Source organism: Crinia signifera, chromosome 8 (genome assembly GCF_055691185.1).
Source record: "Crinia signifera chromosome 8, ASM5569118v1, whole genome shotgun sequence".
Taxonomy (NCBI): Eukaryota; Metazoa; Chordata; class Amphibia; order Anura; family Myobatrachidae; genus Crinia; species Crinia signifera.
In genome coordinates, this window is record NC_139224.1 from 176,968,000 (window position 1) to 177,103,918 (window position 135,919).

Below are 135,919 nucleotides of genomic sequence, written 5' to 3' on the forward strand. Positions count from 1 at the left end.
AGCCATTAGCAGCAGTGGTGTCTCTGTGCGTCCTGAGGTATAGCCATTAGCAGCAGTGGTGTCACTGTGCGTCCTGAGGTATAGCCATTAGCAGCAGTGGTGTCTCTGTGCGTCCTGAGGTATAGCCATTAGCAGCAGTGGTGTCTCTGTGCGTCCTGAGGTATAGCCATTAGCAGCAGTGGTGTCTCTGTGCGTCCTGAGGTATAGCCATTAGCAGCAGTGGTGTCTCTATGCGTCCTGAGGTATAGCCATTAGCAGCAGTGGTGTCACTGTGCGTCCTGAGGTATAGCCATTAGCAGCAGTGGGGTCATTCGGCGTCCTGAGGTATAGCCATTAGCAGCAGTGGTGTCTCTGTGCGTCCTGAGGTATAGCCATTAGCAGCAGTGGTGTCACTGTGCGTCCTGAGGTATAGCCATTAGCAGCAGTGGTGTCTCTGTGCGTCCTGAGGTATAGCCATTAGCAGCAGTGGTGTCTCTGTGCGTCCTGAGGTATAGCCATTAGCAGCAGTGGTGTCTCTGTGCGTCCTGAGGTATAGCCATTAGCAGCAGTGGTGTCTCTGTGCGTCCTGAGGTATAGCCATTAGCAGCAGTGGTGTCTCTGTGCGTCCTGAGGTATAGCCATTAGCAGCAGTGGTGTCTCTATGCGTCCTGAGGTATAGCCATTAGCAGCAGTGGTGTCACTGTGCATCCTGAGGTATAGCCATTAGCAGCAGTGGGGTCATTCGGCGTCCTGAGGTATAGCCATTAGCAGCAGTGGTGTCTCTGTGCGTCCTGAGGTATAGCCATTAGCAGCAGTGGTGTCACTGTGCGTCCTGAGGTATAGCCATTAGCAGCAGTGGTGTCTCTGTGCGTCCTGAGGTATAGCCATTAGCAGCAGTGGTGTCTCTGTGCATCCTGAGGTATAGCCATTAGCAGCAGTGGTTTCTCTGTGCGTCCTGAGGTATAGCCATTAGCAGCAGTGGTGTCTCTGTGCATCCTGAGGTATAGCCATTAGCAGCAGTGGTGTCTCTGTGCGTCCTGAGGTATAGCCATTAGCAGCAGTGGTGTCACTGTGCGTCCTGAGGTATAGCCATTAGCAGCAGTGGGGTCATTCGGCGTCCTGAGGTATAGCCATTAGCAGCAGTGGTGTCTCTGTGCGTCCTGAGGTATAGCCATTAGCAGCAGTGGTGTCACTGTGCGTCCTGAGGTATAGCCATTAGCAGCAGTGGTGTCTCTGTGCGTCCTGAGGTATAGCCATTAGCAGCAGTGGTGTCTCTGTGCATCCTGAGGTATAGCCATTAGCAGCAGTGGTGTCTCTGTGCGTCCTGAGGTATAGCCATTAGCAGCAGTGGTGTCTCTGTGCGTCCTGAGGTAGAGCCATTAGCAGCAGTGGTGTCTCTGTGCGTCCTGAGGTAGAGCCATTAGCAGCAGTGGTGTCTCTGTGCGTCCTGAGGTATAGCCATTAGCAGCAGTGGTGTCACTGTGCGTCCTGAGGTATAGCCATTAGCAGCAGTGGGGTCATTCGGCGTCCTGAGGTATAGCCATTAGCAGCAGTGGTGTCTCTGTGCGTCCTGAGGTATAGCCATTAGCAGCAGTGGGGTCATTCGGCGTCCTGAGGTATAGCCATTAGCAGCAGTGGTGTCTCTGTGAATCCTGAGGTATAGCCATTAGCAGCAGTGGGGTCATTCGGCGTCCTGAGGTATAGCCATTAGCAGAAGTGGTGTCACTGTGCGTCCTGAGGTATAGCCATTAGCAGCAGTGGTGTCTCTGTGCATCCTGAGGTATAGCCATTAGCAGCAGTGGTGTCACTGTGCGTCCTGAGGTATAGCCATTAGCAGCAGTGGTGTCACTGTGCGTCCTGAGGTATAGCCATTAGCAGCAGTGGTATCTCTGTGAATCCTGAGGTATAGCCATTAGCAGCAGTGGGGTCATTCGGCGTCCTGAGGTATAGCCATTAGCAGAAGTGGTGTCACTGTGCGTCCTGAGGTATAGCCATTAGCAGCAGTGGTGTCTCTGTGCATCCTGAGGTATAGCCATTAGCAGCAGTGGTGTCTCTGTGCGTCCTGAGGTATAGCCATTAGCAGCAGTGGTGTCTCTGTGCGTCCTGAGGTATAGCCATTAGCAGCAGTGGTGTCACTGGGCGTACCAGCATGGAGCACCAGACCAATATCTTAGATACCAGACACTTAGATTACCCAGTATATGCCGGGTCAGTTAAAGTATTATACATAGACCAAATGTATATAAATAATTATAATTATATATATATATATATATATATGTAAACAAAAGACAGCGTCACTCCGGTGGACTTTTTTAGAAGATTATAATAGTGGCAGTAGAAACATAACCAAACACATCCGTCAGACACTATTATAATCTTCTAAAAAAGTCCACCGGAGTGACGCTGTCTTTTGTTTACCTACCTGACCGTTACCAGAAGGCACCCGGGGCATTAGCACTCATTTCCACAGAGTGCCGGCTCGTACCTTGCAAATATATATATATATATATATATATATATATATATATATATATATATACACACACACATATATATACACAGAGGCGGCAACAGCAGTGCAGACCCCTGGGCATAGCAATGTATTGGGGCCCCTACAGATCCTCCAGCGGTAGGGGTGTGGGAAGCTTTGATGTCCCGTGGGCGGTAGGGGGTATTATATCAACCGCTCAGCATGTAGGGCCTGGATCAGTAATTTCCACTAATTACCCCTTTACTGAACAGATGGTGGGAGAAGGGGGCATTGGGCTGAATGAAGGGGCCCTGATACATAACTTCCAGGGTGGTAGAAGATGTGTAATACGCAGAGGAGGGGTGTATAGTGGAGTGGGCTTATTATTCATAATTTTCTGGTGGGAGGACAGCTTGCTTGACTGCAGATATCTCCAGTTTCCGGAAATAGATTTCTTAGATTGTACTGGAATTAAAAACTAGAGAATCCCACCTACCAAATGGTATTGGGGACTAGGGGGTCAGAGTTCAGTAGGCAGAGGAATCTGCCAACGATAATATAAAACTACATACCAGGAGTGTGGAGCTGGAGCAGTAACCAGCTGCTGGAAGGCTGCTATCTCTGGTTCTGGGCACAGTAGAGACAAGCTACTAGTGTCCATCAAAGAGGGAGAGTCCCAGATTTTGGAATATACCCTCAGAAAAACTCTAATTCAGACAGAACCTGAAATATCTGACTGGGAAGAGCAAATAACAGGCTTGGATGGGGACCACTGCTTTGAAGTCAGATATCTCCGGTTCCCAAGGGCCGATTTTTAAAATTCTTGTACCCATGGAAAGAGGGGGCCCTCAGCTTTCAGCCTAGGGCCCTTAGACTCTGGGTACTCAGAACCCCCCCCTGCGTGCGCCACTGGAAACATGATTAGGTTACATGGAGTGTTTGTGAAGATACATGATCTCCTTCGATACCTCATTGTACTGACACCGTCTGATTACACGTCACGTTGCTGCTGCCACTGGTGGACTGGCCAGACGTCTATAGAACAACTTAAAAAACAAAAATAAACAGAATGTCCCAAGGCGCAATAAAGAAGTCTGTGCTGCCTCAAAGTTGATGGAGGGTCACTGGAAACACCTCCTTTTTAAAACGCTGTACTCATAAAACAACAATGATGGCTCTTGACTCCAGTTGAAGAGTGATGGTGAACCAATTGATGGGGTGTATATATAAAACAAAAATATAAGACAAATTGTGTCAGGTGATTATTTTTCTAAAAATATAAGTGAGGTGAACGGAAGTGGTGATTTGATTTGTACCGAACTCACAAGGTTAATTTTGAGGCCCTGTGTATAAAGGTTTCTTTAGATGGGTCACCTTCTGTGTCAAGACACTATGGGTAGATAATAGGCTGCCTACCGTACTCACTAGTATATAGAGCTTTATACTCTCGTAGTAGTCTCTTTATCTCCCATCAGACCATCCAATCAGACTCCGTACAGGAATATACATGAGTTCATCAAATGAAGAATATATATATATGTAATTCAGAATCGTATGAAATCACTTTTGCAATGGGGTGTGGGAGGGACCCTTATGCGTACCAAACTCACAAAGGAATTAATAATCATGTGTTCATAAAGGTATCTTCAGGGGATATCATCGTCTGTGTAGGTCAATGGTTCCCAAACTTTTTTGAACCATGGCACCCTAGACTATCAGAATATGGTACTTGTGTAGTTTCACGGCGCCAGCATGGCCCCGTGCTTCGCTCGCCCACGCTGCGGGCTTGGTGGTTCGCTACGCTCGCCACACTATCTAAAATCAACTCCATGCCAACGTGGATAGTGGGGGTATGAACTATCCACGTTGGCATGGAGTTAAGTTACTTTATTTTAGATAGTTTGGCGAGCGTAGAACCCGGAAACTACACAAGAACCCAGAATATTTTTAAAGGCACCCCTAGGTCAAATGTTTTTTGCTGACAAATTTAGAAAAAATATTAAATTAAGTAAATTGGGTTTATATATCAACCTCAGGATCTATTATGTAGTGAGGAACAATTTTTGCTTTTGCTTGCCCACATATTTCATGATTGGCACCCACAAACTCTGGTTTTGCCTATTGCTTTGCCCATAACTATTATGAATTTGTCCTAGACCACCAATCCAAGGCACCCCTGCAAGTGTCTCGAGGCACCCCAGGGTGCCTAGGCACACAAGTTGGGAACCACTGGTGTAGGTACATCCTTTCAACAATGATGCGTACTGTACTTACAGCCAAATAGCATTTAAAAAAGCACATCAAGGTATCTTTAGGTGCCAGATCATCAGACTAATCGTTGGTCTCGTGAATGGAGGTGTATCAAAAATAAATATAGGAACTGTCTTAGGGTCACTTATAAATTTAATACAATAAAGCTCTATTTACTAGTGAGTACGGTACGCAGCCTATTATCTACCCAAAATGGGCAAAACCATGTGCACTGCAGGTGGGGCAGATGTAACATGTGCAGAGAGAGTTAGATTTGTGTGAGTTATTTTGTTTCTGTGCAGGGTAAATACTGGGTGCATTATTTTTACACTGCAATTTAGATTTCAGTTTCAACACACCCCACCCAAATGTAACTCTCTCTGCACATGTTACATCTGCCCCAGCTGCAGTGCACATGGTTTTGCCCATTTTGAGAACAAATTTGTACTGCGATCAGATCTGAATAAGGGCCAGTGTGACAGGGTTAGCATGATTTCCCTGTTTAAGCACAGAACAGCAGTTAAACATGGATCCAGTCCAGGTTTTGGTTGGAGCTCAGAAATCACCTGTAGCCAAGTAGATTACTTGTACCTGTTAGCTGCTTTTAAGAATGGTTTCTGAAGTCATGTAAGAGACTCCAGATGCTAGACTAGCTGGCCAGGCCATAGGTTGGGGGTCTGGGATTACGGTAAGAGTCATTGCACTGTTACTCTGACCGTAGAATGCTACACTGTAACATGTAACTGCTGATATCCATGTGAATGTCCTAATGATGAAATAAAGGTGCTGTTTGAATTTGTACCCAGTCTATGTGTTCCTTGTCACATTTGGCATCCGAACAGGGACGCATTTGCTGGACGTACCATGCAGCAAAGGACCTGGAATTAAACCAAGCAGCTGATTTTGTAAGTGGCAGCGAGTCTTAAATAGCAACTACATCACCGTTTAACCAAATGATTCGCTTCTAGCCTGGTGGAACTCTTTAACCAAACCCTTAAACAAATGATAAAAAGGGCGGAGTCTCTGGAAAAGCGTGATTGGAACCTACTTCTACCATATTTGATGTTTGCGCTTTGGGAGGTACCCCAAGCTTCTACCTGGTTCAGTCCCTTCAATCTTTTATATGGTAGACAGCCCAGGGAAAAGTTGGACCTGAAAAAAGACAGATGGGAGCAACAGTCACCCCAAGAGCCTAACATAGTTTGTGGCACAACTGTGTGACCGTGTAAGGCACATTGAGCCACCTCTAAACGAGCACATAGACAGGGCTCAGCAGCGACAGAAAAGGGACCATGACGTTACCCAACCCTTCAAGGACTGATCTTCGTGACAGCCACTGAGAGTACAATGTATGCCCAGTAGTGAGGCCCTTATGAGATCATAGAGGCATTGGGATCTGTTAATTATAAGGTTCGGCACGAGAGGGAAGAAAACCCAAATCTACCATGTTCAGAACAGAAGATACCAGTCAACCGTAGTGACCTTGAAAAACACAGTGTCAGGTTCCCATGGAAATGACTTTGACTCCTAGCCAGAAATAAGAAGTCAAATCCTTAGTCGCCAAATACCAGAATGTGTTATCGTCTATCCCGGGAATGTGTTATCGTCTATCCCGGGAATGTGTTATCGTCTATCCCGGGAATGTGTTATCGTCTATCCCAGGAAAAACTGAAATCATGCAGCACAATATTGTTACTCCACCCAGAGGTGTAAGAACCAACTCAGGACATCTCTCTAGTAGGCCATTATCGCAGCGTCATTCCTGATCTCGCCACTAGGGCGGCACCACTAAAGGAGTGTCTGAAGAAGCAGTCACCAGACAATTATATTATATTGCAGACGGATGCCTCTGGGACAGGGTTAGCGGCAGTCATTACCCAAGAGGTAGATAGTGAGGAGAGACCCATCCTCAGCCTCAGCCGGAGATTGCTGATGTAAGGTGTGCCCTATGTACGGCGCTGCCAACAACTTGTGGCACCTTCTAAATAACATATAATAATAATGATATGGGTGAAGGAGGCAGGGTGGGCAGGGGCACAGTGACTGGGGCACCAGGGCTGGGTGAGGAAGGTAGGCAGGAGCACACTGGGGCTGGATGAGGGGTATGGGCAGGGACACAGCGACTGGGGCACCAGGGCAGGCTGAGGAAGGTAGGCAGGGGCACACTGGGGCTGGATGAGGGGTAAGGGCAGGGGCACAGTGACTGGGCACTAGGGTTGGGTGAGGTAGGCAGGGGCACACTGGGGCAGGGGCACAGTGACTGGGCAGTAGGGTTGGGTGAGGTAGGCAGGGGCACACTGGGGCTGGATGAGGGGTATGGGCAGGGGCACAGTAAGGCAGGGTGAGGGGGAAGCCGGGGCTGTAGCAGTAATGAGAGGGGCAGATCATCTGACACCTCCCCACCAATCACAGCGCAGCTCTGGTATGTAGCTTGGGCTGCAGCCGTTATCAGGGAACTGTCACCGCTGTTATTATTAGGCACCGTCTCCATGACAACGCAGTAACCCGGAAGCGGAAGTGCGGCTGCTGTCGTCCCGGAAGTGGCTACTCTCTGCTCACAGACACACATGGCTGGGGGAAAGAAATCGGAGTCCGGGCAGAATCTTCAAGCTCAGCCGAGCGCCCCGGGAGAGAATGCGGGTGCAGGGGGCGGGGAGAAGCCGGGGCAGGAGGCCGCGTTCCCCCCGACCTTCAGCGTCTCCGACATCAAGAACAAGCAGCGCCGGCACTTCATGTTCCTGAGGCAGAAGCAGGAGAAGAGGAAGGTGAGCCCCTGTCTGAGGAGGGGGAGAGAGAGGGGGGCAACTATTGCTGGGGATGGAGGGGGAGAGAGAGGGGGGCAACTATTGCTGGGGATGGAGGGGGAGAGAGAGGGGCAACTGCTGGTGATGGAGAGAGAGGGGGGCAACTGCTGGGGATGGAGAGAGAGGGGGGCAACTGCTGGGGATGGAGGGGGAGAGAGAGGGGGGCAACTGCTGGGGATGGAGAGAGAGGGGGGCAACTGCTGGGGATGGAGGGGGAGAGAGAGAGAGGGGCAACTGCTGGTGATGGAGGGGGGGGAGAGAGAGGCAACTACTGGGGATGGAGGGGGAGAGAGAGAGAGGGGCAACTACTGGGGATGGAGGGGGAGAGAGAGAGGGGGGCAACTACTGGGGATGGAGGGGGGGGAGAGAGAGAGAGGCAACTACTGGGGATGGAGGGGGAGAGAGAGGGGCAACTGCTGGTGATGGAGGGGGGGGAGAGAGAGAGGGGGGCAACTACTGGGGATGGAGGGGGAGAGAGAGAGGGGGGCAACTGCTGGGGATGGAGGGGGAGAGAGGGGGGCAACTGCTGGGGATGGAGGGGGAGAGAGAGGGGCAACTGCTGGTGATGGAGGGGGGGGAGAGAGAGAGGCAACTACTTCTGGATGGAGGGGAGAGAGAGAGAGGGGCAACTACTGGGGATGGAGGGGGAGAGAGAGAGGGGGGCAACTACTGGGGATGGAGGGGGAGAGAGAGAGGGGGGCAACGGCTGGGGAGAGAGAGGGGGCAACGGCTGGGGATGGAGGGAGAGAGAGAGAGAGGGGGGCAACGGCTGGGGATGGAGGGGGAGAGAGAGAGGGGGGCAATGGCTGGGGATGGAGGGGGAGAGAGAGAGGGGGCAACGGCTGGGGATGGAGGGGGAGAGAGAGGGGGGCAACGGCTGGGGATGGAGGGGGAGAGAGAGAGGGGGGCAACGGCTGGGGATGGAGGGGGAGAGAGAGGGGGCAACGGCTGGGGATGGAGGGGGAGAGAGGGGGCAACGGCTGGGGATGGAGGGGGAGAGAGGGGGGCAACTGCTGGGGATGGAGGGGGAGAGAGAGAGAGGGGCAACGGCTGGGGAGAGAGAGGGGGCAACGGCTGGGGATGGAGGGAGAGAGAGTGAGGGGGGCAACGGCTGGGGATGGAGAGAGAGAGTGAGGGGGGCAACGGCTGGGGATAAAGGGGGAGAGAGAGAGGGGGCAACGGCTGGGGATGGAGGGGGAGAGAGAGAGGGGGGCAACGGCTGGGGATGGAGGGGGAGAGAGAGAGGGGGGCAACGGCTGGGGATGGAGGGGGAGAGAGAGAGGGGGGAAACGGCTGGGGATGGAGGGGGAGAGAGAGAGGGGGGAAACGGCTGGGGATGGAGGGGGAGAGAGAGAGGGGGGAAACGGCTGGGGATGGAGGGGGAGAGAGAGAGGGGGGCAACGGCTGGGGATGGAGGGGGAGAGAGAGGGGGGCAACGGCTGGGGATGGAGGGGGAGAGAGAGGGGGGCAACGGCTGGGGATGGAGGGGGAGAGAGAGAGGGGGGCAACGGCTGGGGATGGAGGGGGAGAGAGAGAGGGGGGCAACGGCTGGGGATGGAGGGGGAGAGAGAGGGGGGCAACGGCTGGGGATGGAGGGGGAGAGAGAGAGGGGGGCAACGGCTGGGGATGGAGGGGGGGAGAGAGAGGGGGGCAACGGCTGGGGATGGAGGGGGGGAGAGAGAGGGGGGCAACGGCTGGGGATGGAGGGGGGGAGAGAGAGGGGGGCAACGGCTGGGGATGGAGGGGGAAAGAGATGGGGGGGGCAACGGCTGGAGAGGGGGGGGCAACGGCTGGGGATGGAGGGGGAGAGAGGGGGGGGGGCAACGGCTGGGGATGGAGGGGGAGAGGAGGGGGGGGGGCAACGGCTGGGGATGGAGGGGAGAGAGAGAGGGGGGGGGCTGGGGATGGAGGGGAGAGAGGGGGGGGGGCAACGGCTGGGGATGGAGGGGGGGGCAACGGCTGGGGATGGAGGGGGAGAGAGAGAGGGGGGGGGCAACGGCTGGGGATGGAGGGGGAGAGAGAGAGGGGGGGGGCAACGGCTGGGGATGGAGGGGGAGAGAGAGGGGAGGGGGAGAGAGAGGGGGGGGGGGCAACGGCTGGGAATGGAGGGGGAGAGAGAGAGGGGGAGGCTGGGGATGGAGGGGGAGAGAGAGAGGGCAACGGCTGGGGATGGAGACTGCTGGGGATGGGGGGGGAAGCAGGGGATGGAGTAGGCGTCTGCTGGGGATGGAGGGGAAGAGAGTGGCGACTGCTAGGGGTGCATGGGAGAGAGGGGGTGACTCTTGGGAAAGGACGGGAAGAGGGGGGAGACTGTTCGGGGGGGGGGGGGGGGTTGACTGCCGGGGATGGAGGAGGTGGAATCTGTATTAGAGCGCTCTGCTAATATATACATTATTTTCCTGTAGGAGAAGCTCGCTATTAAAAAGAAACGTAAGAAGGAGAGGAAGGCGCTCGGGGACAAGGTACGTGGAGGAGGGATGTGTTGCACCTCTCTACTGATAGAATAACAGAGTAATCTCTTCCCGCACTGTACTTCTTATCAGGGTTACAAAATTTAAATCAAAACTTTAACAAAAATGACAACTTTTGCTTAGAAAGAGATAATGTGCACAATCCGTAAGGTCGTACAAGTGTGGAAGAAGCTGTTAGATGATCTTGAAGATATTAGACACCGTAGCAATGTAGTAAAGATGGCGAATTGCGCACACAGATGCCCAATGCTGACCAATCTATTTGATCCTAGGTACAGGGGGAAAAAAAAGCTGTCCTACTGAAATGGATACTGCGACAGTTTGCTCATGCCAATCATCGTGGGGGGAGGGGCATTCTGTTTGTTGTATATTCTATACGCAATGTTTGTACCAGTCCCCCATCTGCTGAAGTTTCTTTTAGTGGTTGGAGAACCGGTATCATTAATTCTATACTACAGTGCTTTCCATGTGCTCTGGCTGCGGGGAACTGCTATACCTAATGTATTTCATCTCCATAGGCTCCACCCAAGGCTGTTCCCAAAACAATTGAAAACCAACGTGTGTATGATGAGACTACAGTGGACCCAGAGGATGAGGAGGTAAGGCACTGGTACATTGCTATACGCCTAGTTCTATAGAAGTAGAATCCTGGAGAGAAGACGCTGCAGGGCACTTTGGGAATAGCAGGGGGGTTGGCCGTCTGATAGAGAACCCAGCCCATGCCACAGCAAAGTTCTGTGATTTGTGCGTCCGAAGGAAGGGGCGGGACTAAATGATGCAGATCTGTGTTTAGCCCTGTCCCTGCAGCCACTTCTCTGTGGGCGTGGAGATGAGATAAAGAGGGGGGAGCTCCGTGGCACTACCAGATGAGCAAATGGGAGGGTGGGGTGTGGATAAATGATTCAATGTGTATAATGCAAGTGATTACATCCAATAAAATTTGCATAACTGAAGGGCGCAGAATTTAGATGATCTGATGATCCTGAGACGTAACATAAAATAAAATGATTCTTTGCAGCAGAATGGACGTTACTGTAGTGATTGATGCCCTTTTCTCTGTTCCTCCCTCCAGGTGGCCTTTGATGAAGCTACAGATGAATTTGCTCCTTATTTCAACAGACAGACAACGCCCAAGATCCTTATCACAACATCTGACCGCCCCCGTGGGGTATGAACGCCCAAATCCTACCTTCAGTATCCAAATATCTTCATACGTGATAACTGGTGCTGGGAACAGAGCAGATTTCTGGTTTCTTCCTTAGCTAATAAGATAATCGCCACCTCTGGCTTAGGGGTCATGCTGGGACTTGTAGTTCCACCACACCTGCCACTCTGTCATTCAGTCGTCGCTGCTTCTTTATCCTCTTACATGTATTCTTGTTTCTGTCTTGATTCCAGCGTACCGTGAAGTTTACAGAACAGCTGTCGTCTATTATACCCAACTCAGAAGTATATTACAGGCGGGGTCTGGCGCTGAAGAAAATCATTCCGCAATGTATTTCCAGGGATTTTACAGACCTCATCGTCATCAATGAAGATCGGAAAGTTCCAAGTATCCTTCACACCATGTTTTCTCTGTGCAACCTGTGGCTCTAGCCATACATCACTGGCACCAGCTGTTCCTGATCCCGCGTTACAGCGAATATCCACGTAGTACAGCCTTTGTATAGGGCTTCTCCCTTCCTTTGGTCCTTGATACGATCCCAATCTCTGATCCCAGCCAATTGATATGTTCCCTATCCCAAATCTTATCTGCAGTTCCTAATGCCTGTTCCAGAACCTGGAGCCCAAGTGAATGGAGTCCGATCAGCCAGTTGGTGGTGGAATGAGTCTGTGCCCGGCATTTACTCCAGCCACCAAGGCGCCTGCCCTCTCCGTACGGGAGTGAACCAATAGTATTCACAAGAGCAATACATACATACATCTATATATCTAATTCTATCTGCTATCCAGAATAAAGATATCAGTGTATTTATTATGTGTCCTTAACTCCAGCGTACAGACGGACTTATCCTCTCTCACTTACCTGACGGCCCCACAGCTCACTTCAAAATGAGCAACGTGCGTCTGCGCAAAGAGATGAAGGTGCGTTTTCCAACTATAGACTTATCTCAAGAGTGAAGAGTGATAAACAGCAAGCCATGCAGCTCCTAACTGCCACTTTCAAACCCTGCTTGTGATGTGGCAGTTAGTAGCTGATGGCTGGCTGTTTATCACTTGTTGAAGCTTGCTACATCTGGCCCTAAAACAATTACCCTCTCCCATATGATACTACAATCTGTTCAATGCTGCAGCAGCCTGTACCTTACTATTATCTGTGGGTCCCTTTTATAATCTATATTCTACTCTTCAGCACATAGCTACACATGTTATCCCACTCCTGATTGGACGTCTCCAGCACTCTTACACATAAGATCCTGCTGTCATGTGCCAGACACACGCCCTGTGTTACAGATGCCGAGCAGGGGGATTATTGTCCAGCGTGTCCTGACACTCTCCCCACATTCTCTCACCCTCTGTGAGGTGCGGACACAACAAGGCTGTTCCAGTGTAAGTTTCTAATTGCCACATGTTGTCCCCCCCCTGCCGGCAGCAGGGAGACTCTTCTGTATTAGTGCGTAGCGGTAACGCCTCAGGAAACGCTGAGACTTTATGGCAATCTCTCCGCTGTGGGGAGACAGCGAGCACTGACTATCACTGTCAGCCGCATGTTCTCCCCCCTCTGCCGGCAGCAGGGAGACTCTTCTGTATTAGTGCGTAGCGGTAATGCCTCAGGAAACGCAGAGACTTTATGGCGATCTCTCCGCTGTGGGGAGACAGCGAGCACTGACTATCACTGTCAGCCGCATGTTCTCCCCCCTCTGCCGGCAGCAGGGAGACTCTTCTGTATTAGTGCGTAGCGGTAATGCCTCAGGAAATGCAGAGACTTTATGGCGATCTCTCCGCTGTGGGGAGACAGCGAGCACTGACTATCACTGTCAGCCGCATGTTCTCCCCCCCCTGCCGGCAGCAGGGAGACTCTTCTGTATTAGTGCGTAGCGGTAACGCCGCAGGAAACGCTCAGACTTTATGGCGATCTCTCCGCTGTGGGGAGACAGCGAGCACTGACTATCACTGTCAGCCGCATGTTCTCCCCCTCTGCCGGCAGCAGGGAGACTCTTCTGTATTAGTGCGTAGCGGTAACGCCGCAGGAAACGCTGAGACTTTATGGCGATCTCTCCGCTGTGGGGAGACAGCGAGCACTGACTATCACTGTCAGCCGCATGTTCTCCCCCCCCTGCCGGCAGCAGGGAGACTCTTCTGTATTAGTGCGTAGCGGTAACGCCGCAGGAAACGCTCAGACTTTATGGCGATCTCTCCGCTGTGGGGAGACAGCGAGCACTGACTATCACTGTCAGCCGCATGTTCTCCCCCCCCTGCCGGCAGCAGGGAGATGCTTCTGTATTAGTGCGTAGCGGTAACGCCGCAGGAAACGCTGAGACTTTATGGCGATCTCTCCGCTGTGGGGAGACAGCGAGCACTGACTATCACTGTCAGCCGCATGTTCTCCCCCCTCTGCCGGCAGCAGGGAGACTCTTCTGTATTAGTGCGTAGCGGTAACGCCTCAGGAAACGCTGAGACTTTATGGCGATCTCTCCGCTGTGGGGAGACAGCGAGCACTGACTATCACTGTCAGCCGCATGTTCTCCCCCTCTGCCGGCAGCAGGGAGACGCTTCTGTATTAGTGCGTAGCGGTAACGCCGCAGGAAACGCTGAGACTTTATGGCGATCTCTCCGCTGTGGGGAGACAGCGAGCACTGACTATCACTGTCAGCCGCATGTTCTCCCCCCCCTGCCGGCAGCAGGGAGACTCTTCTGTATTAGTGCGTAGCGGTAACGCCTCAGGAAACGCTGAGACTTTATGGCGATCTCTCCGCTGTGGGGAGACAGCGAGCACTGACTATCACTGTCAGCCACATGTTCTCCCCCCCCTGCCGGCAGCAGGGAGACTCTTCTGTATTAGTGCGTAGCGGTAACGCCTCAGGAAACGCTGAGACTTTATGGCGATCTCTCCGCTGTGGGGAGACAGCGAGCACTGACTATCACTGTCAGCCGCATGTTCTCCCCCTCTGCCGGCAGCAGGGAGACTCTTCTGTATTAGTTCGTAGCGGTAACGCCGCAGGAAACTCTCAGACTTTATGGCGATCTCTCCGCTGTGGGGAGACAGCGAGCACTGACTATCACTGTCAGCCGCATGTTCTCCCCCCTCTGCCGGCAGCAGGGAGACTCTTCTGTATTAGTGCGTAGCGGTAACGCCGCAGGAAATGCTGAGACTTTATGGCGATCTCTTCGCTGTGGGGAGACAGCGAGCACTGACTATCACTGTCAGCCACATGTTCTCCCCCCTCTGCCGGCAGCAGGGAGATGCTTCTGTATTAGTGCGTAGCGGTAACGCCGCAGGAAACGCTGAGACTTTATGGCGATCTCTCCGCTGTGGGGAGACAGCGAGCACTGACTATCACTGTCAGCCGCATGTTCTCCCCCCTCTGCCGGCAGCAGGGAGACTCTTCTGTATTAGTGCGTAGCGGTAACGCCGCAGGAAACGCTCAGACTTTATGGCGATCTCTCCACTGTGGGGAGATTGCTCCGACATCGCTTGTGAATGTGCGCTCTGCAGCGTACCAGTTGTATCTGAATCGGACTTCTTGCCATTCACAGAGGAAAGGAAAGGCGCCGTCAGAGCACCTACCGGAGGTCATTCTGAACAACTTCACCACGCGGCTTGGACACTCCATCGGACGCATGTTCGCCTCGCTCTACCCCCACGATCCCCATTTCATAGGAAGACAGGTGGCAACGTTCCACAACCAGAGAGACTACATCTTCTTTAGATACCACAGGTATTTGTTACCCGTCTGACATTGGCAATTTACCCCCGGTGGTCCTCCAACCGCTGGTGCGATCTGTCATTATTATTGCTCCATTGCTATCATTGTTCCTTACAGGTACATCTTCAAGAGTGAGAAGAAAGTAGGGATCCAAGAGCTGGGGCCCAGATTTACACTGAAGCTCCGGTCCCTGCAGAAAGGAACCTTTGATTCCAAGTATGGAGAATATGAATGGATCCACAAGGTAAGTGTACAGCTGTGATGGGAGGCGCTGGTGGTGGGGTGGGGGGGGCAGGCAGGCACCTCATTAGTGCCACGTGACTTCAATGTTATTTTGTCGCTTCTTGTAAATGTGCTGTTTTTTTTTTTTTAACCACTTCATGACCAATGTCGCGTTATAATTTTACAACCATTTTAGGCTTTGTTGCAGGTTAACCCCTTCATTGCCAAGTCTCAAAGTATTTTCTTCATTGATTTGTTGCGCTATGCTGCTGCGTTTTCACTACAGATTGGGCTTTGGTCTGACAGCCGATTAGAATAATTATATTTATTTTATGGTCTTAATTAGGAAAAAAATGCACCAAAGTGAACACTAGTAATGATAGGATACTAAATTTATATAACATTCTTAATGGTGCTTTTGATTATAAATAATAACTAAATGGGGCAGTACGGACGGTGTAATGGTTAGCATTACTGCCTCACAGCACTGAGGTCATGGGTTCTATCCCCACCATGTGTTATATATACTGGGCAGTACAGATGGTGTAATGGTTAGCATTACTGCCTCACAGCACGAAGGTCATGGGTTCTATCCCCACCATGTGTTATATATACGGGGCAGTACAGATAGTGTAATGGTTAGTATTACTGCCTCACAGCACTGAGGTCATGGGTTCTATCCCCACCATGTGTTATATATACTGGGCAGTACGGATGGTGTAATGGTTAGCATTACTGCCTCACAGCACTGAGGTCATGGGTTCTATCCCCACCATGTGTTATATATACTGGGCAGTACAGATGGTGTAATGGTTAGCATTACTGCCTCACAGCACGAAGGTCATGGGTTCTATCCCCACCATGTGTTATATATACGGGGCAGTACAGATAGTGTAATGGTTAGTATTACTGCCTCACAGCACTGAGGTCATGGGTTCTATCCCCACCATGTGTTATATATACTGGGCAGTACGGATGGTGTAATGGTTAGTATTACTGCCTCACAGCACTGAGGTCATGGGTTCTATCCCCACCATGTGTTATATGGGGCAGTACGGACGGTGTAATGGTTACATTACTGCCTCACAGCACTGAGGTCATGGGTTCTATTCCCACCATGTGGTATATATACGGGGCAGTACGGATGGTGTAATGGTTAGCATTACTGCCTCACAGCACTGAGGTCATGGGTTCTATCCCCACCATGTGTTTATATATACGGGGCAGTACGGATGGTGTAATGGTTAGCGTTACTGCCGCACAGCGCTGAGGTCATGGGTTCTATCCCACCATGTGTTATATATACGGGGCATATATATAAGAAACTGTTAATAAATGGTTCTCTCTTTTCCATTTTCTAGCGACATGAGATGGACTCAAATAGAAGAAAATTCCACTTGTAAACTTCTGGCGCTGTTGCATGGAACTGGTGGGAAGTCTGTACTGGAATTACATCTACAGCCTTCTGGTTTATGTGGAGCAGCGCCCCCTATTGGTCTGTAGTGGAATTCCAACTACAGCTGCCTTGTTCATCCGGACCAGTGCCCACTACTGGTCTGCACTGGAATTACATCTACGGCCTTGTGGTTCATCCGGAGCAGCGCCCCTACTGACTCTGAGAAAAGGACTATGGAATTTCATGGCCTTTTTTATTTTCCTTCAAGTCGGATTGTATGAGATCGTGTTGATGAGATTGGATGTAATTAATGGTTATTAGATCTCCAGTAGCTAGAATGTGGGCAAGGGATTTATAACCCAAGGCTGCCGTAAAATAATGTTATACCCGCTCTTGTATAAGTGCCTGGAGATGTACAACTGCTCAGACATTATACGTAGGAGGAGGGGAGTGGTCAGACCATCGCCTGACTGGTTGTTCCATGTATGACTTCTCCAATGCTCTATGACTGACATCACAAACTCCTGAGACAGAAGCTGTTTATATTAAACCCTTTTTCCTGATTGGTGCGTTATTATTTGTGCTGTGCTGGTAGCACATACCACAGACTGGCATTGTCTGTACTCGCCCAGATCCTGCTGCCATACTACATGCTGGATATGGGACCAAGACTTTGCTGTAGCCATTTTAGATTGAGAGGATTCATGTAATGAACTATTCAGTTTCTGACCGCCAGGCTGTCTGGGTAATTAGGGGAACTTTATGGGGGACCTTGGACTGCACACCCTAATTCTAAACATAATGAGCGTTGCCAGCTTCTCTGAGACCTCCATACAGAAAAAAAAGAGAACATGCAGGCGCACATTGAGTATTAAACACTTCTAATCAGCGTGATTATAAACAATATAACTAATTACAGTGCTTGGCATCAGTCTGAACAAATATATGGGCCCAAGACCACCTGACCTCATCTTATTGATGGAACTGTATTTGCTTAATTGCATCTAAGTGAACAAAGTTTAGTCTACGTGTGTTTCGCACATAGAACAGCTCATATGACCCAGCCCCTTGGGTGAAACGCGTGATGGATATTCCTTGCTTGGACTGGCAGGAATTACTGCACCAGTCTTGGCACAGGACAGGATACTTCACTCTGTTGGTGTTTGCTTTCTCCCAGCACTGTCGCACAATACCTGGGTCTCCTTGCCGGCTGTGTACCCCAACAGCAGAAGCCCCTGGAGATCCATTAGCTGTGGTAATCTGCATATCCAGCAACATTATATCAGTTAGAGGGAAGAGAACGGTGGCCGAAAGGTGATATTTGTGGTCCATGATGTCATGTCATTATGTCCACAGGATAAAATGATGGTTGATGCTGCAGTTAATACCAGCGTTTTTTTTTGCTTATGGAACAGTTCCTGTGCGCCCTGACTTATTCCGGTAGTGATCTGTACAGAGCATGTGCATCTTCCACATATACTAAGTGCCTGATGTGCTGTTAATGTGGGATATTAGAATTGATGTAATTACCGTGGCTCTGTCGTTATCCCCAATTTGAGGCTGATTTTATATCCTGGGCTGCAGGCTTTCTAGGCAGTGTCTGACCTTCACTCAACACCTGTACCCCTACTGCCATCAAATCACCCCAGGTGATGTTATGGCGCTTATGGGGTGGGCTGTTTTGTAGGCTGCTCACACAGAGGGGACGTTCAATCCCCTGACAACAGGATAAAAAAGACAAAAGGGAAATTGTGGAGCGCACTAGGGGTATGTTAATAAAGTATTGAAAAATAAAAATGATCAGTTGGGTATCACATATATATAAAATATATATAAATTCATTTAATTGATCTCATATAGGGGCAAATTCTCTAAGCTTCAAAAGTGATAAAAGGGAGAGTGATAAGAAGCCAGCCAATCAGCTCCTACCTGCCATGTCACAGGCTGTGTTTGAAAAATGTCAGACAGGAACTGATTGGTTGGCTGATTATCACTCTCCATTTTATCACTTTTGAAGCTTAGAGAATCTGGCCCATAGAGAGATATAATAATTAATTCGTTAATAAAATACAGACTATGGTAAAAAGTAATGCACTTGATGAACAAATGTAAACACATTGACATACAGTAAGCCACATAATGGGGAAATGGGAAGTGGAAGGACAATGGAGTAATACTTCTGTAAGTCCCGCTTATTCCTAGATTGTGCTCTCCTCTCGTTGTTTTTGTAATAACCAATATATGGTCTGGGATAAACTGGTATCATGGGTATCCGTAAACCTTGCTGGATGCCTTGCTTTTCGAATGCACTGGTGGGCAAAGATGGTAATACCTCACTTCTTGGATTATAAGTATGCAGGTGGTGGTTTCCCAATTTGGAAGTCCAGTATTAGGATGCCGGAAGATGGTAAATGGGCCCTTGGGGGGGAAAAGAGAGGGGGACCTGGTTCAAGGGGATATGGTTGGTAGTGTCCAGAGTCCAATTGTAAGTGGTTCAGCCTGACGCGTTTCGTTGTACTGGCACAACATTTTCAAAGGTGTGCCATAGTTAGTATGCTCTGGGTTTATATACCCACTAACTGTGGCACACCTTTGAAAAAGTTGTCTCAGTACAAGACCAAGTACAAGATCAGCCAGATCATTCTCCATTAATATGGACCATCCAGTGCTGGTAAGCATTTTACTATATTATCCTAAGACTCCAGAACCACTCCCCTGGAGCCCGTGGGATGAGCAGGGTGGTATTCTGGGAGACAGCGGGTCCTGGTACTCTGACCTTATTGTCTAAGCATCGATCATCAGACAAAGGATGGATTGGTTTCTAATTCTGGGAGCATGGAAATTTATTATTTTGATGCTTAGGATGATGACCATGAAGGAAGTCTAGAGATGAACTGTCTATAACGAAGTCTCCAAGCCTGATGGGTTATCATCCAAGTTCTTTAAAACTTTCTTGGACATCTTGCCTCCCTATCTTGTAGAGGTAATTAATGAAAACCTGGGTCAGGGAACTCTCCTTCCTTCCCTCCATGAGGGCCTACACTTCCATATTGGGAATGGGCACCTCATCCTATTCTCGTTGTAGGCAGAAAGGTTCTAGAAAAGGCTCTCTTCAACTGACGGATGGAAATTTCTCCGCACTGGGCCGTAGAACCCTCAGCGCTGTCTTTGGCGGCAGAAGGGCTGTAGAGCGATGCCATGCTGAGAAGTTGGGGGAAGTGTTTACTGGCATTGCATCAGTCCAGTGAATCTTCAGTAGCCGTGCTAGACAGCTACTGTATGGGTGGTAGAGTGGCTGCATGTTACAGGCCCTGATTTCATGGCTGAGTCAGGGTGTCCGTCAGGGAGTGAATCTTGAGCAAAAGATGGAGAGTAGCACTGTAGGGGGGTAGAGGTGGGCCTGGAGTCTCCAAGGATGTTGGTGGCCTACAGTATATTATATTTCTCCTGTCTTCCATGGCATGAGCAGGTTACACCGCAAAGCATACAGCTGTAGCTCATTGCTCCTGGATACGGCAGCTCTCTAAAGCTGTGTACACACGGGGGTGATAGGGGCTGAAATCGCTGGAAATATGGTCGCAGGCGACCATATTGCCAGTGATGGGATGCGCGCTCCCGTTTTCAGCCCCATTCTAATCGCTGGTCGCAGGAGCTTGCTCCTGTGACCAGCTGATTACCTCTGCGGCACCACCGGCAGAGGTTCCCTTTCATCAGCGACCATGATGAAAAGGAGACACTGAGCAATATATCTCCCCCGTGTGTATGGGGCTTGAGTGCTGGAGTATAACCTGCTGGACGGCCTCCACAGAACAGCCCAGAAATCCAGAATTCTAGGAGTCCAGTTTGGCCGTGGTGATCACGTCACTGAGAATTGGGAGAGGAAATTGGAGGAAGCTACGAAGGTGCAGTCCTAGAGATGGGAGATTCCTCTTAGGAAAAGGTTTAAATTGTGGAAAACCTTCTGCTTACAATTTTTATATCCATTATGTGCTTTTTGTTTTTCATTGTGGTCCAGGATTAATTATTTATTCTTCCTATTGTTCCAGGGAATAGTATGTTACATATCGAGAGGGAACAAGGGGTGGGGGTCTGAGTATGTTCAACCCTGCAGTGTTACCTTAACTAAAGGTTTAGGAGCTGGATACAAGGGTTTTACATGCTCTGTGTATGTCGGGGATGATGGATATGGATATGAGGATGGATTCTGTTAGTGGTCCAGAAATCCCTTTGAGTAGATGTCAAAGTCTCTTCTCATCTTGTAGCTGTCTCTTCTTGTTCCCAAACATTTTTTGGGGTTTTCTTTTTCTGTAAAACCATTTGCAAGTGCTTAAACCCTCTACGGGGGGTATTCAATGCGTGATATTTCCAACAGTCGAAATTATGGGCACACATTGAATACCCCCCTGAGCACCTATTGGAGAAAGAGTGATGTATAAGTAAAATGATTCATATTTTTCCTTTGCTTAGTAAGTCAATATATTGCCGATCTGATGTTTGTTAAATACGCATTGACATAATTACGATTTTTATCTATATATAAAGTTGTTGCAAAGCTGTTACTTAACCTCATGCAGCAAAGCTTAATAAAGAACATCCGCCGGTAACCTCGCTTCATCTTCTCTCTGCCACTGACCGAGTCCTGTCAGCACTCACTTGGGCTTCTGGAACCGTTCCCTTGTTAAAGTACTGAACTAGAACACAGCATGTTTTCAGTTCCATGGGGGATTAGATATTCCCAGTGGCCAGCCATATACTTAAACAATATGGAAAGTGCCATAGCACGTGTTTCCCCTCCGTGCGCATCGGATGGAACCCGAAATTGCTATTTGTCCTATCCTGTGGCAGTCAATGTGATCCTGCCATCTGGGAAGTCCTGCGGCTCGTAGCCATGGTAACACATGCGATACCTCCACTTAGTGTATATGGGGGGGGGGGGGGGCATTTACTCCTTCATTTTGAGATTTGGAACAGTCACAGAAGCCCGTTACTTGCCGTTTCCAACCGATCGCGATCACTTAGGCAGGCCTTTGGCACTACGTCCGTGCAGGGGTGCAGCCGGTGATGTGTGGCGCAACAGTCTATGCTAATAGGCACAACGCTGCAATCTTACCAGGTACGTGCACCGTCTATTCCTGCAGGCGATATGCAGCACTGCGCATAGCCATGGCTATACCATGTACACATAGCCATCTGGTCAGGTCTCTTACACAATTGTCATTGTCACCTAGAGGCCATTACACCAAGTCAAATCGTTTATTTTGCAGATACATGTTCAGCATTCATTAGGGCTTTAGTAAATAGCACAGTAACACCTTGATCATGGATTCTTGGTGTGAGCGCAAAAGGATATTATTTAGGTATACTGGAACCCCGAGGCCTAATCTCACCCCTTGTATGGGTGCACCCAGCTTTGTACCATGGTATGATGGTGGCAAGTGTAGAGACGCAGAAGGGGAGGAGTTAGCATGAGGATAGACATTATGCGTCACAGAGTTATAAGGACACGGACTGCAGCCAATTACACTACACCAATTGGAATACCCCTGCCCCAGCTGCCAGACATCCGCTTGTTTCCTCTACCTTTAAATTTCTAAAATATCAAAATTTTAGCCAAAAGATCTTTTTTTTTCTTCTGCCGGCAAACACATAGGATGCAGGATTACGTTCCCAGATCAGGTTTTTTCACACACACAAAAAAAGCTTGGCGCGAAGGATTGATTAGCAGGAATTTTGTTTTGTGTGCCTGAGGCATGTAAAGTGTAATCCCCAATAACTGCCGCCATCAGGGATAACGGGATAGATCTGGGAGAGTCCATTAGATGCAGTGAATTACTGCAGCTAATTTGATGTTATCTTTTATTAAAAAATGTACCAAAGGTGACAATGAGAGTAATTAGAGCACAACTCTCCCCTAACGATGCAAGTCCTACAGTATGTGACACACACACACACATTGTTAGAGAATGATTTAATAACGCATCACTTTTTCCACTTTACACAACATGTTACATTTACAAAATAAAATCACAATTGTGTCCAAATTTAATGAGAAGATCTGCGGGACCCCACAATCCAGACGTCCATGACTCCGGGAGTTCCAGGTGTTTGGCTGCCCTGAATAAGTGTTTGAATAGTGGCAACTGGTCTTTGACGCATGTTTATCGCAAATCTCAAGGTCTGTCGGTGCCCATGGTATAGGAGAGAGGGGGGGGGGGGGCACAGACCACAGGGAAGATTTACTACAACTTCAGAGAGCTGTCCCCGATAGCATCCAATCGCATTCCAGCATTTATCAAGTATGTGTTATAAGATGACAGCTTGGACCGGATTGGCTGCTTGGGGAAGCGGCTCCACTCTCCTGTTTTAGTAAGCCGAACACATGCAGATCTCTAATGACTATCAGAGTACAATGAAAGCATTACATGGTTAGTTACCAGTGTATAAAAAAACTATTTATTTTTTAAAAGAAAGAAAAGCGCTTTACTGCGAGTAGCTCACAACGGAGAGGTAGATGTTACAAGGCTTGATGATAGAAATGTACAAAGGGGGAAAACTTGGCACTTCCCAGGATCAAACCAAGACGCTCCTTCCGACAATCTGATCAGGGGATATAGTTACTCTGCAGGAGACAAAAGGCAGATTAGCACCAGGTATCTTATTACAAGACACCGCAGTTACAGGACCGCCTACTGCGGCAATGCTGCTTACTGAAGCCAACTGTGCTACCCCCAAAAAAAGATTCCTGCCACATTACAGTGGTTCCAAAACATTCCCAATTCTCAGCATCCCTAGGCCAAAGGTTTCTTATTGAGAGATTCAGAAAATAAAAAACTCAGTGAAGCGTCATCCTTAGGGCCAGGTGTGGGGACAGAGACGGAACTACCAGTGGTGCATCAGTGCAGTACTATGGGGCCCACTGCGGCCCCTGCCAAACTCTGCCTTCCCCTGTCACCCACGGCCGTGTTGCATATTGTGAATTTGGGTTGGGGTTGAGAAGGGGGGCCAAATTATATTTTAGCACCGGGGTCCACCACCCACACGTTCCGCCACTATATGGGGTGGCGATTTCTGTTTGTCACATATGTAGGATTGTCAGCCACCAGCTCTGGTTTTCTTACAATGTGGTCCTGTACCACCAAGCCATGGCTCCCCGGCAAATGCCCACAGCACCCATTTGGGAATCACTGCCATATTGTAGACAGGCTGGCTGTGGTACCATTCATTTGCTTCTGCTAGGTGCTCACCTCATACCCACATATCACTACAGAAGGCATCTGACACATCCAGAGACAGCCCAATATGGGTCATTATAAGGGGTGCTAATGTAAAACACATGCTGATTATTCTAGCAGCCTGCATCTTTGAAAACCCCTTGCAGTTCCTCTTCCCTGACGAACTCAGTGCTGTGGTGCTTCTAGCACAGTGTGGTCTGTATTTCAGCACTGATATGCTGATCCAGACCTGTGCTAGAAGCAGCACAGCAGGGTGCGACACCCTTGGCAGGGGAGAGGAACTGCACGGGGTGTGGAAATATGCAGGGTGCTAGAATGAACACTATAGAACTATTTAAAATAAAGGATTCAGTGTTTACGCTACAATAGGACGTAACCAGATGGGTCACAGACACCATATGAGCAACAAGGTCGGACCAAGCAATAGGTCAACACAAAGAGGATGACAGAACTTTCTCCCAACTTGGAAAAAAAAAAAGGTTGGACTTTTTTTTAACTTTAAGATCAATATTGACTCCGATTGGGCACGGTAAAGTGCGCCCAGTTCAGAGGTAGTGCAGCAGGGCACCTGGCCCAAAGTATAGCGAGCCATGCGTGGGAATGGGGTACATAATTGGGGGTCCTCGTGGTCAGGTATCAACACGGAAATAAAAAACTCATGTCAACCTTTAGCGTGTGAACCATGTGAATGTCATGCATACTTTACCACGCCCCCTGCCGATATGAAACGCAATCCTGCCCACTTCCCCAACGGGGTATAATAACTGATTCTGTGCAGCCCTGCAATGCCCAATCTGATGCCCACCACTGCTGATCAATGGCCCAATAGAGGGGAGTTGGCAGACTGCGCACCACGTGTGACTAATGGTTTGCGATGCAGACCCATTCTCCAGGGTGAAAGAGTAGAGGCCATTTGCATAACAGTGGAGAGAGATACAGTACAACCAGCTCCATGTTCCAGGCAGTGTGGACAGGAGCGGCTTGGTTGCTACTTTATCTCTATACTTTATTACTCTTCATTTAGTACATCTGCCCTTAGAAACTAAAAGCTGCCCCCATACACTGGTGCAATTTTGGCCATTTTCACACGATTCATTGTGCATTAGATCTGGAGATCACAAGGGCTGTACTATAGACTTATCGGGCTGGGACGGCATACATGCCTCACAGCGATGATGAGATCATGGGTTCCATTCCCACCATGGCCCTAACTGTGTGGAGTTTGTATGATCTCCCCGATAGGTTAATTGGCTCCCAACAAATTTAACCCTAGAATGTCTGTGTGTGCGTGTACATGTGGTCGGGAATATAGATTGTAAGCTGATGTGAATGTTCAACTATTCTCTGTACGGCGCTGCGGAATATGTGTGCGCTATATAAATAACCGGCAATAAATATAGTGAAAGGGCCTTCTGAGCGATATCGTTCACAATATCCTCCTGAGCGTGCACTAGATAACGATGTGCAGACCACAGAACATGCAGGTCAATTTGACTATATAGCCGACAACCCACATGTTTAGTCGCTATTATTATATTTATAAGGCGCCACAAGTGTTCCGCAGCGCCGCACAACTTAACATTACAGTAACTGAATATCAAAATGGAACACTGGTAAAACGACGCCTAGTGTGTATGGGGCATAAAGCGCTGTACATGTGTAAGTACGTCACTAGCGAGGCACAGCCGACAGCTCTGTGTGTACCTGACCCTGGGCATTATGGGTAATAAGCACAACCAGTGTTCCCAGTATGCGCAGCCCATACACATACTGTTAGTTATATCTCCTAGTGTGTATGGGGCATAAAGCGCTGTACATGTGTAAGTACGTCACCAGCGATGCACAGCCGGCAGCTCTGTGTGTACCTGACCCTGGGCATTATGGGTAATAAGCACAACCAGTGTTCCCAGCACGCGCAGCCCATACATACATTTGTGTAAGGTTTCAGCCCATTATGGGACACAAGAAGCCCCCACACATGTAGCATAGGGACTGTATGTACGGAGAGCCTGGGAAATACCTCGGCCCTGGCACCAGTGCAGCCGCTATATTGTACCGAACATCAGGACGGTAAAACGTGAACTTACCAAGGAGAGGAAAACACATTTACAGGAAGGAGCAGACTTTGGGGGGCCGGAAGGGGTTTGTGCTGGAGGAGATTCCGGTTAGTAAGGGATCGTGTTGTGCGTTCTGCATGCAGAACTGCTTCAGGTCAGCGGCAGCCTGAGATACCTGCAAAACAAGGGACAGGGTGTGAGGAACGCAGCACAGACAAGCAACATGCCCGCACCTCCAAGGTGAGGACCCAAGATAGAGACCCTGCCCTGTTGCCCCACTCACCAAGACGGGGACCCCGGCCTGCTGCCCCCCCCAAGATGGGGACCCCGGCCTGCTGCCCCCCCCCCACAAGATGGGGACCCCGGCCTGCTGCCCTCCCCCCCACAACATGGGGACCCCGGCCTGCTGCCCTCCCCCCCACAACATGGGGACCCCGGCCTGCTGCCCTCCCCCCCACAACATGGGGACCCCGGCCTGCTGCCCTCCCCCCCACAACATGGGGACCCCGGCCTGCTGCCCTCCCCCCCACAACATGGGGACCCCGGCCTGCTGCCCTCCCCCCCACAACATGGGGACCCCGGCCTGCTGCCCTCCCCCCCACAACATGGGGACCCCGGCCTGCTGCCCCACCCCCCCACAAGATGGGGACCCCAGCCTGCTGCCCCACCCCCCCACAAGATGGGGACCCCGGCCTGCTGCCCTCCCTCCCACAAGATGGGGACCCCGGCCTGCTGCCCTCCCCCCCCACAAGATGGGGACACCGGCCTGCTACCCTCCCCCCCACAAGATGGGGACCCCGGCCTGCTCCCCTCCCCACCCAACACAATATGGTGACCCCGGCCTACTGCCCTCCCCCCCCCCCCCAAGATGGGGACCCCGGCCTGCTCCCCTCCCCCCCCACAAGATGGGGACCCCGGCCTGCTCCCCTCCCCCCCACAATATGGGGACACCAGCCTGCTCCCCTCCCCCCCCCCCACAAGATGGGGACCCCGGCCTGCTCGCTCCCCCCCCCACAAGATCAAGATGGGGACCCCGGCCTGCTCCCCTCCCCCCCCCCCACAAGATGGGGACCCCGGCCTGCTCCCCTCCCCCCCCCCCACAAGATGGGGACCCCGGCCTGCTCCCCTCCCCCCCCCCAAGATGGGGACCCAGGCCTGCTCCCCTCCCCCCCCCCACAAGATGGGGACCCCGGCCTGCCCCCCTCCCCCCCACAAGATGGGGACCCCGGCCTGCCCCCAGGGGGTGTGGAATTACATATATGACCATATACACTACATCGCTGCTCCCGGTGCCATTTGGAGATGGAGACTGTTACATATCCCCCCGGGGGCCCCCTCCCCCACACAGGGCGTGCATACATATAGCGGGTGTACATGTAACGGGCGGCTCCGGCCCCCTCCCCCAGGAAGTTTGGGGGGTCTCAGCTCCTCATGGTGCCTCTGAGGCACGGGGCACCGCACTCACCTTCACCCGGTTGACACTGGCCTCCAGCCGCAGCTGCTGCACTACCTTCTTCATGGCCGACACGTTCGCTGTCCCCGACATTGTGCCCACAAACTTTTCCGCCCAACTTTCCGCTCTGTGTGTGCACTGCGCTGCGCGCTCCCGGACAGTCAGCCACTGCGCATGCGCCGCGCGTCCAAACACCTCCCTTCTACCTTCCAGCGGGGAGCCCGGAGCGCGCTTCTGCCACACAGAGCGCGCATACAGCGGGGAGCCGCCGGGAGCGCGCCGCCAGTGTACATACAGAGAGAGGGCGGGAGCGCGCCCCGGGGAGGGGGGCAGGAAGGGCGGGGGGTGTTGTTGCTGGTCGTCGCCGTTTCCTGAGTGACTGCATCTAGCTGTCCCTGTACTAATGTCACTGAGCTTCCTGAGCCGTAATAGGAGGAGCACAGGGAGGGCTATTACTTATTTATACCCCTTCCCCATTATACTTCTGCCATGCACCTGTGCACCTAAAATGTCCATAATAACACCATACACCTGGTGCACAGGTAACAGGTGCTATACTGTATGTACCCCTTCCCCTATTATACTACCATGCACCTGTGCTCCTAATGTCCATAATAACACCATACACCTGGTGCACAGGTAACAGGTGCTATACTGTATGTACCCCTTCCCCATTATACTGCCATGCACCTGTGCACCTAATGTCCATAATAACACCATACACCTGGTGCACAGGTAACAGGTGCTATACTGTATGTACCCCTTCCCCATTATACTTCTGCCATGCACCTGTGCACCTAATGTCCATAATAACACCATACACCTGGTGCACAGGTAACAGGTGCTATACTGTATGTACCCCTTCCCCTATTATACTGCCATGCACCTGTGCACCTAATGTCCATAATAACACCATGTACAACACCTGGTGCACAGGTAACAGGTGCTGTACTGTATGTACCCCTTCCCTATTATACTGCCATGCACCTAATGTCCATAATAACACCATACACCTGGTGCACAGGTAACAGGTGCTATACTGTATGTACCCCTCCCCTATTATACTGCCATGCACCTGTGCACCTAATGTCCATAATAACACCATGTACAACACCTGGTGCACAGGTAACAGGTGCTATACTGTATGTACCCCTTCCCCTATTATACTGCCATGCACCTGTGCTCCTAATCTCCATAATAACACCATGTACAACACCTGGTGCACAGGTAACAGGTGCTATACTGTATGTACCCCTTCCCTATTATACTGCTACCATGCACCTGTGCACCTAATGTCCATAATAACACCATGTACAACACCTGGTGCACAGGTAACAGGTGCTATACTGTATGTACCCCTTCCCCTATTATACTGCCATGCACCTGTTCATCTAATGTCCATAATAACACCATACACCTGGTGCACAGGTAACAGGTGCTATACTGTATGTACCCCTCCCCTATTATACTGCCATGCACCTGTGCTCCTAATGTCCATAATAACACCATGTACAACACCTGGTGCACAGGTAACAGGTGCTATACTGTATGTACCCCTTCCCCTATTATACTGCCATGCACCTGTGCACCTAATGTCCATAATAACATCATGTACAACACCTGGTGCACAGGTAACAGGTGCTATACTGTATATACCCCTTCCCCTATTATACTGCCATGCACCTGTGCTCCTAATGTCCATAATAACACCATGTACAACACCTGGTGCACAGGTAACAGGTGCTATACTGTATGTACCCCTTCCCTATTATACTGCTACCATGCACCTGTGCACCTAATGTCCATAATAACACCATACACCTGGTGCACAGGTAACAGGTGCTATACTGTATGTACCCCTTCCCCTATTATACTGCCATGCACCTGTGCTCCTAATGTCCATAATAACACCATGTACAACACCTGGTGCACAGGTAACAGGTGCTATACTGTATGTACCCCTTCCCTATTATACTGCCATGCACCTGTGCTCCTAATGTCCATAATAACATCATGTACAACACCTGGTGCACAGGTAACAGGTGCTATACTGTATGTACCCCTTCCCCTATTATACTGCCATGCACCTGTGCTCCTAATGTCCATAATAACACCATGTACAACACCTGGTGCACAGGTAACAGGTGCTATACTGTATGTACCCCTTCCCTATTATACTGCCATGCACCTGTGCACCTAATGTCCATACTAACACCATGTACATCACCTGGTGCACAGGTAACAGGTGCTATACTGTATGTACCCCTTCCCCTATTATACTGCCATGCACCTGTGCACCTAATGTCCATAATAACACCATACACCTGGTGCACAGGTAACAGGTGCTATACTGTATGTACCCAGTGGCGGATTCAGGGGGGGGGCACCCGGGCACGTGCCCCCCCTGTCATTTTATTTTGTAGCTGAGGACCAGGGCTTTCCAACGAGCCCAGCCCCGTGTCTCTAGCCCCCCGGGAACCGGAGATATCGCCTGGCAAAGCTGTAACGTTTTTTCCCCATAGGATAATATGGGACCCGTCAATTCCGACCCCCACCCGGTTCCGACGGCTACCAGTTCCCCCCCTGGCATTACAGAAACTTGTGGTTGATCTCATTCAATTCCAAATCGCTGGGCCTTCAATATGATACCAGGCTGGTCCATATCGGTCATTCAGTTCCAGAGATATTGCATGTAAACCAATTTTTTTTAAAATGTAATTTCATGGCTGTTCATGTTGTTTGAGGGCAGATTACTCTGGAACCAAACGTTCCAGTTTCACTGGACCAAAATCATTCAAAGCCCACTCAAAAGTTCTTCAATATGATACTTGTCTCATGTAAATGGGTCAGTTGGTTCCGAAGATATAGCCGGTTGAATGAGATAACTGGTTAAAGGGGGGGAGGGGTGGTTTTCTCTCCCCCTCACACCAGAAAATGCAGGGACTAGGCTGGTGTTAAAGGGGCCAACCTGGGAATGCCTTTTCTGGTGTGGGTATTATTCCAAATAGCCAGGACCTGTAGTGCTCTGAATACAGCCAGGCTCTGCCACTGTCAGTGGCTATCACTTCTGCCTGGGGGCTGTCCACCATTTACCACGAGCATGTATTCCCCCTTGGCAATGAGCATGTAATCCCAAATGGCAACGAGCATGGAACTTCTGGCAATGAGCATGTAGATAAGCAGCACTTAGGTAGCATAATTTTTAATAGGCATTATGGTGTTTGGCATAATACATAATGGACATAATGGCGTGTAACTTAACGTGTAATGGACATTATGGTGTAAATGTCTAATGCACACCTTTGGTGGACAATGTCACTGTTTATGAAGCGTATTGTGAATTTTAGCTTAATCTGTGTGGCATTATGTGAATTCTGCATCAATCCGTGTGGCATTTTGTGAATTTTGGCTCAATCCATTTGGCATTATGTGAATTTTGGGTACTTATGTATTATCTGGGCTCCCATGTTAAATGCACCCCATTTTTTCATACCCCTACTATCCAACTACGCATGGAGTTGATTTTATATAGTGTGGCGAGCGCAGCGAGCCACCGTGCCCGAAGCGTGGCGAGCGCAGCGAGCCCCGCGAGGGGACGCGGTCTCATAAGAAAAAACGGGAGCCCAGATATTACATAAGTACCGAATTTTGTCTCAATCCGTATGGCATTTTGTGAATTTTGGCTCAATTCGTGTGGCATTATGTGAATTTTGACACAATCCATGTGGCATTATGTGAATTTTGGCTCAATCCGTGTCTTATGATGTGAATTTTGACACAATCCGTGTGGAATTATGTGAATTTTGACACAATCCATGTGGCATTATGTGAATTTTGGCTCAATCCATGTGGCATTATGTGAATTTTGGCTCATTCCATTTGGCATCATGTGTAAGGGGCAAGTATAATGGGGTCTATTTTTTTGTTGCATAATGTGTAGAGGTTGTATATGGTGTTGTACACTACACTCCAGGACACTACTGTTGAGTGGCCACACCCCCTATTCCGGAGTGTGCCTTTGGCGCGCGCACAATTACATCCTTCACTTTTGTCGCCATGGTGGGCCTGCGTACTTTAAATGCCAGGGCCTATTTTTAATCCCATTCCCACCCTCTGTCTGCCACTCTCTTAGCATGTACACTGGCACCACTAACACCCCCCCCACACCCAAACCCTCTTTTATCATGGTGCCCCCCCTGTCATTTTATCCTGGATCTGCCCCTGTATGTACCCCATCCCTATTATACTGCCATGCACCTGTGCACCTAATGTCCATAATAACACCATACACCTGGTGCACAGGTAACAGGTGCTATACTGTATGTACCCCTTCCCCTATTATACTGCCATGCACCTGTGCTCCTAATCTCCATAATAACACCATGTACAACACCTGGTGCACAGGTAACAGGTGCTATACTGTATGTACCCCTTCCCTATTATACTGCCATGCACCTGTGCTCCTAATGTCCATAATAACACCATACACCTGGTGCACAGGTAACAGGTGCTATACTGTATATACCCCTTCCCCTATTATACTGCCATGCACCTGTGCTCCTAATCTCCATAATAACACCATGTACAACACCTGGTGCACAGGTAACAGGTGCTATACTGTATGTACCCCTTCCCTATTATACTGCCATGCACCTGTGCACCTAATGTCCATACTAACACCATGTACATCACCTGGTGCACAGGTAACAGGTGCTGTACTGTATGTACCCCTTCCCTATTATACTGCCATGCACCTGTGCACCTAATGTCCATAATCACACCATACACCTGGTGCACAGGTAACAGGTGCTATACTGTATGTACCCCTTCCCCTATTATACTGCCATGCACCTAATGTCCATAATAACACCATACACCTGGTGCACAGGTAACAGGTGCTATACTGTATGTACCCCTCCCCTATTATACTGCCATGCACCTGTGCACCTAATGTCCATAATAACACCATGTACAACACCTGGTGCACAGGTAACAGGTGCTATACTGTATGTACCCCTTCCCCTATTATACTGCCATGCACCTGTGCTCCTAATGTCCATAATAACACCATGTACAACACCTGGTGCACAGGTAACAGGTGCTATACTGTATGTACCCCTTCCCCTATTATACTGCCATGCACCTGTGCTCCTAATCTCCATAATAACACCATGTACAACACCTGGTGCACAGGTAACAGGTGCTATACTGTATGTACCCCTTCCCTATTATACTGCTACCATGCACCTGTGCACCTAATGTCCATAATAACACCATGTACAACACCTGGTGCACAGGTAACAGGTGCTATACTGTATGTACCCCTTCCCCTATTATACTGCCATGCACCTGTTCATCTAATGTCCATAATAACACCATACACCTGGTGCACAGGTAACAGGTGCTATACTGTATGTACCCCTCCCCTATTATACTGCCATGCACCTGTGCTCCTAATGTCCATAATAACACCATGTACAACACCTGGTGCACAGGTAACAGGTGCTATACTGTATGTACCCCTTCCCCTATTATACTGCCATGCACCTGTGCACCTAATGTCCATAATAACATCATGTACAACACCTGGTGCACAGGTAACAGGTGCTATACTGTATATACCCCTTCCCCTATTATACTGCCATGCACCTGTGCTCCTAATGTCCATAATAACACCATGTACAACACCTGGTGCACAGGTAACAGGTGCTATACTGTATGTACCCCTTCCCTATTATACTGCTACCATGCACCTGTGCACCTAATGTCCATAATAACACCATACACCTGGTGCACAGGTAACAGGTGCTATACTGTATGTACCCCTTCCCCTATTATACTGCCATGCACCTGTGCTCCTAATGTCCATAATAACACCATGTACAACACCTGGTGCACAGGTAACAGGTGCTATACTGTATGTACCCCTTCCCTATTATACTGCCATGCACCTGTGCTCCTAATGTCCATAATAACATCATGTACAACACCTGGTGCACAGGTAACAGGTGCTATACTGTATGTACCCCTTCCCCTATTATACTGCCATGCACCTGTGCTCCTAATCTCCATAATAACACCATGTACAACACCTGGTGCACAGGTAACAGGTGCTATACTGTATGTACCCCTTCCCTATTATACTGCCATGCACCTGTGCACCTAATGTCCATACTAACACCATGTACATCACCTGGTGCACAGGTAACAGGTGCTATACTGTATGTACCCCTTCCCCTATTATACTGCCATGCACCTGTGCACCTAATGTCCATAATAACACCATACACCTGGTGCACAGGTAACAGGTGCTATACTGTATGTACCCCATCCCTATTATACTGCCATGCACCTGTGCACCTAATGTCCATAATAACACCATACACCTGGTGCACAGGTAACAGGTGCTATACTGTATGTACCCCTTCCCCTATTATACTGCCATGCACCTGTGCTCCTAATCTCCATAATAACACCATGTACAACACCTGGTGCACAGGTAACAGGTGCTATACTGTATGTACCCCTTCCCTATTATACTGCCATGCACCTGTGCTCCTAATGTCCATAATAACACCATACACCTGGTGCACAGGTAACAGGTGCTATACTGTATATACCCCTTCCCCTATTATACTGCCATGCACCTGTGCTCCTAATCTCCATAATAACACCATGTACAACACCTGGTGCACAGGTAACAGGTGCTATACTGTATGTACCCCTTCCCTATTATACTGCCATGCACCTGTGCACCTAATGTCCATACTAACACCATGTACATCACCTGGTGCACAGGTAACAGGTGCTATACTGTATGTACCCCTTCCCTATTATACTGCCATGCACCTGTGCACCTAATGTCCATAATAACACCATGTACAACACCTGGTGCACAGGTAACAGGTGCTATACTGTATGTACCCCTTCCCTATTATACTGCCATGCACCTGTGCTCCTAATCTCCATAATAACACCATGTACAACACCTGGTGCACAGGTGACACCTCCATGTAACTACAATCAAAATATTACTTTTTGAACACACAGATTACCTTGCGTAATCTGAGATAAAGAGTGCCCCAAAAAAAGAGAGTCTTTCTTCTCCATTTCTTTATAAGGCACATGTAATGTAAGGCACATGTAATGTAAGGCACATGTAATGTAAGACACATAATGTAAGGCACATGTAAGGTAAGGCACATGTTATGTAAGGCACATGTTATGTAAGGCACATGTTATGTAAGACACATGTAAGGCACATGTAATGTAAGGCACATGTAAGGCACATGTAATGTAAGGCACATGTAAGACACATGTAAGGCACATGTAATGTAAGGCACATGTAAGACACATGTAACACACATGTTATGTAAGGCACATGTAAGGCACATGTAATGAAAGACACATGTAAGGCACATGTAATGTAAGACACATAATGTAAGACACATGTAAGACACATGTAATGTAAGGCACATGTAATGTAAAACACATGTAATCTAAGGCACATGTAAGGCACATGTAATCTAAGGCACATGTAATGTAAGGCACATGTAAGGCACATGTAATGAAAGACACATGTAAGGCACATGTAATGTAAGACACGTAATGTAAGACACATGTAAGACACATGTAATGTAAGACACATGTAATGTAAGGCACATGTAATGTAAAACACATGTAATGTAAGGCACATGTAATCTAAGGCACATGTAATCTAAGGCACATGTAAGGCACATGTCATGTAAGACACATGTAATGTAAGACACATGTAATGTTAGGCACATGTAATCTAAGGCAGATGTAAGGCACATGTAATGTAAGACATATGTAATGTAAGGCACATGTAATGTAAGACACAAATAATGTAAGGCACATGTAATGTAAGACACATGTAATGTAAGACACATGTAATGTAAGGCACATGTAATGTAAGACACATGTAATGTAAAACACATGTAATGTAAGGCACATGTAATGTAAGGCAGATGTAATGTAAGGCACATGTAATGTAAGACATATGTAATGTAAGGCACATGTAATGTAAGACACAAATAATGTAAGGCACATGTAATGTAAGACACATGTAATGTAAGACACATGTAATGTAAGGCACATGTAATGTAAGACACATGTAATGTAAGGCACATGTAATGTAAGACACATGTAATGTAAAACACATGTAATGTAAGGCACATGTAATGTAAGGCACATGTAATCTAAGGCAGATGTAAGGCACATGTAATGTAAGACATATGTAATGTAAGGCACATGTAATGTAAGACACAAATAATGTAAGGCACATGTAATGTAAGACACATGTAATGTAAGGCACATGTAATGTAAAACACATGTAATGTAAGGCACATGTCATGTAAGACACATAATGTAAGACACATGTAATGTAAGACACATGTAATGTAAAACACATGTAATGTAAGGCACATGTAATGTAAGACACATGTAATGTTAGGCACATGTAATGTAAGGCACATGTAATCTAAGGCAGATGTAAGGCACATGTAATGTAAGGCACATGTAATGTAAGGCACATGTAATGTAAGACACATGTAATGTAAGACACATGTAATGTAAAACACATGTAATGTAAGGCACATGTAATGTAAGGCAGATGTAATGTAAGGCACATGTAATGTTAGGCACATGTAATGTAAGACACAAATAATGTAAGGCACATGTAATGTAAGACATATGTAATGTAAGGCACATGTAATGTAAGACACAAATAATGTAAGGCACATGTAATGTAAGACACATGTAATGTAAGGCACATGTAATGTAAGACACATGTAATGTAAGGCACCTGTAATGTAAGACACATGTAATGTAAGGCACATGTAATGTAAGACACATGTAATGTAAGACACATGTAATGTAAGGCACATGTAATGTAAGGCACATGTAATGTAAAACACATGTAATGTAAGGCACATGTAATCTAAGGCAGATGTAAGGCACATGTAATGTAAGACATATGTAATGTAAGCACATGTAAGGCACATGTCATGTCAGGCACATGTAATGTAAGGTCAATAGTCAAAAGGTCGACATGTATTTTTTAATCACAATTTTGAGCCGACATGTACCGACAGGCAAGCATAGCCAGCCATGCGAGGGGATGCGGTACACTTAGACGCTGTCCATAGTGACCTATGTCGACATAGACACCAAAGAAACATTAAAAACTCATGCCGACATTTTGACCATGTCGACCTTTTCACTGTCAACCTTTTGACCCAGTCGACCTTTTGACCCTGTCGACCATAGGACTGAGGACCTAGACATTGTAGATGTAATATACCATAACCGTGTTTGCAAACACATACCTGTAGATGTGTAAATACACGTAGAACACGTAGAACACGTACACATCATCAGCTCACAAACAGCTAATCCCAAATTGTTGGAAATTAATCCAAATTAGCTCCCACCCCAAACAAAACAAGTCTTATAAACCCGTCTGTAGACTCCTAATCTCTCCTGTCAGACAACCTGACGGATCACTCGCAGCTACCAGAGAGTAACATAGTGTCCTCATATCATTATAGAGGCCTGTCCGACTCCACACTGCCCTTACAGCGCTGCATGCACTGGTAGTATGACATATACAGCACCTGCCCTTACAGCGCTGCATGCACTGGTAGTATGACATATACCGCACTGCCCTTACAGCGCTGCATGCACTGGTAGTATGACATATACCGCACTGCCCTTACAGCGCTGCATGCACTGGTAGTACGACATATACCACACTGCCCTTACAGCACTGCATGCACTGGTAGTATGACATATACCGCACTGCCCTTACAGCGCTGCATGCACTGGTAGTATGACATACACCGCACTGCCCTTACAGCGCTGCATGCACTGGTAGTACGACATATACCACACTGCCCTTACAGCACTGCATGCACTGGTAGTATGACATATACCGCACTGCCCTTACAGCGCTGCATGCACTGGTAGTATGACATATACCGCACTGCCCTTACAGGGGATGCGGTTAATTTCCCGGCGGTCGGGATCCCGGCGGTCGGAATCCCGACACTGGAATCCTGACCGCCGAAATCCCGAAACTTTCTCCCTCCGTGGGTGTCCACGACACCCATAGAGGGAGAATATAATAGCGTGCCGAGCGTAGCGAGCCCGCAAGGGGGGGCGATCCATGTCCCCCCCTTGTCGGGATTTCGGCGGTCGGGATTCCAGTGTCGGGATTCCGACCGCCGGGATATCATATCGGATCCCCTTACAGCACTGCATGTACTGGTAGTATGACATATACCGCACTGCCCTTACAGCGCTGCATGCACTGGTAGTATGACATATACCGCACTGCCCTTACAGCACTGCATGCACTGGTAGTATGACATATACCGCACTGCCCTTACAGCGCTGCATGCACTGGTAGTATGACATATACCGCACTGCCCTTACAACGCTGCATGCACTGGTAGTATGACATATACCGCACTGCCCTTACAGCACTGCATGCACTGGTAGTATGACATATACCGCACTGCCCTTACAGCGCTGCATGCACTGGTAGTATGACATATACCGCACTGCCCTTACAGCGCTGCATGCACTGGTAGTATGACATATACCGCACTGCCCTTACAGCGCTGCATGCACTGGTAGTATGACATATACCGCACTGCCCTTACAGCACTGCATGCACTGGTAGTATGACATATACCGCACTGCCCTTACAGCACTGCATGCACTGGTAGTATGACATATACCGCACTGCCCTTACAGCGCTGCATGCACTGGTAGTATGACATATACCGCACTGCCCTTACAGCGCTGCATGCACTGGTAGTATGACATATACCGCACTGCCCTTACAGCGCTGCATGCACTGGTAGTATGACATATACCGCACTGCCCTTACAGCACTGCATGCACTGGTAGTATGACATATACCGCACTGCCCTTACAGCACTGCATGCACTGGTAGTATGACATATACCGCACTGCCCTTACAGCGCTGCATGCACTGGTAGTATGACATATACCGCACTGCCCTTACAGCGCTGCATGCACTGGTAGTATGACATATACCGCACTGCCCTTACAGCACTGCATGCACTGGTAGTATGACATATACCACACTGCCCTTACAGCACTGCATGCACTGGTAGTATGACATATACCGCACTGCCCTTACAGCGCTGCATGCACTGGTAGTATGACATATACCGCACTGCCCTTACAGCGCTGCATGCACTGGTAGTATGACATATACCGCACTGCCCTTACAGCACTGCATGCACTGGTAGTATGACATATACCGCACTGCCCTTACAGCACTGCATGCACTGGTAGTATGACATATACCGCACTGCCCTTACAGCACTGCATGCACTGGTAGTATGACATATACCGCACTGCCCTTACAGCGCTGCATGCACTGGTAGTATGACATATACCGCACTGCCCTTACAGCACTGCATGCACTGGTAGTATGACATATACCGCACTGCCCTTACAGCACTGCATGCACTGGTAGTATGACATATACCGCACTGCCCTTACAGCGCTGCATGCACTGGTAGTATGACATATACCGCACTGCCCTTACAGCGCTGCATGCACTGGTAGTATGACATATACCGCACTGCCCTTACAGCGCTGCATGCACTGGTAGTATGACATATACCGCACTGCCCTTACAGCACTGCATGCACTGGTAGTATGACATATACCGCACTGCCCTTACAGCACTGCATGCACTGGTAGTATGACATATACCGCACTGCCCTTACAGCGCTGCATGCACTGGTAGTATGACATATACCGCACTGCCCTTACAGCACTGCATGCACTGCTGGTAATACAAGTATTTGAAAAAGAAAAAAGAATGTCCTATTGTGTGGGTGCACCTTGAGGTATCATAAAATTTAACTTTTAATAGACATTGTAAAAGGCTGCAAAATATTAAAATATAGATAGAGGACAAACAACAATGATAGTAGGAATTTACATATAATTAAAAGTGAAGGTGGCAGGCAGATCGCTCTCTCATCAATACTTATCAAATCTTGGTACTTATGTAATATCTGGGCTCCCGGTTTTCTTATGAGACCGTGTCCCCTCGCGGTGCTCGCTGCGCTCACCACGCTTCGGGCACGGTGGCTCGCTGCGCTCGCCACACTATATAAAATCAACTCCATACGTAGTTGGATAGTAGGGGTATGAAAAAATGGGGTTAATTTAACATGGGAGCCCAGATAATACATAAGTACCCAAATCTTTAATTGGTAGGTGTATGATATGTGGTGGGGCAGTAGTGTTTTAACATGAGTACATATATTATTCAAATGTTGCCCCGGTGCCAGGTATTGGTAGGCTGCTGGATAGAGTATGTTAGTCGCTGAAAATCCCCTGCCCAGGGAATGCCTCACTGGGATATGTGTCAGGGGTAGCGCTAAGTCCCGTATCCCAGCTGGTAGTTACCCACTGCGAGCCCGCACATGGGAACTATTAATTAGCCTGTGGTAAATCAGTGGTACGTCTCCCGCTATCAGTGCTCATATTGCACTAGCGGTACAAGTGCCCAAAGCAATGCTGGTGTTAAGATTTATAGCAACCAGTTAAACAGCCCACATCAGAGCCCTCTGGCAACTGCAATCGTATGGTTCTCGCAGTGCTCTAAGGGTGCTGCGGGGCTGACTGGAAATAATCAATTAAAGCTTTGGCGGAGCTGCTGTCAGCGGCCACCCGTCAAACACCCGTGCCTTCGTATCTTGGCTCAATCGCCGGGCACGTCAGTGTGGGGTCTGCGGGGGATCGTACCAGGTGCTATCCACTACCCTAACAAGGGCTGTGGGATGGCATCATACACACATAATCAAAATACATCCTAATCAGAAAAATAATAAAGTAGGAGAGAGCTGCATCTGCTTGCGCATCGCTAGCCGGCACGCGCTTCGCAGGTCAGCTTCTTCAGGGCCCTCGGTACTTGTGTAGTTTCACGGCGCCACCGCGCGCACACTCTGTCTCTGAAACTTGGCAGCCTGCCAGAGGCTCTGTTTAACTGTGCGCGTGCCGCTCTAGCTCTGTCTGACTGTGCGCGTGCCGCTCTAGCTCTGTCTGACTGTGCGCGTGCCGCTCTAGCTCTGTCTGACTGTGCCGCTCTGGCTCTGTCTGACTGTGCGCGTGCCGCTCTAGCTGTGTTTAACTGTCCGCGTGCCGCTCTAGCTCTGCCTGACTGTGCGCGTGCCGCTCTAGCTCTGTCTGTGCGCGTGCCGCTCTAGCTCTGTCTGACTGTGCGCGTGCCGCTCTAGCTCTGATTAACTATGCGCGTGCCGCTCTAGCTCTGTCTGACTGTGCGTGTGCCGCTCTAGCTATATCTGACTGTGCTCTTGCCGTTCTAGCTCTGTCTGACTGTGCTCGTGCCGCTCTAGCTCTGTCTGACTGTGCGCGTGCCGCTCTAGCTCTGTCTGACTGTGCGCGCGCCGCTCTAGCTCTGTCTGACTGTGCGCGTGCCGCTCTAGCTCTGTCTGACTGTGCGCGTGCCGCTCTAGCTCTGTCTGACTGTGCGTGTGCCGCTCTAGCTCTGTCTGACTGTGCGCGTGCCGCTCTAGCTCTGTCTGTCTGTGCTTGTGCCGCTCTAGCTCTGCCTGACTGTGCGCGTGCCGCTCTATCTCTGTTGAACTGTGCGCGTGCCGCTCTAGCTCTGTCTGACTGTTCGCGTGCCGCTCTAGCTCTGCCTGACTGTGCGCGTGCCGCTCTAGCTCTGTCTGACTGTGCGCGTGCCGCTCTAGCTCTGTCTGACTGTGCGCGTGCCGCTCTAGCTCTGTCTGACTGTGCGCGTGCCGCTCTAGCTCTGTCTGACTGGGCTCGTGCCGCTCTAGCTCTGTCTGACTGTGCGCGTGCCGCTCTAGCTCTGCCTGACTGTGCGCGTGCCGCTCTAGCTCTGTTTAACTGTGCGCGTGCCGCTCTAGCTCTGCCTGACTGTGCGCGTGCCGCTCTAGCTCTGTCTGACTGTGCGCGTGCCGCTCTAGCTCTGTCTGACTGTGCGCGTGCCGCTCTAGCTCTGCCTGACTGTGCGCGTGCCGCTCTAGCTCTGTCTGACTGTGCGCGTGCCGCTCTAGCTCTGTCTGACTGTGCGTGTGCCGCTCTAGCTCTGTCTGACTGTGCGCGTGCCGCTCTAGCTCTGTCTGACTGGGCTCGTGCCGCTCTAGCTCTGTCTGACTGTGCGCGTGCCGCTCTAGCTCTGTCTGACTGTGCGCGTGACGCTCTAGCTCTGTCTGACTGTGCGCGTGACGCTCTAGCTCTGTCTGACTGTGCTCGTGCCGCTCTAGCTCTGTCTGACTGTGCGCGTGCCGCTCTAGCTCTGTCTGACTGTGCGCGTGCCGCTCTAGCTCTGTCTGACTGTGCGCGTGCCGCTCTAGCTCTGTCTGTGCTTGTGCCGCTCTAGCTCTGTCTGACTGTGCGCGTGCCGCTCTAGCTCTGTCTGACTGTGCACGTGCCGCTCTAGCTCTGTCTGACTGTGCGCGTGCCGCTCTAGCTCTGTCTGACTGTGCGCGTGCCGCTCTAGCTGTAAGCTACGTATTGTCAGCTTACGTTATCAGCATAGCGCCGGGCAGCAGCAGCGCGCTGCTCAGGCACTAACAGATCACTGTGGTACTTGTAGTTCCACAGTGAAATAGGCAGCCCTGCGCACCGCTGACAACGGGGGTATGTAAAAGTGGACACCCCAGGCACACCGCTGACGTGCCGGGGCTTCTAAACTGCAAACCCCATCGCTACCAAAGGGGGAGTCCCCCATGCAGACGCAAAATTAAGACTTAAAAGCATCTAAAACCGGACTACCTGCTAGCCGCTAAGAAGAGGGAGTCAGGATTCAGACGATAAAGCATCTGAAACCCGACTACCTGCTAGCCGCTATGAAGGGGTCGTGTCCCCCATGCAGACGCTAAAACTTAGACGCTTTATCATCTGAAAAATGGACTAGCCGCTAACAAGCCGGGGTTTCTGGACTTAGGCGCTAAAGCGTCTGAAACCCGACTAACTGCTAGCCGCTAAGAAGCCGGGATTTCTGGACTTAGACGCTAAAGCCTCTGAATTTAGTTGGGACTAGGGGTACATCTAAATGTAGACGCTAAAGCATCTAAATTTAGTTGGGTCTAGGGGTACACTATTGAAACCTGTCCACAGTGGCACTAGTCAACGCAACAGCTTTCGACCTTGTAAATCCCACTATCAACGCCAACCCGAAGCGTGGCAAGCACAGCGAGTCCCGCGAGGGGCGGCGGTACGCGTCCTACGACCTTTTCATACCCCCACTATCCACGTCGGCGTAGAGTCGAGAATAAAAAGTGTGGCAAGCGCAGCGAGCCACCGAGCCCGAAGCGTGGCGAGCGCAGCGAGGGGACGCGGACACCTGATAAGCCCGCGAGGGGACGCGTATACCTGTGAAAGGTATCCGCGTGCACTCGCCACACTTCGGGCTCGGTGGCACGCTGCGCTCGCCACACTTTCTATTCTCAACTCCACGCTGATGTGGATAGTGGGGGTATGAAAAGGTCGTAGGACGCGTACCGCCGCCGCTCGCCACGCTTCGGGTTGGCGTGGATAGTGGTGCTGTTTCAGGAACACATTCACACCTGCACACTCATACACCTGAGACAGTAATGACGACATTTTTGGCAACTGTTAACTTTTTTTTAGTTAAAATTTAACTTGATGAGAACTTGAGGATATAAATTATTCAAAGAACATGTAGGTAATCAGCGTTAAGAACAGTCCAATATTAGATAAAAAGTCATGATTGGTCAGTGGAACAGGAAGGAGCTTGTGCGTCGTCACCGCCACCACTTGCAGAGGAGTCGGCCGGCTCGGCGCTGTCATCATCCTTCTCGATCAGGGGGAGCAGGGTCAGAGCATGAAGGATGCGTTGGGAGGGGTCCTGGGCGCCTAAACTCTGCCTTCACATAAACTCCTGGAGGTAGGAGTCCAGGTGAGGGCGCGCGGTCCCCCTTTGGCGCTCTATGGTCTGGGTGTGCACCCCAGTGTCCGGGTCAACGAAATTATATTTATGGTTGACCTTGCCATGCAGGTAACCGGCCTGCTCGAGCTGCTGGGTGTTGTAGGCCCTCCAACAGTCCATGTAGACGGTGGTGCCCGGTTCAACATGGGCCTCAATGGCAGCCATCAGGGTGGCCGCATCCTGCCGCTCCACCGCAGTCATGAAGCGCAGCCTCAGCGGCGGATTGGAGGCCCGGGTCACATCGTGGAGGTGGACGAGAGCCTCTATGTGAAGAGGAAGAGCAATGTGGGACAGCTCCTGCCCCAGCAGTGGGTGTTTGGGGCATCTCCAGGGAGACCCGGGCCTCCAATCCGCCGCTGAGGCTGCGCCAGCAGGTCCACCGTGCAGGCCTCCCTCATGAGATTATTATACTGCACGGCAGTTTTTTGGGAGATGCTCCGCTGCCGATCACAAAACTTTATGCTGGTCAGCTCTTCTGCCGAGCAATACAGGAAGCGGATCAGGGTCACAAAGCTGAGGTGAGACCCCCGGAACCACTGCGCGGACCTCACGCTCACCTTCTTGCGGCAGCTGCGAATGTGTCAGCGCCACATGCGCTCTTTCACGCTGAGCCTCATGGGGTGGCCATTGGGGCAGGTCTGGGTCTGCGGCAGGAACTGGCGGGCCTGCAGGAAAGCCACCGCCTCCTCTTCCACCTGCGGCAGACTAAACAGCGTCAGACGCTCCATCGCCATAGTCAGGTTCGCCACTGCCATCATACACCTCCGTCTCTCACACAGTGCTACTACTGACTGACTACGCTAACTGCGTAGCGCTCTGACTGACTACGTTCCGCTGTCTGCGCGGGGCTAAGCAGCAGACTGTGCGCGCGAAGTGCCGGGAGTGTGAATTCAGACGCTAAAAGCACCTAAAATGTTAGCGTCTACATTGGGGACACCCCCTTTGGTAGCGGTGTGCCGGGGTGTGTAGTTTAGAAGCCCCGTTTGTTTCCTGTTTACACGCTACATTTCATTACATTATAGCTAGAGTGGCACGCGCAGCACTACGTTACATTACATTACAGCTAGAGTGGCACGCGCAGCACTACGTTACATTACATTACAGCTAGAGTGGCACGCGCAGCACTACGTTACATTACATTACATTACAGCTAGAGCGGCACGCGCAGCGCTACGTTACATTACATTATAGCTAGAGCGGCACGCGCAGCGCTACATTACATTATAGCTAGAGCGGCACGTGCAGCGCTACGTTACATTATAGCTAGAGCGGCACGCACAGCGCTACGTTACATTACATTATAGCTAGAGCGGCACGCGCAGCGCTACATTACATTATAGCTAGAGCGGCACGTGCAGCGCTACGTTACATTATAGCTAGAGCGGCACGCACAGCGCTACGTTACATTATAGCTAGAATGGCACGCGTAGCGCTACGTTACATTACATTATAGCTAGAGCGGCACACGCAGCGCTTCGTTACATTACATTATAGCTAGAGCGGCACGCGAGCCTCTGGCAGGCTGCCAAGTTTCAGAGACAGACTGTGCGCGCGGCGGCGCCGTGAAACTACACAAGTACCTAATGGGTTTATTCTGATCGGTGCGGCCAAACGTGCGTACGTTCCATATTAGCGTACGCTCTCCGTACGCGGCCGTTGGGGTTAAGTCCACCCACCAATCAGCCGCATACGTACGGCCAGAAACACTGACAAAGGGGAGTGGCGTACAATTGAGCGTACGCCAACGTACACGGACGGATCACCCCTTAGACTCCGACAACTGGCGTACAACAGAGCGTACGCCACCGTTTACGGACGTCTCTCGTCCGTCTTCCCGCCAACTTCTTGCGGCTATCTGAGCGTACGCCACCGTGCACGGATGGGTCTCTATTGTTTTAAATGGAAAACTCAGCGTATGTCACCGCTCGTGAGAGTGAGCGTACGTCCGTGCACGCTGGCATACCCTTCACATATATGGACCTGCAAATCTTGCCTCTCAACTATAATGAAGACAATTAATTAATTATTCTAATTGTTATTCAATTATTGTTTTCTATTAACTCAATTGTCTACCTTAATAAAGACCCTAATAAAACAACATTTTAACCCTCATTACATGTATATTTGTTATGTTCTAATGTGGCATTTTAATCACTATCTATGTGTCCCCACATTGCTTTTACTTTTAAATAAATTTATTTTCCCAATTACAACACAATTGTTGTATGTGTAATTTCTTGTGTGAAACAAATACTACATTTATGTGTACTTACTGACCAGGGTATTTTTGAGCATTTCTTGAAGTGTGGTAGAAGTTTCCCATGTGTAACCCTCTCCATGGCCATTCACATGTTCCTATCCAACTTTTCCCTGCTAATTAGTTTGTGTCAGCACATGTGCAGAGGGGTTGGGATCATTTGGTCTATTGCATTATGGTAGAAAGTCATTAGGTCGAATCCATTAGGTCGACATGCTAAAAGGTCGACATGATTCTAGGTCGACATGGGAAAAGGTCGACATGATTCTAGGTCGAAAGGTCATTAGTTCGACAGGTCATTAGTTCGACAAGGTCAATAGTTCGACATTGTCTATGTCGACATTCACAAGGTCGACATGGGGTTTTTCACTGTTTTTTTTACCTGAATGTCAACACAGTCGACATGGACACAGTTTAAAGTGCACTGCATCCCCTCGCATCGCTCGCTGCGCTCGCTATGCGTCGGGCACGGTGCCTCGCTACGCTCGGCACACTATTTTATTCTCCCACCACGCCCTAGTGGATGGTAGAGCATGAAATACCGCCTGTCGGCACATGTTGGCTCAAAAAATAGTGGAAAACTCCATGTCGACCTTGTGAATGTCGACATAGACAATGTCGAACTAATGACCTTGTCGAACTAATGACCTGTCGAACTAATGACCTTTCGACCTAGAATCATGTCGACCTTTTCCCATGTCGACCTAGAGTCATGTCGACCTTTTAGCATGTCGACCTAATGGATTCGACCTAATGACTGTCTACCATAATGCAGTAGACCAAATGACCGCATCCCGTGCAGAGCAACTTAATAGGTGAGAAAGCAGTTTGTGTGCAGGTGAGGTAGCTCCTACAGTAGTAGGTAAAAGCAGGTCCAGAACAATGCTTTCCTCATGGAGTGGGTGAGGCAGACAAACAAGGGTCAAAAGGTACATTTGTGTAGGAATGCATATGTGTCCTCCCTAAAAAAAGATGTGTGAATCGGCCAAACATGATAAAATTGCTTGTGAACAAACATGTTTAACTATTTAAATATATATGAGTTTACAGTGTCATAAGCAGATGTAGGAATCCTTTGTTAGAGAGATGTGAGTGCAATAATGTGATTGGTGGCATCTTACATCCAGAGTGTAGTAAAATCCAATTCATAGCAGATCAGAAAGTGGTACAGTTCGGTATTTTGGGTACTATACAAAGATTGTGTGCAAAATAGTGGGCATGGGCTTAAAACATTGCTGAAACATCCTTTGTAGGTGTTAGATGTGGTTTATGTTATTGTATCATAAATACAAAACCTATGTTTGTATTAGAGTGAACACATTGACATATGTCGACTTGTGTAGATTGAGTGTGCTACTGTGTAAAGTCTATGAAAGCACGTAGTGAATGTGTATAACTGTTTAACAAATACCTACCTTAGCATATATAAGCAGGTCTTACAAAGATTCTTACCTTAAATTAAACAATCCTTTAAATGTCGAGAAGTATAGAAAGATAAGCTTCCAAGGTGTTTGAGTGCTGTGTGTGGCTTGCAGGTAGTGAAATCATGGTTTGGACTTAATAGACTGCAGCATTGCTTATTACATTCAGGTGTATGTGTTTGAGTAGTAATCAGCGTAAATTAGCAAACCCAGGCGTCCGCTGTCATGCGGTATCTGTAGGGGTGGTCTGAGGTGGCGGTTGGCGGCCGCCAGTTTTGTGTCCGAAATGAACGGTGCTTTAGCCGATCGAGCGGTAGTAGCACCGTTCATTTTTGGTGCACACCCCCGTGTACGCCCATGTTTACGCCCATTTTCCCTCATTATTTCGGCCGCTCCCCTCAACACGCCCCTATGCCGCCCCCAATGCCCGTACTTTCGCGTACAGGTTTTTTCGCACGGAGAGACCCGTCCGTAAGCGTTGTGGAGTGTTCGCGCCTGCGCATTGGAGATGGTACGCATGCGCAGATCATAAAAAATCCCGGGACGTACGCGTACGGCCCGGCCGCACCAACCAGAATAAACCCCTAAATGACTTTGATGGACTTCTGCCCCGGCCAATAGAATGGAAGCACTGTGTCCTTAGGTAAGGTAAGAAATGAGGTGACGTCTCTAAGGTTGCTGCAGCTGAACACTTGTTGGTGTGTATGGGGCTACAGTGGGGCTGTATTCCTTCACGGCACAGCTCTTAGTGGGACCGTTGGATCTGCCTGTGCCAACTATGGCCAATTTGTGGTGTAGGATGGAGGGGCCAATTTACTGACAGGTGGCTTGGGGGTTCAGCGAGGGTGCAGAGTAGCGTATTGCTCCACCAGTTGCCAGCTCCTGATGGTCACCGTTCCTGCTGCACCTCCGTCAGCTCCTCTGACAGTGGGGTCATCCGCTGGGAAGCTGGACGTCTCAGTGCCCACCGACTGCTGCAGCTGCTCAGCTCACACTGCTGCTGCGGTCAAGGTGCTTAAGGTCTCCTCCCGGGGTCTCCGGCTGCACTTTTGCGAACTGGCGTCCCCCTTGTGGCAGGGCGTCATAGCTGGATGCTGCGCCGCTCCCTCAGGCCGTCGGTCCATCTCTGCTGCGCGCCCGGCTCTCTTCTCCTCTAATGCTGCCAATCACCGCTGGCTGCGCAGTGTCCCACTGAGTCATGGGCGCAGTCCACCTCAGTCAGGGGGCAGCTTCATGCGGCCGGCGCCTCTCTTCCGCCCCGCTGTCAATCACCGCCATCAACCTCCAGTGAGGTAATGCTGCTTCGGAGGCACTCCGCTGGCGGGACTGGCTGGTCTCTCTATACTCACGCCTCGCTCTCCCTGCTCTCTGGTCAGCTCCTTCTCCTCCTTCCAGGTGAGTGTGCCTCAGCACCGACTGCGGCATGTGTCACCTCAGAGTCAGCACACCCTGGGCTACACACACACTCTGCTTACTCCTTACGCTCCTCCCCTGGCACACTCGCTACATACACTTCTGCCCAGCAACAGGCAGAGCCGCCCCTTCACTTTGGCGCCCACTAAACCACCAATGAATATCGTCCTTCAGCTGCAGGGAGTCCAGGTAGGCACTGGGTCCCCCACTTAGTTAGGTAGACAGATCAGCTGCAGGGCTGTTGCCTAGCAACTCAATGCCGTCTTTCCCATTGGGCACGATGGGCAGTTGCCCGGGGGCCCTAGGACCTAGGGGCCCCCGGCCCAGCCCAATGGGAAAGATGGTGGCCGGGGTCCGGGAATCCGCTCACCCTCGCTGGGGGATCCGGGCAGGGGGATCAGGGCGGTGGCGGTAGCTAGAAGCCTGATTCGGCGAAGCTCTATTTGCCGGCGGGGCGGGAAGCGCTGTTGCATTTGAATAGACTGGCCGGACGCTGATTGGCTGAATTCAGAAAATCAGCATCCGGCCAGTCTTTGAAAAGGCAACAGCGCTTCCCACCCCGCCGGCAAATAGCGCTTCACCTCCTAGCTAGCAGTGAATTTAATTTCGGGGGTCCGTGTGCCAGGGTTCTGATCACCCTCACTGGGTGATCCGGCAGGGGGATCAGGGCGTCGGTGGCGGTAGCTAGGAGCCCGAAGCGGCGAAGCGCTATTTGCCGGCAGGGGGGGGCGAGAAGCGCTGCTGCATTTAAAATGACTGGCTAAATGCTGATTGGCTGAATTTAGCCAATCAGCATCCGGCCAGTCTTTTCAAATTCAACAGCGCTTCCCGCCCCCGCCGACAAATAGTGCTTCGCCGCTTCGGGCTCCTAGCTACCGCCACCGCCGCCCTGATCCCCTTCCCCAGCGAGGATGGTCGGATCCCCGCCACCCGGCCACCATCTTTCCCATTAGCGCTATTTGCCGGTGGGGCGGGAAGCGCTGCTGCATTTGAAAAGACTGGCCGAACGCTGATTGGCTGAATTCAGCCAATCAGCGTCTGGCCAGTCTTTTCAAATGCAACAGCGCTTCCCGCCCCGCCAGTTAATAGCGCTTTGCCACTTCAGGGCAGGCTCCTAGCTACCGCCGCTGCCCTGATCCCGCTGCCCGGATCCCCCAGCGAAGATGATCGGATCCCCGGCCGCCGGAAGCTGACTGGCTGCCGCACGGAGCCAGAGAGGTGAGGGTTGGGGAGGTGACTGTGGGCTCCTGGGCAAACTAATGTGTGTGAGGGGGGGGGGGGGGGTCCAGTGAACTAGGTTGCCCAGGGGCCCTTCCTAATGTTAAGACGGCCCTGTAGCAACTGAGTGCTTCAGGCCACCATGTTTGAAAAGGGCAGCACTGGCCACCAATGTTATCCAGGGACACAGGAAAAGGGGCAATCAATGGAGGGACTGGCAGAGCGGATCAGCAAACGACGAGCGTCTTGCTAGGAAGATCAGCCTCACAGCAGCATTTAGAATTGATTGCAGTGGCAAGTATAGACACTGCATACCTCCCAACTGTCCCGATTTTAGAGGGACAGTCCCGATTTTCGGGTCCTGTCCCGCTGTCCCACCCGCGGCAGGCATTGTCCCGCTGCGGGGGGGTGACAGTTGGGAGACCCCCAATCTAGTAGAATAGACTATTCTCGTATGAAAATGAGGTTGCGGCTAATTAGCATAAGCCGCGCCCTCATTTGCATACGCCCCGCCCCCTTTTCGGGCGAGTGTCCCTATTTCATACAGACAGAAGTTGGGAGGTATGCACTGTGCAGAGGTATATAACATGGTGCAGTTGCTATATAATGTTATGAGATGGCTGGGTACATAGGCCCCAACTCTGTCATTTTCATTGGTCCTTAAGCCACACATTCCAGCCTGGCAGTAATTGCAGAGAGTTGTTTCTTGACTACAGAATCCGCTCTGCAAACCTGTAACTCACACAACAAACAAACCCTGGCTGCATGATTTGTACATACTGAGAGTTCCTGTGCACTCAGGGCGTGTCCCCACTGACTGTGTTACCTGCACACTGCACTGAGGGCCGCACCTGGGGATCACTGTGTTACCTGCACACTGCACTGAGGGCCGCACCTGGGGCTCACTGTGTTACCTGCACACTGCACTGAGGGCCGCACCTGGGGATCACTGTGTTACCTGCACACTGCACTGAGGGCCGCACCTGGGGCTCACTGGGAGAACGTGTCCTCAGACCCTCAGCGGAATATAATACACAACTCCTGGGATGCAAAACGGAATTCCAAGGCTTCGTTCCCCATGGACACTGAGCAAGTGCAAACCCCTATGACCCAGATCAGACCCTCTACAGCCGGGGTAAGTGCCCAGATGCTTCACCCTTTATGTGTAACTGTGTGGTGATGAGGAAGGTGCTCAGCGCTGTGCTCAGAGTAGGACGCAGGATGTGAGAAAAGGATGCATTATCCTACAATATGTCCCTGCCTTACCAGGTGTGCTGAGATTGGAGGTAGTGGGTACCTATTACCCAGGCCCTGTTGGAAGGGTACAGTGGGGGTCCAGGGAGACTGCTGCCACTAAGTGTAACAGTCTCCTGCAGGGGGTTAGCAATCGCACTGATTGGGCCCCCCTGGATCTGCCCCTGGCTGAGGGAATCAGCCCCCCTCCTGTAGATGCTGTATATCTGTGATGATGGTCAGGCTATAATGCTGCTGCATAAGTAGCTCACCAGTCCCCTAAGAGCCCCTGATCAGTCTGGGGGTAGAAGCCAGTAGCCACCAGCAGCTGGCCGGAGGGGGTCTGGGCGTGGCCTGTATGGGGTGTGGGAGGGATGAGCACAGGACCCCGCCCCTCCGCCAGCACCCTGTGTATATATAAAGCAGTTATCTGCCACCCATTCTGACTGGACTAAGTCCCCTTCTGCCCGGGGTGTGATTGTCCGAGGTATCTCTGCCCTGAGCGCTGAGGGACCGGCTGCTGGATCCTGCATCTGTTTCCTGGTCACCGCTGCTACTTGCTGCCAAGTCCCGAGATGGCAAGTAACCTGGGGGTGCAGTATATAGGGGTACTGTGTGGGCAGTGTGTATATAGGGGGGTGCTTAGTACGTGGATAGTGGGGGTATGAAAAGGTCGGAGGACGCATTCCGCCGCCCCTCATGGGGCTCGTTGCTCTCGTCACGCTTTGGGGTGGCATGGATACTGGGGGTGACGCAATGGCATAGTAAGCACCCATCACATCACATGGCATGGGTGCTTATACAATGAAATATCGCATCACATCGCATTTGGTGCCATGCGATCCTATGCAATATTTCATTGTATAAGCACTCCTGTGCACTTAATATGGACATCGCATTTGCTTAGTGGGCGCCGTGCTAGGAAACAAGTACCGGGAGCACTATATGGAGGGATATGGGTGCACAGTGTGTATATAGGGGGCACTCTATGGAGGGATATGGGTGCACAGTGTGTATATAGGGGGCACTCTATGGAGGGATATGGGTGCACAGTGTGTATATAGGGGGCACTATATGGAGGGGTATGGGGGTTCACATTGTGTATATAGGGGGTGCTATATGGAGGGATATGGGTGCACAGTGTGTATATAGGGGGCACTCTATAGAGGGATATGGGTGCACAGTGTGTATATAGGGGGCACTATATGGAGGGGTATGGGGGTGCAGTGTGTATATAGGGGGCACTATATGGAGGGATATGGGTGCACAGTGTGTATATAGGGGCCCTATATGGAGGGGTATGGGGGTGCAGTGTATATATAGGGGGCACTATATCGAGGGATATGGGGGTGCACAGTGTGTATATAGGGGGCACTATATGGAGGGATATGGGGGTGCACAGTGTGTATATAGGGGGCACTATATGGAGGGATATGGGGGTGCACAGTGTGTATATAGGGGGCACTATATGGAGGGATATGGGGGTGCACAGTGTGTATATAGGGGGCACTATATGGAGGGATATGGGTGCACATTGTGTATATAGGGGGCACTATATGGAGGGATATGGGGGTGCACAGTGTGTATATAGGGGGCACTATATGGAGGGATATGGGGGTGCACAGTGTGTATATAGGGAGCACTATATGGAGGGATATGGGTGCACATTGTGTATATAGGGGCACTATATGGAGGGGTATGGGGGGGTGCAGTGTGTGTGTATATATAGGGGGCACTCTATGGAGGGATATGGGTGCACAGTGTGTATATAGGGGCACTATATGGAGGGATATGGGGGTGTACAGTGTGTATATAGGGAGGCACTATATGGAGGGGAATGGGGGTGCAGTGTGTATATAGGGGGCACTATATGAAGGGGTATATAGGGGCACTATAGGGGGTTCAGTGTGTATATAAGGGGCACGATATGGGGTGCAGTGTGTGTATATAGGGACACTATATGGAGGGGTATGGGGTGCACTGTGTATATATGGGGCACTATATGGAGGGGTGTGGAGGTGCAGTGTGTATATAGGGCCACTATATGGAGGGATATGGGGGTGCAGTGTGTATATTGGGGGCACTATATGGAGGGATATGGGGGTGCAGTGTGTGTATATAGGGGGCACTATATGGAGTGGTATGGGGGTGCAGTGTGTATATGGGGGTACTATATGGAGGGGAATGGGGGGTGCAGTGTGTATATAGGGGGCACTATATGGGGGGTGCAATGTGTATATAGGGGGCACTATATGGAGGGATATGGAGGTGCAGTGTGTATATGGGGGGCACTATATGGAGGGATATGGAGGTGCAGTGTGTATATGGGGGGCACTATATGGAGTGGTATGGAGGTGCAGTGTGTATATAGGGGGCACTATATGGAGGGGTATGGGGGTGCAGTGTGTATATGGGGGGTACTATATGGAGGGGAATGGGGGGTGCAGTGTGTATATAGGGGGCACTATATGGAGGGGTATGGGGGGGTGCAATGTGTATATAGGGGGCACTATATGGAGGGATATGGGTGCACAGTGTGTATATAGGGGCACTATATGGAGGGGTATGGGGGTGCAGTGTGTGTGTATATATACATACCTCCCAACAGTCCCGATTTTATCGGGACAGTCCCGATTGTCAGGGGCTGTCCCGCTGTCCCACCCGCGGGCGGCAGTGTCCCGCGGTGTGGGGGGGCTGTTGGGAGTCCCCCCTGTTAGCTGCTAAGCAGCGGGGAATAAACGCTGTGCGCGTGCGCACAGCGTCTATTCCCGCATCCAGGGGACTGGGGGCATGGCTAGAGGCTCACAGAGCCTCTGGTTCATGCCCCCATAGCGGCAAAATGGGGGCGTGGCCTCGCAGAAGAGCCACGAGTATAGGCCACGCCCCCACATTAGGCCACGCCCCCGAAAATTTCGGTGCACCTCCGGCGCGCAGCAGCGTCCCGTCGTATATATATATAGAGGGATATGGGGGTGCACAGTGTGTATATAGAGGGCACTATATGGAGGGGTATGGAGGTGCAGTGTGTATATAGAGGGCACTATATGGAGGGGTATGGAGGTGCAGTGTGTGTATATAGGGGGGCACTATATGGAGGGGAATGGGGGTGCAGTGTGTGTATAGAGGGCACTATATGGAGGGATATGGGGGTGCACAGTGTGTGTATATAGGGGGCACTATATGGAGGGGTATGGAGGTGCAGTGTGTATATAGAGGGCACTATATGGAGGGGTATGGAGGTGCAGTGTGTATATAGGGGGGCACTATAGGGGGTGCAGTGTGTATATAAGGGGGCACGATATGGGGGTGCAGTGTGTATATAGGGACACTATATGGAGGGGTATGGGGGTGCACTGTGTATATATGGGGCACTATATGGAGGGGTATGGAGGTGCAGTGTGTATATAAGGGGCACTATATGGAGGGGTATAGGGGTGCAGTGTGTATATAGGGGGCACTATATGGAGGGATATAGGGGTGCAGTGTGTATATAGGGGGCACTATATGGAGGGATATGGGGTGCAGTGTGTATATTGGGGGCACTATATGGAGGGGTATAGGGGTGCAGTGTGTATATAGGGGGAACTATATGGAGGGATATGGGGGTGCAGTGTGTATATATGGGGCACTATATGGAGGGGTATGGGGGTGCAGTGTGTATATAGGGGCACTATATGGAGGGGTATGGGGGTGCAGTGTGTATATAGGGGCACTATATGGAGGGGTATAGGGGTGCAGTGTGTATATAGGGGGCACTATATGGAGGGGTATAGGGGTGCAGTGTGTATATAGGGGGCACTATATGGAGGGATATGGGGGTGCAGTGTGTATATAGGGGGCACTATATGGAGGGATATGGGGGTGCAGTGTATATAGAGGGCACTATATGGAGGGGTATAGGGGTGCAGTGTGTATATAGGGGCACTATATGGAGGGGTATAGGGGTGCAGTGTGTATATAGGGGGCACTATATGGAGGGGTATGGGGGTGCACTGTGTATATTGGGGGCACTATATGGAGGGATATGGGGGTGCAGTGTGTATATAGGGGCACTATATGGAGGGGTATAGGGGTGCAGTGTGTATATAGGGGGCACTATATGGAGGGGTATGGGGTGCAGTGTGTATATAGGGGGCACTATATGGAGGGATATGGGGGTGCAGTGTGTATATAGAGGGCACTATATGGAGGGATATGGGGGTGCACAGTGTGTGTGTATATAGGGGGCACTATATGGAGGGATATGGGTGCACAGTGTGTATATTTGGGGCACTATATGGAGGGGTATGGAGGTGCAGTGTGTATATAGGGGGGCACTATATGGAGGGGAATGGGGGTGCAGTGTGTGTGTATATAGGGGCACTATAGGGGGTGCAGTGTGTATATAAGGGGGCACGATATGGGGGTGCAGTGTGTATATAGGGACACTATATGGAGGGGTATGGGGGTGCACTGTGTATATATGGGGCACTATATGGAGGGGTATGGAGGTGCAGTGTGTATATAAGGGGCACTATATGGAGGGGTATAGGGGTGCAGTGTGTATATAGGGGGCACTATATGGAGGGGTATAGGGGTGCAGTGTGTATATAGGGGGCACTATATGGAGGGGTATGGGGTGCAGTGTGTATATAGGGGGCACTATATGGAGGGATATGGGGGTGCAGTGTGTATATAGGGGGCACTATATGGAGGGGTATGGGGGTGCAGTGTGTATATAGGGGGCACTATATGGAGGGGTATGGGGGTGCTCTGTGTATATATGGGGGGGGGGGTGCAGTGTGTGTATATAGGGGCACTATATGGAGGGGTATGGGGGGTGCAGTGTGTATATAGGGGCACCATATGGAGCGATATGGGTGTGTGTGCAGTGTGTATATAGGGGCACTATATCGAGGGGTATGGGGTGCAGTGTGTGTATATGGGGGTGTTCTATATGGAGGGGTATGGGGGTGCAGTGTGTGTATAGGGGGCACTACATAAAGGGGTATGGTGGTGCAGTGTGTATATAGGGGGGGTTCTATATGGAGGTTTATGGGGGTGCAGTGTGTATATAGGGGGTGCAGTGTGCGTATATAGGGGCAATATATGGAGCGATATGAGGGTGCAGTGTGTATACAGGGGGCACTATATGGAGGGATATGGGGGTGCAGTGTGTGTATATAGGGGGCACTATATGGAGGGGTATGGGGTGCAGTGTGTATATAGGGGGTGCTAAATAGGGGGTTATGGTGTGCAGTGTGTATATAGGGGGCAAAATAGGGGGTGCAATGTGTGTATAGGGGCACTATATGGAGCGATATGGGGGTGCAGTTTGTATATAGGGGGCACTATATGGAGGGGTATGGGGGTGCAGTGTGTGTATATAGGGGGGGTTTCTATACGCAGGGGTATGGGGGTGCAGTGTGTATATAGGGGGCACTATAGGGGGTGCAGTGTGTTGGGCAGAACGTCCTGCGGGTGAGGTGGCGGGCAGAACGTCCTGCGGGTGAGGTGGCGGGCAGAACAACCTGCGGGTGAGGTGGCGGGCAGAACGTCCTGCGGGTGAGGGGGCGGGCAGAACGTCCTGCGGGTGAGGGGGCGGGCAGAACGTCCTGCGGGTGAGGGGGCAGGCAGAACGTCCTGCGGGTGAGGGGGCGGGCAGAACGTCCTGCGGGTGAGGGGGCGGGCAGAACGTCCTGCGGGTGAGGGGGCGGGCAGAACGTCCTGCGGGTGAGGGGGCGGGCAGAACGTCCTGCGGGTGAGGGGGCGGGCAGAACGTCCTGCGGGTGAGGTGGCGGGCAGAACGTCCTGCGGGTGAGCTTTGGGTGGGTCTGTAGAGAACCCGTTTGCAGTGTGAAGCGTGTATCCAGGGGCAGCTGTTGGAGTCCTCCGCAGCACTTGGTCCTTCCCAGCGATCTCACACGGATCTGCAATGCAAAAAGTTTTTTATCCACACAAAGTTATCAGGCTCTAAACCGTGACATTGCAGAGCTGCGGAAACATTTGGTAACCCGAGTCCAGCCCGTTCCAGTCCGTACTTTGACCATACTGTATACTCGCTCACTTAGCATCCCCCATAGCACAGTATATGTTGCATAATGAGACGCATGACTATGTAACCTATTGTACAGGAAAGTAGTTCTTGCGCTATAGTGCATTTCAATGGAGCCTTCACGCACACGCAATGTGGATCTTTCGCTATAGTATTGAATTAGACATCTGACGCATGCACAGATTTAAAAAAGCGACATCTGGTGGATGATCGCTGGTATTGCACTCACCGGTAATGCCACACACCATGCTGTGAGACTTATTTCTCCGCCGTGCGCCCAGACGCGTGGGATAAATACCATAGGCAGGATAGATGAGGGTGGCTCCATCTGTCACAGCATCAGGTATCTGCTTCATCTGTTTACTTGTGACGCTCCGATATTTACCAACTATATCCTGTGCTGTAGAAAGGGTCTGGAGCTGGGACCATCATGAGAATCTCATGCGGGGAGAGACGTAAAGGTCCCGTTGGTGTAGTTTGGGATTGAACGCACAACTAGTGGCAAGGCCTCCGGCCACATAAGTCCAGTCTGGTTCATGCTTTTGTCGTTTAGACTTTATAGTTTGATTAAGTCTTTCACTTGGGCCACTTGCCTGCGGCCTATAAGGCACAGATGTTGCTTTATGCCAATCAGTTCACACATTTATCTCAATGCTCTTCCTGTTAGATGTGTGTCTTGGTCAGAGGAGATATTTTAGGGGGTTATGGTATAGATCAGTGGTCTCCAACCTTCCGTGGGGCGTGAGTTACTCTAGACAAAATAAACCGCCTGAAGAGCTACTAAAATTAAAAATCTGCATAATAATCATGCCCTGTACACATTATGCCACAAACTGTAATGCCCCTGACCAGGGGCGAATCCAGGATAAAATGACAGGGGGGGCACCATGATGAAAGAGGGTTTAGGTGAGTGAGGGCCAGTGTTAGTGGTGCCAGTGTACATGCTAAGAGAGCGGCAGAGAGAGGGTGGCAATGGGATTAAAAATAGGCCCACCATGGCAACAAAAGTGAAGGATGTAGTTGTGCGCGCGCCGAAGGCGCGCTCTGAAAAAGGGGGTGTGGCCACTCAACAGGGGGCATGTCCTTGAGTGGAGTGTACAACACCATATACAACTTCGGTACTTATGTAGTAACTGGGCTGCCGATTTTGAAATCGGGTCCATCGCATCGCATCCAACCATATCGCATGCGATGCGATGCGATGGACCCGATTTTTCCATAGGATTCAATGTTAAAATGGACTGAGTCCATTTTAACATGGAATTCAATGGGAAAAGGGGTCCTTTTCATACCCCTACTATCCAAGTGGGCATGGAGTTGGATATAAACCTGTGGCGAGCGTAGCGAGCCACCGAGCCCGAAGCGTGGCGAGCCCCTCGAGGGGACACAGAATACCGTTCGCTCGCCACGCTTCGGGCTCGGTGGCTCGCTACGCTCGCCACAGGTTTATATCCAACTCCATGCCCACTTGGATAGTAGGGGTATGAAAAGGACCCCTTTTTCCCATTGAATTCCATGTTAAAATGGACTCAGTCCATTTTAAGATTAAATCCTATGGAAAAAGCGGGTCATCGCATGCGATAATCGGGTCATCGCATCGCATGCGATATCGCATACGACCATATCGCATCGCATCTGATTGTATGCCTTAACTTAAGGCATACAATCAAAAAATCGGCAACCCAGATACTACATAAGTACCCCAACTTCTACACATTATGCTACAAAATACTAGACCCCATTATACTTGCCCCTTACACATGATGCCAAATGGAATGAGCCAAAATTCAAACAATGCCACATGGATTGTGTCAAAATTCACACAATGCCACACAGATTGAGCCAAAATTCACATAATAACACACAGATTGAGCCAAAATTCACAAAATGCCAAATGAATTGAGCCAAAATTCACATAATGCCAAATGGATTGAGCCAAAATTCACATAATGCCACATGGATTGTGTCAAAATTCACATAATGCCACACGGATTGAGCCAAATTCATAAGATGCCATATGGATTGAGCCAAAATTCACAAAATGCCAAATGAATTGAGCCAAAATTCACATAATGCCAAATGGATTGAGCCAAAATTCACATAATGCCACATGGATTGTGTCAAAATTCACATAATGCCACACGGATTGAGCCAAATTCATAAGATGCCATATGGATTGAGCCAAAATTCACATAATGCCACATGGATTGAGCCAAAATTCACATAATGCCACACGTATTGAGCCAAAATTCACATAATGCCACACGGATTGAGACAAAATTCACATAATGCCACACGGATTGAGCCAGAATTCACATAATGCCACACGGATTGAGCCAGAATTCACATAATGCCACACAGATTAAGACAAAATTCACAATACGCTTCATAAACAGGGACATTGTCCAACAAAGGCGCGCATTAAACATTGACACCATAATGTCCATTGCACGTTAAGTTACACGGCATGATGTCCATTATGTATTATGCCAAACACCATAATGCCTATTAAAAATTATGCTACATACAGTAAGTGCTGCTTATCTACATGCTCATTGCCAAGGGTTCCATGCTCATTGCCAGAGGTTCCATGCTCGTTGCCATGTGGGATTACATGCTCATTGCCAATGGGGAATACATGCTCGTGGTAAATGGGGGACAGCCGCCGCCAGGCAGAAGTGATAGCCACTGACAGTGGCAGAGCCTGGCTGAATTTCGAGCACTGCAGGTCCCAGCTATTTGAAATAATACCCATTTCACACCAGAAAATGCATTCCCAGGTTGGCCCCTTTTACACCAGCCTAGTCCCTGCATTTTCTGGTGTGAGGGGGAGAGAAAACCACCCCTCTCCCCCTTTAACCAGTTATCTAATTTATATATCTTCGGAACTAACTGACCCATTTACATGAGACAAGTATCATATTGAAGAACTTTTGAGTGGGCTTTGAATGATTTTGGTCCAGTGAGTTTGGTTCCAGAGTAATCTGCCCTCAAAGAACATGAACAGCCATGAAATGACATTTAAAAAATAAAAATAAAAAAAAAAATAAATCGATTTACACGCTATATCTCTGTAACCGATTGACCTATATGGACCATCCTGGTACCATATTGAAGGCCCAGCGATTTGGAATTGAATGACATCAACCACAAGCTCCTGTAATGCCAGGGGAGGGAACTGGCAGCCGTCGGAACCGGGTGGGGGTCGGAATTGACGGGTCCCATATTATCCTATGAGGAAAAAATGTTACAGCTTTGCCAGGCGATATCTCCGGTTCCCGGGGGGCTAAAGACATGGGGCTGGGCTCGTTGGAAAGCTCTGGTCCTCATCTACAAAATGAATGACAGGGGGGGCACGTGCCCGGGTGCCCCCCCCTGAATCCGCCACTGCCCCTGACACATTATGCCACATACCGCGATGCCCAAAACACAATATGCCACACACTGCAATGTCTAATATGCCGCATACATACCCCCAACACTGGAGGCAGAGGAGAAGGGACATCTGCGCGTGCCAGAAATTAGGGTGTATAACTTACTACCGTGGTACTCCTGCAAAGCCACATCCCCCATTTTTTCCATTATGGGGGCATAGCCAGCACTCTGAGAGCTGCTGCCCATGCCCCTAGCCTCTCTGAATAGACGCAGTGCCATATATATACATGCCACCAGCAGTGCCAGTTACACAATGCCCCAATACCCACAGTAATGCCATAAACACAATGCCCCCCAGCAGTGCCAGATAAACAATGCCCGCCCGGTTGTGGTGCCATTGTAAATAAATACTCTGGTGGTACTGTGCACGCGTCGTAGGTGAAGCCACATGGGGTGTGGCCAATTGGGGTGTGATACACATATGCCCCCAATAGTACACTGCCAGATACACACATGCCTCCAATATTACCATATACACATATGCCCCAAATAGTACAGTGCCAGATACACACATGCCCCCAATATTACCAGATACACATATGCCCCAAATAGTACAGTGCCAGATACACATATGCCCCCAATAATACCAGATACACATATGCCCCCACGGTGCCAGATACACATATGCCCCCAATAGTACCAGATACACATATGCCCCCAATAGTACCAGATACACATATGCCCCCAATAGTACCAGATACATATATGCCCCCAATAGTACCAGATACACATATGCCCCCAATAGTACAGTGCCAGATACACATATGCCCCCAATAGTACCAGATACACATATGCCCCCACACACATGCCCCCAATATTACCAGATACACATATGCCCCAAATAGTACAGTGCCAGATACACATATGCCCCCAATAATACCAGATACACATATGCCCCCACGGTGCCAGATACACATATGCCCCCAATAGTACCAGATACACATATGCCCCCAATAGTACCAGATACATATATGCCCCCAATAGTACCAGATACACATATGCCCCCAATAGTACAGTGCCAGATACACATATGCCCCCAATAGTACCAGATACACATATGCCCCCACGGTGCCAGATACACATATGCCCCCAATAGTACAGTGCCAGATACACATATGCCCCCATGGTGCCAGATACACATATGCCCCCAATAGTACCAGCTACACATATGCTCCCACGGTGCCAGGTATTCCCCCACAGTGCCATGAACAGGTATGCCCCCACACAAAAAAGGAATGCCCCCACAGTGCCAGAAACAGGTTTGCCCCCACAGTGTGAGGTGTGCCCCCACAGTGCCAGAAAGAGGTATGTCCCCACGGTGCCAGGTATGCCCCCACAGTGCCAGAAACACATATGCCTCCAATGTGTCCGAATTTCCCAGCAGCAGAGGAGAGTCCGGTGTCCCCCTGCAGTGCTGTCTGTGTCTCCTCCTCCGACGCTTCCCTTCTGAGGGGATGAGAGCACAGCACATCGCGGATCTCTCCTTCCCCCTCACTTCCCTGTGACTGGACCATCAGCCAACAAAGCTTGCGGGCCAGCTCCTGACTGGCTGCTGGCCCGCGAGCTCTGATTGGCTGACGGCCCAGTCACAGGGATACAGTGAGAGGAAGGAGAGAGGCGCAATGTGCTGTGCTCTCCTCCCCTCAGAAGGGAAGTGGTGGCGGGCGTTGCAGGGACGGACGGGCATTTGCAGAGTTGTCGAGCCACCCGGAAACTACAATGAGCCACCAGTAGCTTGCGAGCGACGAATTGGTGACCACTGGTATAGATGGTAGACAATGTCTCGGTGACTAGGTCTACACTTAAGAATGGTCAACATATTCTAGTTCCACAGTAACAAAAAGGTCGACACTGAAAAGGTAAACGTGATTTTTTGTCGTCACGGAAACCGTATATGTGTGCTGCATACCTAGACATTGACGACCCAGGGACCAGATACCATTTTATGGAAGTCCTTACCTAACATAATCCTGCACACCAATTGTGTCCATTGTTAACTACTGTATGTGTGACACCCCCAAGGCCAGTGGTGGCCCGGTTTACCTGAACTGGGTGGAGTTCACACTGTGAGGTTACTTCAGTTCTTCTTTTCCAATTCGGTCAGGAGTCTTTCTGCTCACAATGAATGGACAAGTTGGTACATTTATAACGGTTTATTTTGTGACTCTTGGGTGAGGGTATAAATGATCACCTTCAGTAATAACGGCAATTATGGTATCAAGCGAACAAAGCACTGCACACTTCTGTACACATCTTTAGCGGAAGAGTACAATATATCCAATCCGATGAACAATTCAATTCTTGTAACACAATCTGTGTACCTGCAATATATGCAAACTTCTCTTCACAATACACTTACTATTATGTGCAATAGCTGTATACATTAACTAGACTCTGCTATATCATCCTACTACTGGGTACCCAGATACAACTCAATAGTCACTATTCCTTGTAATGATCCTGCAGATCAAATGATGTGTAATGTAGGGTACACACCAGGACGACCACCGTCGTTCACGACCGATAGACGACCATGGAACGATTTCCCTTGGACTTCCCGGGAGCTCCCAGGCAGTCCCCAGCAAACGATTAGCAAAAATTGTGGGTTTTTTTGCGGAACGATCTAGATCCGATCCCGATGTGCCCGCGATGGTCGTTAAGACGGTCGGATCGCTGGTTTTTGTTTTTTTTGCAAGAACACATGCGACCGTCGTCAGATGGGCCTTTGAAATTGTAATGAAGGGGCTGGACTAGCAGAGGGGGAGGACTAGCAGAGGGGGATAGGAATAGCAGCAGCCATTTTAAACCAGTGTATTTCTGCTTTGTTACTAGTGAGGCTTGGTTTATACCTGCTGGACATAGCTATTTACACATTACTTTGTTTTGCCTGCCATTACAAAGTGTCTTTTAACCCTGCACTATGGAGAATGCAGTGATGGGTAGTCACCAGCAACAGTACCTGCTCTATTATGCAGTTTTGAAGCTCAGGCGTCAGAGAGCCCAGCGCAGGAGAGAAAGATCATGCTGGACAAAGCAGTGGCTACTTCAGCGTCAGACTCGTTCGCACATGCCACTGCTCAGGGACATCAGGGAGAATAACCCAGACGATTTTCGTAACTTCTTGAGGATGGATGATGCCACATTCCAGGAATTGCTGCGTCTGGTGACTCCCCACATCGAGAAGCAGGATACCAAGTATCGCATGGCTATCCCTGCTGAGGAACGGCTGGTGGTGACCCTGAGGTTTCTGGCGACAGGACGGTCTCTTGCTGACCTAAAGTTTGGATCCCTCATCTCCCCGCAAGCTTTGGGCCTCATCATCCCGGAGACCTGCAAAGCCATTGTGAAGGTGCTGCAGTACCAGTATTGCAAGGTAAGGATGAAATATACACTGTACACTTTATTGTGCAAACAAAATATTTTTATTTATAATTTAGGCCTAGGACAGAAACAGGTTTTTTAGGCCTTTCATGGTTAAAACATGTAAAATAGTAAATAGATTGTGTCAACACAAATATATTATAATACCATATATAAAAGATATTGTACAAAAACACACACTATATATAAAGATTTAAGTATGTATGACCCAGTTTAAACTTTCCCAATAAGTACGGGCTACTGTGTGGCAGAGGATGTCTGCCGCAGATAAGTAAAGGCTGCGGCCCACATGGCGCATGGCGCAGATGCAATGGTCCCGGCCCCATTGATGTGCGCCATACGCCATGTGAGCAGTGGCCATCACATACCTGCAGCTGAGACCATGTCTGCCGCACAGTACCCCATACTATTGGCAAAGAAAAAAGGGCAATAAATGGAGTTTGCTATCCAGATTGAGGAGAATCCTGTTCTCCCTCTGGTAATGCAGGTACAGGTAGCAGCATATAAATAAACAAAAAAAACACACTCTGGTAACTTCTGGAACATGCCCTTACAACAGTAGGGATAAGGTACTGTGCGGCAGAGGATGTCTGCTGCAGATATGTAAAGGCTGCGGCCCACATGGCGCATGGCGCAGATGCAATGGTCCCGGCCCCATTGATGTGCGCCATACGCCATGTGAGCAGTGGCCATCACATACCTGCAGCTGAGACCATGTCTGCCGCACAGTACCCCATACTATTGGCAAAGAAAAAAGGGCAATAAATGGAGTTTGCTATCCAGATTGAGGAGAATCCTGTTCTCCCTCTGGTAATGCAGGTACAGGTAGCAGCATATAAATAAACAAAAATACACACTGTGGCCCTTGTGTGGCAGAGGATGTCTGCTGCAGATATGTAAAGGCTGCGGCCCACATGGCGCATGGCGCAGATGCAATGGTCCCGGCCCCATTGATGTGCGCCATACGCCATGTGAGCAGTGGCCATCACATACCTGCAGCTGAGACCATGTCGATGGTAAATGATAAAGTAGCCTATTTTTTAAGACAGATCCTCAAAAACAGGACACTCTGGATCTTCTATCAGTAAAGAACTGTAGAATTGACGGTACTGGGGGGGTTGAGAAGGCTGTGTAGGTGTTGACTGGGTATGTGTTGGAATTGTGCTCGACTGGCCTGCTACGGTGGCAGGCGGAGTAGGCACTGGTGATTCTAATGACAGTGGTGTGTCTGGTGCACTACCAATGCCAACTATTTTAGTGCCACTGTTGAGATACCCTAAACTGCCATTATACACCAACTCCATGCATAACTTTTCAAAAGTAAGTTGCTGGTTAGGAGCCATGTTGCGAACACACTCTGCCACATAAGTGAAGTAGTTGTCATGTTTGTCCGGGTTTCTTTGCAGGACTTGATGTGCCCGCATCATAAATTCTTCATGTGCCGCTGCTTCTCCTTTTTTTCCTTTGCCACGCATTTTTTTGGCACGGGGGAGTGGTGGAGTGGGTTCCAGGGTGGGTGGCGGAGTGCGTGCCGGAGTAGGAACTTCGTTCGATGTGCATGCATTCTCAGATAGGACAGATAGGTCTGGGGTTGCAGGTGGGTAGTCACCAAGCTGTAAAAAAATTGAACATGTTTACTAATCAATTCTATTTACTTCTAATTTCAGTTCCCTACCAGCGTGAATGAATGGAAAGTCATCGCAGAGGAGTTTGAACAGCGATGGAACTTCCCAAATTGCGGTGGAGCCATTGATGGCAAACATGTCCGCATAGCCCAGCCTATCAATAGTGGTTCCTACTATTTTAATTACAAGGGCTATTTTAGCATTGTACTAATGGCTGTTGTTAATGCGAACTATGAGTTTATCTTCCTGGATGTAGGAAGGAATGGCCGTGCATCGGATGGTGGCACTTTCAAGGACACAAAGTTCTACGAAAGGCTCATAGCGAACACCCTTCACTTGCCGTCTGTCCAGGAAACTAAACAGGGGCTTAACTTTGTTTTTGTGGCTGACGAGGCTTTTGGCCTGCACGAGCATGTCATGAAGCCATATGCGCAAAGGGGGTTGAACCATGACAAAAGGATCTTTAACTACAGGCTATCCAGGGCACGGCGTGTTGTGGAAAATGCTTTTGGCATCCTGGCAAGCCGGTTTCGCATTTTCCACACTGCCATTAACCTGAGGGTGGACAAAATTGACTGGGTTGTCACGGCGTGCTGTGTCCTGCACAATTTGCTCCGCAGAAAAGCCACACAGCAAAGGGCTACAGGCACAGCACTCCAAGAAGACCAAGAACTGCCAGAGGAGGTAGTGCAGATATCCTCCTTGCAAACCCCAACACAACACTACAGGGAGTGCACGAGCCAAACAGGTGAGGGAAGAGTACATGGCCTACTTTAATGGGGAGGGGGCTGTGGATTGGCAGGAGGAATCAATTAGATAGCCAAAAAATAGACTCACCGATGCAGACTGCGAATTCTCCTCCTCCTCCTGCGCCGTGACTTCTTGGTTTTCATGTTCTACCATAAGGACTACTCCTGTCCTCATCGACTCCTGGCTGAGGGTGAATGTCAACCGGTCATAGTACCAGAGCGATGTTTGATACATCTCGTCGACTCCAGCACCAGACTTCTTTGCAGCCTCCACCTTCTTGTGTTCCTTTAAGAACACCGTGCGCAGATTCTGGATGCGTTTCCTCACCCATTCAACATTGGCCTCTGGGTGAAATGGAAGACTGTAGCGTGCCAAGTCCTCCAAGGCTTGGTTTCTTTTCATTTTGTTTGAATACTCCTTGGATTTTGTTCGCCACAGGCATTCGTGTGAACGATATTTTTCAATAAACCCTTCAAGAAACTCTTGTTCCTTTGCGTTGGACATTGGGACTGTAAAAAGATAAAACCATTTTAGTTGTTATAGTTATACCCATGTTTTGTTTCATATTTAAATTTTTATAGTTATAGTTACCAGTTTACCTAGTTCTTATGTTTTAAGTATTTAAAATGTTAATAAACTTTTATGAAAACCACTATACATTTTATTGTGCAGATTGCTATTCACACACACAGGTGAATGGGGCCTAGCAGAGAGGAGTGCATGGAATACTGCAATGGTGGACAATGGTTTATGTATATATATCTATATATACACAAACACACACACACACAGGTGAATGGGGCCTAGCAGAGAGGAGTGCATGGAATACTGCAATGGTGGACAATGGTTTATGTATATATATCTATATATACACAAACACACACACACACAGGTGAATGGGGCCTAGCAGAGAGGAGTGCATGGAATACTGCAATGGTGGACAATGGTTTATGTATATATATCTATATATACACAAACACACACACACACAGGTGAATGGGGCCTAGCAGAGAGGAGTGCATGGAATACTGCAATGGTGGACAATGGTTTATGTATATATATCTATATATACACAAACACACACACACACAGGTGAATGGGGCCTAGCAGAGAGGAGTGCATGGAATACTGCAATGGTGGACAATGGTTTATGTATATATATCTATATATACACAAACACACACACACACAGGTGAATGGGGCCTAGCAGAGAGGAGTGCATGGAATACTGCAATGGTGGACAATGGTTTATGTATATATATCTATATATACACAAACACACACACACACACAGGTGAATGGGGCCTAGCAGAGAGGAGTGCTTGGAATACTGCAATGGTGGACATTGGTTATATGTATACACACACACATGGGGCCCACCCAAAAAAAACAGTGACATGGTCGGGTGCACGGTTGCCAAACCAGTGCTTTATACACACTATATACATTGGTGGCAACAGTGGGCATGCATAGAAGAGCATTGGGAGTGCAAACATACCAGGTTGTTGTTCTGGGAGATGAGACAAGAAGGAGAGTCCAACTGCTGCGCCAGCGCTGTTTGCTATGTGGAAAAACATGGCGCCGGGGGAGTGTTTAGGAAATGCCACTCAAATAGGCTGGATCAAACGACGGACGCACCGACGGACGGACGACGGAGGCGGCAAAAAACACTCACGATCTGCATACGATTGACGGTCGGTCGGCCTGGGATTGACGGATCCTACCTGCAGCACGTAGGACCAAAGATGCGACCAAACGAGCGGCGTGAACGCGCATTGGATCGGAATCGGATCAAATAAATGTCAAAAACACACGATAGTACATACAATCTGCATACAACCGGTCGGAATTGGATCTAAATTGACAGAATCGGGCCCTAGTCGTCCTGGTGTGTACCCAGCATTACAGTCTCTTCAGGTTGGCTCAGTCAGCAGTAAAGCACAGTCTTTATTTGGGGGTCAGTGGCTGAGAGTCTTGCAATAGGTTTGCTAACTGAAAACAGTCCAACTCATTTAGTTGTTCTCAAATCCTTAGACAGGGCTTGGTTAATGCTGAATCCCACATTCAAAGCAGCTTCCAGCATGAAGGGGTTAAATGAAGTCCCCTCATTCACAGTCTACTGAGATATCCTTTTATAAAGGTTACAGTCTTTTTAGGGCAGTCCTGTTATACTCTGCTGGGGGGTCTGACAGGGGACACACTTCTATAGCCAGGAGCTATCTTTTGCCTGAGCTCTCTGTGGATTCTTTCCTCTGTTAATACTGGAGTTGGGGTGAGTGGTGCAAACTTGGATCTAGTGGGGAGCACACTGTTACACAGGGGTGTTATAGTCAGACTCACGCTTTATTGGATGTTGCTGGTACAGGCTGTTACAGTGTCCTCCACTCTGCATGCTGTCCCTCTCTGCAGGGTCTCCTCTGAGCACATGGGGCTCTGTGTGTCTTTGCTCCTTGCTGCTGCTGCTGTTAGCAGTTATTTCCACTGTGTCCCACTCAGTAGCACTTTTATCGCTATTGTTATTCTCTCTCTCTCTCTCTCTCTCTCTCTCTCTCTCTCTCTCTTCTCTCTCTCTCTCTCTCTCTCTCTCTTCTCTCTCTCTCTCTCTCTCTCTCTCTCTCTCTCTCTCTCTCTCTCTCTCTCTCTCTCTCCTCTCTCTCTCTCTCTCTCTCTCTCTCTCTCTCTCTCTCTCTCTCTCTCTCTCTCTCTCTCTCTCTCTCTCTCTCTCTCTCTCTCTCTCTCTCTCTCTCTCTCTCTCTCTCTCTCTCTCTCTCTCTCTCTCTCTCTCTCTCTCTCTCTCTCTCTCTCTCTCTCTCTCTCTCTCTCTCTCTCTCTCTCTCTCCCAAGCTTCACCTCTTGACCCCACACTCTGTTAGCCAATACAGCTACCTTTTCTTCACAGCTGTCAATCATCCTGCTGGGTTGATCCCGCCCCTGCTGATAGCATTAAAGGGGCCTGCACTCAATTTACCCTCAGTGCTCCATACCTTAGGCCTGGTTAGCCAACCCTAGTCCTCGAGAGCTACCAACAGTGCATGTTTTGCAGGTCTCCTCACAGAATCACAAGTGAGCTAATTAGCTCCATCTGTGGATCTTTTAAAATGTATCACTGATTAATGAGTGCAGCTGTGCAGCAGCTAGGTTGTCTGGAAAATGTGCACTGTTGGTAGCTCTCGAGGGCTAGGGTTGCCTACCACTGCCTTAGCAGATACTCAAAATGTCAGTTTATAGTGATTAGCAACCCACTGGGGTGCTACATATGCGGCACGGGATTTGGCTGTGCGGAGTTTCGCCACCCGGCAGGAACCGGATCCTGTGAAATAGCCCTAACGCTATGGCCACGTGGATGGTGAAATATGAACAAGTCAGTTTCCTACAAAAGCAAAATAAACAAAACCTCATGTCGACCTTTTCACTGTCAACTTTTTGACCATGTTGACGTTTTGATTGTGGACCTAGTGATTGCCTGGAGGCCCAGTTTTAGAAGCATGGGTCAGACCATGGTGACCTGGGGGATGTCTATCCCCTCGCATTCAGTCTGAGCTGACTTTTATTTCCGTCAGTGTCCGCCGTGATGAAATGTCAGCCCCGGCAGGCATCGGCCCACCTGCGTTCCCCCGTCCGTCCGTCCGCCCGGCCCTCCCTCCCTGCAACGAACCACCCAACGAGTGTGTAAATTGCCGAAGCCGTTTGGTACCGGGGTTTGCACATGTGCAGTACACTACTGCACCCCCTAGGGAGGAGAGGCCCGATCGGAGCCCGCACATGAGCCCCCTCCACCGCCTCATGTCAGTTAGTTCCCCCTGTGGGCTTCCCACCCTTCCTGTTACCCCGCCCATGTCTCCTCAGCCTGGGGGGTCTGTTACAGTCATAAGACAGGTGTCCTGCTCCCTGACAGTTGTAGCATCTGACCCTGTTCTGAGATGCGGATCTCCTCTCCCTGTGGTCCTGATTGGTCGCCCGCTGTATTGTGACCTCCGCTGCTCTGATTTGTGCGGTTATTAGTCTTTTTGTCTATTTGCGTCCTCCTCAGACAGATTATTCTCGTGGTGTCGGCACCACTTAGTAATGTCGCTCATAGTCCGAGTCCTCCAGTCCGGTGTCTGGACTGTATAGGTCTCCTCAGTCCCCCGACATAGAATGTAACTAACACGGGCGCCAGGTCTGCGTTTTCCCTGTATATCTGGTATACCGCTGTGGCATTGCACCATGTTAAAGAACCTGACGGTAAAGTCTGCCACCGATTCTTGTGGATTTTGGGCAATGCCGATTATTTGTGTGCAGTCTGTCATTGCAGGGAAAGTCTTGGTGAAAGCATTTTGTAATGTGGCCATGTAACCTCTACCCCTCTGTCGTTCCCAGTGACCGCCCAGTGCTGTGCTAGCACTGTGTAATCATGTGGTTTCAGCACAGCGGATAATAGCTGTGACGGATCCCTGTGTGTCGGATTGTGGATGGTTTTAGCTTAGACTATGTGATCCCAAGCCGCAATGGGGTCCTTTCGTGGGTCTGGCATCTTTTCTGCGAGGGCTCTAAGGTCAGATGCCATCCAGGGGACATGCATGGGGTCCATGACAACCTCCTCTCGACCACCTGCCGGAGGGGCTGCAAGGAGCCCCACAGGTTTCAGGGGCCGAGGCGACACGTCACCAGGTAACGGAGTAGAAGTCAGTGGCGCCACCCGCTGATCTCTCCCCTCTGCCAGAGGTGCTGCGACTAAACCTGGTGCATGTGTTGCAGAATAATCCAGAGACCAGGCAGCGCCACCAGGGGGTGGGGATGGAGGAGCAGCAGCAGTGATGCGGGACATGTTCGCCCCTCCCCGCGGACCGCCCAATACCTGATAGGGGGACGGATACAATACCTCCTCCCCCTCACCATCCCCATCTGTTCCCAGAACCACAGTATGTGCCACATAAGGTGGAGAACCTTCAGATTGGGGTAACAGGGAAACAGACTCCGATTCCCAGAAAAAAAAAGATTTCCACTCATCACAGTTATTCAACTTCTTTCGTAGATTATTTAAAATATCTCTATGGAAAGTTCCTGTGAGGGGGAAGGTGAGAGACGCCTGTGTTCTCTTATTCCATTGTATCAGATATTTCACAGCAATCGCGCCATGCTCCCGCTGCAGCACATCAGCCGGAGTATTTAGGGCAATCACCCCATGCTCCCGCTGCAGCACATCAGCCGGAGTATTTAGGGCAATCGCCCCATGCTCCCGCTGCAGCACATCAGCCGGAGTATTTAGGGCAATCGCCCCATGCTCCCGCTGCAGCACATCAGCCGGAGTATTTAGGCAATCGCCCCATGCTCCCGCTGCAGCACATCAGCCGGAGTATTTAGGGCAATCGCCCCATGCTCCCGCTGCAGCACATCAGCCGGAGTATTTAGGGGTATCGCCCCATGCTCCCGCTGCAGCGCATCAGCCGGAGTATTTAGGGGAATCGCCCCATGCTCCCGCTGCAGCGCATCCGCCGGAGTATTTAGGGGAATCGCCCCATGCTCCCGCTGCAGCGCATCCGCCGAGTATTTAGGGGAATCGCCCCATGCTCCCGCTGCAGCGCATCAGCCGGAGTATTTAAGGGTATGGCCCCATGCTCCCGCTGCAGCTCATCAGCCGGAGTATTTAGGGGTATGGCCCCATGCTCCCGCTGCAGCACATCAGCCGGAGTATTTAGGGGTATGGACCCATGCTCCCGCTGCAGCACATCAGCCGGAGTATTTAGGGGTATGGACCCATGCTCCCGCTGCAGCACATCAGCCGGAGTATTTAGGGGTATGGCCCCATGCTTCCGCTGCAGCACATCAGCCGGAGTATTTAGGGGTATCGCCCCATGCTTCCGCTGCAGCACATCAGCCGGAGTATTTAGGGGTATCGCCCCATGCTCCCGCTGCATCACATCAGCCGGAGTATTTAGGGGAATGGCCCTATGCTTCCGCTGCATCACATCAGCCGGAGTATTTAGGGGTATGGCCCCATGCTTCCGCTGCATCACATCAGCCGGAGTATTTAGGGGTATGGCCCCATGCTTCCGCCTGCATCACATCAGCCGGAGTATTTAGGGGTATGGCCCCATGCTCCCGCTGCATCACATCAGCCGGAGTATTTAGGGGTATGGCCCCATGCTCTCGCTGCATCGCATCAGCCGGAGTATTTAGGGGAATCGCCCCATGCTTCCGCTGCATCGCATCAGCCGGAGTATTTAGGGGAATCGCCCCATGCTTCCGCTGCATCACATCAGCCGGAGTATTTAGGGGAATCGCCCCATGCTTCCGCTGCATCACATCAGCCTGAGTATTTAGGGGTATGGCCCCATGCTCCCGCTGCAGCACATCAGCCGGAGTATTTAGGGGTATGGCCCCATGCTCCCCCTGCAGCACATCAGCCGGAGTATTTAGGGGTATGGCCCCATGCTCCCGCTGCAGCACATCAGCCGGAGTATTTAGGGGAATCGCCCCATGCTCCCGCTTAATCACATCAGCCGGAGTATGCTCCCGCTGCATCACATCAGCCGGAGTATTTAGGGGAATCGCCCCATGCTCCCGCTGCATCACATCAGCCGGAGTATTTAGGACAATCGCCCCATGCTCCCGCTGCAGTATTTAGGGGTATCGCCCCATGCTCCCGCTGCATCACATCAGCCGGAGTATTTAGGACAATCGCCCCATGCTACCGCTGCAGTATTTAGGGGTATCGCCCCATGCTCCCGCTGCATCACATCAGCCGGAGTATTTAGGGCAATCGCCCCATGCTCCCGCTGCAGCACATCAGCCGGAGTATTTAGGGCAATCGCCCCATGCTCCCGCTGCAGCACATCAGCCGGAGTATTTAGGGCAATCGCCCCATGCTCCCGCTGCAGCACATCAGCCGGAGTATTTAGGTGAATCGCCCCATGCTCCCGCTGCATCACATCAGCCGGAGTATTTAGATGAATCGCCCCATGCTTCCGCTGCAGCACATCAGCCGGACTGTTTAGGGGTATCGCCCCATGCTCCCGCTGCAGCAGCCGGAGTATTTAGGGGTATTGCCCCATGCTCCCGCTGCAGCACATCAGCCGGAGCATTTAGGGAATCGCCCCATGCTCCCCGCTGCAGCACATCAGTCGGAGCATTTAGGGGAATCGCCCCATGGTCCCGCTGCAGCACATCAGCCGAAGCATTTAGGCGAATCGCCCCATGCTCCCGCTGCAGCACATCAGCCGGAGCATTTAGGGGAATTGCCCCATGCTCCCGCTGCAGCACATCAGCCGGAGTATTTAGGGGAATCACCCTACTTGTAGACGGACCATGCCCCATTATTTCTTCTGCACAATAACTCTTATCTGGCTATCTATACAAATAGGGGCCCTTCCCAGAGACGGGTGCAATATTGCCTGATCCAACAATCCTTACGTCTAACACGTTATATTCACCTGAGATAAAGCCAAAAACTCTTCCTAAGCAAAAGCTTACATTACCGCAACAAAAGTCTGACCATGTGCCGCCTCCAGTAAGACAATACGTTAGCTCATATGATGCAGATTCCGGTCCACAGATCTTACTGACGTACAGATTACTCCTTCTAATGTGGGATCCATACTTCTCTGACAGGAGGGAGCACAGGGCAGCGGCGGAGGAGGGAGCACAGGGCATCGGCGGAGGAGGGAGCACAGGGCAGCGGCGGAGGAGGGAGCACAGGGCAGCGGCGGAGGAGGGAGCACAGGGCAGCGGCGGAGGAGGGAGCACAGGGCGGCGGAGGAGGGAGCACAGGGCAGCGGCGTAACTATAAATTTTAGCAAAAAGTTTCTTGTGCCCCCTTATACATTAATGATAATTGGTTTTATCTACATGCTTTTTGCCAGGGGTTTCATGCTTTTTGCCAGGGGTTTCATGCTTGTTGCCAGGGGTTTCATGCTTGTTGCCAGGGGTTTCAGTGCTCGTTGGCAGGGGTTTCAGTGTTCGTTAGCAGGGGTTTTGCTATGCTTGTTGACAGGGATAGAAACCCCTGTCAACAAGCATAGAGAAACCCCTGACAATAAGCATGAAACCCCTGGCAATGACACATTGCCAGGGGTTTCATGCTTGTTGTCAGAGGTTTCTTGCTTGCAGTTGTATTCCTGGAATCCAGCACTTCCATGTAGCGACGTACGCACCGATGCCAGAGGTCCAGTAGGACTTCTAGCATCTGTCTTCTCCAAGGCAATGGCCATTTTTGGTGGGCCATTTTCAGCACATTCCATGCGGATGGCCTGGAATCTGTAGTGACCGCTGGATGCCCCCCCCCCCCCTGCGCAACCACTTGGGCAGCGGCAGCATTGTTACGCCACTTGCACAAGTTCAGTTGTCCCGAAAGACTGGAACATGGACAAATCTCATCATTCAGACACATTGACAATAGCGGCTGCTCTGATGACCGTGACTATTTTCCAACACTGGGATCAAATGACTGGTGACAGTGGCCTGAGTCCATCCCATTTGCCCGGGGGCAAGATAAATATTGGTGCCCCCCTCCCAGCACACCACCTTATACAAATATGTTTATATATATATAGGCGTGCGCAGCACATTTTAGTAGGGGTGCACCATCAAAGTGGTGGGCCTAGCACCACCTATAGGGCATGTCTAACATCGCCCATTGGGTGTGTCTAACATCGCCTAGCAGATGTCTACCATCATCTATTGACACTCACTACAGTATAAAATGTTTCTCAGTCACACTATAATCTCCTGCCTATTTCAGATTTAATCTTCTAATTACTCTGTGTAACAGAACATGCAAATAAAGTCACATAAAAAACATATATGGATGGTGCAGGTATGTAGTGATATGACAATGGTCTCTAGTACAAGTAACAATGCCAAACACACATCATTGATTGATGAGTGCTCCTTTAATTGAAATACAGTTCTAAAAATCAAAAGTATTTGTTAAGAGGTAATGCTTGTATTGCTAGTGGCAGGAAGGTGTTCATAAGGATGGGCACAGCATTAGGGGGTGCCTGTGCACCCCTAACACTCAATGTGCGCACGCCTATGTTTATATGTGTGTGTGTGTGTGTGTGTGTGTGTGTATGTGTATATATATATATATATATATATATATATATATATATATATGTATATATATATACACAATATTTTGTAACATTGCACCACATTTATTCATATTATCATTTATATAACATTGCTTAGAACCTGTGACCTGTCTCACTGGAGTCAGACACCTCACCGCTCCTGCTCTGTAATTTTGCAGATCTTTACTATGTATAATTGTTAGTACAAAATCATTACTATTAGGAAGAGCTATGTGGTGTAGTAACTTCATATAGCTAGAAATGGGAGGAGCCCTACGCAGGAGCAAACAGCTCGATCAGTAAGGTGTCTGCTTCTAGTGGTACAGGTCATGGGTTCTAATACAGGGTGTGATGTTACGTAGAGAGAGAGAGTGACATCTATTGTTCTGCTGGGAGGGGGAGTCAGCCACAGAAGTGATATTGATGGCTTTCAATTAACTAATTCAATTTCACAGGGAGGAGAGGTGCCCCCTAGGGAGCATGAGCCCAGCGGCAGATGACTCCATTGCCTTTCAGAATTACGCCTCTGGCTGGTAATAGGGGAATGATAATCTGTGGTCTACATTTATGTAATAACAATGTGCATATCATAGACAGTCCCTACACTGATCTGAAGGGACCAGGGAATAATCCTGGTGCCGGCCCAGTCTGTGGCTAGTCCCAGCAATACAGTATCTTATTGGATGGGTAATAGACAGTGAAGTAATGGAGACAGTAGAACGTGGCGATCCCGCTGGGACCTGATTGGCCTACTCTGACCTGTACGTATCCAGGCATTGGCGTGTTTAATATGATGCTTTTCTTTATTGCAGCTGATAGAGCTTCACGTCTATATCGTACCCGAGGATGTTTGGAACCCTAAGCTGAACAAGGTCCCCACCGATGTGATCTGGCGATTCATTTCACTCGGATTCATAAGGTGACACAATTTTCTACATGTGCCCTTGGCTAATGGGACCCCCATGACGTAACGCCCGGTTATCTGTCTGCTATCTGTGTCCACCTATCTAGCCCCAAATACCCTGTTCTCAGCCCTGCACACCTGTCTGCCCCCTACCTACCTATATACATACATACAGCCGGAGCGCTGCTGCAGTATGGAGCCATAGGTGATAACATCCGGCATATAAGGCTTATTGGTAGCCGACAGCATGTATACATACAGCCGGAGCGCTGCTGCAGTATGGAGCCATAGGTGATAACATCCGGCATATAAGGCTTATTGGTAGCCGGCAGCATGTATACATATAGCCGGAGCGCTGCTGCAGTATGGAGCCATAGGTGATAACATCCGGCATATAAGGCTTATTGGTAGCCGACAGCATGTATACATACAGCCGGAGCGCTGCTGCAGTATGGAGCCATAGGAGATAACATCCGGCATATAAGGCTTATTGGTAGCCGATAGCATGTATACATACAGCCGGAGCGCTGCTGCAGTATGGAGCCATAGGAGATAACATCCAGCATATAAGGCTTATTGGTAGCCGACAGCATGTATACGTACAGCCGGAGCGCTGCTGCAGTATGGAGCCATAGGAGATACAACCAGCATATAAGGCTTATTGGTAGCCGACAGCATGTATACATATAGCCGGAGCGCTGCTGCAGTATGGAGCCATAGGAGATAACATCCGGCATATAAGGCTTATTGGTAGCCGACAGCATGTATACGTACAGCCGGAGCGCTGCTGCAGTATGGAGCCATAGGAGATACAACCAGCATATAAGGCTTATTGGTAGCCGACAGCATGTATACATATAGCCGGAGCGCTGCTGCAGTATGGAGCCATAGGAGATAACATCCGGCATATAAGGCTTATTGGTAGCCGACAGCATGTATACATATAGCCGGAGCGCTGCTGCAGTATAGAGCCATAGGAGATACATCCGGCATATAAGGCTTATTGGTAGCCGACAGCATGTATACATACAGCCGGAGTGCTGCTGCAGTATAGAGCCATAGGAGATAACATCCGGCATATATGGCTTATTGGTAGCCGACAGCATGTATACATATAGCCGGAGCGCTGCTGCAGTATGGAGCCATAGGAGATAACATCCGGCATATAAGGCTTATTGGTAGCCGGCAGCATGTATACGTAGAGCCGGAGCGCTGCTGCAGTATGGAGCCATAGGAGATAACATCCGGCATATAAGGCTTATTGGTAGCCGACAGCATGTATACATACAGCCGGAGCGCTGCTGCAGTATAGAGCCATAGGTGATGGCAGCCGGCATATAAGGCTTATTGGTAGCCGACAGCATGTATACATATAGCCGGAGCGCTGCTGCAGTATGGAGCCATAGGTGATAACATCCGGCATATAAGGCTTATTGGTAGCCGACAGCATGTATACATATAGCCGGAGCGCTGCTGCAGTATGGAGCCATAGGTGATAACATCCGGCATATAAGGCTTATTGGTAGCCGACAGCATGTATACATACAGCCGGAGCGCTGCTGCAGTATGGAGCCATAGGAGATAACATCCAGCATATAAGGCTTATTGGTAGCCGACAGCATGTATACGTACAGCCGGAGCACTGCTGCAGTATGGAGCCATAGGTGATACCATAGACTGATTGGTAGCTGACAGCATGTATACGTACAGCTGGAGCGCTGCTGCAGTATAGAGCCATGGGAGATAACATCCGGCATATAAGGCTTATTGGTAGCCGACAGCATGTATACATATAGCCGGAGCGCTGCTGCAGTATGGAGCCATAGGTGATGGCAGCCGGCATATAAGGCTTATTGGTAGCCGACAGCATGTATACATATAGCCGGAGCGCTGCTGCAGTATAGAGCCATAGGAGATACATCCGGCATATAAGGCTTATCGGTAGCCAACAGCATGTATACATACAGCCGGAGCGCTGCTGCAGTATAGAGCCATAGGTGATGGCAGCCGGCATATAAGGCTTATTGGTAGCCGACAGCATGTATACATATAGCCGGAGCGCTGCTGCAGTATGGAGCCATAGGTGATAACATCCGGCATATAAGGCTTATTGGTAGCCGACAGCATGTATACATATAGCCGGAGCGCTGCTGCAGTATAGAGCCATAGGAGATACATCCGGCATATAAGGCTTATCGGTAGCCAACAGCATGTATACATACAGCCGGAGCGCTGCTGCAGTATAGAGCCATAGGTGATGGCAGCCGGCATATAAGGCTTATTGGTAGCTGACAGCATGTATACATACAGCCGGAGCGCTGCTGCAGTATGGAGCCATAGGTGATAACATCCGGCATATAAGGCTTATTGGTAGCCGACAGCATGTATACATATAGCCGGAGCGCTGCTGCAGTATAGAGCCATAGGAGATACATCCGGCATATAAGGCTTATTGGTAGCCGACAGCATGTATACAGTACATACAGCCGGAGCGCTGCTGCAGTATAGAGCCATAGGTGATGGCAGCCGGCATATAAGGCTTATTGGTAGCCGACAGCATGTATACATATAGCCGGAGCGCTGCTGCAGTATGGAGCCATAGGTGATAACATCCGGCATATAAGGCTTATTGGTAGCCGACAGCATGTATACATATAGCCGGAGCGCTGCTGCAGTATGGAGCCATAGGTGATAACATCCGGCATATAAGGCTTATTGGTAGCCGACAGCATGTATACATATAGCAGGAGCGCTGCTGCAGTATGGAGCCATAGGAGATACATCCAGCATATAAGGCTTATCGGTAGCCAACAGCATGTATACATACAGCCGGAGCGCTGCTGCAGTATAGAGCCATACGTGATGGCAGCCGGCATATAAGGCTTATCGGTAGCCAACAGCATGTATACATACAGCCGGAGCGCTGCTGCAGTATGGAGCCATAGGAGATACAACCAGCATATAAGGCTTATTGGTAGCCGGCAGCATGTATACATATAGCCGGAGCGCTGCTGCAGTATAGAGCCATGGGAGATACATCCGGCATATAAGGCTTATTGGTAGCCGGCAGCATGTATACATATAGCCGGAGCGCTGCTGCAGTCTAGAGCCATAGGTGATCGCATCCGGCATATAAGGCTTATTGGTAGCCGACAGCATGTATACATATAGCCGGAGCGCTGCTGCAGTATAGAGCCATAGGAGATAACATCCGGCATATAAGGCTTATTGGTAGCCGACAGCATGTATACGTACAGCCGGAGCGCTGCTGCTGCAGTATGGAGCCATAGGAGATAACATCCGGCATATAAGGCTTATTGGTAGCCGACAGCATATATACATACAGCCGGAGCGCTGCTGCAGTATGGAGCCATAGGAGATACAACCAGCATATAAGGCTTATTGGTAGCCGACAGCATGTATACATACAGCCGGAGCGCTGCTGCAGTATGGAGCCATAGGTGATAACATCCGGCATATATGGCTTATTGGTAGCCGACAGCATGTATACATATAGCCGGAGCGCTGCTGCAGTATGGAGCCAGAGGTAATTGCATCCAGCATATAAGGCTTATTGGTAGCCGACAGCATGTATACATATAGCCGGAGCGCTGCTGCAGTATGGAGCCATAGGAGATACATCAGGCATGTAAGGCTTATTGGTAGCCGACAGCATGTATACATACAGCTGGAGCGCTGCTGCAGTATGGAGCCATAGGTGATAACATCCGGCATATAAGGCTTATTGGTAGCCGACAGCATGTATACATATAGCCGGAGCGCTGCTGCAGTATGGAGCCATAGGAGATAACATCCGGCATATAAGGCTTATTGGTAGCCGACAGCATGTATACATATAGCCGGAGCGCTGCTGCAGTATAGAGCCATAGGAGATACATCCGGCATATAAGGCTTATTGGTAGCCGACAGCATGTATACATATAGCCGGAGCGCTGCTGCAGTATAGAGCCATAGGAGATACATCCGGCATATAAGGCTTATTGGTAGCCGACAGCATGTATACATATAGCCGGAGCGCTGCTGCAGTATAGAGCCATAGGAGATACATCCGGCATATAAGGCTTATTGGTAGCCGACAGCATGTATACATACAGCCGGAGCGCTGCTGCAGTATGGAGCCATAGGAGATAACATCCGGCATATAAGGCTTATTGGTAGCCGACAGCATGTATACATATAGCCGGAGCGCTGCTGCAGTATGGAGCCATAGGAGATAACATCCGGCATATAAGGCTTATTGGTAGCCGACAGCATGTATACATATAGCCGGAGCGCTGCTGCAGTATAGAGCCATAGGAGATACATCCGGCATATAAGGCTTATTGGTAGCCGACAGCATGTATACATATAGCCGGAGCGCTGCTGCAGTATGGAGCCATAGGAGATAACATCCGGCATATAAGGCTTATTGGTAGCCGACAGCATGTATACATATAGCCGGAGCGCTGCTGCAGTATGGAGCCATAGGAGATAACATCCGGCATATAAGGCTTATTGGTAGCCGACAGCATGTATACATACAGCTGGAGCGCTGCTGCAGTATGGAGCCATAGGTGATAACATCCGGCATATAAGGCTTATTGGTAGCCGACAGCATGTATACATACAGCCGGAGAGCTGCTGCAGTATGGAGCCATAGGAGATAACATCCGGCATATAAGGCTTATTGGTAGCCGACAGCATGTATACATACAGCTGGAGCGCTGCTGCAGTATGGAGCCATGGGAGATAACATCCGGCATATAAGGCTTATTGGTAGCCGACAGCATGTATACATACAGCCGGAGCGCTGCTGCAGTATGGAGCCATAGGTGATAACATCCGGCATATAAGGCTTATTGGTAGCCGACAGCATGTATACATATAGCCGGAGAGCTGCTGCAGTATGGAGCCATAGGAGATAACATCCGGCATATAAGGCTTATTGGTAGCCGACAGCATGTATACATACAGCCGGAGCGCTGCTGCAGTATGGAGCCATAGGTGATAACATCCGGCATATAAGGCTTATTGGTAGCCGACAGCATGTATACATATAGCCGGAGCGCTGCTGCAGTATGGAGCCATAGGAGATAACATCCGGCATATAAGGCTTATTGGTAGCCGACAGCATGTATACATACAGCCGGAGCGCTGCTGCAGTATGGAGCCATAGGTGACAGCTATCAGGGAGCCCAGTGAGGAGAAATGCATGAGAGGAGCATTTAGAAGCCATTAGTAATATCATTTGTCTGACTGGAAATGGCGTCTGCGGCTCAGGGGCCCTGAGCAATCCGAGTGCGGCCCATTGTTGTATGAATGTCCGTGTTACTACCAGGTGTGTTGCAAACCTTAATATATAGAGCAATAACGTGTGATCCAAACAATGGCTCAGCCCAATCAGTGTGCTTGTACTTGGTGGTTTTGGGTGGGGCGGGTGGTAAGTCCCATGGCTGGATATCCTTACTGTGCTGTGTGTGGAAACAGTGGCCTCTCATGCAGCCATCTTTACCCTCAGCGCGGGTGAAGTATCACATGTCCATACCAGAATGTCGGCATGTAAAATGTTGACATCTTATTTTTCACTATTTTAGCCTATCCCTAACTTTAACATTTATGCAATGTCGGCATATGTCCGGCCTATAATATGCGTAACACGGTATCCGATACTGTGGTGTGAGGCAGACGGGACTTTTGTGCAATTTCAGTAAGGACATGTCTGTAGCGTGTGTGACATAAACTGCAGCCATATACTCATGGGATAAATATACAATCTGTCTCAGGGCGCAGCCGGACATGAGGCTGCGGACGCTGCGGGAGAGCCTGGCCGAGTTCCTCGGGGAAGAAGCTCTGACGGACAAGTTTGTGTTCCTAAAGTGCGTTTGAAGCAGCCTTGCTGTGGTGAGTGACTCCAGAACCGTTCCCTATGCATGTGTCCCACGCCCTCTGTAACGCCACCATCTGCGCCACAGGCTGTGGATTATGGATTTCAATTATATATATAAAGTCACAGTCTGTATTTCAGTAATTACATCCCCCTACTTCCGCCTGTGCAGCTGACTGCCAAGTTCGGGGAGGTGCAGACATTGGTCCTGACCCCGCGGTGGTCACCTAAGCCACACTGATCACATGTCCTGACTGTGTCCATATGGAGTCACACTTATTATTTCAGGTGCTGCACTACATAGCCCAGCCTGGGACACAACCTCTCCACCCGGTGCTGTCCCTGTACTCTCTAATGATTACAGCGGAGGCTTCCTCGGAGGCGGTCTCCGTAGGGAGCGGACTGTGGGTCCTGGCAGGCTACAGTGGCATTGCCCCAGTACCATGATGCCAGCAGTCACTTGATCTGGTATTTGTGTGATTATTACGTGAGCAGCCTATGACAGAAGGTTATTAGACATGATCTATGCGGATCACTGAGTGATCACTAGATCCCGCAGGCTTTCTGGTGCGGTAAACACGCTTTGCATTTTGAAAAATATAAATGTGACGGTAGAGGCTGTGTTCACATCCAACACAGGCAGATTCACCGTAATAGCAATCTTAGATAATAGCAGAGTATGGGCCTCACTTGCTATAAAGCGTGCCTGAGTGATGACGATGGTCCGGCGCAATGCTGCGTAGAACTAGGGGATGCGTAACGTGTCTCGTGCAACTCTTCCAGCCTCCCCCCCCCACGCCTGGCACATTAGCTGGGGATCTACGGACATTACTCTCTATTACGTCTCCCATTCCGTAAATCGATCCCTCTGCCTTCATATCACGGAGGTGGCATTGGTGTGACCAGAGCCAACACATAGACACTGCAGAGGAACCAACCATCGGTAATGAGAACTTATACGGGCACATTGCTGTATACAGCGTCAGACTGGACTATGCCTGACGTAATGGAACGCCAATACTGAAATGTATCTAATATATTCTATGTAACATGTAATATATATCAGTGTCATGCCTGCGATAGCGTTATATAGTGGGAGCCATGGCTGTATATTATGGCATAGGTGGCCACTGGATTTCAGCCGCTCTCCTTGGTGTACTACTTACCTATATACGAGGGTGGAGCAATAAGTACTGTACCTGTGTATGAAGACAGGTGGCGCTGCTGAGGATAGTTGGTATTACTACCGTGTGCTACCATCTTACAAACAACGCCATACCAATTTTCACATTGATTCATAGGTTAGTTTTTTCCACCACGACAATGCACCAGGTCCCTCATCCGAAATTGTTGCTGCCAAATTGAATGAATTGCGCCACCTGTCTTCCAACACAGGTACTGATTGATACACCCTCGTACTGTGATTAGTGACATCACGTACCTGCGGCTCCTCACTGTCATTGTATTATACCCCAGGTAAAGGCGAAGCAGGAACAGGAGCTGAAGCTGAAGGCGTTTGCTCCTCCGTATGTGAGTACATGTGATATACTGTGTGTGCCCCATGCACCCCGCCCTGGTATACGCTACTGGAATCGGATACTTAGCACATGCGCCATAGTAAATATGGTGCATGCCGGTTCCGGTATGGTGGCCTCTGAGCTTTTGGCTAGGACAAAGTCTAGGTTGTCAGTCAATACGCCGACACCAAAAGGTCAGCATGCACTACTTCGACAGTGACAAGGTCAACATGGAAAAGGTCGACACATGTTTTTTGTGTCTATGCGCACTGGGAGGAGCCATCTGGTAATGTTATGTACAGCTCCATGCATAGTGATGGGGAGGCAGCAGCGAGGGGCCGGCGACATCAGCGGTAGGATGTCACCGGCGTTATCTCTCTGCACCCCCTTCCTCCCGCTCATCTCTCCGGCCCCTGGTGGGATGTCACCGAGCGTTATACCTCTGCGCCCCCTTCCTACCACTCATCTCTCCGGCCCCTGGTGGGATGTCACCGGGCGTTATATCTCTGCGCCCCCTTCCTACCACTCATCTCTCCGGCCCCTGGTGGGATGTCACCGGGTGTTATACCTCTGCGCCCCCTTCCTCCCACTCATCTCTCCGGCCCCTGGTGGGATGTCACTGGCGTTATCTCTCTGCACCCCCTTCCTCCCGCTCATCTCTCCGGCCCCTGGTGGGATGTCACTGGCGTTATCTCTCTGCACCCCCTTCCTCCCGCTCATCTCTCCGGCCCCTGGTGGGATGTCACCGGCGTTATCTCTCTGCACCCCCTTCCTCCCGCTCATCTCTCCGGCCCCTGGTGGGATGTCACTGGCGTTATCTCACTGCACCCCCTTCCTCCCGCTCATCTCTCCGGCCCCTGGTGGGATGTCACCGTGCGTTATCCCTCTGCACCCCCTTCCTACCGCTCATCTCTCCGGCCCCTGGTGGGATGTCCCCGGGTGTTTTACCTTTGTGTCCCCTTCCTCCCGCTTATATCTCCGGCCCCTGGTGGGATGTCACTGGCGTTATCCCTCTGCACCCCCTTCCTCCCGCTTATATCTCCGGCCCCTGGATGGATGTCACCGTGCGTTATACCTTTGTGCCCCCTTCCTCCCGCTTATCTCTCCGGCCCCTGGTGGGATGTCACCGGGCGTTATACTTCTGCACCCCCTTCCTCCCACTAATCTCTCCGGCCCCTGGTGGGATGTCACTGGGTGTTAAACCTCTGTGCCTCCTTCCTCCCCCTTATCTCTCCAGGCCCCTGGTGGGATGTCACCGTTCGTTATATCTCTGCACCCCCTTCCTCTCGCTTATCTCTCCGGCCCCTGGTGGGATGTCACCGGGCGTTCGACCTCTGCACCCCCTTCCTCCCGCTCATCTCTCCGGCCCCTGGTGGGATGTCACCGTGTGTTATCCCTCTGCACCCTCTTCCTCCCCCTTATCTCTCCGGCCCCTGGTGGGATGTCATTGGGTGTTATACCTCTGTGCCCCCTTCCTTCCCCTTATCTCTCCGCCCCCTAGTTGGATGTCACCAGGGCGTTATACCTCTGTGCCCCCTTCCTTCCCCTTATCTCTCCGGCCCCTGGTTGGATGTCACCCGGGCGTTATACCTCTGTGCCCCCTTCCTTCCCCTTATCTCTCCGCCCCCTAGTTGGATGTCACCGTGTATTATACATCTGTGGCCCCTTCCTCCCGCTTATCTCTCCGGCCCCTGGTGGGATGTCACCGGGCATTATACCTCTGTGGCCCCTTCCTTCCCCTTATCTCTCCGGCCCCTAGTTGGATGTCACCAGGGCGTTATACCTCTGTGGCCCCTTCCTCCCGCTTATCTCTCCGGCCCTGGCAGAAACCAGGCTCAGGGGTAATGAGCGGGATCTGCCCACTTTATGTAGTAGTAGTACGTTTATTTATAAGGCGCCGCAAAGTGTCCGCAGCGCCGTACATAGCAAACAAAAAAACAAATTACAAGGTAACGTACAGGGTGTGTTGAAAGATACAGTATAAATAGGGGTATAGCTGGTAGAACTAAAATCAGCATCAGTTCTGAAGTAGGTGTCAAAATTGTCAAGGAGACTGAAGATGAAGTAGAGGAAGGGAAGAACAGGACAGGAGCACAGGTGAGGTAATGAGGTAGGGTGAGTACGTGAGGAAGGAGGGCCCTGCTCATAAGAGTTAACATACTAAAAATAGGTGCGTGGATGAACGAAATACAATAGGATAAGTAGGAACGGAGGCAGGATAGGAGGATCAAAAGAGGTTAGGAGGAGGGATAGGCTAGTCGAAAAAAGTGGGTTTTGAGGGAGCGCTTGAAGGACGTAAGGGAATCAGATAGCCTGATGGGTGGCGGGAGGTTGTTCCAGTGCAGGGGGGCAGCACGAGAGAAATCTTGGACACGGGAGTGGGAGGAGGTGATTAGGTGAGAGGTCAGTCGGCGGTCAGCGATGGAGTGAAGAGGACGGGAGGGAGTGTGGATAGAGATCAGTGAAGAGAGGTAGGGAGCTGTGGAGAAGGAGAGAGCCTTGTAGGTGGTGGTGAGGAGTTTAAAGAGAACTCGGAAAGGAATGGGGAGCCAGTGAAGAGATAGACAGAGGGGGGAGGCGGAGGTAGAGCGGCGGGAGAGGAAGATGAGCCTAGCAGCAGCGTTAAGAATGGATTGGAGAGGTGCGAGGCGGGTGAGGGGTAGCCCAGAGAGAAGGATGTTGCAGTAGTCAAGGCGGGAGATGACAAGAGAGTGAATGAGAATTTTGGTCGCGTCAGTGGAGAGGAATGGTCTGATGCGTGAGATGTTGCGTAGGTGAAAGCGGCAAGACTGTGAGAGAGCACGAATGTGGGGGGTGAAAGAGAGGGAGGAGTCAATGATGACACCGAGGCAGCGCGTTTGGTCGGTGGACGTGATCTCGGTTTCACCAATGCTGATGGAGATAGTGGGAGAAGAGGGGATGTTCGGGGGATGGAAGATTAGAAGTTCAGTTTTAGCCATGTTTAGTTTCAGGAAGCGTTGGGTCATCCAGGCTGAGATGGCCGTGAGGCATTCTGAGACCTTGGACAGGAATGATGGGGATAAGTCGGGGGAGGAGAGATAGATTAGGGTATCATCAGCATAAAGGTGGTAATGAAAACCATAGGAGCTGATGAGGGTGCCCAGAGAGGTGGTGTAGAGGGAGAAGAGGAGATGGCCAAGGACTGACCCTTGGGGAACACCGACTGGCTGTGGGGTAGTAGGAGAGGAGGAGCTCGGAGTGGAGACGGAGAAGGAGCGATCAGAGAGGTATGAGGTGAACCAGGAGAAGACCGTGCCAGTGATGCCAAAGGAGCGGAGGGTGTTGAGCAGGAGAGGGTGGTCAACAGTGTCAAAGGCAGCCGACAGATCAAGCTGGATGAGGATAGAGAAGAGGCCTTTGGATTTAGCCGATAGTAGATCGTTAGTGACTTTGGTCAGGGCAGTTTCAGTGGAATGTAAAGGGTGGAACCCGGATTGGAGGGGGTCTAGAATGGAGTTAGCAGTAAGGTGGCTTAGGAGACGATTATAGGTCAGACGTTCTAGGAGTTTGGAGGCAAAAGGGAGGAGGGAGATGGGCCTGTAGTTGGATGGAGAGTTGGGGTCCAGATTTGTTTTTTTGAGAATTGGGGAGACAAGAGCGTGTTTGAAGGAGGAAGGGAAGATCCCAGAGGATAGGGAAATATTAAAGAGGTGAGCCAGGTGAGAGCAGACTGACGGACTGAGACGACGGATAATATTGGAGGGGATAGGATTGAGTGGGCAGGTGGAGGGAGAAGCGGATTGAAGGATAGAGTGTACTTCAGCGGCAGTGGTGGGGTAAAATGAGGACAGGGGTTGGAAGGAGGGGAGTGGAGATGTAGGAGGGGAGGAGGGAGAGGGTGAGGTCATGGCAGCAGTGATGGCAGTCCTGAGAGAGGAGATTTTGGTTGAAAAGTAGGTAGCAAAATCAGCGGCTACGATGGAGGACGGAAGAGCTGGAGGAGGGGGGGAGAGCAAGGAGTTGAAGGTGGCGAAGAGCCTGCGGGGATTGGATGATTGGGAAAGGATGAGGGACTTAAAGTAGGATTCCTTGGCCAGAGCATGGGCAGAGCTGAAGGAGGAAAGAATGAATTTGAAATGGAGATAATCCGCAAGGGAGCGTGATTTCTTCCAGAAGCGCTCAGCAGTGCGAGAGCACTTTTTAAGGAATCGGGTGATAGGCGAGTGCCACGGTTGGGGGTTGGAGCATCGAAGGGGGATAGAGGAGGGAGGGCAGGCAGAGTCCAATGCCGAAGATAGGGTGTCATTATAGAGGGAGGCAGCGAGGTTCGGGCAGGACATGAGGGCGATTGGGGCGAGAAGAGGACACAGCGTGTTTGAGAAGGCAGCAAGATCAAGTGTGTTGACGTTATGCCGTGAGACAATGCGCTTGGGAGGGGGGGTGGGAGAGAGGGAAGCAGTGAGGGAGAAGGAGATGAGGTGATGGTCAGAAAAAGGAAAAGCCGAGATATTGTAGTCAGTAAGGGAACAAGAGCGAGAGAAGACGAGATCGAGGGAGTGTCCTTGGATGTGGGTGGGAGAGGTAGTCCACTGAGATAGGCCAAGAGAGGAGCAGAGAGAGAGGAGTTTGGAGGTGCCAGGATCAGCGGGGTTATCCAAGGGGATGTTAAAGTCACCAAGAATGACAGATGGCAGGTCAGAGGAGAGGAAGTGTGTAATATATCTGTATAGCAGGGATGGTGATTAGACTGATGTTCCTTTTCTTGGTGTCTTAGGCCCGTGAACCTGAATTATATCTACTTCCTGGCGGCACAGAGGGCAGCTCGTATGGGTCCACAGCCACGCCGGAGCAGCACCAGTACCAAACAGCGTATTCGGGTTCTGACATCTCTGACACAAGAATCACGGATCCCATCTGGGACAAGCCCATTAATTCTCCCATTAACGACAATAAGACAACATCGCCCCAACCACGCCAGGAAGACCGCGGACGCAGAAGCTACATATGGAACCGGAAGCGCCAGGATATAATGCCCATCTCCCAGCAGTACCACGTACAAGCAGAGACTGACCACATATTGCCTCTGCTGAACGGTATTTCTTTCACTGCCCCCCACAGACATGGCGGCGTAGTTACCCGATAACCAGGATGCTTGTATTCCGCCATTACACCCTTATCCCATGTTGTAAGTGTAGCGCAAAGCCAGACGGAAGCAAATGAGTACACGTCTTCTCCAATGCACCAAGGGCCTGATTCAGACTTGCTCGCTATGCAGGGCCGAATTCAGTCCGCTACAGTCTGAATCAGCCCTCAAATCAGTATAGGCCCAAATGTCCCACGAGCGTCTCTATGGCCATATCCGTCTGTTCAGCGCATTTACCGACATGTCCAATCCCCATTCCATAGAGCGCTGTCATATTTCTCTCAGTGATCTGGATCCTGCTGCAACCTCACAAACCGCGTTATTGGGAACATTGATATAGCAGGGTAGCGCCTGTTCCCCAGAGGCGTTTACTGCTGCTGGAACACCCCTGGGGTACAGTCCGGACCCTGTAACTCGGGGGTATACTGTCACACTGCGCGCAGCCTCTAATATAACAATTCTGTTACTAGGGAAACTCTCCAATGCACAAAGATCGTCAGAAGCCGCAAACTCTGAAGACGCCAAGAAGCTGACAGGAAGGAACCCAACGGGGGACTCCGGCATCTCCGGTTCTCTCGTCGGTGCGGAAACGGAACGCTCTCACCGCACACGGTAACAAGACACACCCTTATCTCACTACATAGTGGATTACTAAACCAGCAGAATAACTGCAAATCGACGCTGATAAATGTGTATGTACATGGTGTGTCGGCTCCTGTGATCGGAGTCGGTAGATGACATATGTAATAGACATGCAGAGGGGCTCAGTTTGCTCGCCAGCAGTTAATAGACCAATACCATTACTATAATAATGTAGTTAAAACAGGAAATAAAACCGCATAGGACAATGGAAAAACACGCTCTAGCCTAAAAACATGAATGTCGTTGATAAATGAGCTTCCCGTTCCTGTAACGCCGCCAGTGGTGCAAATATAGGAAGTTCATGGAATAGCTGAGAGATCCCCGCCCGAGGGCGCAGTTACCACAATGGCCGCTACAGGCGAATATCCAAGTGAGAATGAATAGCAGCAATGTGTGCTGTTATGGAAGATTGATAAAGCGAAACGCGTGTATACAACCATTTACTTGCCATCTACCATAGCACTAATCACCCGAACCAGCCATCCACGTTTATTACATTTGTTCTATTGGACTTGTATCCACGCTGCATTGCTGCTCGCCACCACCACCCCGAGGACACATTTCTGCTGCGCATTCCAGTAACAGCGGCTGTTGTGGTAACTGCGCCCTCTGGGTTCTCTCAGCTATTCCAAGAACGCCTTACATTTGCACCACTGGCGGCTTTATAGGAACAGGAAGCTCATTTATCAGGGACATCCATATTTTAAGGCTAGTGTGTGTTTTTTGGCACGCGCAACGTACTTGGCGTAGTCAGTGCCAGCCAGCGCCGTCATAGTAAGGCAGCGTAGCAAGCATAGTGTAAAGTAATGAGAGTACTTGTTTCCTAGAACGGCGCCCACGATATTGATCTTAGGCATCGCAAGGAAAAAAATCGCGTCGGTCGCATCGCATGCGGCCAAAAAATCGCATGCGATGCCACCAACGCGATTACCGCCATTTTACATAGGGAACAATGTTAAATGGCCCAATTGACCCGATTTCACATAGGGAACAATGTTAAATGGCCCACAGACCCCAAATAGCCACCCTGAAGTGTGAAATGCCCCCCCCCAATTGTTAACGCCACCCCACGATCAACGTCAACCCGAAGCGCAGCGAGCCCGCGAGGGGCGGCGGTACGCGTCCTCCGACCTTTTCATACCCCCACTATCCACGTTGGCGTGGAGTCGAGAATAGAAAGTGTGGCGAGCGCAGCAAGCGGACGCGGATACCTTCACAGCTATACACGTCCCCTCGCGGGCTTCACAGGTAACCGCGTCCCCTCGCCACACTTTCTATTCTCAACTCCACGCCGACGTGGATAGTGGGAGAAGAGGGGATGTTCGGGGGATGGAAGATTAGAAGTTCAGTTTTAGCCATGTTTAGTTTCAGGAAGCGTTGGGTCATCCAGGCTGAGATGGCCGTGAGGCATTCTGAGATCTTGGACAGGAGTGATGGGGATAGGTCGGGGGAGGAGAGATAGATTAGGGTAAAGGTGGTAATGAAAACCATAGGAGCTGATGAGGGTGCCCAGAGAGGTGGTGTAGAGGGAGACGGGGAGAGGGCCAAGGACTGACCCTTGGGGAACACCGACTGGCTGCGGGGTAGTAGGAGAGGAGGAGCTCGGAGTGGAGACGGAGAAGGAGCGATCGGAGAGGTATGAGGTGAACCAGGAGAAGACCGTGCCAGTGATGCCAAAGGAGCGGAGGGTGTTGAGCAGGAGAGGGTGGTCAACAGTGTCAAAGGCTGCCGACAGATCAAGCTGGATGAGGATAGAGAAGAGGCCTTTGGATTTAGCCGATAGTAAATCGTTAGTGACTTTGGTCAGGGCAGTTTCAGTGGAATGTAAAGGGCGGAACCCGGATTGGAGGGGGTCTAAAATGGAGTTAGCAGTAAGGTGGCTTAGGAGACGATTATAGGTCAGACGTTCTAGGAGCTTGGAGGCAAAAGGGAGGAGGGAGATGGGCCTGTAGTTGGATGGAGAGTTGGGGTCCAGATTTGTTTTTTTGAGAATTGGGGAGACAAGAGCGTGTTTGAAGGAGGAAGGGAAGATTCCAGAGGATAGGGAAAGATTAAAGAGGTGAGCCAGGTGAGAGCAGACTGACGGACTGAGACGACGGATAATATTGGAGGGGATAGGATCGAGCGGGCAGGTGGAGGGAGAAGCGGATTGAAGGATAGAGTGGACTTCAGCAGCAGTGGTGGGGTAAAATGAGGACAGGGGTTGGAAGGAGGGGAGTGGAGATGTAGGAGGGGAGGAGGGAGAGGGTGAGGTCATGGCAGCAGTGATGGCAGTCCTGAGAGAGGAGATTTTGGTTGAAAAGTAGGTAGCAAAATCAGCGGCTACGATGGAGGACGGAAGAGCTGGAGGAGGAGGGGAGAGCAAGGAATTGAAGGTGGCGAAGAGCCTGCGGGGTTTGGATGATTGGGAAAGGATGAGAGACTTAAAGTAGGATTCCTTGGCCAGAGCAAGGGCAGAGCTGAAGGAGGAAAGAATGAATTTGAAATGGAGATAATCCGCAAGGGAGCGTGATTTCTTCCAGAAGCGCTCAGCAGTGCGAGAGCACTTTTTAAGAAATCGGGTGATAGGCGAGTGCCACGGTTGGGGGTTGGAGCATCGAAGGGGGATAGAGGAGGGAGGGCAGGCAGAGTCCAATGCCGAAGATAGGGTGTCATTATAGAGGGAGGTGGCGAGGTTCGGGCAGGACATGAGGGCGATTGGGGCGAGAAGAGGACACAGCGTGTTTGAGACGGCAGCAAGATCAAGTGTGTTGACATTATGCCGTGAGACAATGCGTTTGGGAGGGGGGGTGGGAAGCAGTGAGGGAGAAGGAGATGAGGTGATGGTCAGAAAGAGGAAAAGCCTAAATAGTGTAGTCAGTAAGGGAACAAGAGCGAGAGAAGACGAGATCGAGGGAGTGTCCTTGGATGTGGGTGGGAAAGGTAGTCCACTGAGATAGGCCAAGAGAGGAGCAGAGAGAGAGGAGTTTGGAGGTGCCGGGATCAGCAGGGTTATCCAAGGGGATGTTAAAGTCACCAAAAATGACAGATGGCAGGTCAGAGGAGAGGAAGTGTGGAAGCCAGGCGGCGAAGTTGTCAAGAAATTGGGAGATAGGGCCAGGGGGGCGGTAGATTGCAGCGACACGGAGGTGGTAGGGATAATATAGACGGATAGAGTGAGACTCAAAGGAGGAGAAAAGGAGAGAGGGTTCAGGGTGAATGACACTGTAGGTGTATGAGGCTGAGAGGAGAAAACCCACGCCGCCACCTTGGCGACCGTCAGGCCTGGGAGTGTGAGAGAAAGAGAGGCCACCGTGGGAGAGAGCAGCTGGAGAGACAGAATCAGAGGTGGAGAGCCAGGTCTCGGTGATAGCAAGGAGGTGGAGTGCTCTAGAGATGAATAGGTCATGGATGGCAGGGAGTTTGTTGCAGATGGATCTACCAGACCACTACTCTCCGCCAGGCAGCCTAGCAGGTTACCAGACCACTACTCTCCGCCAGGCAGCCTAGCAGGTTACCAGACCACTCCTCTCCAGCGGGCAGCCTAGCAGGTTACCAGACCACTACTCTCCGCCAGGCAGCCTAGCAGGTTACCAGACCACTCCTCTCCAGCGGGCAGCCTAGCAGGTTACCAGACCGCTACTCTCTGCCGGGCAGCCTAGCAGGTTACCAGACCACTCCTCTCCGGCGGGCAGCCGAGCAGGTTACCAGACCACTACTCTCCGCCGGGCAGCCTAGCAGTTTCCTGGGCTCCTACCCTGGTCTCCTGGCCCCATATCACCAGAGACCGGCCACACTGCACAATACACCTACTCTGGGGTCCCAGTCAATGTCAGCCCTCAATTTGCGGTTTGCAGGGGAATAAGATGATCATATAGGAGGGGAAGATGATGATTAATCTGCCCCTCAGAACCCTTTGAGTGCCAATTGAATTTGTCAAAATAGGTGTGAAAATTGCCCAGCAAACATTTGTATCCATCATAATGACCGGTAATGTCACCTTATATAGGAAATATCATCTCTTTTTACACAACATTTTCTATTTGATTTTTATATAACAAATGTGAGCGACGCTGGAATTTATAGCCGATATATTATACATATCTCACAGATGATGGCACTCAAAGGGTTACGCCAGGGGGAGGCAGTCCAGATACCATGGCCAATGCACCTGGTCCCTGTGGGGTCACCGCTGGGCTTGGGGTCCCGGCAGGTGTATAGCAATATGATGACTTGGTTTAACCTTCAACTTTTCACAGTCCAGAAAAACCTTTAGAAGCAAATCCTGGAAACAGAGAGCGGAGAGATCAACAGCAGAAGGTAATGCACTCTGTGAAACGTTAGTGATCTAGTGACATCATAGTTACACCTGAGAATCCATTCACTACTCTGTGACACGTTAGTGATCTAGTGACAGCATAGTTACACCTGAGAATCCATTCACTGCTCTGTGACACGTCAGTGATCTAGTGACATCATAGTTACACCTGAGAATCCATTCACTGCTCTGTGACACGTTAGCGATCTAGTGACATCATTGTTACACCTGAGAATCCATTCACTGCTCTGTGACACGTCAGTGATCTAGTGACATCATTGTTACACCTGAGAATCCATTCACTGCTCTGTGACACGTCAGTGATCTAGTGACATCATTGTTACACCTGAGACTCCATTCACTGCTCTGTGACACATCCGTGATCTAGTGACATCATAGTTACACCTGAGAATCCATTCACTGCTCTGTGATACGTTCGTGATCTAGTGACGTCATTGTTACACCTGAGAATCCATTCACTGCTCTGTGACACGTCAGTGATCTAGTGACATCATAGTTACACCTGAGAATCCATTCACTGCTCTGTGATACGTTCGTGATCTAGTGACGTCATTGTTACACCTGAGAATCCATTCACTGCTCTGTGACACGTTCGTGATCTAGTGACATCATAGTTACACCTGAGAATCCATTCACTGCTCTGTGACACGTCAGTGATCTGGTGACGTCATTGTTACACCTGAGAATCTATTCACTGCTCTGTGACACGTCAGTGATCTAGTGACATCATTGTTACACCTGAGAATCCATTCACTGCTCTGTGACACATCAGTGATCTAGTGACATCAATGTTACACCTGAGAATCCATTCACTGCTCTGTGACACGTCAGTGATCTAGTGACATCATTGTTACACCTGAGAATCCATTCACGGCTCTGTGACACGTCAGTGATCTAGTGACATCATAGTTACACCTGAGACTTCATTCACTGCTCTGTGACATGTCAGTGATCTAGTGACATCATTGTTACACCTGAGAATCCATTCACTGCTCTGTGACACGTTAGTGATGTGACATCATAGTTACACCTGAGAATCCATTCACGGCTCTGTGACACGTTCGTGATCTAGTGACATCATAGTTACACCTGAGACTCCATTCACTGCTCTGTGACACGTCAGTGATCTAGTGATGTCATTGTTACACCTGAGACTCCATTCACTGCTCTGTGACACGTCCGTGATCTAGTGACATCATTGTTACACCTGAGAATCCATTCACTGCTCTGTGACGCGTCGGTGATCTAGTGACATCATAGTTACACCTGAGACTCCATTCACTGCTCTGTGACACGTTCGTGATCTAGTGACATCATAGTTACACCTGAGAATCCATTCACTGCTCTGTGACACGTCAGTGAACTAGTGACATCATTGTTACACCTGAGAATCCATTCACTGCTCTGTGACACATTAGTGATCTAGTGACATCATAGTTACACCTGAGAATCCATTCACTGCTCTGTGACACGTCAGTGATCTAGTGACATCTTGTTACACCTGAGAATCCATTCACTGCTCTTTGACACATCAGTAATCTAGTGACATCATTATTACACTTGAGAATCCATTCACTGCTCTGTGACACGTTAGTGATCTAGTGACATCATAGTTACACCTGAGAATCCATTCACTGCTCTGTGACACGTTAGTGATCTAGTGACATCATTGTTACACCTGAGAATCCATTCACTGCTCTTTGACACATCAGTAATCTAGTGACATCATTATTACACTTGAGAATCCATTCACTGCTCTGTGACACGTTAGTGATCTAGTGACATCATAGTTACACCTGAGAATCCATTCACTGCTCTGTGACACGTTAGTGATCTAGTGACATCATTGTTACACCTGAGAATCCATTCACTGCTCTGTGACACGTTCGTGATCTAGTGAAATCATAGTTACACCTGAGAATCCATTCACTGCTCTGTGACACGTCAGTGATCTGGTGACGTCATTGTTACACCTGAGAATCCATTCACTGCTCTGTGACACGTCAGTGATCTAGTGACATCAATGTTACACCTGAGAATCCATTCACTGCTCTGTGACACGTCCGTGATCTAGTGACATCATTGTTACACCTGAGAATCCATTCACTGCTCTGTGACACGTTAGTGATCTAGTGACATCATTGTTACACCTGAGAATCCATTCACTGCTCTGTGACACGTCAGTGATCTAGTGACATCATTGTTACACCTGAGAATACATTCACTGCTCTGTGACACGTCAGTGATCTAGTGACATCATAGTTACACCTGAGAATCCATTCACTGCTCTGTGACACGTTAGTGATCTAGTGACATCATTGTTACACCTGAGAATCCATTCACTGCTCTGTGACACGTTAGTGATCTAGTGACATCATAGTTACACCTGAGAATCCATTCACTGCTTTGACACGTCAGTGATCTAGTGACATCGTAGTTACACCTGAGAATCCATTCACTGCTCTGTGACACGTCAGTGATCTAGTGACATCATAGTTACACCTGAGAATCCATTCACTGCTCTGTGACACGTCAGTGATCTAGTGACATCATTATTACACTTGAGAATCCATTCACTGCTCTGTGACACGTCAGTGATCTAGTGACATCATTGTTACACCTGAGACTCCATTCACTGCTCTGTGACACGTCAGTGATCTAGTGACATCATAGTTACACCTGAGAATCCATTCACTGCTCTGTGACACGTTAGTGATCTGGTGACGACATAGTTACACCTGAGAATCCATTCACTGCTCTGTGACACGTCAGTGATCTAGTGACATCATTGTTACACCTGAGAATCCATTCACTGCTCTGTGACACGTTAGTGATCTGGTGACGTCATTGTTACACCTGAGAATCCATTCACTGCTCTGTGACACGTCAGTGATCTAGTGACATCATAGTTACACCTGAGAATCCATTCACTGCTCTGTGACACGTTAGTGATCTAGTGACATCATAGTTACACCTGAGAATCCATTCACTGCTCTTTGACACGTCAGTGATCTAGTGACATCATAGTTACACCTGAGAATCCATTCACTGCTCTGTGACACGTCAGTGATCTAGTGACATCATTGTTACACCTGAGAATCCATTCACTGCTCTGTGACACGTCAGTGATCTAGTGACATCATTGTTACACCTGAGAATCCATTCACGGCTCTGTGACACGTCAGTGATCTAGTGACATCATAGTTACACCTGAGACTCCATTCACTGCTCTGTGACACGTTCGTGATCTAGTGACATCATAGTTACACCTGAGAATCCATTCACTGCTCTGTGACACGTCAGTGATCTACTGACATCATTGTTACACCTGAGAATCCATTCACTGCTCTTTGACACGTCAGTAATCTAGTGACATCATTATTACACTTGAGAATCCATTCACTGCTCTGTGACACGTTAGTGATCTAGTGACATCATAGTTACACCTGAGAATCCATTCACTGCTCTGTGACACGTCAGTGATCTAGTGACATCATAGTTACACCTGAGAATCCATTCACTGCTCTGTGACGTCAGTGATCTAGTGACATCATAGTTACACCTGAGAATCCATTCACTGCTCTGTGACACGTCAGTGATCTAGTGACATCATAGTTACACCTGAGAATCCATTCACTGCTCTGTGACACGTTCGTGATCTAGTGACATCATAGTTACACCTGAGAATCCATTCACTGCTCTGTGACACGTTCGTGATCTAGTGACATCATAGTTACACCTGAGAATCCATTCACTGCTCTGTGACACGTTCGTGATCTAGTGACATCATTGTTACACCTGAGAATCCATTCACTGCTCTGTGACACGTTCGTGATCTAGTGACATCATAGTTACACCTGAGAATCCATTCACTGCTCTGTGACACGTCCGTGATCTAGTGACATCATTGTTATACCTGAGAATCCATTCACTGCAAAGCACCAATCATATACTCCCAACAGCAGGTGTCCTTCTAGTCAGGCATGTACAATGTATGAGCGTTCTACTAGTAATGGCAAAGAAAAGCTTGTACTCTCTGGTGTCATATGCTGGGGGCAGATTATGCTATCTCCAATCAGCAAAGAAAGATTTTTGGAATATATATATATATATATATATAACTGTATCTTACTTTTATTATATCCTAGTGCAGTGGTTCCCAAAGGTGGTCTTCAGGACGCCCTCTAGCAGTCTAGGTTTTAGGTATATTCATGCTTAGGCACAGGTGACTGTATGAGAACCTCTGTCTGTTTGATTATACCATCTGTGGACAAACAGGGATATCCCTAATCCTGGACTGCCGGTTTGCTGTGAGAACCACGTTTTGGAATGAGTAGAAATGAGACCAGCGCCTGGGACTATTTGGCGTATTATGGATCGTATATGCAATGCTATCTGGGTGGGATTCTACACCCCAATGTGTCGGCAGACACAGGAACAGGGCCAGGATCTCTGTGATCTGCTCAGTGGCTCCCAGGGGGGGGCGGCTTGTACCCGGTATTTGAATGCTCAGTCATTTTGCCCCGAAAACCAAGTCACTCGGTGAAGCAGCTCGACCCAGTAATTTGCCATGGAACGCAGGTCCTTCTTCTGTGTGAAAGGGTCAACCCGTGTTATAAATCCCGGTCTTCTACCTTGGAATTTACCAGGGTGAGGGTACCGGGTTGACCCTTTCACACAGAAAAAGGACCCGTGTTTAAAGTCAAATTACCGGGTAGAAATGTTTAACCCGGTAATTTGCTTTTCTGGGTTTGACAAACAACACACCTGTGCTCCAGCTAGATGATCTGGAAAACCTGCCCTGTTGGGGTTCTGTGGGGACTGGGTTTGGGAATACTGGTGTAGATTATTGGAGTATGTGCTTGCAGACTGCAGTAATTGGTGGGTTCACCCTCCCTCTGTAATGTATATTATATGATGTCCCGGATGTCATTCTATGCTTTGCAGTTTGGGGACACGACTTTCAGAGTGTTGGAGCCAGCGCATTACCAGCCTCCCCCGTCACCGCCTCTTCTCCCAGAGTTCCCCACAATCCAGTCTCCAAAACCCCAAACGACTGTGCGCAGTAAGTGGAGCTGTCGCTGTTACTGTCTATTACTGGCCTATGCCGCTTTGTCTCCTCAGGTCGGGATGTATCAAACAGAAACTGCAGAAAAACGGTTCTCTGTGTGGTTTACTATATTTTCAAATGTATCATTGCGGGGCCACCACGTTTTCGATGTGGAGGGTAATGGCTCATTATTCTGGGCCGATGGGCCTCTTACCGCCCCTCAGCTGCTGTGACCTCCTACTCCCTAGCAACAGGACTTCCAGGTACAGGGAGGAGGAGAAGCCCGGGAGTTACTGCAGCAGGAGGCATCCGGGCGTAGGAGGTGAGAGGGACCCACGGGCCCCCTCTCCCCCCAGTGCCCGCTGTCCTGTGCAATACTATTCACATATCTTAGTACATATGTGATTATTATCGTTGCAATGCATTGGGTTTCGCATTGTGAATACATCCAGCCCTCAGACTTTGCTGCTCTGAGGTTCCAGTACATCACTGCTATAGGAGACAAACTGGGAGTAACGCATTTCTTTGTGTGAAACGCGTTGGTCATCAGCTGCAAAGAGTTCGGAAAAGTCAGGAAATCTGATTGCATAACTCTTCCTCTCCTGCTCAATGCATTGTGCAATACCCTAAACAGTCATTGGAGTCTGAACCCTAAAACTATGACATGAACTCGTATCCGAGGAAGGTGAGGTCAGTTACACAACATGTAGCTGACCATCCACTAGCATGGCATACTCCGCCAACTCCCCCGGCAGCAGGATCGCATACGATACATCACAGCTAAAAGATCAAATAGGGGAGCCCCACCCAATGTCAGTGAGTCAGTTTGGAATGGCAGTTGCGGTGCCTCCCCTTTTTGAATTTGAACTGTGCTAGAGACCCCCCCCCCCCCCCCTCCCCTCTGGAGCCTCCCCCGATCATTTCCTACTGCAGCAAGGCCTGTAAGATCTGCAACAGCAAAGAGATGCTCACAGGAAGGCGTCTGGCATTGCACCAACAGGATAAGGTCACTTTCCGACAATACACGGGAATCGCATGGGAAGTGCTCGTATCGCACTAGGGGATGGGACCTTTAGTATTACTAGACGGATTTCCCAGCAGATAGGGGATAGAGTAAGTCTGCGGACCAGGAAGCGCTGGGTGCTGACACCAGACGTGACCAAAGTGTCGGAACGTTTTCGCCCACTTTCTGGAAGTATCAGAAACAATTCAGGTGCGCCCAGGCGTTTTCTGTGACGTCCGCGCCAGCCCCGATCAGCCGGTGGAAGTGTCAGAGTTGACCAGACTGGGAAATGGTGAGTTGCGTGTGGATTATGGAGAGCGCAGTTTCTGTCTGGGCGGTGGCGATCTACTTGCTGTCATCTGCAACTTTGCTGATGAGCAATCAAGTCAGAGTCGGGCCCAATGGCAGGCCTCGGCGTGTGGAAGGAAGGTCAGGTGGACAGGGTCACTGATAATCGGCACTACGGATCGCTCAGGTTACTCCACCCAGAACTGTGCTAGTCCCGCTGTACTATTGGCCGGCTGCGCCTGTCCCGCTGTACTATTGGCCAGCTGCGCCAGTCCCGCTGTACTATTGGCCGGCTGCACCAGTCCCGCTGTACTATTGGCCAGCAGAGCCAGTCCCGCTGTACTATTGGCCGGCTGCGCCAGTCCCGCTGTACTATTGGCCAGCAGAGCCAGTCCCGCTGTACTATTGGCCAGCAGAGCCAGTCCCGCTGTACTATTGGCCAGCTGCACCAGTCCCGCTGTACTATTGGCCAGCTGCGCCAGTCCCGCTGTACTATTGGCCAGCTGCGCCAGTCCCGCTGTACTATTGGCCAGCTGCGCCAATCCCGCTGTACTATTGGCCAGCTGCGCCAGTCCTGCTGTACTATTGGCCAGCTGCGCCAGTCCTGCTGTACTAATGGCCAGCTGCGCCAGTCCCGCTGTACTATTGGCCGGCTGCGCCAGTTCTGCTGTACTATTTTCCAGCTGCACCAGTCCCGCTGTACTATTGGCCGGCTGCGCCAGTCCCGCTGTACTATTGGCCGGCTGCGCCAGTCCCGCTGTACTATTGGCTGGCTGCACCAGTCCCGCTGTACTATTGGCCAGGTGACGGTTCAGTGCTTCAGTTGTGTTGAGGGTATTTACAGTATATGTTGCCATATTATTATTGTTGCAGGTGAAACTATTCTGGAACAACTGAAGCGGGTGAGAGAGGAGCGGCTCCAGCTGGAGAAATCCCGGGAGGAGATGATAAAGCGGATAAAGTCTCTGCTGGAGCAGTACAAGCTCAGGCGCCACCAAGGTACTGACCCATACAAAGGCTAGAAATCCTGGGCTTGTACAAGTATGACGCATACGGCGCTGTTAGTGTCCTGCACCTGATTTCCCTTTATCACAATGTATAGGTTAGTTACTAACGTATGACCATTGCGCTGGCGCCGGTCACTATCCCTGTATGAAGTATGGGAGTACATTTTTGAGGTTTTGTGTGAGAGTAAAATAAGCCACACGTGTGCGTGTGCATGTGCATGTACGTGTGTTATAGACAGTACTGCCGGGGACACATTAGAATTACTGGAAATCGGTATTCGAGACAATATCCCTTTTCCCCGGCCCACCACCGATTGTACGGTCATTCATTACATTGTGTAACTTATACCAGCAATGACTTGTTGGGCCCATGCCATAGAAGAGGTGGAGTGCCCTCATGCTAGGCCCATGCCACCAAAACCACGGCATTTTAACGCAAAGTTTTATCAAGTGGGTGTGGCCACATCTCTGGTCACGCCTCCTCTAAGCACTCAGGCCCACTGTATGTGTCAGTGTACCCTGCTTGGTGGAGGGACAACTGCACCGATTACCCCATTCCCCGGTGCCAATGCCAGGCGGGGGGATAATACAGAGAAGGATGCGCTCTACCCCTCACTGACGTTTTCCATATTCAGCCAGAGATTCCTGGAAAAAGAAGTATTTTGAAGCCAAGAAATCCACGTCCGCACTAGAAGAGACTCTGAACAAGTTGAAAACTGAGCAGGACATTTACTATGAGAAGCTGCTCACGCAGCTCGCCGCCCGGGACAGCAGGCAACGCGCCAAGAATCCCACACTGGCTGCCAATTCCAAGGTAAGATCATCTGAGTGTCTGATGTCTCCGGGGGAGGACAGGACTCTTTCCCTTGTCACCTGTGTCAATCACCTACTGCCCTCTGGACCCCACGCGTCATTTCCCGCCACCCCACTTACTCTCCTTGGTCATTCCGTTCCTCATGCTGGGTGACTTCAACATCTCACACGATAACACCTTCCCACACTACCCCCTTCATGTAACCCCCACCCTCCTACCTCTCCCCTAGAATGTATACGGAGATGAGCAGGACCCTCCGTCCTCTTGCTTAATCACTTTTGGTTTTGCTTCTAGTGTTCGTTTTTATTTGCTTTAGTATTATGATACAGTAGTATATGTAGTTATGTCAGTATATCATATGTGCAGTCAGCTTGTGAACCTTCTGTTACACCCCGCCCCCCACACACACGACACTGTAGAACTTAAATACCTCAGAGGTGTATAATATGTATAATTGCCGTTTCATTCTGCACTTTCCCCAGAATTCTTTAATAATGACAATAACTACAAAACAGCAAGAATTCGATCAGCTGAAGCGCAAAGTAGACAATGTCAGAATCAGGCTCCTCATTGAAATTAAGGTAACAGGTTGCTAAAATTCTGCTGGGCTGAATGGTGTCTCAGAGGGTCATAGGTCAGGAACGTGCGAATCATGTGACTGAGGCTGTATACGGAGCAGACCGCACCGAGTGATGGTATGTGATCCCTGTATACGGTGTGTGACTGAGTCTGTATACGGCGCAGACTGCGCTGAGTGATGGTATGTGACCCCTGTACACTGCGTGTGACTGAGGCTGTATACGGAGCAGACTGCGCTGAGTGATGTGATATGTGACACCTGTATACTGTGTGACTGAGGCTGTATACGGAGCAGACTGCGCTGAGTGATGTGATGTGTGACACCTGTATACTGCGTGTGACTGAGGCTGTATACGGAGCAGACTGCGTTGAGTGATGGGATGTGTGACCCCTGTATACTGCGTGTGACTGAGTCTGTATACGGAGCAGACTGTGCTGAGTGATGTGATATGTGACACCTGTATACTACGTGTGACTGAGGCTGTATACGGAGCAGACTGCGCTGAGTGATGTGATATGTTTCACCTGTATACTGCGTGTGACTGAGGCTGTATACAGAGCAGACTGCGCTGAGTGATGGTATGTGACCCCTGTATACTGCATGTGACTGAGTCTGTATACGGAGCAGACTGCGCTGAGTGATGTGATATGTGACACCTGTATACTGCGTGTGACTGAGGCTGTATACGGAGCAGACTGCGCTGAGTGATGTGATATGTGACACCTGTATACCGCGTGTGACTGAGGCTGTATACGGAGCAGACTGCGCTGAGTGATGTGATATGTGACACCTGTATACGGTGTGTGACTGAGGCTGTATACGGAGCAGACTGCGCTGAGTGATGTGATATGTGACACCTGTATACTGCGTGTGACTGAGGCTGTATACGGAGCAGACTGAGCTGAGTGATGTGATATGTGATACCTGTATACCGTGCGTGACTGAGGCTGTATACGGAGCAGACTGCGCTGAGTGATGTGATATGTGACACCTGTATACCGTGCGTGACTGAGGCTGTATACGGAGCAGACTGCGCTGAGTGATGTGATATGTGACACCTGTATACGGTGTGTGACTGAGGCTGTATACGGAGCAGACTGCGCTGAGTGATGGGATATGTGACACCTGTATACTGTGTGTGACTGAGGCTGTATACGGAGCAGACTGCGCTGAGTGATATGACACCTGTATACTGTGTGTGACTGAGGCTGTATATGGAGCAGACTGCGCTGAGTGATGTGACACCTGTATACTGCGTGTGACTGAGGCTGTATACGGAGCAGACTGCGCTGAGTGATGCGATATGTGACACCCGTATACTGCGTGTGACTGAGGCTGTATACGGAGCTGACTGCGCTGAGTGATGTGACACCTGTATACTGCGTGTGACTGAGGCTGTATACTATAGACTAGATGGGCCGAGTGGTTGTTATCTGCCGTCACATTCTATGTTTCTATGTTACTCTCTTGCAGATGAGAAAACAGGCTTCTTCCGATCTGCATGTTCTAAAGGCGGAACTAGCGCACAAGAAGGCGACCTCGGTAATAGCCAACCCCCCACTGTACGCAACATGACCGCCATCACTACGGGTTACAGCTCTCTATATGGACATATGGGGGAAATGTAATAGGAGGAGAGGTGCACAGTCAGAGACTTGTTGGAACCAGTTGGATTTGGTGTAAAGAATTGCTCAAATCTCTCATCCTATTACAGGTCTCCCCTTGTGTTTGGAATAATATCATTGTAATTTATTATATATATGTTTTTTAATGGACTTTTCTTGTTTAAATTTGCCCTAAAATAGGGAAATAAAACCAGCTGACTTTTCTTTACACCATTAACAATAGATGATAATGTATCCTCAGAGACCTCCTGTGCAGGGATGGCAGGGACCCAGGCGGGGTGGGGGTGGGGGACAGATTCCAGTTGATTGTGGAATTAGTCATCAATGCAGAAAATGATTTGAGCATAAACCACAAGATGGCGCTGTGACGGCTGACCGCTATACAGCGCCTGCAGCCAGGTGGTTCCGCCAACAGACCAGTCTCCGGGATTATGGGGCCCATTTATCAAAGAGGGAATGCCTTTAAAAATGTGATAAACGTCAGTTATCGGCATTTTTAAGTATCCCTGAAATGTATCAAGCTGCTACCGCATTGATTTCAGAGATCACAGGGGCAGCTATCGCATGTGATGTAATACTGCAGTTCGCATCTCTATAATGGGAACTGCGATGTTCTCAAATGTATCAAGATCCGAAAGCATTTTACTTTCTAATCTTACCCACCAAAACTAATGCATTGTTAAAGCAGCGTTAGCATCTGAAAAGATCCCGGATCCCTCCCGCTCCGTCACCTGCCCACCCCCCCGTCATCCACCCGTTCCCTCCCCCCCGCTTAGCCGCTGTATGTGCATCTCCCAGGGATTACTGCTTCAGCTTGTCCGAACACTACCGCATACCGTCCGGCTGACAAAGCTCTCACCACCCGCCGAATGGAGTGGAGAGTGTGCTCCCCTGGGGAGTAGGAGGTAGAAGGAACACTGATAGCTGCAGTAATACCCTGCTCCGTGCACTCAAACACTTTTCATGTATTTACAAATTTTATTCTAAAATAAAAAGGCCAGATTATTACCTGGTAATATGTTTTCCTCTACTCCCCCATGGCAGCCATTACTATGGGTTCCTCCCTTCCGGGTAGCACTTCGGAAAAGAAAAAAGACACCAGCCCCTATAAAAAGGCTCCTCCTCCTGGATCCGGTGTCTTGAATTCTCCAGCTTAAAAATAAACACAATTATTCCACATAACACAATATAATTAATGATACATAAGGGACGGGAATATATGCTGCCATGGTGGAGTAGAGGAAAACATATTACCAGGTAATAATCTGGCCTTTCCTCTACCTCCCCCATGGCAGCCATTACTATGGGTCATACCCCAGCAGTTACTTTCGGGAGGGCATACTCACAACCAAAAGAAAAACTCGCCGCTCCCTTTGGCTTTCAATAACTGTAAATAATAATTCAAAGTCCTCTTCTTTCATTCTTACAATACTGCGCTAAGACCTTTCCTCCCGAACTTCGCATCGGATAATGACATTACATCAATTCTGTAATGCTTTGTAAACGTATGTATAGACGACCAGCCCGCCGCTCTACATAGTTCCTCCACTGAGGCAGATCCCTTCTCTGCCCATGATGAAGCAACTTCCCTTGTGGAATGGGTCTTCAGGCTCTCTGGTGGTTCTCTGTGCCCTACTTCATACGCTTTGAGGATACAGTCCTTTATCCACCTTGCCAACATCAATTTTCGAGGCCATCTGCCCCTTTCTACTACCATTTGTCAAAATGAAAACATTTTTGACTGTACGAATATCTTTTGTTCTCTGGACATAAATGTTCAGGGCTCTTACCACATCCAGATTATGTAAGCGACTTTCCTTGTCATTTGCTGGATTTACACAAAACGAAGGTAAAACAATCTCCTGATTTATGTGAAATTCTGTCACAACTTTAGGAAGGAATTGAGGGTTAGTGTGCAAAACTACCCTATTTTCAAAGAAATTTAAGAAAGGCTCTTCCGCCCATAACGCTTGCAACTCCGAGATTCTTCTTGCAGAAGTAATTGCTACCAAGAAAATAACTTTCCATGAAAGAAACTGCAATGAAATCTCATGTAGAGGCTCAAAAGGAGCCTCCATAAGCACTCCTAAAACTAAATTTAAGTCCCATGGTGCCAGAGGTGACCGGAATTTAGGTTTTAGTCTTCTTACTGCTTGTATAAACCTCCGGACATACCTGTCTCCTGCCAAGTCCCAGTCTAACATTGCCGATAAGGCAGAAACTTGTACCTTCAATGTACTCAAGGACAATCCCATCTGCAGTCCTGCTTGCAAGAAACTTAGCACGGAAGATACATCCCCTGGAAATTTCTGCTTTTCTTTGCACCTGGTCACATACCTTCTCCACACCTTGTAGTATGCAGAGGAGGTGGACCCTTTCCTCGCTTTGAGCAAGGTTTGAACCACCTCCTCTTCAAATCCTCTCTCGGTCAGTGATTTGGTCTCAACAACCAAGCCGTCAACTTCCAAGTCGACGGCTGTGGTTGACACACTCGACCCTGAACCAGAAGGTCGGACCTTGATGGTAGAGTCCAAGGTTCTTCCACCGCCATCTGCCGCACCATAGCAAACCATGCTCTCTGCGGCCAATAAGGTAACACCGCTATCACCTCCATCCGTTCTCTCTGTATTTTCCTCAATAATCTTGAGATAACTGGAATTGGAGGGAATACATATGCTCGGGTCATCCACCATGTAGCGGTCAGAGCATCCATCTGTTCTGCATGTCGATCTTTGAACCTGGAAAAGTATATCGGCACCTTTTTGTTTTCGGCAGTGGCCATGAGGTCGACCTGTGGCCATCCCCATTTCCTTACCAACATACTGAAAACTTCTTCGTTGAGAGACCATTCTCCTTGTAAGCACCTTCTTCTGCTTAGTTAGTCTGCCATATAATTCTCTTTCCCTGCCAGGAACACGGACGTTATGTTCAGGACATGACCTTCGGCCCAATATAGCAACTTTTCTGCGATTTCCATAAGGTTGCGACTCCTTGTGCCTCACTGGCGATTTATGTACGCCACCACGGCCTGGTTGTCTGACCTGACAATAACTTCCTTGCCCTGAGACTGTTGCTGGAACTAGCGACACGCTCTTACCACTGCCTCCATCTCCCTCACATTGGAATGCGCTTTTTGCCATGAAGGTGACCACTCTCCTTGTGCTATTTCTGAGTCGCACGTTGCCCCCCTGCCTACCTGGCTGGCATCCGTAGTTATGACTACTTGATCCATAAGGGCAAACGATCTTCCTTTTTCCAACCAAGCCTCGTCTGACCACCAGGCCAAATCTAATTTCGCCGCCCTTGTCAGAACTATCCTTTGCGTCAGGTTTTTGTTGTCCTTGTTCCATTGAGCTAGAAAACAGGCCTGCAACTTCCGCATATGGAATCTGGCCCATTGTACTGTTTCCAAGGCAGCCGCCATGAGTCCCAGTATTTCCATACAGTCTTGGGACCGTACTACCGATTTCTTCATCATTAGGTTGGCCCGCTGAATCAATTTCATTCTCCTGAGTGGCATCAATGCTACATTCATTAGTTGCGAGTCTATTATAACCCCCAGATACTGAATTCTCTGTGTTGGCACTAAATGACTTTTTTTTTAATTTATCAGCCATCCGTGTTGTTCTAAACATTGAATTACTCTTTCTGTGTGCTGAACCACTATATCTTTTGAGTTTGCCACAATCAGAATATCCTCCAAGTAAGGCCATAGTTTTATGCCTTCTTGCCTTAACTTTGCCACGAGGACCACCAGAACCTTTGAAAACGTTCGAGGCGACGTTGCCAACCCAAAAAGTAGTGCTGTAAACTGATAGCTTTTTCCTAAAATCCGGAATCTGAGAAATTTTCGATGACCCTCGAATATTGGAACGTGTAAGTACGCGTCCTTGAGGTCTATGGACGTCATGAAGTCCCCCTGACCTATATCTGGAATTATGGATTTGATCGAGTCCATTTTGAATGGTCTGATTCGCACCATCTTGTTGAGACGCCTGAGATCCAAAATGGTCCCAAAGCCTCCGGACGCCTTTTTCACAACAAAAAAACGGGGAATACCATCCCTTGTGTTCCTGACCTTTTGGAACTATGGTGACTACATCCTGAGCCACCATTTCTTCTAGACTTAACAGTAAAGCCTTCCTTTCCTCCTTTTCCTTGGGAATAGGCGACTCTACTACTAGATTCCCTGGACGTCTTGTGAAGTCTATCTTGTATCCTGACTGAATGATCTCTAAGACCCACCTGTCCGTGGTGGATCCTTGCCAGACCTGGTAGAATTGCAGCAGTCTGGCACCTACTCCATGCGGATTGGCATCATTGTTGTTCTTTTTTGAAGGGAAATTTACCCTCTCTGCCTCTTTGGGCACGGAAATTTGCCCTGGACATCCAAGTTCCCTTTCTATATGCTCTATACCTGGTCTGTAGTTTCTGGCCTCTCTGTAGTCTTGTGGCTGAAACCTGTTAAACTTATTTGGTATACTGTTTTTAGTTGCCTTATCTTGAGGCAACCAAACTGACTTTCCTCCTGAAATCTTGGTTATCAATTCATCCAATTGTTTCCTGAACAAATAATCTCCCTGGAAGGGAAGAGACAGCAACTTATTTTTAGATTGGACATCTGCGGCCCATGGTTTTAACCACAAAGCCCTTCTAATGGCCGCCGTGGTAGCCCCTGTTCGGGCGGCTAAACGCACTGAATCCAAAGATGCTTCACATAAAAACTGGACTGCCAACTGTATATCTTGAACCATTTTGAGCAGTTCTGATCTCTTTATTCCATCCAGGACATCCGCTTCAAGCTGCTGACACCAGCCCCTGAGCACCCTGGATGACACCGCCATCGCCGCTGCCGGTTTCAAAGATGCTCCTGCCAACATATGTTGCCTTTTAAGGCCCAATTCAATTCTCCTCTCCATTGGATCTTTGAATATATTAGCGTCCTCTAACGGCAACGTGGTCTTCCTAAATAATCTAGAAATAGCTGCATCCACTCGAGGAGCTTCGTCCCAAGAGAACACCTATTCCTTCTCAAAAGGATACATTTTACCAATCCTGCTTGGAATTGCTATCCTTTTATCTGGGTGCTTCCATTCTTCAGAAATGACACCCTTAAGAGTTTGCGATAATGGAAAAGTCTTACACTTCCTTTTTTTATCCTTAAAAAGCATTTCCTGCAAATGAAGGTCCTCTGCAGGATCCTCTGTCTTAAGTGACTTATGGAACAGACGTAACAAATGATCAATCATGTCAGGATTAAAGTCTGAATCGGACTTGTTCTGGAACTGCTCCTCATCATGAACATCAGGATCCTGATCCAAAAAAATGAATACTGCCGGTTTCCTCAACTGAATCCCCTGATTCATCACTTAAGACAGCATGTTTCCTTTTAGATCTCATCTTGGAAAGATCCTCTTTTGTGACAAAGGTATCCGACAGTGACTTTTTCAGCATGTCTACCAAACTGGCCACCAGCACCATTGGTATTTGCTGCGGGGTCTTACAAGCCTCACATAGGTTGCCCACATGTTTTTCAGGTAAAACGTTGCCCACATGTTTTTCAGGTAAAACGTTATCACAAGCATTGCATTTAGCCACATGAGCCCTTTTATGCTTGCCTTCAGTATCCTCTTCCTTGCTGGTCTCCGACCTAACAAAGGAACACCCAGCCCTTAGTACCTTCACAGCACAGTGGTGCAATCACCAAAAAATACCAAGTGACCACCACCTAAAAAAAACAACCAAGGCTTATCCTGACTTTTTGGCTGCTTGCCGATTCTCTTCTTCCATAACTTTAGGCGGTGCGCACTACAAGCCATATAAAATACACCGTTAAATCCACATCCACTGGTATAGTCCATAAAACAAAGAAACATGTAGCTGGCTATCCACATACATGGTCTCCCACATGTATAGTACACGGAACGTCATGGAATAGGGTGTAATCCCACACGTGTCATTATCTTCCTCTATAGATAAGGTGTGCCCACAACAGGGACATTTCATAGAATATAAAGGAACATTTAACAGGAAAAACAGAAGTACAACTTATAAATGACAAAATCTTTTATTATATACAGACATATTATACACACCCACATCACAGCCCCCCCCCGCCTTCTACCCACTAACACCACAGCCGGTCACCCTCCCAGCCCCCCCTCCCCACACACACACTACTACCCGTCGCGCTCCCCAAGGCTGGCGTCTCCCATCACAGCAGCGCCACCTGCAGACTAACACACCACAGCCGGTCACCCTCTATCCTCTCGGACCACAGGCTGCCCCCCCCACACTACCCGGCACGCTCCCCAAGGCTGGCGTCTCCCATCACAGCAGCGCCACCTGCAGACTAACACACCACAGCCGGTCACCCTCTATCCTCTCGGACAACAGGCTACCCCCCCCCACACACACTACCCGGCGCGCTCCCCAAGGCTGGCGTCTCCCATCACAGCAGCGCCACCTACAGAGCAGTTACGGCAGCAACGCCTTCCACATCTCTTTGGTTTGCTCCTGGGCTACAGGGTCACTGGAGTAATCCAGGAGATCTCCATGCCACATCCCAATCCCCCGGAGTCCAAGTTTCCAGACATAAGCCGCCTTCAGAGAAATGCTCTGCGGGTCGTCGTACCAGACCTGGTGGACCGTCCCTTGGGATCCCTGGTGGAATAATGTTACAAATACATTGAATGCTCCTGAGGGACAGTCAGGCGATACACAGCGGTCACAGGTCATTCGCCACCAACCTTGTAATTGTAATAAGCCGCCTTCTGCTCGTTGTCCCATAATCTCCCCGATATCGAACTGTTCAGCTGCTTCATGATATTGCTGTACCCGGCCTGGTCTCCCACGGCCTCATTGTGGTCCGGCCTCCGCAGCGCCAACCTCTGCACCTTGCACTGGTTAGTCTGTAGGGATCATTGGGAAGACTCCATCAGTCCAGAGGAAGAAAACTCGTGAGATGCCGGCTGCAGTAATTCCTACTTCTTGTCTGCATGTACCAACAACTGGCACCAATGACCAGAGAATGCCAAAAACCCGTGTTCCTGAGTAACCTCCCCACATCTGTGCCCCAGTGATGTACCCCCCTGCCTACCCCTAATCCTGATCAGTACATGGTCTGTGCCCCAGTGATGTACCCCCTGCCTCGCTGTATGGTGCCTGCCCCTAATCCTGATCAGTACATGGTCTGTGCCCCAGTGATGTGCCCCCTGCCTCACTGTATGGTGCCTACCCGTAATCCTGATCAGTACATGGTCTGTGCCCCAGTGATGTACCCCCTGCCTCGCTGTATGGTGCCTGCCCCTAATCCTGATCAGTACATGGTCTGTGCCCCAGTGATGTACCCCCTGCCTCGCTGTATGGTGCCTACCCCTAATCCTGATCAGTACATGGTCTGTGCCCCAGTGATGTACCCCCTGCCTCGCTGTATGGTGCCTACCACTAATCCTGATCAGTACATGGTCTGTGCCCCAGTGATGTACCCCCTGCCTCGCTGTATGGTGCCTGCCCCTAATCCTGATCAGTACATGGTCTGTGCCCCAGTGATGTACCCCCTGCCTCGCTGTATGGTGCCTACCCCTAATCCTGATCAGTACATGGTCTGTGCCCCAGTGATGTACCCCCTGCCTCGCTGTATGGTGCCTACCCCTAATCCTGATCAGTACATGGTGTGTGCCCCAGTGATGTACCCCCTGCCTCGCTGTATGGTGCCTGCCTACTCCTAATCCTGATCAGTACATGGTCTGTGCCCCAGTGATGTACCCCCTGCCTCGCTGTATGGTGCCTACCCCTAATCCTGATCAGTACATGGTCTGTGCCCCAGTGATGTACCCCCTGCCTCGCTGTATGGTGCCTACCCCTAATCCTGATCAGTACATGGTGTGTGCCCCAGTGATGTACCCCCTGCCTCGCTGTATGGTGCCTGCCTACCCCTAATCCTGATCAGTACATGGTCTGTGCCCCAGTGATGTACCCCCTGCCTCGCTGTATGGTGCCTGCCTACCCCTAATCCTGATCAGTACATGGTCTGTGCCCCAGTGATGTACCCCCTGCCTCGCTGTATGGTGCCTACCACTAATCCTGATCAGTACATGGTCTGTGCCCCAGTGATGTACCCCCTGCCTCACTGTATGGTGCCTACCCCTAATCCTGATCAGTACATGGTCTGTGCCCCAGTGATGTACCCCCTGCCTCGCTGTATGGTGCCTGCCTACCCCTAATCCTGATCAGTACATGGTCTGTGCCCCAGTGATGTACCCCCTGCCTCGCTGTATGGTGCCTACCCCTAATCCTGATCAGTACATGGTCTGTGCCCCAGTGATGTACCCCCCTGCCTACCCCTAATCCTGATCAGTACATGGTCTGTGCCCCAGTGATGTACCCCCTGCCTCGCTGTATGGTGCCTGCCCCTAATCCTGATCAGTACATGGTCTGTGCCCCAGTGATGTGCCCCCTGCCTCACTGTATGGTGCCTACCCGTAATCCTGATCAGTACATGGTCTGTGCCCCAGTGATGTACCCCCTGCCTCGCTGTATAGTGCCTGCCTACCCCTAATCCTGATCAGTACATGGTCTGTGGCCCAGTGATGTACCCCCTGCCTCGCTGTATGGTGCCTACCCCTAATCCTGATCAGTACATGGTCTGTGCCCCAGTGATGTACCCCCTGCCTCGCTGTATGGTGCCTACCACTAATCCTGATCAGTACATGGTCTGTGCCCCAGTGATGTACCCCCTGCCTCGCTGTATGGTGCCTGCCTACCCCTAATCCTGATCAGTACATGGTCTGTGCCCCAGTGATGTACCCCCTGCCTCGCTGTATGGTGCCTACCCCTAATCCTGATCAGTACATGGTCTGTGCCCCAGTGATGTACCCCCTGCCTCGCTGTATGGTGCCTGCCTACCCCTAATCCTGATCAGTACATGGTCTGTGCCCCAGTGATGTACCCTCTGCCTCGCTGTATGGTGCCAGCCTACCCCTAATCCTGATCAGTACATGGTCTGTGCCCCAGTGATGTACCCTCTGCCTCGCTGTATGGTGCCAGCCTACCCCTAATCCTGATCAGTACATGGTCTGTGCCCCAGTGATGTACCCCCTGCCTCGCTGTATGGTGCCTGCCTACCCCTAATCCTGATCAGTACATGGTCTGTGCCCCAGTGATGTACCCCCTGCCTCGCTGTATGGTGCCTGCCTACCCCTAATCCTGATCAGTACATGGTCTGTGCCCCAGTGATGTACCCCCTGCCTCGCTGTATGGTGCCTGCCTACCCCTAATCCTGATCAGTACATGGTCTGTGCCCCAGTGATGTACCCCCTGCCTCGCTGTATGGTGCCTGCCTACCCCTAATCCTGATCAGTACATGGTCTGTGCCCCAGTGATGCACCCCCTGCCTCACTGTATGGTGCCTACCCCTAATCCTGATCAGTACATGGTCTGTGCCCCAGTGATGTACCCCCTGCCTCGCTGTATGGTGCCTGCCTACCCCTAATCCTGATCAGTACATGGTCTGTGCCCCAGTGATGCACCCCCTGCCTCACTGTATGGTGCCTACCCCTAATCCTGATCAGTACATGGTCTGTGCCCCAGTGATGTACCCCCTGCCTCACTGTATGGTGCCTGCCTACCCCTAATCCTGATCAGTACATGGTGTGTGCCCCAGTGATGTACCCCCTGCCTCGCTGTATGGTGCCTACCCCTAATCCTGATCAGTACATGGTCTGTGCCCCAGTGATGTACCCCCTGCCTCGCTGTATGGTGCCTGCCTACCCCTAATCCTGATCAGTACATGGTCTGTGCCCCAGTGATGTACCCCCTGCCTCGCTGTATGGTAACTACCCCTAATCCTGATCAGTACATGGTCTGTGCCCCAGTGATGTACCCCCTGCCTCGCTGTATGGTGCCTGCCTACCCCTAATCCTGATCAGTACATGGTCTGTGCCCCAGTGATGTACCCCATGCCTCGCTGTATGGTGCCTGCCTACCACTAATCCTGATCAGTACATGGTCTGTGCCCCAGTGATGTACCCCCTGCCTCGCTGTATGGTGCCTGCCTACCCCTAATCCTGATCAGTACATGGTCTGTGCCCCAGTGATGTACCCCCTGCCTCGCTGTATGGTGCCTACCCCTAATCCTGATCAGTACATGGTCTGTGCCCCAGTGATGTACCCCCTGCCTCACTGTATGGTGCCTGCCTACCCCTAATCCTGATCAGTACATGGTCTGTGCCCCAGTGATGTACCCTCTGCCTCGCTGTATGGTGCCAGCCTACCCCTAATCCTGATCAGTACATGGTCTGTGCCCCAGTGATGTACCCTCTGCCTCGCTGTATGGTGCCAGCCTACCCCTAATCCTGATCAGTACATGGTCTGTGCCCCAGTGATGTACCCCCTGCCTCGCTGTATGGTGCCTGCCTACCCCTAATCCTGATCAGTACATGGTCTGTGCCCCAGTGATGTACCCCCTGCCTCGCTGTATGGTGCCTGCCTACCCCTAATCCTGATCAGTACATGGTCTGTGCCCCAGTGATGTACCCCCTGCCTCGCTGTATGGTGCCTGCCTACCCCTAAATCCTGATCAGTACATGGTCTGTGCCCCAGTGATGTACCCCCTGCCTCGCTGTATGGTGCCTGCCTACCCCTAATCCTGATCAGTACATGGTCTGTGCCCCAGTGATGCACCCCCTGCCTCACTGTATGGTGCCTACCCCTAATCCTGATCAGTACATGGTCTGTGCCCCAGTGATGTACCCCCTGCCTCGCTGTATGGTGCCTGCCTACCCCTAATCCTGATCAGTACAGGGTCTGTGCCCCAGTGATGTACCCCCTGCCTCGCTGTATGGTGCCTACCCCTAATCCTGATCAGTACATGGTCTGTGCCCCAGTGATGTACCCCCTGCCTCACTGTATGGTGCCTGCCCCTAATCCTGATCAGTACATGGTCTGTGCCCCAGTGATGTACCCCCTGCCTCGCTGTATGGTGCCTACCCCTAATCCTGATCAGTACATGGTCTGTGCCCCAGTGATGCACCCCCTGCCTCACTGTATGGTGCCTACCCCTAATCCTGATCAGTACATGGTCTGTGCCCCAGTGATGTACCCCCTGCCTCGCTGTATGGTGCCTACCCCTAATCCTGATCAGTACATGGTCTGTGCCCCAGTGATGTACCCCCTGCCTCGCTGTATGGTGCCTGCCTACCCCTAATCCTGATCAGTACATGGTGTGTGCCCCAGTGATGTACCCCCTGCCTCGCTGTATGGTGCCTGCCTACCCCTAATCCTGATCAGTACATGGTCTGTGCCCCAGTGATGTACCCCCTGCCTCGCTGTATGGTGCCTGCCCCTAATCCTGATCAGTACATGGTCTGTGCCCCAGTGATGTACCCCCTGCCTCACTGTATGGTACCTACCCCTAATCCTGATCAGTACATGGTCTGTGCCCCAGTGATGTACCCCCTGCCCTGCTGTATGGTGCCTACCCCTAATCCTGATCAGTACATGGTCTGTGCCCCAGTGATGTACCCCCTGCCTCGCTGAATGGTGCCTACCCCTAATCCTGATCAGTACATGGTCTGTGCCCCAGTGATGTACCCCCTGCCTCACTGTATGGTGCCAGCCTACCCCTAATCCTGATCAGTACATGGTCTGTGCCCCAGTGATGTACCCCCTGCCTCGCTGTATGGTGCCCTACCCCTAATCCTGATCAGTACATGGTCTGTGCCCCAGTGATGTACCCCCTGCCTCACTGTATGGTGCCTACCTACCCCTAATCCTGATCAGTACATGGTCTGTGCCCCAGTGATGTACCCCCTGCCTCGCTGTATGGTGCCTACCCCTAATCCTGATCAGTACATGGTCTGTGCCCCAGTGATGTACCCCCTGCCTCACTGTATGGTGCCTGCCTACCCCTAATCCTGATCAGTACATGGTCTGTGCCCCAGTGATGTAGCCCCTGCCTCGCTGTATGGTGCCTGCCCCTAATCCTGATCAGTACATGGTCTGTGCCCCAGTGATGTACCCCCTGCCTCGCTGTATGGTGCCCTACCCCTAATCCTGATCAGTACATGGTCTGTGCCCCAGTGATGTACCCCCTGCCTCGCTGTATGGCGCCTGCCTACCCCTATTCCTGATCAGTACATGGTGTGTGCCCCAGTGATGTACCCCCTGCCTCACTGTATGGTGCCTGCCCCTAATCCTGATCAGTACATGGTCTGCGCCCCAGTGATGTACCCCCTGCCTCGCTGTATGGTGCCTACCCCTAATCCTGATCAGTACATGGTCTGTGCCCCAGTGATGTGCCCCCTGCCTCGCTGTATGGTGCCTGCCCCTAATCCTGATCAGTACATGGTGTGTGCCCCAGTGATGTACCCCCTGCCTCGCTGTATGGTGCCTACCCCTAATCCTGATCAGTACATGGTCTGTGCCCCAGTGATGTGCCCCCTGCCTCACTGTATGGTGCCTACCCCTAATCCTGATCAGTACATGGTCTGTGCCCCAGTGATGTACCCCCTGCCTCACTGTATGGTGCCTACCCCTAATCCTGATCAGTACATGGTCTGTGCCCCAGTGATGTGCCCCCTGCCTCGCTGTATGGTGCCTACCCCTAATCCTGATCAGTACATGGTCTGTGCCCCAGTGATGTACCCCCTGCCTCACTGTATGGTGCCTGCCTACCCCTAATCCTGATCAGTACATGGTCTGTGCCCCAGTGATGTACCCCCTGCCTCGCTGTATGGTGCCTACCCCTAATCCTGATCAGTACATGGTCTGTGCCCCAGTGATGTACCCCCTGCCTCGCTGTATGGTGCCTACCCCTAATCCTGATCAGTACATGGTCTGTGCCCCAGTGATGTACCCCCTGCCTCGCTGTATGGTGCCTACCCCTAATCCTGATCAGTACATGGTCTGTGCCCCAGTGATGTACCCCCTGCCTCGCTGTATGGTGCCTACCCCTAATCCTGATCAGTACATGGTCTGTGCCCCAGTGATGTACCCCCTGCCTCGCTGTATGGTGCCTACCCCTAATCCTGATCAGTACATGGTCTGTGCCCCAGTGATGTACCCCCTGCCTCGCTGTATGGTGCCTACCCCTAATCCTGATCAGTACATGGTCTGTGCCCCAGTGATGTGCCCCCTGCCTCACTGTATGGTGCCTACCCCTAATCCTGATCAGTACATGGTCTGTGCCCCAGTGATGTGCACCCTGCCTCACTGTATGGTGCCTACCCCTAATCCTGATCAGTACATGGTGTGTGCCCCAGTGATGTACCCCCTGCCTCGCTGTATGGTGCCTGCCTACCCCTAATCCTGATCAGTACATGGTCTGTGCCCCAGTGATGTACCCCCCGCCTCGCTGTATGGTGCCTACCCCTAATCCTGATCAGTACATGGTCTGTGCCCCAGTGATGTACCCCCTGCCTCGCTGTATGGTGCCTGCCTACCCCTAATCCTGATCAGTACATGGTCTGTGCCCCAGTGATGTACCCCCTGCCTCGCTGTATGGTGCCTACCCCTAATCCTGATCAGTACATGGTCTGTGCCCCAGTGATGTACCCCCTGCCTCGCTGTATGGTGCCTACCCCTAATCCTGATCAGTACATGGTCTGTGCCCCAGTGATGTACCCCCTGCCTCGCTGTATGGTGCCTACCCCTAATCCTGATCAGTACATGGTCTGTGCCCCAGTGATGTACCCCCTGCCTCGCTGTATGGTGCCTGCCTACCCCTAATCCTGATCAGTACATGGTCTGTGCCCCAGTGATGTACCCCCTGCCTCGCTGTATGGTGCCTACCCCTAATCCTGATCGGTACATGGTCTGTGCCCCAGTGATGTACCCCCTGCCTCGCTGTATGGTGCCTACCCCTAATCCTGATCGGTACATGGTCTGTGCCCCAGTGATGTACCCCCTGCCTCGCTGTATGGTGCCTACCCCTAATCCTGATCAGTACATGGTCTGTGCCCCAGTGATGTACCCCCTGCCTCGCTGTATGGTGCCTACCCCTAATCCTGATCAGTACATGGTCTGTGCCCCAGTGATGTACCCCCTGCCTCGCTGTATGGTGCCCTACCCCTAATCCTGATCAGTACATGGTCTGTGCCCCAGTGATGTACCCCCTGCCTCGCTGTATGGTGCCTGCCTACCCCTAATCCTGATCAGTACATGGTCTGTGCCCCAGTGATGTACCCCCTGCCTCGCTGTATGGTGCCTGCCTACCCCTAATCCTGATCAGTACATGGTCTGTGCCCCAGTGATGTACCCCCTGCCTCACTGTATGGTGCCTACCCCTAATCCTGATCAGTACATGGTCTGTGCCCCAGTGATGTACCCCCTGCCTCACTGTATGGTGCCTGCCCCTAATCCTGATCAGTACATGGTCTGTGCCCCAGTGATGTACCCCCTGCCTCACTGTATGGTGCCTACCCCTAATCCTGATCAGTACATGGTCTGTGCCCCAGTGATGTACCCCCTGCCTCGCTGTATGGTGCCAGCCTACCCCTAATCCTGATCAGTACATGGTCTGTGCCCCAGTGATGTACCCCCTGCCTCGCTGTATGGTGCCTACCCCTAATCCTGATCAGTACATGGTCTGTGCCCCAGTGATGTACCCCATGCCTCGCTGTATGGTGCCTACCCCTAATCCTGATCAGTACATGGTCTGTGCCCCAGTGATGTACCCCCTGCCTCGCTGTATGGTGCCAGCCTACCCCTAATCCTGATCAGTACATGGTCTGTGCCCCAGTGATGTACCCCCGCCTCGCTGTATGGTGCCTGCCTACCCCTAATCCTGATCAGTACATGGTCTGTGCCCCAGTGATGTACCCCCTGCCTCACTGTATGGTGCCTACCCCTAATCCTGATCAGTACATGGTCTGTGCCCCAGTGATGTACCCCCTGCCTCGCTGTATGGTGCCTGCCTACCCCTAATCCTGATCAGTACATGGTCTGTGCCCCAGTGATGTAGCCCCTGCCTCGCTGTATGGTGCCTGCCCCTAATCCTGATCAGTACATGGTCTGTGCCCCAGTGATGTACCCCCTGCCTCGCTGTATGGTGCCTGCCTACCCCTAATCCTGATCAGTACATGGTCTGTGCCCCAGTGATGTACCCCCTGCCTCGCTGTATGGTGCCTACCCCTAATCCTGATCAGTACATGGTCTGTGCCCCAGTGATGTACCCCCTGCCTCGCTGTATGGTGCCTGCCTACCCCTAATCCTGATCAGTACATGGTCTGTGCCCCAGTGATGTACCCCCTGCCTCGCTGTATGGTGCCTACCCCTAATCCTGATCGGTACATGGTCTGTGCCCCAGTGATGTACCCCCTGCCTCACTGTATGGTGCCTACCCCTAATCCTGATCAGTACATGGTCTGTGCCCCAGTGATGTACCCCCTGCCTCGCTGTATGGTGCCTGCCCCTAATCCTGATCAGTACATGGTCTGTGCCCCAGTGATGTACCCCCTGCCTCGCTGTATGGTGCCTACCCCTAATCCTGATCAGTACATGGTCTGTGCCCCAGTGATGTACCCCCTGCCTCGCTGTATGGTGCCTACCCCTAATCCGTACATGGTCTGTGCCCCAGTGATGTACCCCCTGCCTCACTGTATGGTGCCTACCCCTAATCCTGATCAGTACATGGTCTGTGCCCCAGTGATGTACCCCCTGCCTCGCTGTATGGTGCCTGCCCCTAATCCTGATCAGTACATGGTCTGTGCCCCAGTGATGTACCCCCTGCCTCGCTGTATGGTGCCCTACCCCTAATCCTGATCAGTACATGGTCTGTGCCCCAGTGATGTACCCCCTGCCTCGCTGTATGGCGCCTGCCTACCCCTATTCCTGATCAGTACATGGTGTGTGCCCCAGTGATGTACCCCCTGCCTCACTGTATGGTGCCTACCCCTAATCCTGATAAGTACATGGTCTGTGACCCAGAGATGTACCCCCTGGCTCGCTGTATGGTGCCTACCCCTAATCCTGATCGGTACATGGTCTGTGCCCCAGTGATGTACCCCCTGCCTCGCTGTATGGTGCCTGCCCCTAATCCTGATCAGTACATGGTCTGTGCCCCAGTGATGTACCCCCTGCCTCGCTGTATGGTGCCTACCCCTAATCCTGATCGGTACATGGTCTGTGCCCCAGTGATGTACCCCCTGCCTCGCTGTATGGTGCCTGCCCCTAATCCTGATCAGTACATGGTCTGTGCCCCAGTGATGTACCCCCTGCCTCACTGTATGGTGCCTACCCCTAATCCTGATCAGTACATGGTCTGTGCCCCAGTGATGTACCCCCTGCCTCGCTGTATGGTGCCTACCCCTAATCCTGATCAGTACATGGTCTGTGCCCCAGTGATGTACCCCCTGCCTCGCTGTATGGTGCCTGCCTACCCCTAATCCTGATCAGTACATGGTCTGTGCCCCAGTGATGTACCCCCTGCCTCGCTGTATGGTGCCTGCCTACCCCTAAATCCTGATCAGTACATGGTCTGTGCCCCAGTGATGTACCCCCTGCCTCACTGTATGGTGCCTACCCCTAATCCTGATCAGTACGTGGTCTGTGCCCCAGTGATGTACCCCCTGCCTCACTGTATGGTGCCTACCTACCCCTAATCCTGATCAGTACATGGTCTGTGCCCCAGTGATGTACCCCCTGCCTCGCTGTATGGTGCCTACCCCTAATCCTGATCAGTACATGGTCTGTGCCCCAGTGATGTACCCCCTGCCTCACTGTATGGTGCCTACCTACCCCTAATCCTGATCAGTACATGGTCTGTGCCCCAGTGATGTACCCCCTGCCTCGCTGTATGGTGCCTGCCCCTAATCCTGATCAGTACATGGTCTGTGCCCCAGTGATGTACCCCCTGCCTCGCTGTATGGTGCCTACCCCTAATCCTGATCAGTACATGGTCTGTGACCCAGAGATGTACCCCCTGCCTCGCTGTATGGTGCCTACCCCTAATCCTGATCAGTACATGGTCTGTGCCCCAGTGATGTACCCGCTGCCTCGCTGTATGGTGCCTACCCCTAATCCCGATCAGTACATGGTCTGTGCCCCAGTGATGTGCCCCCTGCCTCACTGTATGGTGCCTACCCCTAATCCTGATCAGTACATGGTCTGTGCCCCAGTGATGTACCCCCTGCCTCGCTGTATGGTGCCTACCCCTAATCCTGATCAGTACATGGTCTGTGCCCCAGTGATGTACCCCCTGCCTCGCTGTATGGTGCCTGCCTACCCCTAATCCTGATCAGTACATGGTCTGTGCCCCAGTGATGTACCCCCTGCCTCGCTGTATGGTGCCTGCCTACCCCTAATCCTGATCAGTACATGGTCTGTGCCCCAGTGATGTACCCCCTGCCTCACTGTATGGTGCCTACCCCTAATCCTGATCAGTACATGGTCTGTGCCCCAGTGATGTACCCCCTGCCTCACTGTATGGTGCCAGCCTACCCCTAATCCTGATCAGTACATGGTCTGTGCCCCAGTGATGTACCCCCTGCCTCACTGTATGGTGCCTACCCCTAATCCTGATCAGTACATGGTCTGTGCCCCAGTGATGTACCCCCTGCCTCGCTGTATGGTGCCTGCCTACCCCTAATCCTGATCAGTACATGGTCTGTGCCCCAGTGATGTACCCCCTGCCTCACTGTATGGTGCCTACCCCTAATCCTGATCAGTACATGGTCTGTGCCCCAGTGATGTACCCCCTGCCTCGCTGTATGGTGCCTGCCCCTAATCCTGATCAGTACATGGTCTGTGCCCCAGTGATGTACCCCCTGCCTCGCTGTATGGTGCCTGCCTACCCCTAATCCTGATCAGTACATGGTCTGTGCCCCAGTGATGTACCCCCTGCCTCGCTGTATGGTGCCTGCCTACCCCTAAATCCTGATCAGTACATGGTCTGTGCCCCAGTGATGTACCCCCTGCCTCACTGTATGGTGCCTACCCCTAATCCTGATCAGTACGTGGTCTGTGCCCCAGTGATGTACCCCCTGCCTCGCTGTATGGTGCCTGCCTACCCCTAATCCTGATCAGTACATGGTGTGTGCCCCAGTGATGTACCCCCTGCCTCGCTGTATGGTGCCTGCCCCTAATCCTGATCAGTACATGGTCTGTGCCCCAGTGATGTACCCCCTGCCTCGCTGTATGGTGCCTGCCTGCCCCTAATCCTGATCAGTACATGGTCTGTGCCCCAGTGATGTACCCCCTGCCTCGCTGTATGGTGCCTACCCCTAATCCTGATCAGTACATGGTCTGTGGCCCAGTGATGTACCCCCTGCCTCGCTGTATGGTGCCTGCCCCTAATCCTGATCAGTACATGGTCTGTGCCCCAGTGATGTACCCCCTGCCTCGCTGTATGGTGCCAGCCTACCCCTAATCCTGATCAGTACGGGGTCTGTGCCCCAGTGATGTACCCCCTGCCTCGCTGTATGGTGCCTGCCTACCCCTAATCCTGATCAGTACATGGTCTGTGCCCCAGTGATGTACCCCCTGCCTCCCTGTATGGTGCCTACCCCTAATCCTGATCAGTACATGGTCTGTGCCCCAGTGATGTACCCCCTGCCTCACTGTATGGTGCCAGCCTACCCCTAATCCTGATCAGTACATGGTCTGTGCCCCAGTGATGTACCCCCTGCCTCACTGTATGGTGCCTACCCCTAATCCTGATCAGTACATGGTCTGTGCCCCAGTGATGTACCCCCTGCCTCGCTGTATGGTGCCTACCTACCCCTAATCCTGATCAGTACATGGTCTGTGCCCCAGTGATGTACCCTCTGCCTCGCTGTATGGTGCCTGCCCCTAATCCTGATCAGTACATGGTCTGTGCCCCAGTGATGTACACCCTGCCTCGCTGTATGGTGCCTACCCCTAATCCTGATCAGTACATGGTCTGCGCCCCAGTGATGTACCCCCTGCCTCACTGTATGGTGCCTACCCCTAATCCTGATCAGTACATGGTCTGTGCCCCAGTGATGTACCCCCTGCCTCACTGTATGGTGCCAGCCTACCCCTAATCCTGATCAGTACATGGTCTGTGCCCCAGTGATGTACCCCCTGCCTCGCTGTATGGTGCCTACCCCTAATCCTGATCAGTACATGGTCTGTGCCCCAGTGATGTACCCCCTGCCTCGCTGTATGGTGCCTGCCTACCCCTAATCCTGATCAGTACATGGTCTGTGCCCCAGTGATGTACCCCCTGCCTCGCTGTATGGTGCCTACCCCTAATCCTGATCAGTACATGGTGTGTGCCCCAGTGATGTACCCCCTGCCTCGCTGTATGGTGCCTACCCCTAATCCTGATCAGTACATGGTCTGTGCCCCAGTGATGTACCCCCTGCCTCGCTGTATGGTGCCTACCCCTAATCCTGATCAGTACATGGTCTGTGCCCCAGTGATGTACCCCCTGCCTCGCTGTATGGTGCCTACCCCTAATCCTGATCAGTACATGGTCTGTGCCCCAGTGATGTACCCCCTGCCTCACTGTATGGTGCCTACCCCTAATCCTGATCAGTACATGGTCTGTGCCCCAGTGATGTACCCCCTGCCTCGCTGTATGGTGCCTGCCTACCCCTAATCCTGATCCTGATCAGTATATGGTCTGTGCCCCAGTGATGTACCCCCTGCCTCACTGTATGGTGCCTACCCCTAATCCTGATCAGTACATGGTCTGTGCCCCAGTGATGTACCCCCTCAGTGTTCGCGAAAACCACCCAAAAAAGTGGGTCCCGGGGACCCTTCACTTCTAAAAATCGGGGTCCTACCTGACCTTTTCTGGGTCCCAACGGAATAAAGCCTCCTCTCCCCAGCATGGCACATGTGGGTCGGGGGGGATGTATCAATTGGCCCACTCCCATAAAGATACATATATACTAGAAACTATATAAACCTGAAAACTAAACAAGTCACAAGCACACAAACACAACACAGAATCAGAAATAAAATGAATGAAATAATTTCCAAATAATGTCCATATCAATCCACACAGCTGTAGTACAGAAAGCTCACAGCCCACATTAACGTCAGGTCGGCTATAGACATATTACACAGCCCAAAATACTCTATGGTCTGCCAGGGCCCCATTACACAGCCCATGTTACCCTGCAGTCTTCCAAAGCCCGTTACACAGCGGCACACCCCACTACATATCATACGGTACCCCGTGGTCTACCATAGTCCTACTACACAGCCCACATTACCCTGACGTCTGCCATAGCCCCATTACAAAGCCCACATTGGAACAAGGTCTATCATAGCCCCATAACGCAGCCCACAATACCCTGAGGTCTGCCATACTCCCATAACACAGCCCAAATTACCCTAAGGTCTGCCATAGCCCCATTATACTACCCAAGTTACCCTTTATTTTACCAAAGCCTCATTAGCCTGCCCATGTTACCCTGCAGTCTTCCATAGACTCATTACACAGCCCTCATTATCCTGCGGTATGTTATAGCCCCACTACACAGCACAAGATACCCCATGGTCTGCTATAGCCCCAGCACACACCTGCCATAGTCCCATTAAACAGGGCACATTACCCTAAGATCTCCCATAACCCCATTCGGTAGCCCACATTAGTCCAAGGTCTGCCATAGCCCCATTACACCTCCGCCTCCCCATATAGAATGACACATGAAGTATTATGGGGGTAACCTGATAACTCCACTTCTAATCACATATAGCCCATGGCAGTGACCTATAAGGCTATCCCGCGCCCAGCCTGCAGCGCTCATTCATACAGCGCGGCCTCCCTCACACCCAGTAGTCCTCTCCCATGGACATACTAAAAGGAATGACAGTGGAATGACAGTCTGGTCTGCTGATAAGGAATGCCAATTCAGTATAATGGGAGACAATGTCATTTATATGTCATTTTCTCCCATTATAGTCAATTGGCATTCCTTATCTGCAGACAACACTGTCATTCCACTCATTCCTTTTAGTACATCCCCTCTCCCATCATTGCTGGTGCCCAGCCTCCTCTCTGCGCGGGGCCTCTTGTTCCGTCCACCACCCCGCCCGTACACACAGCCGCAGCCCGGGCTAGATGTGAGACTCACCCATGTTGCTTGCGGTGCTGTGTAGCCGTTACTCGCTGTGTGCGCGTCTCCGTGCTCCCCCTCTGTCTGTCTCACTGACACAGCCCCGGGACGCTGCCGTACACTCTGCCGTCACAGTATGGGAGGGGCGCTCTGGCCTGATGTGCTCGGCTCCTCGCTTCCAGAGTGGGAGGTTAGTGGGGGAGGTTCTTCAGCCCACACTGCACTGCAGCAATCATCACAAGAGAGACGCAGTGACAGCCAAACACAGCGTCGGCTCATAGGTTCAGCACAGCGCGTCCTCGGGGACCCCTTTCGTTTTAAAAACTGAGTCCCCGGGGACCGGTTTAGGGTAAAATACGCGCTATAGCGCGTTTTTGCGAACCCTGCCCCTGCCTCGCTGTATGGTGCCTGCCTACCCCTAATCCTGATCAGTACATGGTCTGTGCCCCAGTGATGTACCCCCTGCCTCGCTGTATGGTGCCTACCCCTAATCCTGATCAGTACATGGTGTGTGCCCCAGTGATGTACCCCCTGCCTCGCTGTATGGTGCCTGCCCCTAATCCTGATCAGTACATGGTCTGTGCCCTAGTGATGTACCCCCTGCCTCGCTGTATGGTGCCTACCCCTAATCCTGATCAGTACATGGTCTGTGCCCCAGTGATGTACCCCCTGCCTCGCTGTATGGTGCCTACCCCTAATCCTGATCAGTACATGGTCTGTGCCCCAGTGATGTACCCCCTGCCTCGCTGTATGGTGCCTACCCCTAATCCTGATCAGTACATGGTCTGTGCCCCAGTGATGTACCCCCTGCCTCGCTGTATGGTGCCTACCCCTAATCCTGATCAGTACATGGTCTGTGCCCCAGTGATGTACCCCCTGCCTCGCTGTATGGTGCCTGCCCCTAATCCTGATCAGTACATGGTCTGTGCCCCAGTGATGTACCCCCTGCCTCGCTGTATGGTGCCTACCCCTAATCCTGATCAGTACATGGTGTGTGCCCCAGTGATGTACCCCCTGCCTCGCTGTATGGTGCCTGCCCCTAATCCTGATCAGTACATGGTCTGTGCCCCAGTGATGTACCCCCTGCCTCACTGTATGGTGCCTACCCCTAATCCTGATCAGTACATGGTGTGTGCCCCAGTGATGTACCCCCTGCCTCGCTGTATGGTGCCTGCCCCTAATCCTGATCAGTACATGGTCTGTGCCCCAGTGATGTACCCCCTGCCTCGCTGTATAGTGCCAGCCTACCCCTAATCCTGATCAGTACATGGTCTGTGCCCCAGTGATGTACCCCCTGCCTCGCTGTATGGTGCCTACCACTAATCCTGATCAGTACATGGTCTGTGCCCCAGTGATGTACCCCCTGCCTCGCTGTATGGTGCCTACCTACACCTAATCCTGATCAGTACATGGTCTGTGGCCCAGTGATGTACCCCCTGCCTTGCTGTATGGTGCCTGCCCCTAATCCTGATCAGTACATGGTCTGTGCCCCAGTGATGTACCCCCTGCCTCGCTGTATGGTGCCTGCCTACCCCTAATCCTGATCAGTACATGGTGTGTGCCCCAGTGATGTACCCCCTGCCTCGCTGTATGGTGCCTGCCCCTAATCCTGATCAGTACATGGTCTGTGCCCCAGTGATGTACCCCCTGCCTCGCTGTATAGTGCCAGCCTACCCCTAATCCTGATCAGTACATGGTCTGTGCCCCAGTGATGTACCCCCTGCCTCGCTGTATGGTGCCTACCCCTAATCCTGATCAGTACATGGTCTGTGCCCCAGTGATGTACCCCCTGCCTCGCTGTATGGTGCCTGCCTACCCCTAATCCTGATCAGTACATGGTCTGTGCCCCAGTGATGTACCCCCTGCCTCGCTGTATAGTGCCAGCCTACCCCTAATCCTGATCAGTACATGGTCTGTGCCCCAGTGATGTACCCCCTGCCTCACTGTATGGTGCCTACCTACCCCTAATCCTGATCAGTACATGGTCTGTGCCCCAGTGATGTACCCCCTGCCTCGCTGTATTGTGCCTGCCTACCCCTAATCCTGATCAGTACATGGTCTGTGCCCCAGTGATGTACCCCCTGCCTCACTGTATGGTGCCTACCCCTAATCCTGATCAGTACATGGTCTGTGCCCCAGTGATGTACCCCCCTGCCTCGCTGTATGGTGCCTACCACTAATCCTGATCAGTACATGGTCTGTGTCCCAGTGATGTACCCCCTGCCTCGCTGTATGGTGCCTACCCCTAATCCTGATCAGTACATGGTCTGTGCCCCAGTGATGTACCCCCTGCCCTGCTGTATGGTGCCTACCCCTAATCCTGATCAGTACATGGTCTGTGCCCCAGTGATGTACCCCCTGCCTCACTGTATGGTGCCTACCTACCCCTAATCCTGATCAGTACATGGTCTGTGCCCCAGTGATGTGCCCCCTGCCTCGCTGTATGGTGCCAGCCTACCCCTAATCCTGATCAGTACATGGTCTGTGCCCCAGTGATGTACCCCCTGCCTCGCTGTATGGTGCCTACCCCTAATCCTGATCAGTACATGGTCTGTGCCCCAGTGATGTACCCCCTGCCTCGCTGTATGGTGCCTACCCCTAATCCCGATCAGTACATGGTCTGTGCCCCAGTGATGTACCCCCTGCCTCGCTGTATGGTGCCTACCCCTAATCCTGATCAGTACATGGTCTGTGCCCCAGTGATGTGCCCCCTGCCTCGCTGTATGGTGCCTACCCCTAATCCTGATCAGTACATGGTCTGTGCCCCAGTGATGTACCCCCCTGCCTCGCTGTATGGTGCCTACCACTAATCCTGATCAGTACATGGTCTGTGTCCCAGTGATGTACCCCCTGCCTCGCTGTATGGTGCCTACCCCTAATCCCGATCAGTACATGGTCTGTGCCCCAGTGATGTACCCCCTGCCTCGCTGTATGGTGCCTACCCCTAATCCTGATCAGTACATGGTCTGTGGCCCAGTGATGTACCCCCTGCCTCGCTGTATGGTGCCTACCCCTAATCCTGATCAGTACATGGTCTGTGCCCCAGTGATGTACCCCCTGCCTCGCTGTATGGTGCCAGCCTACCCCTAATCCTGATCAGTACAGGGTCTGTGCCCCAGTGATGTACCCCCTGCCTCACTGTATGGTGCCTACCTACCCCTAATCCTGATCAGTACATGGTCTGTGCCCCAGTGATGTGCCCCCTGCCTCGCTGTATGGTGCCAGCCTACCCCTAATCCTGATCAGTACATGGTCTGTGCCCCAGTGATGTACCCCCTGCCTCACTGTATGGTGCCTACCCCTAATCCCGATCAGTACATGGTCTGTGCCCCAGTGATGTACCCCCTGCCTCACTGTATGGTGCCTACCCCTAATCCCGATCAGTACATGGTCTGTGCCCCAGTGATGTACCCCCTGCCTCGCTGTATGGTGCCTGCCCCTAATCCCGATCAGTACATGGTCTGTGCCCCAGTGATGTACCCCCTGCCTCGCTGTATGGTGCCTGCCTAATCCTGATCAGTACATGGTCTGTTACCCAGCAGCCGCACAGTGATACACCGGACCTTACAGCTGTATAATACAGAGGAGTGTACAAGGCATTACTGGAGCACAGAATACGGGAGGTTACTCCAGGTGTTTGTAGCTGCACTCACCTTGGTGACCTCTATACTGACTGCACCAGCTCACGTGCGGTCAGGGTGCACGACTACGTACAGCGGTGACTTGTGCTGTCATCAGGGACCAATGTGTGATCCAATATTGGCCAACAAAAAGGGGTGCTCCTAGCATGGAGGAGTTCTGTTTGATAGTTACCTCAGTTAGCTGGAGACAGGTGTAGTCGTAGCCGTACCAGGGAACGCCCATTACCAGCTTCTTAGGACTGACGCCCGCATTAATAAACTGCATGTAACCTGGAGAAGAAATGTACAGTATGTTATATGGAAATCAGACATCCCCCAGCTGTAATGTAACTGGAGAGGACAGCAGAGGGCGCCGGTCCCTCACATTCCCGTTATTCTACCCTGCCGCCAGGAACACGGGACACTTCATTTAATACCTCAATAATTCCACCAGATGGCAGGATATTAACGTTCTATCACAGCTGCCATAGGACTGTGCTGTTCCAGCATTTATCAGTGGGCAGTAGCTGCATGGTGCCGGCCCAGGCTAGAGGTCAGCCATGTGGCACAGAATGCCCATAGCCACGTGTTTCACATTATACCAGGGCTTCTCGCTAGGACAGTTACATGCATGGGGGGAAGGGGGGGGGATATATCCCAAATACATCCTACTACACTCATTGGATATGTGGATTATATACTAGGACTTGTAAACAGGAAATCATCAGCCCCTATTTACTTGTGATCAATCTGGTTCAGGTTATACAATCAGAGCAATTATTTAGCTGCTGCAGGTTAGTAAATCCCCCCCCCCCCCCCCAACAGGTAACCATGGCGGCACAGAGGTGTTTATGGCGGGGTCCACAAACACCACGGAAACAGAAAGGTTTTGCAAACTGACCAGTTATGGTGTCGTTGAACGGCGAATTGGCTCCAGCGATAGATTCCGACCAGACCCGGGATTGGACATCATATGACATCACAAACAGGAAGTCGCACAGGTCGGCGATACCCGTGTAGTTATAGCAACGGAGAGCAATGCAGTTGGGAGACCACGGAACATCAAATGTGACCTAGATGTGATGCAGGGAGGACATTAGAGCATCAGGCGACAGAACAAAGCTCCAATATTCCTAAATACCTTACCACACGGTCCCGGTCTGTGCACCCGAAACTGCCATGCTGCACCAGGATAATACGGACTGCTCTGGTGCTAGCAGCCAGGTCCTAACATGGGCCCCGTAGAAAGAAGTAAAAGGACCTGATCCGGTGGTCAGGGAACTCGGTCCTCATTACCCCACACAGTGCATGTTCTGCTGGTAACTCAGCAGGTGCACAGGTGTACTAATAACTCACAGACACATTTTATAAGGTCCGCAGGTGGAGTTAATTAGCTCACTTGTGATTCTGTGAGGAGACCTGCAAAACATGCACTGTGTGGGGTAATGAGGACCGAGTTTCCGGACCACTGACCTGATCTGTATAACACGGATCCATTGTTTGCATGCCCCTCTCCCACTAGAGATGACCGATTCCTGCACATGGCAGATCAGGCACCTGCCCGCACTCCCAGGCTGCCTGCAGTAACAGCCTGGCGCACCGATCCGACATGACGTTATAGGGACAGCGCCTCACCTGGGATCCGACGATTTCCCTATGGAACGCTTCTGTGGTCTCCTGCACCAAAGCCGTCAGAGCGTAATACTCTGCGCTGTACCGGAGCACGGACTGCTCGATGTCCAAGTTAATCCCATCCAGGTACAGACTCTTTGCCAGATTCACCTGCTGCGCCACCCATGCCGACCTGTTCTGGGCATCCACTATATCCGCCAGGCAGACGTCCCCTATAACACCGGAGAGATAGACAGGTAATCGGTAGCGGTCCCGGCTCATATTACATACACAGCGGCCTACAACCTACCTAGCAGATGAGCGGTTACCGTGTTACTATGACACACGTGGTCCCTCATGGCCACGCCAGCATGGCACTTACCCGTCAGAACTAATCTTGCGCCTTTGGCGTGTGCGTAGCACATGAGCTCCGGATCATACGGTGCAAACAGCGCCACGGTGGTGACCACGGACCAGTCATAGTTCTTCCAGGTTTGGTCTCGGACATGAAACACGTAGACCTGGAAACAGGAACATAATCAGCTGCCAGACTGCGGTAGTGTATGATGTAGGCTCATGCACCGTATGGAACATATGAGGAAATAAGACTATTACACATCCAGCATCCATGTTCCGGCATCTTGGGAAAAAATAAAGAAATGGTTTCTGCTGTGCCATCGGTGTAGGGAAACCATCTAGTTCTCCCCCATCGGCAAAGTATTTGACATCAGCCCTAAACCATCAATGATTTCGAATCATTGATGGTCATCCCAACCCGTCTTCTCCTGGGAGCTGCCAGAACACCGGTACACTTCTGTTAGCCGGTACAGACCATTATATATGGTACAGCAGGAGGATAGGGGAATAATAACTTTCTGCAGTGTCTGCCCAGCAATCAGCAGCTCACTGCCAGCACCTGTGCGGCTGCAGGTACAGGAGGTTCCCCAGCAGCTCACTGCCAGCACCTGTGCGGCTGCAGGTACAGGAGGTTCCCTACATCTCACTGCCAGCACCTGTGCGGCTGCAGGTACAGGAGGTTCCCCAGCAGCTCACTGCCAGCACCTGTGCGGCTGCAGGTACAGGAGGTTCCCCAGCAGCTCACTGCCAGCACCTGTGCGGCTGCAGGTACAGGAGGTTCCCCAGCAGCTCACTGCCAGCACCTGTGCGGCTGCAGGTACAGGAGGTTCCCCAGCAGCTCACTGCCAGCACCTGTGCGGCTGCAGGTACAGGAGGTTCCCCAGCAGCTCACTGCCAGCACCTGTGCAGCTGCAGGAGGTTCCCTGCAGTTCACTGCCAGCACCTGTGCAGCTACAGGAGGTTCCCAGCAGCTCGGACCATGTGTAATTCACAACCACAGCAGCAATCTCCACCAGCCCAGACCTCCCTACCTGACCCTCTCCATGAGGGACACCTGTATAGCCCCTCCTCCCATAGCTCCTCCTACTTCCTATGATTGCCAGCACCTGTGGTGACAACTTTCTTATCAGTTACCTAGATCCCCACAGGTGATGGCAATCATACATTAACAGGGAAGCCCAGGAACAGAGCATTGTGTCCTCCTGGAAAGGGGCATGCTGGGAGGTATGGATAATGTAGGATTGACAGCACCTGTGGGGAGCTAGGTAACTGATAAGAAAGGTGTCACCACAGGTGCTGGCAATCATACATTACCAGGGCAGCCCAGGAACAGAGCATTGTGTCCTCCTGGAGAGGGGCATGCTGGGAGGTATGGATAATGTAGGATTGCCAGCACCTGTGGGGAGCTAGGTAACTGATAAGAAAGGTGTCACCACAGGTGCTGGCAATCATACATTACCAGGGAAGCCCAGGAACAGAGCATTGTGTCCTCCTGGAGAGGGGCATGCTGGGAGGTATGGATAATGTAGGATTGCCAGCACCTGTGGGGAGCTGGGTAACTGATAAGAAAGGTGTCACCACAGGTGCTGGCAATCATACATTACCAGGGAAGCCCAGGAACAGAGCACTGTGTCCTCCTGGAGAGGGGCATGCTGGGAGGTATGGATAATGTAGGATTGCCAGCACCTGTGGGGAGCTAGGTAACTGATAAGAAAGGTGTCACCACAGGTGCTGGCAATCATACATTATCAGGGAAGCCCAGGAGCAGAGCATTGTGTCCTCCTGGAGAGGGGCATGCTGGGAGGTATGGATAATGTATGATTGCTAGCACCTGTGGGGAGCTAGGTAACTGATAAGAAAGGTGTCACCACAGGTGCTGGCAATCATACATTACCAGGGAAGCCCAGGAACAGAGCATTGTGTCCTCCTGGAGAGAGGCATGCTGGGAGGTATGGATAATGTAGGATTGCCAGCACCTGTGGGGAGCTAGGTAACTGATAAGAAAGGTGTCCCCACAGGTGCTGGCAATCATACATTACCAGGGAAGCCCAGGAACAGAGCACTGTGTCCTCCTGGAGAGGGTCAGGTACGGAAGTGACCCCCCGGCTGTGCTCCCCTCCCCCGGACTGTACCTCGGGGTCCCGGGTGCCGGTGATGGGCTGACAGAGAGCGGGGTCTGAGCAGGGACAGGCGGCAGCAGCAGCGCACAGGAGAGGGAGGAGAGTTAGGACCCAGCAGCCGCCACCAGAGACCCCCATCCTCCTCCCTGCACAGCGGCGGCCTGGAGACTCTCAGCCGGGGGGCGGGGCATGCGGGAAACTCACCGCTCGCACCATCAAGGAAGTGGGAGTTGTAGAATGAGGGGGCGGGGTTGTACAGGAGAGTGGCGTCACGCACCTGCCGGGGAGGAGGGGTTATAGGATAGGAGGGCGGGGTTATACAGGAGAGTGGCGTCACGCACCTGCTGGGGAGGAGGGGTTATACAGGAGAGTGGCGTCACGCACCTGCTGGGGAGGAGGGGTTATAGGATAGGAGGGCGGGTTATACAGGAGTGACGTCACGCACCTGCCGGGGAGGAGGGGTTATAGGATAGGAGGGCGGGATTATACAGGAGTGACGGCACGCACCTGCTGAGGGGGAGGGGTTATAGGATGAGTGGGCGGGGTTATACAGGAGAGCGCAAGCACAATCTTCCCGAAAAGGAGTAGGAGGAGCTATGGGAGGAGGGGCTATACAGATGACAGGGAGCACGACTGAAGTAGGAGGAGCTATGGGAGGAGGGGTTATACAGAGGACAGAACGCACCACTGAAGTAGGAGGAGCTATGGGGGGAGGGGCTATACAGGTAATCAGGATAGAGGCCTCCCCAGGTACACAGCGCTCTGCCCCTGGCTTCCCATATACCCTCACACAGCGGCGCTCTGCCCCCGGCTTCCCATATATACCCTCACACAGCGGCGCTCTGCCCCTGGCTTCCCATATATACCCTCACCCAGCGGCGCTCTGCCCCCGGCTTCCCATATATACCCTCACCCAGCGGCGCTCTGCCCCCGGCTTCCCATATATACCCTCACACAGCGGCGCTCTGCCCCCGGCTTCCCATATATACCCTCACACAGCTGCGCTCTGCCCCCGGCTTCCCATATATACCCTCACACAGCGCTCTGCCCCCGGCTTCCCATATATACCCTCACACAGCGCTCTGCCCCCGGCTTCCCATATACCCTCACACAGCGGCGCTCTGCCCCCGGCTTACCATATACCCTCACACAGCGCTCTGCCCCCGGCTTACCATATACCCTCACACAGCCCTCTGCCCCCGGCTTCCCATATACCCTCACACAGCGCTCTGCCCCCGGCTTCCCATATACCCTCACACATCGCTCTGTCCCCGGCTTCCCATATACCCTCACACAGCGCTCTGCCCCCGGCTTCCCATATACCCTCACACAGCGCTCTGCCCCCGGCTTCCCATATATACCCTCACACAGCTGCGCTCTGCCCCCGGCTTCCCATATATACCCTCACACAGCTGCGCTCTGCCCCCAGCTTCCCATATATACCCTCACACAGCGGCGCTCTGCCCCCGGCTTCCCATGTATACCCTCACACAGCGGCGCTCTGCCCCCGGCTTCCCATGTATACCCTCACACAGCGGCGCTCTGCCCCCGGCTTCCCATGTATACCCTCACACAGCGGCGCTCTGCCCCCGGCTTCCCATATATACCCTCACACAGCGGCACTCTGCCCCCGGCTTCCCATATATACCCTCACACAGCGACGCGCTGCCCCTGGCTTCCCATATATACCCTCACACAGCGACGCGCTGCCCCCGGCTTCCCATATATACCCTCACACAGCGGCACTCTGCCCCCGGCTTCCCATACACCCTCACACAGCGGCGCTCTGCCCCCGGCTTCCCATATATACCCTCACACAGCGACGCGCTGCCCCTGGCTTCCCATATACCCTCACACAGCGCTCTGCCCCCGGCTTCCCATATATACCCTCACACAGCTGCGCTCTGCCCCCAGCTTCCCATATATACCCTCACACAGCGCTCTGCCCCCGGCTTCCCATATACACCCTCACACAGCGCTCTGCCCCCGGCTTCCCATATACCCTCACACAGCGGCGCTCTGCCCCCCGGCTTCCCATATATACCCTCACACAGCGCTCTGCCCCCGGCTTCCCATATACACCCTCACACAGCGCTCTGCCCCCGGCTTCCCATATACCCTCACACAGCGGCGCTCTGCCCCCCGGCTTCCCATATATACCCTCACACAGCGCTCTTCCCCCGGCTTCCCATATACACCCTCACACAGCGCTCTGCTCCCCGGCTTCCCATATATACCCTCACACGGCGGCGCTCTGCCCCTTTGCTTCCCATATATACCCTCACACAGCGGCGCTCTGCCCCCGGCTTCCCATATATACCCTCACACAGCGCTCTGCCCCCGGCTTCCCATATATACCCTCACACAGCAGCGCTCTGCCCCCGGCTTCCCATATATACCCTCACACAGCGCTCTGCCCCCGGCTTCCCATATATACCCTCACACAGCGCTCTGCCCCCGGCTTCCCATATACCCTCACACAGCGGCGCTCTGCCCCCGGCTTCCCATATATACCCTCACACAGCGCTCTGCCCCCGGCTTCCCATATACCCTCACACAGCGCTCTGACCCGGCTTCCCATATACCCTCACACAGCGCTCTGACCCAGCTTCCCATATATCCCCTCACACAGCGCTCTGCCCCCGGCTTTCCATATATACCCTCACACAGCGGCGCTCTGCCCCCGGCTTTCCATATATACCCTCACACAGCGGCGCTCTGCCCCCGGCTTCCCATATATCCCCTCACACAGCGCTCTGCCCCCGGCTTCCCATATATACCCTCACACAGCGGCGCTCTGCCCCCGGCTTTCCATATATACCCTCACACAGCGCTCTGCCCCCCGGCTTCCCATATATACCCTCACACAGCGGCGCTCTGCCCCCCGGCTTCCCATATATACCCTCACACAGCGGCGCTCTGCCCCCGGCTTCCCATATATACCCTCACACAGCGCTCTGCCCCCGGCTTCCCATATATACCCTCACACAGCGCTCTGCCCCCAGCTTCCCATATATACCCTCACACAGCGGCGCTCTGCCTCCGGCTTCCCATGTATACCCTCACACAGTGGCGCTCTGCCCCCGGCTTCCCATATATACCCTCACACAGCGGCGCTCTGCCTCCGGCTTCCCATGTATACCCTCACACAGTGGCGCTCTGCCCCCGGCTTCCCATATATACCCTCACACAGCGGCGCTCTGCCCCCGGCTTCCCATATATACCCTCACACAGCGGCGCTCTGCCCCAGGCTTCCCATATATACCCTCACACAGCGGCGCTCTGCCCCCGGCTTCCCATATATACCCTCACACAGCGGCGCTCTGCCCCCCGCTTCCCATATATACCCTCACACAGCGGCGCTCTGCCCCCGGCTTCCCATATATACCCTCACACAGCG

At 51.0% G+C, this 135,919-nt stretch overlaps 5 protein-coding genes across 5 annotated transcripts; 2 read left to right on the plus strand and 3 right to left on the minus strand.

Moving 5' to 3' along the window:
- Window positions 1-7,183: 7,183 nt before the first annotated feature.
- On the plus strand, window positions 7,184-17,026 carry RPF1 (ribosome production factor 1 homolog). The gene is made up of 9 exons (XM_083157868.1): window positions 7,184-7,467; window positions 9,912-9,968; window positions 10,496-10,576; window positions 11,050-11,145; window positions 11,376-11,529; window positions 11,980-12,062; window positions 14,676-14,857; window positions 14,963-15,089; window positions 16,429-17,026. The coding sequence occupies exons 1-9, from the start codon at window positions 7,270-7,272 to the stop codon at window positions 16,468-16,470; spliced, it is 1,020 nt and encodes a 339-aa protein (XP_083013994.1). The 5' UTR covers window positions 7,184-7,269; the 3' UTR covers window positions 16,471-17,026.
- A 5,388-nt stretch (window positions 17,027-22,414) lies between these two features.
- GNG5 (G protein subunit gamma 5) lies at window positions 22,415-27,393 on the minus strand. Its single transcript, XM_083157869.1, has 3 exons — window positions 27,218-27,393; window positions 25,783-25,927; window positions 22,415-23,082 (listed from the first exon to the last, which is right to left on the minus strand). The coding sequence occupies exons 1-2, from the start codon at window positions 27,296-27,298 to the stop codon at window positions 25,802-25,804; spliced, it is 207 nt and encodes a 68-aa protein (XP_083013995.1). The 5' UTR covers window positions 27,299-27,393; the 3' UTR covers window positions 22,415-23,082; window positions 25,783-25,801.
- Window positions 27,394-50,333: 22,940 nt separating this feature from the next.
- On the plus strand, window positions 50,334-104,178 carry SPATA1 (spermatogenesis associated 1). The gene is given in 12 exon segments (XM_083157870.1): window positions 50,334-50,667; window positions 75,856-75,962; window positions 81,731-81,848; window positions 83,308-83,361; window positions 88,084-88,402; window positions 88,923-89,064; window positions 93,333-93,393; window positions 98,360-98,477; window positions 100,627-100,752; window positions 101,396-101,574; window positions 102,057-102,155; window positions 103,628-104,178. Coding segments are annotated over 12 exon segments (1,482 nt in total). The 5' UTR covers window positions 50,334-50,610; the 3' UTR covers window positions 103,730-104,178.
- On the minus strand, window positions 64,528-66,699 carry LOC146027288 (uncharacterized). Its single transcript, XM_083158223.1, has 2 exons — window positions 66,078-66,699; window positions 64,528-65,228 (listed from the first exon to the last, which is right to left on the minus strand). The coding sequence occupies exons 1-2, from the start codon at window positions 66,492-66,494 to the stop codon at window positions 64,656-64,658; spliced, it is 990 nt and encodes a 329-aa protein (XP_083014349.1). The 5' UTR covers window positions 66,495-66,699; the 3' UTR covers window positions 64,528-64,655.
- A 5,767-nt stretch (window positions 104,179-109,945) lies between the features above and the next one.
- Window positions 109,946-132,709, minus strand: LOC146026839 (di-N-acetylchitobiase-like). The gene is made up of 7 exons (XM_083157872.1): window positions 132,532-132,709; window positions 130,425-130,563; window positions 130,067-130,275; window positions 129,333-129,504; window positions 128,625-128,722; window positions 110,529-110,690; window positions 109,946-110,442 (listed from the first exon to the last, which is right to left on the minus strand). Exons 1-7 carry the CDS (start codon window positions 132,655-132,657, stop codon window positions 110,257-110,259), a joined length of 1,092 nt encoding a protein of 363 aa, XP_083013998.1. The 5' UTR covers window positions 132,658-132,709; the 3' UTR covers window positions 109,946-110,256.
- Window positions 132,710-135,919: the final 3,210 nt, after the last annotated feature.

Excerpts from the sequence above, each read along its gene's own strand:
- RPF1 (XM_083157868.1), top strand. The coding sequence starts at position 7,270 with ATGGCTGGGGGAAAGAAATCGGAGTCCGGGCAGAATCTTCAAGCTCAG. Across the intron at positions 12,063-14,675 it reads GTCTGCGCAAAGAGATGAAG|AGGAAAGGAAAGGCGCCGTC; the intron begins GTGCGTTTTCCA and ends TGCCATTCACAG. Across the intron at positions 15,090-16,428 it reads AATATGAATGGATCCACAAG|CGACATGAGATGGACTCAAA; the intron begins GTAAGTGTACAG and ends TCCATTTTCTAG.
- GNG5 (XM_083157869.1), bottom strand. The coding sequence starts at position 27,298 with ATGTCGGGGACAGCGAACGTGTCGGCCATGAAGAAGGTAGTGCAGCAG. Across the intron at positions 25,928-27,217 it reads CCAGTGTCAACCGGGTGAAG|GTATCTCAGGCTGCCGCTGA; the intron begins GTGAGTGCGGTG and ends CTTGTTTTGCAG.
- LOC146027288 (XM_083158223.1), bottom strand. The coding sequence starts at position 66,494 with ATGTCCAACGCAAAGGAACAAGAGTTTCTTGAAGGGTTTATTGAAAAA. Across the intron at positions 65,229-66,077 it reads AGAATTCGCAGTCTGCATCG|CTTGGTGACTACCCACCTGC; the intron begins GTGAGTCTATTT and ends ATTTTTTTACAG.
- LOC146026839 (XM_083157872.1), bottom strand. The coding sequence starts at position 132,657 with ATGGGGGTCTCTGGTGGCGGCTGCTGGGTCCTAACTCTCCTCCCTCTC. Across the intron at positions 129,505-130,066 it reads GGGAAATCGTCGGATCCCAG|GTCACATTTGATGTTCCGTG; the intron begins GTGAGGCGCTGT and ends CATCACATCTAG. Across the intron at positions 128,723-129,332 it reads GTTCAACGACACCATAACTG|GTTACATGCAGTTTATTAAT; the intron begins GTCAGTTTGCAA and ends TTTCTTCTCCAG.